This window comes from Mytilus galloprovincialis, chromosome 1 (assembly GCF_965363235.1).
Source record: "Mytilus galloprovincialis chromosome 1, xbMytGall1.hap1.1, whole genome shotgun sequence".
NCBI classification, from domain to species: domain Eukaryota; kingdom Metazoa; phylum Mollusca; class Bivalvia; order Mytilida; family Mytilidae; genus Mytilus; species Mytilus galloprovincialis.
In genome coordinates, this window is record NC_134838.1 from 86,255,877 (window position 1) to 86,400,055 (window position 144,179).

The 144,179-nt window shown below is 31.3% G+C and overlaps 4 protein-coding genes across 9 annotated transcripts; 3 read left to right on the forward strand and 1 right to left on the reverse strand.

The window, feature by feature from the left end:
• Positions 1–400: 400 nt before the first annotated feature.
• On the forward strand, positions 401–30,438 carry LOC143042863 (uncharacterized). The gene is made up of 19 exons (XM_076215350.1): positions 401–555; positions 4,816–4,953; positions 7,050–7,225; positions 7,811–8,169; positions 9,386–9,489; positions 10,931–11,067; positions 13,051–13,197; positions 13,737–13,942; positions 14,919–18,145; positions 18,833–19,058; positions 19,836–20,014; positions 22,062–22,248; positions 22,600–22,679; positions 23,471–23,635; positions 23,941–24,129; positions 24,794–24,967; positions 25,591–25,707; positions 27,448–27,540; positions 27,864–30,438. Exons 2-19 carry the CDS (start codon positions 4,819–4,821, stop codon positions 27,984–27,986), a joined length of 6,024 nt encoding a protein of 2,007 aa, XP_076071465.1. The 5' UTR covers positions 401–555; positions 4,816–4,818; the 3' UTR covers positions 27,987–30,438.
• A 9,466-nt stretch (positions 30,439–39,904) lies between these two features.
• LOC143042871 (phosphatase and actin regulator 1-like) lies at positions 39,905–97,022 on the reverse strand. 5 transcript variants are annotated; one of them, XM_076215363.1, is made up of 14 exons: positions 96,802–97,022; positions 91,179–91,214; positions 72,830–72,985; positions 67,790–67,981; positions 57,187–57,333; positions 56,058–56,237; positions 54,532–54,904; positions 46,272–46,435; positions 45,307–45,463; positions 43,442–43,497; positions 42,725–42,786; positions 41,958–42,095; positions 41,354–41,430; positions 39,905–40,245 (listed from the first exon to the last, which is right to left on the reverse strand). In XM_076215363.1, the coding sequence occupies exons 1-14, from the start codon at positions 96,911–96,913 to the stop codon at positions 40,230–40,232; spliced, it is 1,866 nt and encodes a 621-aa protein (XP_076071478.1). In that variant the 5' UTR covers positions 96,914–97,022; the 3' UTR covers positions 39,905–40,229. The 5 variants fall into 5 exon arrangements, with proteins under 5 accessions (XP_076071478.1, XP_076071509.1, XP_076071484.1 ...); XM_076215394.1 differs by lacking the exon at positions 56,058–56,237; XM_076215369.1 differs by lacking the exon at positions 91,179–91,214 and having other exon boundaries at positions 96,802–96,956.
• On the forward strand, positions 86,545–103,092 carry LOC143042896 (syntenin-1-like). Of its 2 annotated transcripts, XM_076215413.1 has the most exons (9): positions 86,545–86,648; positions 92,819–92,934; positions 98,833–98,906; positions 99,186–99,389; positions 99,705–99,875; positions 100,613–100,788; positions 101,469–101,640; positions 102,009–102,100; positions 102,857–103,092. In XM_076215413.1, exons 3-9 carry the CDS (start codon positions 98,853–98,855, stop codon positions 102,909–102,911), a joined length of 924 nt encoding a protein of 307 aa, XP_076071528.1. In that variant the 5' UTR covers positions 86,545–86,648; positions 92,819–92,934; positions 98,833–98,852; the 3' UTR covers positions 102,912–103,092. The 2 variants fall into 2 exon arrangements, with proteins under 2 accessions (XP_076071528.1, XP_076071523.1); XM_076215408.1 differs by lacking the exons at positions 86,545–86,648; positions 92,819–92,934 and adding an exon at positions 97,131–97,273.
• Positions 103,093–122,710: 19,618 nt separating this feature from the next.
• Positions 122,711–135,005, forward strand: LOC143042911 (kynurenine/alpha-aminoadipate aminotransferase, mitochondrial-like). Its single transcript, XM_076215422.1, has 11 exons — positions 122,711–122,857; positions 123,462–123,552; positions 124,886–124,954; positions 126,280–126,412; positions 127,701–127,775; positions 128,145–128,417; positions 129,209–129,291; positions 130,158–130,254; positions 132,014–132,140; positions 132,651–132,853; positions 134,671–135,005. Exons 1-11 carry the CDS (start codon positions 122,776–122,778, stop codon positions 134,722–134,724), a joined length of 1,287 nt encoding a protein of 428 aa, XP_076071537.1. The 5' UTR covers positions 122,711–122,775; the 3' UTR covers positions 134,725–135,005.
• Positions 135,006–144,179: the final 9,174 nt, after the last annotated feature.

A 144,179-nucleotide genomic window follows, 5' to 3' on the forward strand; every position in this document is an offset into this window, starting at 1 on the left:
AATCAAACACACGACACCTCCGCTCCGCACTGGTGAACATCAAGGTGCACTCGATCTGTACAGATATATATATATATATATATATCCGAGTTTGTCAAATATTCGTAAAATAAGTTGATGGTATATCCTCTGACACTTCGGTTAATAAAAAAGAACAGTATACGGAAACAGCGTAAAAATTTATGAAAAACCTTTACTGTGTTTCATAAATCAATATTTCGGAACAAACTATAGTTTTACTCCAATTAATGATATGCAAGAAATGCTTATTCATCCGCAACACCGATATTATGTTCCTTTGGGAAACAACAACTAAATTAATGAGGTGCAGCATGGAAAATCTTCCAACAAAGAATTTTATGAATAAACATGTTTAAATGTATATTACATAAAAATCAGCCGGGATGAAGTATAAATAATCGGGGATATATTTTCGAGTAGTCAGAAAAAAATACAGTGTTATGCGGTCTAAAATGGAAACTAAACGAACACTAGATTATCGAATTAATATTTCCGTTTTATTATTCAAGATAAATCCATAGGACATTTGTAAGGGTAAGAATTGTTTAGTTCGTTCAAAGCTATGCCAGAGAATATCAAATTATTACAATCCTGATCAACTGTCCTAAATTGTGACGGTTGTTTGAGCTGAATAGTTAGAAATCTCGGGAATACATTTTTGATTGTGTTGTTGTCACGTATTTTCAGGTAACTGTGACAAGATGAGAAATTATAAGTCAGCACAGTGATGGGATGGTATGGAGTATCTTATATTTAATTGCAAGTGTCGAATTAACGATGCATAGTGACAGTTTGATCAAAAGTTACTTGAACTATGTAAGCAAACGTTCCAGCGGCCGCCATATTGAACGAAGTATGCTGCGTTTCCTGTTTACAAATTTTGATGGGGAATAATGGTTTATTATTCTATTCTGTATTTGTCATAAGACAATTATACGTCCCCTATTACACTGATTGCATAATCAAAACAAGTGTGTCGCTTAATAACTAGGGAGATGATTGAGAAAGAAAGAACTATTCTGTGGTCATGTAATAGTATTTTGCCGGGACTACTTTTCATGTTGGTGATCACCGGTACCCACAACTTGGGCAGAGAAATATGAATAATAAAAATCTTGAAAGTTAAAATAACATTCTCAATATGACTATTCCTTAACACACATAAATTCTTGTATTGGAAACTTCTGAAGTCAAGTTGTTAAAAATCAAAACAGCTGATCTGTAAACCTTTTGCAGATTTCTTCAGGAGGGTGGTAATACACCTTATCGCTAATCCCGGCTGACCCAGCCGCTTTAACTTTTGACACAACAATCACTTTTCCATTGTGGCGTCAGATATTTTGTTTTATGACGTCAAAATTTTACGGGAACCTGTGTGATAGCCATCAATGGTGGACAAGTAGTGATAAGGTGTATTGAGATACCTTCATGATGAATAACAGTAAAAATTCTTGCCAAATGACGTTAATGGTAATTTGTGGTGCATGATGATAAACTATGCACTTTCTTTAAGACGATAAAAAAAGTGAATGATTTTGATGAATCATGTTACTTTTTTTCCAAAAATAACGGTAACGATAATTATTACATTGGTTACAATGAATTGTATTGATTTCCCAGTTAAATAAAAACCGATAATTTCACATGTGAAATAAACATGGTTATTTCACTCTCTGACGTCATACAAAAATAGGCGTCAAGACGTCGATAATGGCGGATCAAAAAAAATTGAGAATGCGTAGAAAAAAATATAGTTCCTTACATGTTTTACATTAATTTCTTTAAAAAAGCCATTTGCCAATGTAATAAAAAGAATAACTACTTAAAGAATTCAAATATCGAAAAATATTCAACTCGAAACCAAACAACACTGATAATTAACTAAGCGCTACGCACATTCGTGAATTAATGTGTTGTTCGGTCACTCGGTGAATATTTTTCTCTATTTGAATTCTTCCATTAGTTATTTTATAATTATTTGAGACCTCTGACAAATCACAACAAGGAAATTTTGACAAATCACAGTAATCTTTTAATCAATTTGATGCTAACGGTAGCTGAAAATGGACGTTTGACGTCTGATGGTAAAGGGCATTACTACCCTCCTTTAGGGATATATCAGTATATCTCATCATCTGTGTCCCTTGATGGACTATGATGAGCAAAGTTTTCCCAAAAAGTAAATTTAATTAATTGAACTACTTGAATAATAATTAGTAATCAATGCCTAGTGATCAAAGTAGTCTTAACTACTTTATCACTAATCATGCTAATCTAGTCAACACTGAAGCTGTTTAATAACAAGTGGAAAAAATACAATTATATAACAGTCTACAAATGAAAGTTTAAGTTATAAACTGACACAATTGTAGTAATATGGTCGGGTCAAAGAATAAAACATGCAGGGTTTCCTCCGGGTCAATTATTTTTTTCGCCACCTCTTTCGCCAAAATAATACATTTTTCGCCAATTTATTATTTTTTTTCGCCAAAATAATACATTTTTCGCAAATTTATTATTTTTTTTCGCCAAGTAACGTAATTAATTTTTTCGTTAAAAATTTTCCTTACCCCCCTAAATAAGATGAGTTTGCCCTATTAATGTCCATGATCAATCTCTCAAACTTTTTGCTTCGAACACGTGCATCGCAGAGTGGATAATAAATCCTTTATGTGACGTGACAGACGCCATTTAACCATATTATTTTGTCAAACAATACTATCAACACCTTTATTAATTAGTCATTTGTTGTTGATAGCTATAAAATGCAATCAGCTGATTATTGATTTTCTGTCAAAATCGTAACGAGTTCAAGGTGAATTCTGAGTATTGTCTAATCAAGTAAAGTTCGAGAAACCCCCAAAAAAGGAAATAAACAACATGGATGAAAATAAGGTCAAATAAAAATATATGTGTGGTTCCAGTTACATACTTTTAAAAAATAGGGTCGGTAGGTCGGCAAATTTTTTTTTTTTTTTTTTAATTTTTATTTTTGAATGTCAAAATCCGGAAAAAAATCATGTGTTTACCGAAATTGTTTCCGGTATTATACACGCTCCAACCGGAAGTCAACCATTTTTACATGTGTTTGGTTGTAAAATAAACAGTCATGATACGTTTTTAGTTAATTTTGTTGCATTCTGTTATGAATTGTTGCATTTTAGCCATAACAGATACTTGTGATGGAAATTCAGATGACAGAAATCTATGAATTTAATTTTTTTAATTCACAATCCTCAAAATTTGATAGTTTGAAAATTTATTTTTCTGAAATGAAAAAAAAAGTTCTAGGGTCGGGGGGGTTTTAACTAGGGTCGGTCGGGTTACTGGAACCACACATATATTTTTATTTGGCCTAAATTGTTTTCTATATATTTAGTTCGCCAAATTCTTTCGCCAATGACGAATTTTAAGCGCCACAACTATTATTTTTTTCGCAAATTGCGAAAACAGCAACCGCCAGCAAACACCCTGAAAACATGCAATATAGCGTTGAACAGTACAAAAAATAATGAACTTATTATAGTAGTATACAATTGCAGTGCACTTTACATAGATGTATATGATCATTAAAACTAAACTACAAAAAATGTTAACCAGGAGCGAATAATCTCTCGTAACTTAAGTCTCACCACTTCTCCATATGATTACGAAGGAGAAGAAACCCTTTTATTCTCGAGTATGACTTCTGCAACTCCATAATTATGTCTTTCCAACAAATGAAACAACACGTGTTTAATGGGCATTATATCACGTGTCTTTAATGTATTAAATGGGTACCTGATGAGTTATTGGACAGTATACACGATACACTGTATATGAGCTGACATAGAATAATATACAAAGATGCATAAATCATTGTAACCATTTGCTCTTCAATCCAGGTGTCATGGTAGCCTAGAACCTTGTATGAAACTTAAAATGGAAAAGTTGAAATGCTTCATATTAAGCATTGAACATATACTAGTAGTTCTGTAGACATGATATAGACTAGCCCAAACAATTCAATTATATGAATTGCTTACATGTTATTGTATATATAAATAGATCCTGTAATGTTTAGAAAATAAAAGCCCATATTCAACATGTCTTTTGAGCTTCTTACAAAATATTCAGTAGCCCATCTGGTTTTGAAAGTTTCCTCTAAGTACATACATTGTACATGTACATAGGCTGGGCTAACAAATATATTTTTTCTCAAGTTAAACTTGATACACAATGCAATCTATCTATTTACCTCATTAATTAAGTGGAAACATGTTTATAATTATTAAACAGTCAGAGCTCAGACATAAATAAGTCTGAATCTGCTTGTGACTCATAGAGGTCTAAATTCGTAAGTTTTAGGATTCGTCTCCCTTTAATGCAAGACAAAATACGACTTTAATAAGTCAAATATTGTTAAGCAAGAAATGATTGACCAGAATCAAAAAGTTGCAAATATCGACTCTACAAGTCGATAAGTTGCCAAAATTGGAAGACCCACGCATATTTATAAAAAGGTCATGCATCTAAATCAAATAATGACAACATTAGATAGCTCAAGTCCTTGTGAACTCTCAGACAGGTTTTTGCTGTCATAGGTGGTGTACTTTGGCCACCAAGTCAAATTAAGTTTTTTTCATCAACATAAATAGACTTAAACAAGTCTGTCATTTTGTGACTTAGATAAGTCTTAAAATTGAAAACACATTTTTATATTAAATACATGTTTTGACTTCTTTTAAGTCAAAAACAGAAATCAACTTGTTTATGTCTGAGCTCTGACTGTTAAATCTGATTTGTTTCTTTCAGATCATGGAGTCATCCAGTGGGGGAAGTAACATCCCCAAAATTATGGTGTTTAGACCTACCATGGAAGAATTTAAAGATTTTGCCAAATACATCACATATATAGAATCACAAGGTGCACACAAAGCTGGCATAGCAAAGGTAATATATAAACTTATATATATTTACTTGTTTACAATAATGACAATGTTTACCTTTATTTTTATTATTTTGTTCAAATATGATTATATAGCATACATATAGATAAAGGAAGATGTGGTGTGAGTGCCAATGAGACAACTCTCCATCCAAATAACAATTTAAAAAAAGTTAACCATTATAGGTCAATGTACAGCCTTCAACACGGAGCCTTTGCTCACACCGAACAACAAGCTATAAAGGGCCCCAAAATTACTAGTGTAAAACCAACGGGAAAACCAACAGTCTAATCTATATAAAATAAAAAACGAGAAACGAGAGACACGTATAAATTACATAAACAAACGACAACAACTGTACATCAGATTCCTGACTTGGGACAGGTGCAAACATTTGCAGCGGGATTAAACGTTTTAATGGACCCAAACCTGTATGTTTATAGTTGAAATGACCGTCAATATATATATTAAAAAAACCACAGCATTCATATACTTAGTTTAAACATATTTTATTGTTCAAATTGACATATATCTATACTATTAAACGAGAAGACCTCATTTTGTGTGTCACTTCTCTTCCTTCCACGATTTATTAATCACCATGCCTCTGTGTTCTATAGGTAACATGCATAGTCGCATTTGTCATACATTCTTATGATTATTCAGATTGAGTTATTTTTGGAGAAAAACGACAAAAAAGGAGTCCGGATATTGATTCCGTCATCAGACTGGCTCTTAGTCATAGATAAGACTTCCGGTTTAAAACAACCAATCGTATGATAGATAACAAAAATCGAAAAATAGATAAGCCAATCAGAGTGTTCTCCATATCATGGTGTTTAGATCGCAAGAACTATTATACTTCCTTAGAGAGGACAATTATTTTACGTGTTTTATCTACATGTAAACTACGATTATGCTACTTTAATATATAGATCCTCCCTGTATTCACTATTTAAGGGGTCATACCAGTTGCATATATATTAAAATAAGTAAAACATGTGGAAACAAGAATGTGTCCATTGTACACTGATGCCACCTCGGCACTATATTTACTAAGTTTCGAGTTGATTGGACTTCAACTTCATCAAAAACTACCTCAACCAAAAACTTTAACCTGAAGCGGGGCAGACGGACGGACATCACGAACGAACAAACGAATGCACGGATGTACAGACTAGAAAACATAATGCACATAAATGGGTCATAAAAATTTATTGTTGAAAGTGAAAGTAGTGATTTGGCAAAAATGAAAGTAGGATAGAGACTAGAGGGAGACAAGACCTTTTTCGGGACTTCGGGATCGGTTGTTTTTAAGCTCGGGATCTGGGGATTGATCAATACAGGATCCAGGAATATATTTTTCGATTTCGATATTTCGGGATATGAATTTCTTTAAATTCTGCATCTCGGGATTTCCTGTTTTTAAGACCCGGACTTCGGGATCAGGACCCCTCCGACCATCCCTCAAATTATCCTTAGTCGGACGCAGTAGTCATTTAACAAGATTCGTATCCTACCATTGGCATGTTAATAAGGCTCTCAAAAGAAAAAGCACTGATGGATCCGATTGTCCCAGAAGCATATTTTATTAGACTAATAATGGTCTATATATAAGTAGTTACATTTATTTCATGTTTGAAGCGGTGCAAATTTTTAATTTAATTTTGACTTTTACCAAAAGATGCATTGTAGCAAAGGAAAAGAATAATTGTGGTCTGAGGCCAGAAACACGAAAATTGTTGAATTTAACAGAAAGGAAACAAATATTGAACTTTGGAAAAAGGGAGAGGGCCTTTGATACCTTTTCTGAAATTCTCCAGGATACATAATTATCTTTTACAAACATCATCCTACAACAGTTCACAAGCTGTATATGCCCGCGATTTCGCGGGTGTGTTCTAGTATATGTTTAAACTAACTATATGAATATTATTGTTATACTTGAAGAAAAAAAATAAGGCTTCATGTGATGGTAATAATCAAAGAAAAAAGAAGACACCATATATGTATTATGTAATATATTGCAATATTTTAAAATGGCACCTTTGAAATGATATGTACATGATGTAAAATAATTTAGAATTTTAATTATTTAAGATTATTCCACCAGCAGAATGGAAGCCGAGAAGAAATGGTTATGACGACCTTGAAGTGACTATTCCTTCGCCCATTACTCAAGTGGTTACAGGATGTCAGGGCTTGTATCAGCAGTATAATATACAAAAGAAAGGTCTGACTGTGAAAGAATTTGAAAAATTAGCCAACAGTGAAAGGTATGTGAAGATAGCAGTGACAATCGTTTTAACTGTTAATTCACATTTGAAATATTGATACACTGAAATTTCTTAAGGGTTATTCCTGAATTAATTATATGGAGGATTTGTTCAAAGGCACCTAATAGTAATAATGAAGTTGAGTTGGAAACAACTTTTCACACAATAATTCATTATATATCTCAAATTGAATGGATTAAGGTTTTAGGAAAATGTGTCTTCCAAACTTGCATTACATTTAACAAGTTAACAAAACAGAAATTAAAATAATCAAACATCTAGAGGTCAATGTAAAAAAAGACATAGCTCTCTAAACTAGAAGTTGATATATAGTCTACAGTGTATGCAAAGTGATCAGTCCTCAAAACTTATTAATGTAGTATTGAACGCTTGTAACGCACTCTGTATTTCCTTATTATACAACACAGATACCGTCAGAACTAAATTGGTAATTCACTAGCTGACCAAACCATTAAACATCAAATCATTCTTCAAACTAACATTATTTTCCTGTTATATTTACATAACATGACCATACTGGAGTTATGTAGTTAATTAAGTTATTTTATATTTTTTATCCAATAGATACAAGACTCCTAGACATTTTGACTATGAAGAACTTGAAAGAAAGTATTGGAAGAACATAACATTTGTGAATCCAATCTACGGGGCTGACATATCAGGAAGTCTGTATGATCCTGATCAAGATATATGGAACATTAATCGTCTTGGAACCATTCTCGATTATGTTAATGGAGATTATGGTATCAAGATAGAAGGCGTTAACACAGCTTACTTATACTTTGGAATGTGGAAGACGACTTTTCCTTGGCATACCGAGGATATGGATTTATACAGCATTAATTATGTTCATTTTGGTGCACCAAAGAGTTGGTATGCCATACCCCCAGAACATGGAAGAAGACTAGAAAGATTAGCTGCAGGTAAAATATTTTTAATTAAGTAAATATGTCTGTGTTAAGAGAAATGAGAAAATCATTTTGAAATTGTCCTAATTGTTGTACATGTATTGATTTTTTTCTTTACTTCAAAGATAATTTGATTGGAATTTTAACATTATTTTATCTCAAGTTTTTACAGATGCATATTAAATTGAGATATAACTGATTTAATTATATTTATTTCTTATATATTTTTAACCGGATTTTTGTGACAAAAATGTCGGTTATTGATTTGGGGATGTACGGCGGGCGGCCGGTCGGTTGGTCGGGCGGGCGGCAATCAAATGTTGTCCGTGCATTAAATCATGAACCGTTCAACCAAAGCTTTTTAAATTTTAATATGTTGTTACTGACAACTAAATGAAGGTCAAGTTCAATAATGGCGATTTTGACTTTTACCGTTCAGGAGTTATGGTTCTTGAAACATTGAAAAATGGAGTTTCCAGTCGTGTCCGTGCATTTACTCATGAACTGTTCTACCAAAGCTTCCCAAATTTTAATATGTTGTTACTGATGACAAAATAGAGGTCAAGTTCAATAATGACGAATTTGACTTTTACCGTTCAGGAGTTATGGTTCTTGAAAGATTGAAAAATGGAGTTTCCAGTCATGTCCGTGCATTTACACATGAACTGTTCTACCAAAGCTTCCCAAATTTTAATATGTTGTTTCTGATGACAAATTGGAGGTCAAGTTCAATAATGACGATTTTGACTTTTACCGTTCAGGAGTTATGGTTCTTGAAAGATTGAAAAATGGAGTTCCAGTCGTGTCCGTGCATTTACTCATGAACTGTTCTACCAAAGCTTCCCAAATTTTAATATGTTGTTACTGATGACAAAATAGAGGTCAAGTTCAATAATGATGATTTTGATTTTACCGTTCAGGAGTTATGGTTCTTGAAAGATTGTAAAATGGAGTTTCCATTCACGTTGTTGCATTTACTCATGAACCATTCAATCTAAGCTTTTCAAATTTTAATATGTTGTTACTGATGACAAAATGGAGGTCAAATTTGATATTGACGATTTTCACTTTCACCATTCTTCAGTAATGGTTCTTGTGATATTGCCAGGACACAAATAAATATAAATAAATCCGGTTTGCTGTCGTTGTGACAGCCTCTTGTTTGTTTGTAAGATTGTGATGTCTTTTAAACATTAAGTCACATTACATAAGCAGATTCTTTCTTTTTCAGGATTTTTCCCTAGCAGTTACCAATCTTGTCCAGCTTTCTTGAGACATAAAATGACACTTATCTCACCAGCAATCCTGAAGCAATACTCTATACCCTTTAACAAGGTAAGAATTTCTACATTAGTAAATACTAAATATTCAATATAGGATAGCTATCCATCAGACTATAATATAGATCTGAAAAGGGGATTTATAGATACAGTAAAACAAAGTTGTCCTCACAATCTCAATAAAAGGAAAGGTGCCCTCACTATCTCAATAAAGATAGATTTTTGTTGATATAAGTTTAGTTATTATACGACAGCAAAAAAAACTTTTGCATCGTATAATGGTATCATGTCTGCGTCGTCGTTGTTGTCGTCTGCTTCGTGTCCGAAGACACATCTAGTTTCCGGACAATAACTTTCATTTTAGTAAATGGATCTCTATAAATTTTTACCAGAAGGTTCAATAGCACTAAAGGAAGGTTGGGATTGATTTTGGGGGTTATGATCCTAACAGTGTGGGAATTAGGGGCCAAAAAGGGGCCGAAATAAGCATTTTTGTAGTTTTCAAACAATAACTTGTGTTTAAGGGTATGAATCTCTTTGAATTTATACCACAAGTGTCCATACCATAAAGGGATGATTGGTATTGACTATAGGGGTTTTTGCTCAATTGAGAATTAGGGGCAAAAGGGCCAAAAAAGGGGTAAACCAGGTTTTTCTGGTCAATAGACAATTAAGACAATTTAAAAGCAGTGTAAGGGAGGTAATTCAAAAACATTTAACATACAATGTTGGTTATGTTCTGATTAACCTTCCTTACAGGACTTGTAAATTATGTATAAAGAAATGACAGGTTTTGGCAATTGCAAAAAAAGGGGGGGGGGTAGCAGTTCATTTTTTTTCCAAATTTCTCAAATTCCAAATTTTTGAAAAGTTTAAAGAAGAAAACTTTAATTTCACAATATTGCGCAATAGATTTGTAAGATCTTGACATTTGTTTTGTGTCAGCAACTCATATTATGTCAAAAATTTGATCACAATCCAAATACAGAGCTGTATCAAGCTTGAATGTTGTGTCCATACTTGCTGTTAGGGTCAACCTCTGCGGTCGTATAAAGCTGCACCCTGTGGAGCACCTGGTACTATACATTTATTTCCACATACATAAATTTGGTTAGTAAAAACTAACCAGTTTGCCCTTCATCAACATGGCCAAGGGAAATAACTGTTAACTCATTATGGACTGGCATCGAAAAACTTGGGTAATCATTATGAGCAATTTCCCTAAATGTAGAAGTTAGAATTGTAAGATTTATCAATAATATAATATTTTGACATTGAATAGAAATGACAAGTTTGATTGTTTTTGGACCCAGGGATTTTGACTGTTAGCTTGTCTAAATTTAAAAAAGTGTTAAAAATTAGTGAAACAGTGAAAAATTTAACTGGAATTTGGAGTCAAGGATATGAAGCATTCATGCTTTTAACAAATGTTTGGGGTTTGAAGTGAGAGGAACTTAAAATTTTAAGTATGTATAATTCATTGTTTTTATTTTCAGATCACACAAGAGGCTGGAGAATTTATGGTCACATTTCCTTTTGGTTACCATGCAGGATATAACCATGGATTTAATTGTGCTGAATCTACTAACTTTGCAACAGAAAGATGGATTGAGTATGGAAAAAGATGTCATCAGGTAAGGTTGCAACAATTCAACTTTCAGAAAGAAAATGGTTGATTCTAGTTTTACTTTCTGCTCAATAATTTTTGCTGATACAGTAGACTCCACCTAATCGGATATCGGTTAATCGAATATATCGGCTATTGTAATATTATTTCAAAACACCGAACCATTCCCTATACATTTCAGTCAAAATACATCGGATAATCGAATATCGGTTATTAGAATATATCGGCCAATTGGATAGGAATATTCATGGAAAATGTGTGAAAACCATGTACAATCGAATATTTTGAAATAATTTCATATTTTTTATGCCCCACCTACGATAGTAGAGGGGCATTATGTTTTCTGGTCTGTGCGTCCGTTCGTTCGTCCGTCTGTCCCGCTTCAGGTTGAAGTTATTGGTCGAGATAGTTTTTGATGAAGTTGAAGTCCAATCGACTTCAAACTTGGTACACATGTTCCCTATGATATGATCTTTCTAATTTTAATGCCAAATTAGAGATTTTACCCCAATTTCACGGTCCACTGAACATAGAAAATGATAGTGCGAGTGGGGCATTCGTGTACTGAGGACACATTCTTGTTTTTACAGGAAATGAAACCGGAAGTTACGCAATTACGAAGTTTAAGAAAGTTTCAGTACAGAAATGTTTCATTTTATTAATAAAAACGATCTTTCATAGTCAAATAAAACATATTTTTTCTTATTGACTTGTTTATTTTATGAATTTGATATTATATTCTGCCCAAGATGTGTTTGTTATGTGTTTATCCAAATGTGATCGTTATCATTTACTTCACAAACAATGACACGACAGAAATGATAAACTGTGCGTGATTTTCATCAATGTTTATTAAATATGAATGAAATGTACCTCTTTCTCAACAATTTATTAAAATATATATAGAAGTCCCGTGTAAAAACAAAGGAATCGTGTGTCAATAGCATGTCCCAGGTGAAAAAGAATTATGTAACTTGTACACACGTACGCCATTTTCCTAATTTACATAATATTCAGCCTTTTATTTTGAACCACGACAGATAGGATAGAAAAAGCAAAATTAATTTTACTCATCTTGATGCCCAATTTTATAATCATAAACATAGTTGTATTACTTGAAATTGGAAATGGGTTTCATAAATAAAAAACTGTAGGAAATTAGATCCGAGTACGATTACAGTTAGAAGTTTATAGTCGGCATGAATTCGTAGCTATTAATAGAATTTACCTGTGGCCTACTTCCGAGAATTCATAGCTATTTTTAGCTTTTACCTGTTTTAACACACAAATGAAACAAATTACGCAAAAACAACAAGTCACATTATTTAAATGGTACATATTTTATTCAGATAATCAACACATAATTAATAATTAATAACCAATAGACAGACAGATAAACAAAATACATTTTTATCAACTGATCGATCTGTTACTCAATCAACCGAATGATCCGAACTTGTACCTGAAAAAACAATGAGATTAGTTACAAATTTCCATTAATAAAGCAGCTATAATAGCTATTGGTATCTTAGGGTTGTGTCTGTCAATTTTGAAAAAAAACTTGGAGGAATATACGTTCATCGGCTAATTGAATATATCGGACAATCGGATATTTTTAGCTGACATTTTGGGTATCCGATTGGCTGGAGTCTACTGTACCACTAGTTGGAAAATACATAAAATAAAATATAGTAACTATTAATAATAGAATGTTTTTTTACCTTCTTAATTTAATTGCAAAATGAAACCAAAATTATGGAAAGGGGTAAATTATGTTTGTGTAAGTTATTGTTTATAGGAAAATTTGTGATAACTTTTGATTTTGACACTTTTCTGTTCTCTTTCTAAATCAGATATATAAGATTAATTTGTATCTAATTCTAAACAAAATTACAGGACATTCAAAATTCTTAATTGTTTATATTTGCATTTTTTTTTTTTTTAAAGTTTTGTAAATAAATATATTAACCATAAATCTTATACATTATTGTGCAAATGTAGGAAAGATGGAGTTAAAATAAGCATGGATACATTTGTTAAAAGATTCCAGCCTGAAAGATATCCTTTTTGGAAAGAGGGCAAGGATATAGGACATCACCCTGAAGATGATCAGAGCAAATTATATCACAAAAACAGGTATTTATTTTATTTTTTACACGCTTGTCAACAATAGACCTATACTTGTATTTCACTGCCATTCAGAAGGTTTTTGAAGAATTCTTGAAAACAATCTCGCTGTGACTTTAAGATGAAGAACAGAAATAAAAGTGCTGTTCTTTTGCCTTTTATGTTTTTTGCTGTGCCTATACTGATTTTGTGTCATGAATGGATACCCCATATTCTTTCTTTTTCTACTTTATAATTGTACTCTCACTCAAGGAGGGGGTGCTATATTGCATTTGTCTTTTCCACCCATCCAAAAATATTTCCCATCACACTTTTGAACTGAACAACTTTATATTTGGTTAGCAGACTTCAAGTGATTAGCTAAAGATTGTAAGCACTCTATGGATCTGCTGACAATAATTTCCTACTTGCTAATACTTTTAGATTTCAATACATTAAAGAATTTAAACATTTTCTACCTACATTTCTCCACCACTAATGTACAGACAATTTGATGACATGGTTAAAGAATGGTCAATGTTTATTTACATTGTTTTGTTCATTTGTAGAGATACCAGCAAATTGATTGGAGCTAACAGTTCAGGGACAGTTTCCAAGAGACATCCAATTTCTACTTCTACAGATGATTCACCAAAGAAAAGAGGTCGACCTAAAACTGAAGATTCATCAACAGATATTAAATCAGAAGTAACGGAACAGAAAGTGCAAAATATTATCAAAAAGATAAAAGAAGACATGGAAAAGAAAACGGATGGTACTTTTCATTTCTTATCCATGTGAATTCTAAACTCTTAATAACTAAACTGCATTTCTTTTAGATTTGGACAAAATGCTGCAAAAGTAACATAAATAAAAACATTTGTACATGTCCAAGTGAATTAGATCCCCTGCTGGGATAAACAAAGAAAATGGGCGTTTGCAGTTAGGATTTAAGAGCAAAATAGTCTAATGATGTTAAACCACTTTAATATTCATTTATATGTTGAATTAACCTAATCATGCTAATGTCAGGCATTTATTGTCATTTTGGCTTCAGACTGAATTAAGTGACTGTCATTTCATGTCAAAACAATAATTTAGTCTGGCCTGTTCTGAAAATTAACATACATTAAATTGCATACTGATTCCTTGAGGTCAGGATGTCTCTCTGGGTACTAAAGCTTCCTGAACTGATATAAGCTGGATATCATTATATAGCCAAGAGCATTGAATGTTGAGTTATACACACACAAAAATCAATGAATCAGCTATATGACATTACAATGTTCTTATCCTATATATGTAACCACAGTTTTTCTGTCTATCAGAGATATTAAGAGCAGTCATTTAGTTATTAAGTGATGAGCATGTCAAGATGAAAATTAGTCAGATACCATTTTAAATACCTGTCAGGTAATAAAACAAACATTTTGAAAGTATCCTGCAACATATATTATATGGCCGGGCCACAGTCCCTCTATATGGTATGGTCTAGAGTTCATCAGATTTGTTCACCTACTAAGTTTATGTATGAATTTAACATGGTAAGTGGTAAATAAACTATGACAATTTATTTTGTGGTTTGCCAGATAACAGACAAATTGCAAATTCTAGTTCACTGTTGTACTATCAGAATTGTTTAATTAATTTATGTTTATGATATATTTTTTCAACATACACATGTGAAATTGGTCTTTAACTTTGCCATTTCTTTTATATTTTTCTGAAATTCTGATGATTATTAATTTTAGAAACAGATAAGAGTGGAGATGAAGCAGACGGAGGTAATTCAGCTTCTGATACAGAAGATGAAGAAGTGGATATTTGTGGGAAGGAAGATGCCAAAAATTTACCGTCCAGAAAAAAAATAGATATGTACTTAGAAGATGTCAGAAAACCCAAAGAGGAAAAACAAAAACACAGTCCAAAGTCATTTCAAGCAGCTTTTGAATCCTTAGTAGCAGCAAAAGGTACTAGTTTTTACTTACCATCACAGAAAAAAGATGCAAATTTCAAAATCCCAAAGAAACGAAAATCAGATGAAAGTTTATCTTCTGATTCATTAGATGATCAGCCTCCCAGTACTCAAAAGTCTGCTAGCGCAACATTATCATCTCCAACAAAGAAAGTTCGACATGATTCAGGAGAAGTTAAGACAAAGCATAGACAGAGTTATCCTCCATCTTCTAATTCTAGCTACTCCTTTATGCCATTATCACAGCAGGAATCCACTCAAAGCAAAGAAGATGAATTCAATAGACTTAATTTCTTAATGCCAACAATTCGATGGATAAAACAACAGAAAATGCTTCAAAATTGTACCAGTAAACCAGGAACAAATCCTCTTCAAATGCCTTCTCCATTTATTCAGACAACAGGTGATCATTTATCATTCAGTGATCTTTCGAGAGGTCAGTCAAAGGACAATGAGATTATTGTATATCCCCAAGGAGTCATGGTTTCAAAACAGCAGACCACCAACATAGCTCCTAAATCACCAAGATCACAGCAGGCTTTATCACCAAGACTACAACAGGCTCTTTCACCAAGATTACAACAAGTTATATCACCAAGGTCACATCAAGCTGTATCACCAAGGTCACATCAAGCTTTATCACCAAGATCACAACAGGCATTACCACCAAAGTCTAAACAGGCATTATCACCAAGAACTCACACAATGCTATCTCCAAAGTCAAACCCTACTGTTTCGTCTAAGGTTTATGATCCGTATTCTAAGCTTGGTTTACATTCACTTGGAGCATCTATTAAATCAGAACATCAATATTGTAATAGTTACAATGATCAGAAATCACAAGTATTGGATTTGTCTGTTTCTACTGCCATGTCTGCAGCCAATGATGATATGAAAAACTCACCTTTGTTTAGATCATTACTAACAAGAGATAATCCTTCAATATCCACCAATATTACTGTAGCTACAGCCACAATAAAACAGGAACCATCCATAAAAACAGAAAAACACGAATTATCCACATCTACCGTTACTTCTACTACAGAGACTTATCAAAATACTTCTGCTAGTATGACAGCTGTTAACCAAGTTTCAAATAGTATCTCTGTCAGTCATTCACCATCAGGAAATTTAATGAATTTATCATCGGTAGTTTCTTCGTCAGATACTACACCATCTCCTGTAGTTGTTAAACCACCAATGAAACTAACAGGAAGTCAACAAGACTTATTTTCTAATATGAATCAGGTGTTTGAATTAGCTTCTAGTGTACTTAACCCTAAAAAGGAGGTAACTGAATCAGAATCAAAGGACAAATGTTTAAGTAGTAGTACCGTATCCTCTATATCAAATGTGTCATTAGTTCAATCTGCATCAGATCAAAAGAGAACTCCTGGACAAGTTAGAATAATTCAACAACCACCAAGAGCAGTTGGTCAATCACTTTTATCACCTGATATTAATTCTAGACAAGTTAATTTATTAAGCAGTCCACCAAGATTGGTACAGCAAACAAATTTAATGGGAAGACAGAATATTGCCAGAGGCACCACAGTCATTTCTCCAAGATCTCAGAATATCACTTCAACCCAGAGACCAGCATTTTCTAATGTTGGCCGTGTGATTCAAAATCCCATTCGCTTGGGATCTCCTGGGAATTTTTTACCAGGTCAGAATATTGTTCTGCAACAGAATACCTCTCAGCCGCAGACTTTTTTAGTGAGTATACCTGTGATGACTACCTCTGGTACTGGCGCTCCCTCTATGCCTACTACAATTATTTCCAGTACTAGGGCATCACAGGTTAATAGCATAGTAGGCAGTGTTAATAAGGGTGTAACTGAGACGAAACCAACTCCTCAGCCAATTCAAGTCATTAATAAAGCTACAAATTCACTGACAGTTAACCAACTCTTAAAGGCTTCAAGAGAAAAGGCAGCTTCTGTGAAAGTAGGTTCAGCACCTAATAATGGCAACACTAATACCATATTGGTATCTGCAGGAAATCCCATTGTCTTAGGAAGTAAAGTTGTGCAGGTACAACCAAATCTGTGTCTAAATTCTCAAACAACAAATGCGACAAAGACTGTGAATGTTGTAAATGTGATACCTACACCTTCTCAAAGGAATGTTATACCGACACCATCTCAAAGGAATGTAAATGTTATACCTACATCATCACAAAGGAATGTTTCATATATCCTTACACCTTCTGGTGGCTCTGTGCAAGGAAAACAAGTGATTAATGTTAGTACAACTCCAACTAGTGTTGTTCAAACACCTTCTACTTCCAAACCAGCATCAGCTCTTGTCAAAAATATTGTAAATCAGACAACTATTAAACCAGGATCTCTTTTATCCAAATCTGTGCCACAGTTTGGTGGTAGTCCACAATTTGGAACTACTCAGTTTTTATTACAAGGTGTAACACAGATTCATCCAGCACCAGCAAAACATTTTCAGGTAGATTCTAAAACGCCATTATTTCAATCCATAGTGTCAAAAACTCCATCTCAAGCCATAAGTTTAGCCAAATCAGTAAATAGTGCTTCAATTCAAAATAGTGTAAATAAAACTCCTATTTCTGTTATATCACCACACAGTGTACAAAGTTCTGTAACATCAAGTAAATCGCTTGATACAATGGACAGTGATCAAGCTTATGGGGCAATTGTTAGTCCTAATAAGGTGTTACAACTGGTACCTCAACCTATTGTTCCCATCTCACAAGCATCAAGTAAATCTAGTGCTGAAACTGTTAAACCAGTTGTCTCATCCAGTAATTCATCAATGGTTGTCAAGGAAGTGGAAAGTTGTAAGGAGGTGAAAAAGGAAAAACCTCCAAAAAAACAGTCATTATACAAAGGTGGCCCAAATGGAGAATTACTTCAAACAATGGTTCAGACTTCTAGTTATAGCTCATTTTCTGGCAGTGGAGCGAAATCAAAGGGAAGGAAATCAGAGCTAAGTGAAGTCTCAAGCTCTGATGACTCACCAAAAAAGGTAAATTATGTTAATAATGAGGTGCCCTTAATTAATACCTTTCAGGATAAGTTTCAGCTGTAAATGAAATTACAAAACACAAATTCAAAATAATTTTTCAGTGTAAAATAAAGCATTTGTTTTGGATTGAGATGATTTTTGGTTATGGTTATCAATTGTGTCAAATTCAAATTGAGCAATATGCTCATTATGAAGAACAGGATGTAACATATGGCTTATGTTTAAATGAAAAGTTTCTTTGAAGATAAAACACATGAAACATAGATTAATACTCTATATAAATAAATATTCCATAATACATATTTCTGCAATAATTTTAATCAGGTATTCTGTAGCCAAGAACCTCAAAACTTTTCAACACAGTAAAAGCAAGAGGGTCTTAATTAACGATCAATTTATGTAGAGAATAGCAACATTCTCTTCAGTGGCACACTGGACAAGAAAGAAACAACAATCTTCATTAGCAAAGTGTATCACTTTAACAAGGCATAGAGTAGACAATTTGAGTACAAAATACATGTAGGATAATTGATTGGATTATAAGGTTTAAATAAATTGTTTCAGGTTCATTTAAACTTACAGATTAAGAAGTCTACAAAGTATAGGATTTTCATTTTACTTGTAAATTTTTAATGCTGATAAAAATTGTGTATGTTGGTACGAGGTCCTTATATAAATACATTTTAGGCAACGAAAAGATCTCAGCAGTCTAAGCAAACGGCTGATGAACAGAAGAGAAATCTGAAAATGCTAACAGAAACATTAAAGAATCGATTAGATGAAAATCAGAATCCCACAAGTCAGTCTGAGGCTTCATACTCATCGTCTGAAGAGGTACCTAAAAGAAAGAAGAGAAAAAGTGGCGAAAAGACACCTAAAGTAGAAAAGAGGAAAAGAAATGATTCAGAAAAAGGTATTTTATAATTTCTCAGTAAAACATTTAGATTTGTAAGAGAATTTTTTTTAGGGAGATTGTACAACAAAACCAAACTGACACTCAATCGAAATTGCCTTCCACAATATGTACATCTACAATAGATTGATTTCACTTGATCATCCTGAGTTATGGGAATTAGTAATTCAGATATGTCTATTTCATAGATTGAACTACTGGTACATTGTATACCAGCAGATATAATAAAACTGAACTGAACATATCTTGGGTAATTATACAATACCTGGCATGTCTGGTATCTATTTCATTATTTTAAATTTGATAAGCAATCATTGTTGATAATTTTGGTTAATGAAATTCTGTTTAAGTAGATGTCTTTTTCTTAGAATATCTTCTGTACAAGTTACAAAAGTATTATTTTGGTTTGAAAATAGTTTACCAACACATCAGAAACAAGTAAAACTTGACATTTAAACATTAAATCATAAAAAAAAGTTCAGTTTGTTTTTTAAAGAAAAAATCTTTTAAAAATCGAGGGCAGATAAGTATATTGAACTTGATAGGACAATATGTTTTTAAAATTTTAAATAAATTTTTCAAGAAAATATGGCCTGTGAACCCTTATATTTTGGGAGTGATTATGAAAAGCAATTTCTCTCATTGAATTTTAACCAAATCTATGTAAAATATTTCCTCAATAAAGAACCCATTTAAAAAAAACGGTTTTAAATCAAAATATGATAGACCACATCTTTAACAAGTTTCATAATATCAGCCTTGATGAATATTTTTTAGATATTGGTGTAGAACCTGTGATTATACCCAAAAGCATTACAACAGAGCCATGGACAAAACCTATCAGAAATTTATGGCAACATCTACTACTGAACTTTGCTGCAGAACAGACATTTAATCAGACATTAGCAAAGGTGGAACCTTATTGTAGCATCTGTGCACTGTTCAAACCACTATCTGTAAGTAATTCGTATTAAAATATATCATACCTAAGAGTAGGGAAAACATTCAGTAAATATGAAAATATATGTGACAGATTTACTGAAACAGTACAGAAACATTTACAAAGATAACAAATATTTTAGAATTACAAAATTTTTAATAAAGATCAGAAAAAAATGTAAAATTATTATTATTATTATTATTATTATTAGTTATATGTTGGAGTACAGGCTCACTGGTTTTTTACTTAGGGCTATTCCAGAAAAAAATGTATGGTGGGGTTGGAAGGCAGTTTGTTACAGCACCCACAACCCAGACAATTGTAATTGAGAATCCTAGTGCATTAAACATGTGAAAAATTGCTCTGATACCCATCACCCATGTATTATTAATATAACGTGCCTTCCAACCCTCCCATACATTTTTTTCTGGAATAGCCCTTATATAAAATTAGAATTTTTAAACAAAACACTTTCTTTTAAATATATTTTATTTTTTAGGTAAACAGATAAGAAGGGAAACAAATTGACAAAACAAAGCAAAAAATATTTATTAAAAACAAAAATTTATGTTAGTTTTTTTTCCCACTGATTACCAAAAATTATCACCAAAATAATGTTTTTCACAACCTGACCAGTGTTCTCCCCAGGCCGTTTTAGCGTCGTGGTACCGCGACGCTATATTTTTTCACCGTGATGCTATAATAAATCCCGCGACGCTATAATTATTCCCGCGACGCTTTAATTATTTTGAAGATGCTATTTTACTTGTCCTCAATTTTGAACTTTCATCTATTATCGATTATGATCATAAAAATTATATCACCTTTAATTGTAATCCCTTTCAGTCGGACACTAAAGGCAATTAAGAGATTAAATAGCTAGGTGTTAATTGCCCTCAGGGTGATAACTGTTTGGATGCGAATATCCCAAGCTGACACTTGTGACTAAACCACGTGTCACCAATTTCGACATGGAATAATGCAATCACAAAACAATTCGAAATCTATGTTTTGTATTACGAAATTTCAAAGATTGAAACGATTTTTTTTATTTTTTTAAAGATCGTTTATTTGTGCAACTCTCCAAAAATTACTTTTTTTCTCTTCCGGTAATACGAGAGCGAGAATTTTGGTTTAGAGCTAAAATAAGTTTAATACTTCTTTAACAAGTTATCATAATTGGCTTAAGTTTATGTTTAATCCATTCAATGCATTAAAAGCGTCTTATTCATTCACAATCTCTTGTCAAACAATGTTTATTCTCGGACTCATTTTCGTAAATTTTTCTACGGCCGCCATTGCACATTTTTGTGTAAACTACGGATAGGAACCGGACCAGATATGACAAAAATCCGCATTTTCACGATAATGACAACAGATGGACAGTAGACAGAAAAAATATACCAAGAGAGAAAACTACGCATTAACAGACTATTTGTTAGATAACTTTGTTAAAAATACATATCATTTTGATGTAAAGATAAGAAACAACTGGGACTAATTCATTGAGTGCCATGAAACAATGAATTTCATAAACATGATAAAAAAGTTTTTAAATTGATTTTTTTTGCTACTTTTGCTACTTTATCTTTACGTAATATAATATAAAAAACAGTTAATTTTGTGTACTAGATATTGAGTTTTGTATATATAAAGGTTGCACTATAATGAACCATTCATTCATTTGACTTATTGTTGGGTAACTGAAACCACATATTTATTTTTGTTTGGCACAAAAGGAAAAAAATAATTCTGTAACTATAAATGAATAAAGAAAACATAAACTGAAACAACTGTTTTTGTGGTTATAGTTTAATTGTATTCTCAGTTATGAATTGAACAATATAAGCTTAAACATATAAAGGAAATAGAGCATCAACGCGACGCGACAAATGACATTAAAATAAATAGAGTTATTATTTTTTTACGCAAAATGTGATGCTATCCAAAATTTCTGGGGAGAACACTGCTGACACGGGTAACACCTGCCTGATATAAGCAATGTATATGCTCAGATATAGATAGAAAGCCTTGTAATAGTATATTTTTATTTGGACTTTCAGAGAATATCTTCTTCAAAGGATGGAAGCAAACCAGCAAAGAATCTGCGTACCTTACCAATGATTCCTGAAATGTGTTTTGCTTGTAGTAAGGACAATAAGAGACCATTTGCTGTAAATTCATCAGTAGACAAAGAAGGCCTCAGCCAAATTTTGACCTGTGAAAACTGTAAAGTAACAGTTCATGCCAGTAAGTTTGATAATTAGCCATCAGTCTGATGATATCTCCTGGGACCTAAAAAACAACAAATGGAAGAGTCTTTTGGATTATCATAGTAATCTAAATTGCAGTTTTATTACTGAAAAAGTTGTGCAGGATAAGTTACCGGTTAGAAAAACACAATTTTTATAAAACAAAAAGGGTGTTAAAATTTCTGGATCTTCGTTAACTGACAAAAAAATTCTTTCTTTAGTATTTTAATTTAAATTCCCTCATGATTTGCAATTTTAAGTTTCCAGACCCTATTTAACAAAACTAGGGCAAATAAAACTGATTATTGTTATGTGATACATGTGTACATCTTATTAATTTGTATTTCAGGTTGTTATGGTGTGTCAGATGTACCCAGGAATAAAAAGAACTGGACATGTACAAGATGTACTAGAAATCAGTTGTCAGCTGTAAGTCTTTAACAAGTCACACACATCAAAATAAATAAATCTCGCACACATCTTTCAAGGAAAAATGAAAAGAATGGATGGAAACCTTCCAATGTAAAACGTGTTTGTAATATATTAGTTGAAAATCGTAATCATTTTTTAATGACATATAATTTAAAAAACGCTAAATACAACAGAAACCTTTCATAAGCTAACTGATTTATTTTTTTGACCAGTGCAAATTAAATTTTAACCACAGCTATTCAAAAAGAGACCATTTTTATAATACTGACTTTTGACTCTGGAATTTATATTTTTTCAACCGGTTAATTGTTTTGTAAGACCTCCTGGTACTTGGTCAAGTAAAAACAACATAAAGTAGGATCAAGCTTTAAATTGGTACAATTTTTGGGGAAAATTAACTGTTATAAGTTTTCTATTCATGACAAAATCATCAGAAAACAGTAAATTTCCCCCCAAAATTGCACCAATTATACATTTGATTTATGTTTTTGTTTTCTCTTAATTGACTGAGTACTAGGATGTTCAACTGCAGAGTAGGTAAAATTGAGAATGGAATTAGAAAGGATCAAAGGCAGGTAAAATGTTAAAAAATTATATAATACAGTCAAAAGTCAGTAATATGAAAATAGTCTTATTTATTTTGATTTATAAAGAGCTGTTCATACAATACAGATTTGATATTTTGATGAGCCATTTTTTAGGTAGATTTGGATAACACATAGACAGTGTCTGGTGTTTGGATTTTACCTATCAATTTGTGTATTATTGTTTCCTTTAAATGTTTACAGGAATGCTGTTTATGTTGTCTACGAGGTGGTGCATTAAAACCTACTACAAATGGTAAATGGTGTCATGTTGTTTGTGCTTTAGCTCTGCCAGAAGTTAAATTTGTAAATATTCACAAGAGAGAACCTATAAATGTAGATACTATCACAGTGGAAAGGGCTAGGCTGGTAGGTTTTGTTTTAAAATTCTCTGGAAATTTTAACTATGAAGAGCATTTATAATTTTGCTTCATTTTATTTTGACTGCAGCTTTGTTTATTAATTTTTTGTTTAAAATGATTCAGAATTGAATGGATATAGAACCTTAGTATTTGCTTTCCAGTCTATAAATGTATTCTTGATGTCAGTATGATTACCTGTTTTTAACCTGCTGGTGTTAGACTCATTAACAAACAAGTTGCATGTTGTCAATATATATTGCTAATGCAAGACATTCAAGCAAATGCTTTAATAGATGATTACCTTTTTTTCAGAAATGTATGTTTTGCCAACCGTTACAAAACAGTGATAAATCTTATGGAGCATGTATCCAGTGCTCCAATGGTAGATGTACCTCTTCCTTCCATGTGACATGTGCTTATGCTGCCGGAGTAATGTTTGAAACAAGTGACTGGCCTTATCCTGTCTATATCACATGTAACAAACACAATACAAAGGAAAAGGTCAGTTGACGGCAATCCCTTAAAAAAGAATGTATTGGGTTAATAAAGAATTCAACTTCCATCTGTAAATGATGTTGTTCAGTCTTTGTGTCCTTTTCAATGCTGTTTGGACCAATGATAACTTTAAAAGCAATGACATTCCCTATATGTGACACCTCATCAAAAAAGATCCTTCCAGATGATTAAGAAAACTTTGTGTAAATGTACATTGCTGAAAGTGGTTTGACACCATACGTAATTCTGCATCAAAATTTTAACATTTGTATGTTAAGCAAACAACAATATCAATCAATCCAGCTTACTTATGTACTATACCGTCATTCCCGATGTAATCAATCCAGCTTACTTATGTACTTTACCTTACCGTCATTCCTGATGTAATCAATCCAGCTTACTTATGTACTATACTGTCATTCCCGATGTAATCAATTATTGTAGTAACTTCTAATATTACCTTGTATTTGTCCTAAAATTATCTAAGTGTTGATTTGAAATGATTAAGGTTTCAGTAGAAATCATATGCTGGTATAACCATTACTATGTATTAAAATGTTTTCTAAAAGTTCAAATTTGACTTTTAAAATCTTATTTGTTTGTCTTTGATTAAAATCTGATAATCAATGAATTTGATAACAAATGTAGTAAATAATATGTCTGATTCCAGGTGGCTAGAGACAGAGAGTTGACAGAATTAAAAGTAGGAGATAAAGCCTATGTAAAACACAAAAACACAAGATATTACCTTTGTAATATTGTAAAAGTAGAAGGCCAGACATATTATAGTGTGGACTTTGAGGATGGTTCATTTAGTGATGATTTGTATCCAGAAGATCTCGATGTAAGTTATATAATAGGAGGTTATTTTATTTAAGTATAATAGTATGATGAATATCTTTGATTTCTAGGATGAAAAGGGAGGGTTTAATTTTACACACAATGTTGTGTATTCATGAAAAAGTATGATTGAGGTCAAGATGGAATGCCATTTTGCATTAAATTCAGACAAACTTATTGAAACAAGACCAAGTTCATTTTCATTTAGGTTATAATTTAATTTTGGATGTAATACCCCTTCTGATTGGCTGTAAGCTTATAGTCTACCGGCTCCGAGACATAATTTTGTGAGGTCATTAACGTCTTTTTCATGATTTACTCCTTATAAATGAAATCTTGAATTAAATTTAATAAGGGAATAACTGAAATTTTTTTTCTCTCTGTAATAACCTTTAAAATGTGGCGCACATTTTTAGATAACCCTTGTGTCAGTTTACACCACTTTTCTTATGTTATTTCTTCATAGACAGAAAAAAATATTGTAGTTACTCCTTTAGTAAACATTAACAAAACCAAAGATAACAGTTAAATTCTGATGTCATCAGACATGAACCCATATAAAGTGAGGGATATATCAGAACTGGATATTGGTAATTTGAAAGTAAAATTTGGGATTTTTTATTTCAGAACTATGATGTGTCTGATGGTCCACCTCCTGTTGGTGCCAAAGTATGGGTCAAATGGACAGATGGTGATTTATATGGAGCAACATTCAGGGGAACCAAAGATCACTGCATGTATACAGTAAGTACAGTCAAACCTGATTAAACTGGACCCTGAATAAACCGGTTTCCTGTCCATTCCGACCGAAAATGAAAATCCCATATTTTTTCATTCAAATTCCTTGTTAAAATACCCTTTGTAAACCGGACCCTGTGTATTCCGAATTCCGGTCTAATTATGAAGTCCCAATACTCTTAATTACATTAATTATTACCTGTCAAAACCGGTTTGTCTAATTAATTTTAATGATCGATATGCAATCAAAACATATTTGTTTATACAATATGGCATTTCGTGATAATCAATTAGTCAGGTGTCAAACTGTGAACCTACAATCGTACAGTAGTGAGCTGTATTATTTATTAAACCATTAAAAACGTGTCAATTCAACGAAAAGACACACCGAATATATCTCTGATTGAACTTGCGTTTTAACTTGGATAAACAAATTAAAATCGCGGAGTAAGAAATTCACATCGTGATTTCGAAATCCTGGGTACCCTGTTGTGAACCCCTAAACAAATGACCTTGATAATGAAAAGCACCTGGATGACAACAATCAATGGATATTGTACACTGTACGACAACGTTTCGAAAGTGAGGAAATTACGTTTGATAATATTCTGGCTTTTTAATCGGCCATTCCAACATCTCAAATTATTGATCATTGGAGTAAATCGAAACTCTCGTCTTACAATCCAAACAACGCGTGCATTATGATGTAAATGCAAACAATGAAAAACAAAGTGAAAGTATTTTTATTTATCAGATATAATTTCAATCAGAGAGAACTTTTACATCCAAAATGTCGGACGTCACAAGTCATTAACTTCCGGTCAAAACGGAAACCTGAATCAACCGGCTCACTGTCCAAACCGGCCCTTTTTCATAGTCCCGTAGCCGGCCGGTTTATACAGGTTTTACTGTACACACTATTGTATGACTTCATTATATCATTGTTATAAAATTGATGATATCTTCTGCAATCACAGTCTTAGTCTTACCTGATGGGCTGAAATCAGCAACATCGTCAGACAATAAGGAGGAAATGGTTTATTAGAAAATACAAAAAGTGATCTTGTTCAAAATTATTGAGCTATTTTACTTTAAAATAATTGTAAAAATATAGATCATTAAATAAAAAGATTTGACAAAATTCTGAGTTATAAATAAAGTTCCATGTTTAATAGGTGTGTGTGTTGGTAGCCTATTTATAAAGTATATAGTTTTTAAAAATTACACAAGTAGAAAGTAGTGCACAGTGTATGAATTTTTTTTTTACCAACAATTTTTATATTGTTTCAGGGAGATAACTCAACTCACAAAATGGCCTGATTATGTTTCTATGCCAAATACGATGCTGATAAATTTAAGTTGTAAATGAAATGTAAAGGCAAAAAAGTATACTAATACTAAGATGGTTCACTTGGCAATAGTTTTAATTTATGTTTTCATAGAAAAATTTCAGAAATTAAGATTATGTATAGTATATGAATGATAGATAAATAATTGAAAAAAAAATGTGGGAGAAAGATCTAAGGGAATATTTTAACGTAATAAGTAGCTCTCCAAAACAAAATTTAGAAAATGAGAAAATAGGAGGGCCAAAAACAAAAATCCTTAAGGATGACTGCATAAGTTGTTGGTTGGTAGGTGACATGATGCAAATGCACCACAAAATGATTATAAATGAGTTAGATATTTTGGAGTCCATAGGAATAAAAAAAACAATGAATTTTAATGCTGTTATTTGTATTTAAGATTGAAATGGCTGATGGTACTGAAAAACCACATAAACGAGATGAACTTTGGCTGCAGACAGAAGAACTACCAAAACAAGTCAAATCAAGACTGGTAAGTTACAGTTTCTGGAAACATTAATTGAAGAAATTAGTTTAAAATTTAAAAAATAATAAGACATGAATTGATAAGAGATACAAAAGTAAATTATCAAGCAATACAGATAAAAAATGTCATGTCATGGATTTGTTTATCTTTTATTCTATACAAAATTTTTGAAAAATGGGATTTAAGATAGTTTAGAACCCCATTGGGATAGCTTGAAAATATAGCAAATTTTAATTAAAATCTGAAGACTTAATTAAAATAAATGAAAAAATTTACATCCAATTGGGTTTTTTTACTTGAATATTATCAAATGAACATTTTTTTTTCAGTCAACTGCAACAGAGAGAAGATTTAATTTATTCTATGATGATGAAATTGAACATGAAATTGCAGAGCATGGAAGGAGAGTCAAACCAAAGATCTCATATTCTAAGTTACTTGGTGACAAATGAAGACATTGTGCAATAACATGGCAGCTTAGATTGCATCAACTAGTTCTACTGATATCACATCACCCTTTATCCACTGAATAGCATTGGTCTTCCCCTGAAGGTTGTTAAGTTTTATTCAGCCAAATATAATGACATTGTTAGTGAACAGATTCACACAGTTAAAATTGACAGAGAAATTATTGTTTTGACAGTTGTATTAAGAATTCATAAGTTAGAGTTGTTGTTTGGATTATATTTGTTGCAAAATTGTTTTAGGTGTTAAAAGTTGGATCTTCATTTGTATTCCATTTTTGTCGAAACCAAGAAGGATTTATTTCATGCTGATAGTTAAAATCAGAGGTGAAAATATGTTTTTTCTCCCTTTTGGGTAATCAAAACTTTTTTTTCAGTCATTTCAATATTACACTTTGTAAGGAAAAAGAAAAGGTAACAATTTTGTGTTGTTTTTTGTTTTTGTCTTATTTACTTAATTATTTATTGACCAGGACAGTGTGAACTATAAGAAAGATGATTTTACAAAGCTGGCCACTGTGATGATTATTTATTTTTACTAGGAGAACAAGTTTTATTAACTTTTGTCTTGTGGAAAAAAAATCTCTGATCATCTTTGTATGATTAATTTCATGAATGTAAGGTATTCTAAAACAATATTATCTGAAAATTAAATTAACTTTCTTTTAAAAGTGAATACAGAAAAAAAATTTCTTACAGGGTTTACTATATTGTAACAGTCCTCCAAGATAAGTTTTCCTGCATTCTTTTAAAGCAGGTTCCCAGTTTGCCATAATTAGGGAGTGATAAAAAAAAAACACAAGATGATGTATAATAACTGGATCAAAGTCTGATTATGAAAACTATCAATAGTTAACACACATGCAAAATAGAAGACTTAAAAATGTTGACAAATTGGTTGTATTTTTTTATTTCACATGTAAACAACGTGTTTTCCTTAGTTTTACATGCCTATTGCTTTTTATGAAAGCTTAATTATGCTTTTTATTGAAGTTGATATCTGTAGTTTATTTCTGTACTCTACTTAATATTTATGTTTGTAACTGTCACTTATAACTGTCATTTATATGACAAGTGGATTGAGATATTGTGCAGAAAATTCCTGTAAATTTATTTCATAACCCTTGTAGATACACTCCTCAGGAACACTGTTATAAATATATATATAGAACAAGTATATAATATTTTCATAAAGGCAGCAAGAATTTTAACATGTAAAAATTCAAAAATGTATTTATTGGTTTATAGATAAATTTCATTATATAAATAACAAATTCATTGAAAATTGAAATATATAAAGCATTCTATTTGGCTCCACATCTACCGTAGGCTTGTTTTACAGTTTGTTAGTTTTTTCTTTTTTAACCCTGTTTGTGCTACTTTTGAATTACATCACTTGTTGAAGTAACCTTAAAGTGATTTTATAATTCATTTTTCTTAAGATTTTAACATGATTCCTATTTTAAGAATAGGTATCATATGATTTAATTTTAAATGTATATTTTCTTTTATTAATATGCATTAAATGACTATCAACAATCTAACATTTTCTTAACATTATTGTATACCTTTTTCTTGTACAGTTCATATTATGATTTGTAATATGAATTTCATATTTTGTATATTTGTACTCTTGTAATAGATCAGTAAGCGGTATCACCTGACAATATCATTGATTTTTTGCGGCATTTTTTCAACAGTTTATTTTCATTATTTCATCGCCTTGGTTCACTCTTATAAGTATAAAAAATATTTTCACCTAGATGAAAGTGCACAGTTTTTGGGGTTTATGGATATAATGATATTATTTTGAAATACTTACTAAAGATATGGTAAAACCATTCCAGAAAATTGATATGAAATAAATGGATGGTAATAAGTTTTAATTCCACAGGGACAGGTAGCTCAGACATGTTATTCATACCCTGTGAATACAGTAGTTCTGAGGGTTAAGGACAAGATCTTTTTGTCTTTTAACTTTGTATGCGACAAAGTGTACGATCCAACAGTCTTTTGAATTGTCTCTTTCTTGATATATTTTGAGTTTTCAAAATTAATCTTTGATGACCTAGATTTCCTAAATCTTATCTTACTTCAATATATAGTAAACAAAATTGCTTCCTCCAACAAAAAGGTGAACCATTTCAACAGTACCATTAGACAGAAACAGTAGTATGTTTAGTTTATTTCTCTTCTTGATCATGACAAGATGTTTATTTTTTGTTGCCCCTCCCCTTTTAATTTAAAGTATTTATTAATTTTATTAGGAGTAATGAATTATGACAATATTGAGGAGAATTAAGCAGTTGTAAATTTGCGATTGTATATTTATTACCTAGAAGAGGTGAATTGTTTATATATATACTTTTGTATATATTGGTACCATTGTGTTGTGTGTGTGATTATCATGCATTAAAATCAATAAACATGTGAAACTTAATCTTTCAGGTTTGTTCGGGTTTTCATTATATTCATTGCCTCAAATTTGGAAGATAAATAAGCAATAAAAAGATCATCACTTGTGATGTAAAACAAGTGTCTTCACCTTAAAAAACGAATACTGTGGTGTACTAGAACAATTGTATCAAATCACCTGGCTAAAACAGGTAGTTTAAGCTATTGCCATCACATGGTATGTGTTATCTTTTTATGTACATCAACTTTCTTCTTGGAAATTGCCAAATGAAACCAAACTTGACCACAATCATCCTTAGGGTAACTACTGTGAATTCATTATTATTCGTTGGATACCAATTTTCGTGGGTACCGGGAAACCATGAATTTAAATATTCAATGAATTGCAAATTTTCTAAAGGAATATATGCATACTTTGTCGAAACCACGAAATTAAATACCAATGAATATGCAAGTTTTCCTCAAACCACGAAAATTGGTACCCACGAAAATAAATGAATCCACAGTAGTTGTTGAGAGAAGTTGAGGCAGTGTTAAAAAACTTCCTTAAAATTTATATTTAAGAAGGTAGAAGACCTGAATCCTTCATACTTTGTATATAGATGCCTTTTGTTTTGAAATTTCTGTTGATCCTATTGTCCTTGACCTAATTTTCATTGTTCAGTGATCAAGCGTACTAACCATCAGCCACATTAACTTGAAACTCAGTACACATATAGAAATAAGATGAGCTATGGTTGCCAATGAGACAATTTGAGAACAGAACATTAATAAAATATGTAGACAGCAAGCAAAAACCCTGACTAAAAATATAAGTGCATACACTACAGGCACGGGGAACACATTCTACTGCATTCACACAGCACATGCTTATTATGATGGGAACTTTAAATTTATGCCATATTATGTTATTTTCCAAATGTGAAAGAGTGAAACCAGTACATTCTGGGTTAAAACAAATGGTACCGGTACTTTACCTCGAAGTTTGGATCTGATCAACTTGTAACTTACTAAATTAGGACATAAAACATAATATTAAAGAATCATTATTATATCAAAATAAACTGTTTACAACACTTTGATTAGTTTTTCTACACGGGAATAGATTACCTTAGCTGTAATTTATAAAACCTTAAATTTGTTCTTTTTTTACCAATTGACTTTTTCTATAAGTGCATCATTGATGAGTTATGAAGATAAAACAATCAGCTGGCTAGAAAATTATATTTCGGCTCAAAGTTGGTCTTCAGGTGCAGAAAGCGTAAATTTGATAATTTTTCATCTAACAAATTTACCTGGAAGACTGAGTTATGCTGATAGATGTATCTTACTTGAGCCTGTATGCAGAGTGGACCCAAGTGAACACATTAACCACAACAAAGCTTAGGTCAAAGTGAAATAATCTGGGTACAGCAGTCTAATAAAGATTATTTGCACTAAAAATTGGGAGTTTATTGATTTTTTACATTTTTAACTCACCTGGCCTAAAAGGCCAAGTGAGCTTTTCTCATTACTTGGCATCCGTCGTCCGTCGTCATCGTTGTGGTCGTGGTCGTCGTCCGTCGTCGTTAACTTTTATAAAAATCTTCTCTGAAACTACTGGGCCAAATTTAACCATACTTGGCCACAACCATCATTGGGGTATCTAGTTTAAAAAATGTGTGGCGTGACCAGGCCAACCAAGATGGCCCCCATGGCTAAAAATAGAACATAGGAGATAAAATGTAGATTTTGGCTTATAACTCTGAAACCGAAGCATTTAGAGGAAATCTAACACAAGTTAAGAGCTATCTGACCAGAAATTTTCAGACGAATCAGACTACCGGTTGTTGGGTTACTGCCCCTGAATTGGTAATTTTTAAAGAAATTTTGCCGTTTTTGGTTATCATCTTGAATATTATTGTAGATAGAGATTAACTGTAAACAGCAATAATGTTCAGTAAAGTAAGATCTACAAATAAATCAACATGACCAAAATGGTCAGTTGACCCCTTAAGGAGTTACAGCCCTCTACAGTCAATTTTTAACAATTTTCATATATTTTGTAAATTTTTAACAAAATATTTTCCTCTGTAACTAATGGTCCAAGTTCATTAAAGATGAAGATAATTGTAAGTAGCAAGAATGTTCAGTAAATTAAGATCTACAAACACATCACCATCACCAAAACACAATTTTGTCATTAATCCATCTGTCTTTTGTTGAATATGCACATAGACCAAGGTGAGTGACACAGGCTCTTAAGAGCCTCTAGTTTGGCTTCAACTGGAAGGAGTCATACCCTTAATGTGTTTCAATTATAAACATGATCAGTACTTATATTCCTGTGGGTTTACACAATTTTTGGAAGTTAAAGGCCTCTGAACTGTGTATGTCAGGATGCTGAAGGGAAACCCACCCCTTGCATTTAAGCTCAAAATGTACTTTAAACCTGAGAAACACGTCAATAAATAGTCTTAGAGTGAGGGAACATGAATCAACTTCAAAGTTAATGTCATACAGTTGACCTCTAAAAGTATGGAGAGAGCCTTTGGAGCCAAATAACAGCATTTTTGAAATAATATGGCTCCTGCATAGTAAGGGTTACCACTACTTTTACGAAAGGAGCATGTATCTATGAAAGGATTTTATTGTTGTGTGTTTCATTAAAGCCAGGCTATGATTAAAATTAGAATAGTTAAATTTATACAAGAATCAACAAATTCTTACTTTCTGAATGTGGTTAAAACATTAAAGGCTATAAACTGGCTATAAACTACTTTGATTTAATATCTTGTTAAGAACTCACAACAATTTACAGCAAATTCCAACGAGTACGAAGCTACAAGTATATTCTTTGGCTAGCTCAACCATGAAATGATAATTACCTTAAAATTGGGAGGAGCATAACACCAATTCATCATCCAATGAAAACACTCATATCAATAGCCTATTTATAATTTACAATATGTATGTTTCATACAAACAGGTTTTCCTTAACTTTGCAAATTAAATTTCATTTCCTATAGTCTTTGAATGAATTAAAAAATTCTTTGTATTACAATAAATGAGAAGCGGAGTTAAGGTTTATGTTTTGTTCAACGAGGATGTACCCTTGTGTTGATTCAATGCTAAACAAATGGAACTTTTATAGAAAATCCACAGCATTTCCCCTTGTACTCTCATAGTTAGCAATTTGGTGCTTGATAGATAAAGGATATTGCAAACAGTGCTAGCAATGATTTCTTTAAAACAAGTTTATAAATTTAGAAATTGGTTTAAACAACCAATTCAAGTACACATTCTAGGGTACCCTCAACTCTGGTGACTATTTTTTTTTTAATTTAAAGGTTGTTTAGAACTTTGTGTAAACAATAAACGATAGCACATCATAGAAAATCAAGTGAGTAATCTATGATTAAAATTTTATTACAAAAATATTTGTTGATTTTCTACAAAAATCTTGGTTTATTTGCCACAAAATCCTGTTTAACTTTTAAATGCAATGATACTATAAATAATAATGCTTGCTCGAAGTTTCCCCTTCGTATATGTACAAAATGGCCCATTTCTATTATTCATTAACTTTGCTGTTTTTATACTATTGCAGTTTGAAAAATTTGTCATTCAAAGCTACAGAAGTGGTCATAAACTATATATTCACGCCGAGATTGTACCATTGTAAAGTATATACACATAACTGGATTTATAAATGAACTGAGTAATTGATTGAAATAAAATTGGCAAATCAAACACACCTACAACATGCTTGTTAAGTTGTAAAACTAGTTTTACAATGTTTATATTCTGTCACTAGTTCTGATTGGTTCTCTGTTTAACTATTGACTCCACCCAAAGGCTTGTATACCTTACCTAATAATGATTTCATGGTTGAGATAGCAAGGAAGCTAACCAAAGAATCTACTGTAGTTTCATACTCGTTGGAATCTGCTGTAAAATAATATTTCATCAGATAAGGAAAGTTGGTAATGTATGTATGTATGTACATAGATCCCTCCATTTTACGGAGCACCCCTCAATAGCTGCAAGTGTACAGTGGAATCTGTGTACACTCCCTATCGGGATTAATGGTGATGTGTCACTAATATATTTACAATGTTCAATATTTACAAGGACAATCCCCACCCCAACACCAGGGAGTGTTAGGACACTGGGCAGAATCTGTTATGGTGGAGGAAGCCAAAGTACTCGGAGAGAACCCAGGGCTGCTCGGCAGGAACATACAAACCGAAGAGATATCCAGCAGAGTGATCCCAAGGTCAAAGTCGGGAACAACTTTGACCAACCGAGCCCCCCATACTATCCATTATTTATTTAAACTCCAGTGTAGGTACCAGAGATGTGTGTGAGAGGGTGAATTTTACCCTTTTGATGTACTGATATTTTTAGCACCCCGAGTGAAAATCTAACTCAGGACCTCCATCAGTCTTAACCACTAGACCACAAACTCACATAATACACTTCAGGAAAGTTTGAAGTTTAATTAAACTTAATAACTAGAATTGTGTACACTTATGACAAGAATATGGGAGTAACTTCTTTTATGTGTCCCATCAATGATAGTAGGCTTGGTGTTAAGTTTTCCTGTCTGTACATCAATCCATCCAGTATAAGGATAAAGTTTTATTTGAAGGTAGTTCCTCATGAAGTATCATTCAGTTTTGATTACATCAACTTGAAACTTCTCACACATTGTTCATTATGATGAGAACTTTTAAAACTACATGGGTGTGCCAAACTAGGATTTTGCCCCAGATTTCATGTTTCCACTGGATATGAAAATGTGACAGGATGAGCAGTGCTTGGTATCTTTAATATTTCTGTGGAAGCAAATTTATGTTTGTTTATTTCCCTGACAGCTCCTCTGTGTCCCCTTTTTGAAAGTCATGGATGTGCAAGTGTACTTCTTAAACTGAGGAAATGTACAATGAAAATTGACCATTAAAATGTCCTCCATAAATTAAATGTTCTCTGTAGATTCCAACATTTACTTGTTGTGGCATCAAAAAACAACATATTTTGTAAATAAGATAATTTATTTCAACAAAGTCTCTGTTGAAACAGTACAAATGATAAGACTTACAATGGACATATGAAGAATCAAAATTAAAAATCTGTTACATGTATAATTACTGCATTCTAAGATGAAATATGAAGCACTTTTAATTAATTACCCCTGGAAATAACAATTGTCATGTTTATATGAAAATGATAAAGAAAATTTTCTGAATAATAGGTAGCAATAAGGTAAAATAAAATCACTTAAGTTAGAAATGAAATGTTAATTTCCCGTGATTTTGTTGCTGTAGTTCTGTAGGATAAACCTTCTACTGATTTTTCTTCATCTTGAATATAAAGTTAAACCCCAACTTGTGAAAGAAATTTTCCTCTCGTCACCATTCTGTTATGTTTTGCTTAACAAAAGACAAAAATTCTTTCACTAATGAAAAAAATATAATCTTCAATTTGGACTTAAATCAAAATCTATCTTACAAATTTGATTTTAAGCTATTATCATGTGTACAAATAAAGTTATTAGAGAAACAGTATCGGTTCTACCATTATTATGGTCATGCATGGATGATTAGTAACCAGACACTAGATGAGACTGGCCCCATGAAACTAGAATTATCTGGCACATTTAAATATTTTTTGGCATACTTGGCATTGCATGAATGGTAAAATTTTGTTAGATATAATGTTATATTCTCTTAAAAGGGAAATTTTCAGTAATTTTTTTTCTAACATTTATCAATAACTAATGTTCAAGTTGTCTAGCCTTTTGTATTTCTTTTCATATTAAAATGCAGCAACTATTATTAAGTTTACATAAAAGCATCATTTTATGACAAAATTGCACAAAATTAATACAAACATTTATTAAATTGTACACAGCGAAAATAATCAATACTGCAAACTACTACAGATAAATCACATTTCACTTTGAAGTCACATGAGCATAATGTGACTTAAAGCAGGTGTACTTTCTTATTAAGTACTGTATAAAACTGTATTTAATATCTAATGAACTAATGCAAAAATTTGCTGATTTTATTTTCTACTCTTCTGTTTGTATGATAATGAAAACTCTATTTTTTCGAATGAAAAAATTTTGAACAGTAGACACAAACATGACTTTTTATATAGAATTATGACTTATCATTTAGCACTAAAGTAAAGGGAAAAGGTGTCATAAAGACTCCTTGGTTCTGAAATTTATGAAGAATAAATTAACTGATTTGAGAAAAAAAAATATAACTGAGATTTTTATGATGTCACTTAAATAGCAAATAAATTATAATGATCAGAAAATTCATTTGGGATAAAAAAAAAAATAATTCAAGTTATGGTTCCTATAATATCTCATCTTTTAAAGCAAAATATCAGTTGAATGATTTTGATGATGTTGATGTGTCAAAACACTGTTTCATAGTCCGTAGGAAGAAATAAGAACCATATATCGCTAATTTTTTTTTGTGTATTTCATACATATATTAAGATTGTATCTAGCTTTAATAATTTATAAGATATACATGAGCAGTTCAATTAGTACTGTTAAACTACAGTGTGTTCATTATTTTCTGTAAGGAATGAATTTATTCAAAGATTAAAATAGTTTCTTTAAAATTGTATGCAGGCTTCGGAAAAATATCCACAAAAATAAATGAATCCATATTTAAGTGTGAAAGATTTGTAGATTTGAATTCAAGTTGTCAGTAATACTTATGTTTTTACTTGAAATTAGGTTATGGCTACCCAGTTGATTCATGATACTGGCAATCACAAGATCCTATTATTTAGTATTTTTCATTTGAGATGACTTTTTAAGCAATGACCATGGATACTGCATTTTCATATTTTACAATTATCTTTTGAACATAATATAGAAGTGTGCAAATAATGTTCAGCTGTATTACATATAAATATAAACTCTGGTACCATACATTTATGTTAAAGAGTATGGTGACCCATTACTGGTAAACCATGAACAAAGAAGATGACATTTTTACAAACTAAACTAAATCAAATTTCACTAAACTATAACCTTTTCTTGTGTATATATATAAGGCAAATTTTAAATTAAACACAACATATTATGTGTACCGTGTGGGCAAGCAGAAAGTTTATTTGCACTAGTTTATATCCAGACAGATTCCTTGCAAGAGGTTTGATTGGATCTTGTGTTTACAGTTGTAATTAAATCATTTTCTTAAATGTTTTTTAATTTGTTGGCAAGGTATATAACTGTGTCAATACATGTATTTCAAAAGGTGTGTATTGCCTGATATTAGATAAAGAAAATAAGGAAAACAACGCCCATGTGTACTACTTCGATTGTGGTCAAACAATTGTCTTGTATAAACGCAGAACTCAGTGATAAACATGAGTGTAGTTGTCTTTAGTTTATCTATTTATTTTTATAAAGCTTGATAAGATCATTAATATAAAGCCATAACTATCATGTTTTCACTTTAGTAACAAGCATTTAAACAGCATGCAGTCAAAGAAAAAATTATGCCACACAAGAAATGTTACTTAATATTTAAATTCAATTCATTTCCTAAGCCAAACTCACAGAAGAGGTCAATATAACAATTTCACTTATATATCTTGTTGGAATTGACTAATGGTAGATTCTATTCTTACACCATATTATCAGATTTTTAAGTTTCCATCATGGTTTTTACTCGGGTGAAAGTTTTGACATTATGATTGTTTGAGATTGCATTAGGAGCTTTTAAATCAGGTATTCAGGTAGCCATTGCTAAAATCAAGTGAGTAGAAATAAAGGTATAACTCCTGTTCAAATAAAGATTCATAAAACTTGGAGACAAGTACATATTTCCTACTGAGAAAGTGTGTTCCAGAAATTTCATTATCAAAAGTTTTAAGTTTTGAGCCGACAACACTTAAACAGGTAAATGCAAGCAAGTCAAATATCAAGACTGCTTCAAAAATGTCAATTTAAATTAAACAATGTTTCAATTTTAAGAGTCAATTGAACCATGAACACATGCAACAAATCTGCTTGACCCCTAAAATCTAAATGTTGTAAAACTTTAGTTGACATTTATAATTAATTATCATCTGAATATAATCATTATTATTCCTATGTGGCACATCATTTAAAAATTTAACATATAATGGGTGCATTAAGTAAAAAATAGATAAATTAATTTGTTTAAGGATGACACGAGGACAAATATTTACAATGTATAGGTTCATCCAATGATATTTATACAATGTTAACAAGATCATGTATCAAAAAATGCAACAAAATTTTACATCTCATATATGTAAAATGTATAATATAATACACCTAACATGGGTACATTTATATATTGCATCTCAATCTTATATGTTTAAAATTGATCAAGCTATGCTAAATATGGGGATCTCTCTCATTATAGACCTTATCATCATACCAGTTGTTTCCACACAGAACTAGATCTTGAATAGCTTTATATCTGTTCACATTATAATACTTAGGTAAAATGTGTCTTTTTACATGAAAAATACGTTTTAATCTTTTTGTACTTAAAGTTAGAATAAACAAAAGTTTATCTCAAATATTTATTTTTTTATCACTTAATTTGCATCTGTGAGTGTGTGTCTTATTTTTCTTCTGTTAAGTATATTTCACAACTATATATTTTTTTTATTTCACATGTTCAGAGCTCAAATACTTCTCTAAAAAATGATAGTACTTGTATATGTTCCAGACCGTATGAGTATTTGGACCGTACGCGTACGGTCTGGACCGTATGCGTACTTTTTCGAAATACTCATACGGTCGGACCGTACGCGTACGGTCTGACTAATATCAAGGAGTTGATCAATTGTACTAGATACAAATACATGTAACAGATCAACATAACTTAACTCTCAAATAAATAGAAAAAAAATCAATTGTAATTGAAATAAAAACTTTACATTTTAACTATTTAAAAAATTCACGCTAATTAAATCTGTAAATCTCTAGTATTAAGCATGTAGATCAGTAATACATAATACACTAATTGAATTATGACAATTATTCTCACTGAAATTGAATGCAAATAATGTGGGAGGACAATTGCTTTAGAATATTTAGCAACTTTCAAAAAAATGCTAATCGAAAGGAACATGCATGAACTGAAAAAATGTAAATATGAAAAATATACTTTTGGTAGCGAGTGTCACCTTTGGCGAGAGTTTCAAAATAGGATTCAGATATACAATTAAACAAATATCTAATTAAATTGTTAGGTAGTTCATTTTATCCATCTTATGTAATAATAACAATTTGTAAAACTAAAAATAAAGATTGTGATAAATGTTTGTATAGATGTAACCCATATTATCCAATAACATGTATGGTCAGCTCATACTGGACCATACGCGTATACTCATACGGTCCGACCGTACGCGTATGGTCGGACCGTACGCGTACGGTCCAAATACTCATATGGTCTGGAACATATATATTAATTTTTATGAGGAAAAGACACTTCTTTAAATTGTATCAGAATTGAAAACATTTATTGATAAAACAACAAAATTCTAAGTACAATAATAACAATTTAATTTAAAATATAAATAATGCAATCTTATATTCCCCATTCAAGTTATAGCAAAGCTATAAATCCCTGATGTACCATATAACTGAAACAATTTGACAATAAAAAAACAAGAGTCCTGGCATGATACAGTCCCTGATGTTCCACATACATTGTCAACCAGTAGAACTGTATAACCAATCCTGGTTTGTCTGTTTTGGCCAGCTCCAGCACTTTTTGCTATATGATTTGGTTATCACTAAAATGTCTATATATGTCAAGGTCTATGAAATCTACAAAGAGATCATTCAAAAATGTTAATACAGTTATTCAATGATTATTGCTAAATTACAGTATATAAAAGATTAAAAAGAGAGCTTCACATTTTTCTGTATTTAAAGCGTAATAAATAAATTAAAATATTTCCAAACATGATTGTAAAAATTTCCATGAACTGCAATTGTATGATTTCTTCCGTGCCACATATTACACTTTTCAATAGCAAATATTTCAGACATGGTTACTTATTTTGTAAAACAAAAAATTCTGTACTTCATGTACTCCTTACAACAAAATTATATTTATTTACCTTTGTACATTATTTTGTTTGATAGTATTATGTCCAAGGAAATAGCTGTCTTCTGATTTTGTTTACATCTCTACCCCCATTTTACATTGGTTTTGTGTTTACGTTGCCTCATAGATCAAATTTGTTCGTTTAATGTACATGTATGTTTGCTTGTTTTTGATGATGTGTCTTTTGATTGAGTTAAGCCATTTCAATTGATATTTTATAGCGTTTTTCTGTGTTGTGATGTTACTCTTTTATTTCTAGTAAAATGGTGAAGGTAGGCACCTGTTAAAATGTTTGCAAACAGGCTGAATTTGTTTGCACCTGTCTTAATTCAGGAACCTGTTGTTCAGTGGTTGCCGTTTGTTGATGTGGTTTATAAGTGTTTCTTGTTTCGTTATTTTTTATAGATAAGACTGTTGGTTTTCCTGTTTGAATGGTTTTACACTAGTCAATTTTTGGCGCCCTCTATATATTGCTGTTCTGTGTGAGACAATTCTACAAGTTGAAGGCATACTTTGATCTTTAACGATTTACTTAAAAAAATTGTGACTTTGACAAAGAGTTGTCTCATTGGCACTCATACCACATACCTTTATCAATTAACCAAGAAATCTAAAAGACAATCTTGAAAAGTTTTCTTTGAACTCATTATATAATAAATAACTAAAGAGCTGCTGAACCATAGCCTCCTATGCTGGTAGTGTTCCCTTAAGTGGATACCAGATAGGTTGTCAGATAAAACAATTAGCGGTATTTCATTATTTACTGAAATAAATTGGTTTTAATATAACAATTGCATGTAGCCATAAAGTAGTTTGTAAACTTACCTAGTTAGATGTTTACTTTCTTCATGAACATCCATTTCTTTGCTTTTAAATTCATTTAATTCTTTTCTAATTGCAGCCTGTAAAGCAAAGAATAAGAATTCTTAGTTTTAACTCTTTACAAATGAGTACTACTAATGTATATCAAAACTTGGTGTTTCTCCCTTTGTATGTAAAACCAATTAGATGAAATATTTCTTGTGAAGAAGCCTCATAACAAGAAAGTAGGATACTGGAAGCTGTTTGCTCTTTAAAAATATGCTTATAATAACAATATTTAAGAATTTTTCCTTTGCTTTATGTGTTTTTTAGCTGTGAATGTTCTGATTTTGTGCCTTGGATGAATACTCCATATCCTTTCTATTATTCATCATATAATTCAATAATTTAATTTTGGATGTAACACGTCTTCTAATTGGCTGACGTTGTTTTGTTTATCAGCCCATAGACATAATTTAGTCATGTGACCGTGACGTCATCAACGTTTTTCATGGTTTTTCGGTTTAAAATGGAATTTAGATTTAAATTATAAGAAATAACTGTATTATTTTTTCTGTCTATTCAAAATAACATGAGTTCATGATCATAAAACTATAAATAGACTGACCTTATCTTTAGGTGTTAACCGTGTCCAAGGTTTGTCAGCCCTTCTGTCATACTCGTGACATTCTGTCCATTCTACGTAATCACTAAACTGTATAATTTTTCTTTCTTTTAGTTCTTCAATACTTGGTCTAAAACTTAACTAAAATATATAGAAAACAAACTAAATTCATTGCAAGTGGTTGTTGGTGCAGTGAGTGTCCACTGTATTTGTTTAGTAATTTTTAGATCATTTATAAGAACAATTTTCTCACATGCTTAGACCTACATACAGAATTTATAGTATTTAATTTTCAAACCAAATTTTTAAAGCCTGTAAAATAATTTGGTTAATAAAGGAATGCATGAAATTTTTCCAGCTCTGTGCATTTTTACAATGATTAATTTTTACAATGATTTAAATCTGTTTGGTCATGTACCAAGGGTTAGCAAAAGATTGAATGACAAAGAGTAGCTTCTATCTTAAATTAAAAAGTATTATTGTCTGAAATATTTAAAAGTCCAAATTTAGAAATAACTGTGGTTGATATGAAAGTACAAGGGATCATCACTCAGGTTATACTTATATTAATCTTAACATTTTTTTGTCTCTGGTATATCATCTCTTTGTGTATTTGTCTCTGGTATATCATCTCTTTGTGTATTTGTCTCTGGTATATCATCTCTTTGTGTATTTGTCTCTGGTATATCATCTCTTTGTGTATTTATAGCAATTTCAAATTGATTGATTAAAAAAGTAAAAAAACAAAAGCCAAAGATTTTAATAATTACCTTTCTTATCAGAAATTTTTTCTTCTCTTCTTTTTCCTTTCTAGCATCTTCACTACTTTGCACTATTAACAAATATTGAAAATAATTCCTCATGTTGTTTTTCAAAACATTTAAACAATCTTGTAATAAACTACAGTTTGCAGACGTAAGAACATTCATCATATTTTTCAACTGTTTGTTAGAGACATTCATATTGTCATGGCAATTCATTTTTGTATCTATATTGTGAATAACAAATCTTCACTGATCAAGTAGATCTTATGGTGTCAATGCAGGAAATGAAAACAAATTTTGTGTCACATGTCATTTTATTTATAGATGACCAACGTTCTGTCATGTTTAGACGTAACACCTACATGTCAATTACATTAATCTGATTACAGGTCACTGGGTCACCTGTTGATTACAAATTTAATCAAATAAAGAGAAATTAATTCTATGACATCCATTAATAAATCACATAATATGGTCTTTTTTAATTACCTTTATGTTTTACAGCAACAAATTAATGCTAATCTCATTAGCTCAATTTATTCTAAATAAACAAAATACTAACAACAGAAACATTCACTGGATATTTTTTTCTTAAGGCACTGTAATATTACATAGAATTCCTTACAAGCTACAGCTTACATTAAATTTAAGAATTAAAATACTACGCTTTTTTAGACATGTACACTTTTCTGTACTTCTGTAAAATAAATTGTGTCCACTTACTGTGTAAAATATTTCTTTGTTCTAATTCTTCTTGAGAAGGACGCAAACTCAATCGTCTGTAAAATATAACAAACATTATCATTTTACATGTGTAAAAGTATTTCATGCAATTGCAAAAATGTCAAAAAATTTAGCAATAGGTAAATTATTAGAATGTTGTCATATTTTGTATTGATTCGTCACAAATTTCTACGTATGCAGTTTTCATATGACCTATCTTCTCAAAATCAACCTTAATAATTTTAAGGTTGTAAAATACTTTTGTCAACAATACATTTTAAGATACTTTTGACTGCCGGCAACTACTCAAGATGAGACTTTTCATATTTTGGGTCAACAGCACTATAGAAAGTGTATAAAAGTAATTCAGAAAAATGTTCTTTAATTTTTTGAACTGTTTTGTTAATATATTAACAGTTATTGAGGAGATAACTGTATTGAATTTTAAGCTTGACCTTCATAAAACGTACATTTTATTGTCTCAAATCAAGTTAACCTAGGGACACTTAGCAGAGCTAGGTAAACGGATATTGCGTCAGTAAAAGCAAATAAATAGAACACCTTCAGGTTACAGATCTACAGATTCCTTCTGGTTTTTATTGTGGGGGAAGGGTATGAGGCGGTTGGATTCATAAAATCATTTTGGTTTAAGGTAGCACAATACAAAGATTTTTCATCCCCAATCAGACATCTTTAAACTGATGTAATTCCACTCATCCTTCTTTAAATTCTATAAATGAGGTACAAAAAGAAAGAAGAAGGATTAATCTTTCAAATTGTGATAATTTCATTATGACATAATTAATTGTTATGTAATTAGTTGCTATATTGTGATGTCCATACTTGAATGAATTTAACTTCTTTGTTTAATATTCATAGCAACGATGTCTCAGATTTTTTCCTATTGTATTTCATTCTCTCATAAATCTTCAATGAAGTTTGCAACATCAATTCATAAGAGATCACTAAATTCAATTGGGTTATAAAATTTGTTCTAATGATGTTTTTGGAAGTCTGAGACACGGTTTTGGAGGTCAAGCTGTGTTGTACAAGAATCTATAAAATATTTTGGGATGCTTTGAAGAACAAAGACGCTAAATTCATTCAAGAGTGAACATCACAATACAGCAACTAATTACATAACAATTAATTATGTAATAATTATGTCATAGTGAAATTATCACAACTTGAAAGATTAATCTTTCTTCTTTCTTTTGGTACCTCATTTATAAAATATAAAGAAGGATGAAATGAATTACATCAGTTTAAAGTTGTCTGATTGGGAGTGAAAAAATCTTTGTATTGTGCTACCTTAATAGAATGAAAACAATTAGTAAATGCTTGATTACATATCGTTTTCATGAAATTTTATATCCAGATAGCCATTTAATAAGGTGACATTTTATCACTAGACTTTCTTTTCTTGAAATGTCATTATAACATTGACCCTGGGTGTTAATCTGTTCTAAAAACTATCAGGTGTTTAAATCATAATAGATCAAAAGATTAATCAAAAGGACACCAAACTGTTATGAATTCTTTATAAGTTGGTTTTTTACAAAAAATGTTTTACAAAAAAGATTAATAGATAAATATATTAAAATAGACATTATTTGTTATCCAAGGTCAATAACAAGCACTCTCACTCTATCATATTTTTTAGGGTTTTTTTTAATATAAAAATTCTGTATCTATATAAATTAAGATATAAAATCAGAGTATATATTTTTTTAAATGTCATATAATTGATTTCTACCCTAACTCTTTTTAACTGTTTCAGACATCATCTTTTTGAATATTTGCTTTGTGTTATATAAATGAATTTGACTTATAATGGATGTGTTTGTTGTTCTGTTGATACAGACCTAGTTAAAGCTGTTCCTATGGCAGACCTCCTCTCTGTAAATTGATCTTCTGTTACAGAATGTATAATATTTTTCTCTACTAATTCGTGCCGTGTTGGTCGAGCGCTTAAAAATTTTGCTAAACTATCTTGGCGAGCTACTTTTGCTGCTAATGAACCTGCAAAAATTTTTAATAATTATGTTTAATTTCTCAAACATTAAAATTATACTTCAGCAATGTCATGCAATAACTAAATTTTAAAGATTATCTAAATTTGTAACAATAATTTTCCTAGTTTCTATGTATTGACTGATAGTTTTGAACAGATCAATTATTGGATCATTTGAAAGAAATGTTAACGAAAGGTCATCAAAACATTAATAATGCATGTATTTTTTTTCAAATTAAATGTCACCAATGCATAAATATATAGTCATAAGATTTGCAAAAAAAAAACTGTGAAAATATTTCAATTGACCAGTATTTGCAAGTATTTCCTGCCAACCTGGTCACTACTGGAATATTAGTCAATATTGGCAAATACTGGTCAATTGAAATATTTATATTACTATAGAAACCAGTCCTTGTCTTGTCTATAAATATGGATATAGATAGATACAGAGTCACAGGACAGAAAGTCACTTTTTACCACAATTTGTATAAGAACTAAAAGTAAAAATTATTGAGTAAATAAGTGTTAGAAAATGTAAGAGAAAATCTTTGAAATAATGCCTTATCATAAGATAAACTCATAGGGCTGTTTTTACTACCCAACCTTGTATAGGACCAAAATTTAAAAGAAAAGACAAAATATCACAAAAGCCTTATTTAAAAATTAATAATAACTATAACTGAGTCAATTATCAAAATGGTACCGTTCTTGAGTGTCTTGAATTTACAATTGAGAGTAACTCGTAAAACATTAGTGTATTTCTATTACAAGATTTTTATATTTGGTTGCTTTTCTAAATAATTAAAAACCTACTAAGTTCTTGTTCTTCATCTTCTTCCTCATCATCACGATAACGAATCTCTTCATCATCTGACGAGGAATCATCATTAGAATGGAAAGACGTGGTAGTTGGAGGAACTGTTGGCATGGAAACAGGAATAGGTACATTTTCTTTATTGCTGTCTGTAGAAAAATGCCTGAAATAAATAATAAAGGGTATTCATACTTTAAAAAAAAATATAATTGCCTTTATGAGAAAGAACTAGAGGCTCTAAAGAGCCTGTGTCGCTCACCTTGGTATATGTGAATATTAAACAAAAGAAGCAGATAGATTCATGACAAAATTGTGTTTTGGTGATGGTGATGTGTTTGTACATCTTACTTTACTGAACATTCTTGCTGCTTACAATTATCTCTATCTATAATGAACTTGGCCCAGTAGTTTCAGTGGAAAATATTAGTAAAAACTTACAAATTTTATGAAAAATGGTTAAAAGTTTACTATAAAGGACAATAACTCCTTAGGGGGTCAATTGACCATTTCGGTCATGTTGACTTACTTGTAAATCTTACTTTGCTGAACATTATTGCTGTTTACAGTTTATCTCTATCTATGATAATATTCAAGATAATAAACCAAAACAGTAAAATTTCCATAAAATTACCAATTCAGGGGCAGCAACCCAACAACGGGTTGTCCGATTCATCTGAAAATTTCAGGGCAGATAGATCTTGACCTGTTAACAATTTAACCCCCATGTCAGATTTGCTCTAAATGCTTTGGTTTTTGAGTTATAAGCCAAAAACCGCATTTTACCCCTATGTTCTATTGTTAGCCATGGCAGCCATCTTGGTTGGTTGACCGGGTCACCGGACACATTTTTTTAAACTAGATACCCCAATGATGATTGTGGCCAAGTTGGGTAAAATTTGGCCTGGTAGTTTCAGAGGAGAAGATTAAAAGTTAACGACGACGGACGCAGGATGACGACGACGACGGACGCTGGACGCCAAGTGATGGGAAAAGCTCACTTGGCCCTTTGGGACAGGTGAGCTAAAAAAAGAATTAATAACATCCACTGTTGCTTGCTACTTTAAAGAATTTTTCCTGCAGCTCAGATGTCGACAGTAAGGAAGCCAAGTCAATTTCCACAATCTTGTTTATTTCATGTTTGCTTGCGGACAAATATAATTTAACTTGGAGCCTCTCTAGAATGTACCAAACTTAAAGGATAAGTAAAGAATGCAGCCAACAGTATTTCTAAATAATCTGAAATGGTGGACTTTTTAGGTATATTTAAAGGATTACCAGTAAAAATATCACCAAATACTGCATTTTCTTTTATAAAGAAAAATTTGATACTACATGTATAATAAGAAAGACATTATGGAATTGTTTTAAAAGATTTTTATAACAAAATATCATCAATGCACACACTACTAAAGTTCTGATTCATTGGAACAAAATTATTTTTGTTTCTTCAAAAAGGATAGTCCTTCAAAAGATAAATAATCTACCTTGGCACTGAATAACAACCCTTTACAGTGACAATAAGACCACAAGTAACAACAAGAGTTCTACAAACAAATCTGTCTCACCTGCTGCAAGATTTAAATGTCAATATAACATTATTATAAAGGTCAAATTATCTTTTGATGTTGCAAAAATTTCAGATATACATGTTCCTTACTCTTTATTAGAATATCAACTTTTAACATGGTAACTACGACATCAATATAAGATAATTGTTAGTTGACCATTACTGATGGACATGTGTACAATTTCAGACAAAAACAACAATGTCACTTGTGTAGATTTCTTTCAGCTTCATAATACTGTAAATTCAGAAATTATTGCTTGCATTAATTATTGTGATTTTTAAAGAAGGGACATGAATGCCAGATTTATTATTGTGATTTCTAAAGAAGGGAAATGAATGCCAGATTTATTATTGTGATTTTTAAAGAAGGGACATGAATGCCAGATTTATTATTGTGATTTTTAAAGAAGGGACATGAATGCCAGATTTATTATTGTGATTTCTAAAGAAGGGAAATGAATGCCAGATTTATTATTGTGATTTTTAAAGAAGGGACATGAATGCCAGATTTATTATTGTGATTTTTAAAGAAGGGACATGAATGCCAGATTTATTATTGTGATTTTTAAAGAAGGGACATGAATGCCAGATTTATTATTGTGATTTTTAAAGAAGGGACATGAATGCCAGATTTATTATTGTGATTTTTAAAGAAGGGACATGAATGCCAGATTTATTATTGTGATTTTTAAAGAAGGGACATGAATGCCAGATTTATTATTGTGATTTCTAAAGAAGGGAAATGAATGCCAGATTTATTATTGTGATTTTTAAAGAAGGGACATGAATGCCAGATTTATTATTGTGATTTCTAAAGAAGGGACATGAATGCCAGATTTATTATTGTGATTTCTAAAGAAGGGACATGAATGCCAGATTTATTATTGTGATTTCTAAAGAAGGGACATGAATGCCAGATTTATTATTGTGATTTTTAAAGAAGGGACATGAATGCCAGATTTATTATTGTGATTTTTAAAGAAGGGACATGAATGCCAGATTTATTATTGTGATTTTTAAAGAAGGGACATGAATGCCAGATTTATTATTGTGATTTTTAAAGAAGGGACATGAATGCCAGATTTATTATTGTGATTTTTAAAGAAGGGACATGAATGCCAGATTTATAATTGTGATTTCTAAAGAAGGGAAATGAATGCCAGATTTATTATTGTGATTTTTAAAGAAGGGACATGAATGCCAGATTTATTATTGTGATTTTTAAAGAAGGGACATGAATGCCAGATTTATTATTGTGATTTTTAAAGAAGGGACATGAATGCCAGATTTATTATTGTGATTTTTAAAGAAGGGACATGAATGCCAGATTTATTATTGTGATTTTTAAAGAAGGGACATGAATGCCAGATTTATAATTGTGATTTCTAAAGAAGGGACATGAATGCCAGATTTATTATTGTGATTTTTAAAGAAGGGACATGAATGCCAGATTTATTATTGTGATTTTTAAAGAAGGGACATGAATGCCAGATTTATTATTGTGATTTTTAAAGAAGGGACATGAATGCCAGATTTATTATTGTGATTTTTAAAGAAGGGACATGAATGCCAGATTTATTATTGTGATTTTTAAAGAAGGGACATGAATGCCAGATTTATTATTGTGATTTTTAAAGAAGGGACATGAATGCCAGATTTATTATTGTGATTTCTAAAGAAGGGACATGAATGCCAGATTTATAATTGTGATTTCTAAAGAAGGGAAATGAATGCCAGATTTATTATTGTGATTTTTAAAGAAGGGACATGAATGCCAGATTTATTATTGTGATTTTTAAAGAAGGGACATGAATGCCAGATTTATTATTGTGATTTTTAAAGAAGGGACATGAATGCCAGATTTATTATTGTGATTTTTAAAGAAGGGACATGAATGCCAGATTTATTATTGTGATTTTTAAAGAAGGGACATGAATGCCAGATTTATTATTGTGATTTTTAAAGAAGGGACATGAATGCCAGATTTATTATTGTGATTTTTAAAGAAGGGACATGAATGCCAGATTTATTATTGTGATTTTTAAAGAAGGGACATGAATGCCAGATTTATTATTGTGATTTTTAAAGAAGGGACATGAATGCCAGATTTATTATTGTGATTTTTAAAGAAGGGACATGAATGCCAGATTTATTATTGTGATTTTTAAAGAAGGGACATGAATGCCAGATTTATTATTGTGATTTCTAAAGAAGGGACATGAATGCCAGATTTATTATTGTGATTTCTAAAGAAGGGACATGAATGCCAGATTTATTATTGTGATTTTTAAAGAAGGGACATGAATGCCAGATTTATTATTGTGATTTTTAAAGAAGGGACATGAATGCCAGATTTATTATTGTGATTTTTAAAGAAGGGACATGAATGCCAGATTTATTATTGTGATTTCTAAAGAAGGGACATGAATGCCAGATTTATTATTGTGATTTCTAAAGAAGGGACATGAATGCCAGATTTATTATTGTGATTTCTAAAGAAGGGACATGAATGCCAGATTTATTATTGTGATTTTTAAAGAAGGGACATGAATGCCAGATTTATTATTGTGATTTCTAAAGAAGGGACATGAATGCCAGATTTATTATTGTGATTTCTAAAGAAGGGACATGAATGCCAGATTTATTATTGTGATTTTTAAAGAAGGGACATGAATGCCAGATTTATTATTGTGATTTTTAAAGAAGGGACATGAATGCCAGATTTATTATTGTGATTTTTAAAGAAGGGACATGAATGCCAGATTTACTATTGTGATTTTTAAAGAAGGGACATGAATGCCAGATTTATTATTGTGATTTTTAAAGAAGGGACATGAATGCCAGATTTATTATTGTGATTTTTAAAGAAGGGACATGAATGCCAGATTTATTATTGTGATTTCTAAAGAAGGGACATGAATGCCAGATTTATTATTGTGATTTTTAAAGAAGGGACATGAATGCCAGATTTATTATTGTGATTTTTAAAGAAGGGACATGAATGCCAGATTTATTATTGTGATTTCTAAAGAAGGGACATGAATGCCAGATTTATTATTGTGATTTCTAAAGAAGGGACATGAATGCCAGATTTATAATTGTGATTTCTAAAGAAGGGACATGAATGCCAGATTTATTATTGTGATTTTTAAAGAAGGGACATGAATGCCAGATTTATTATTGTGATTTTTAAAGAAGGGACATGAATGCCAGATTTATTATTGTGATTTTTAAAGAAGGGACATGAATGCCAGATTTATTATTGTGATTTTTAAAGAAGGGACATGAATGCCAGATTTATAATTGTGATTTCTAAAGAAGGGAAATGAATGCCAGATTTATTATTGTGATTTCTAAAGAAGGGACATGAATGCCAGATTTATTATTGTGATTTTTAAAGAAGGGACATGAATGCCAGATTTATTATTGTGATTTTTAAAGAAGGGACATGAATGCCAGATTTATTATTGTGATTTCTAAAGAAGGGACATGAATGCCAGATTTATTATTGTGATTTTTAAAGAAGGGACATGAATGCCAGATTTATTATTGTGATTTTTAAAGAAGGGACATGAATGCCAGATTTATTATTGTGATTTCTAAAGAAGGGACATGAATGCCAGATTTATTATTGTGATTTCTAAAGAAGGGACATGAATGCCAGATTTATTATTGTGATTTTTAAAGAAGGGACATGAATGCCAGATTTATTATTGTGATTTCTAAAGAAGGGAAATGAATGCCAGTTTTATTATTGTGATTTCTAAAGAAGGGACATGAATGCCAGATTTATTATTGTGATTTTTAAAGAAGGGACATGAATGCCAGATTTATTATTGTGATTTTTAAAGAAGGGACATGAATGCCAGATTTATTATTGTGATTTTTAAAGAAGGGAAATGAATGCCAGATTTATTATTGTGATTTTTAAAGAAGGGACATGAATGCCAGATTTATTATTGTGATTTCTAAAGAAGGGACATGAATGCCAGATTTATTATTGTGATTTTTAAAGAAGGGACATGAATGCCAGATTTATTATTGTGATTTTTAAAGAAGGGACATGAATGCCAGACTTATTATTGTGATTTTTAAAGAAGGGACATGAATGCCAGATTTATTATTGTGGTTTCTTAAAGAAGGGACATGAATGCCAGATTTATTATTGTGATTTCTAAAGAAGGGAAATGAATGCCAGACTTATTATTGTGATTTTTAAAGAAGGGAAATGAATGCAAGATTTATTATTGTGATTTTTAAAGAAGGGACATGAATGCCAGATTTATTATTGTGATTTTTAAAGAAGGGACATGAATGCCAGATTTATTATTGTGATTTTTAAAGAAGGGAAATGAATGCCAGATTTATTATTGTGATTTCTAAAGAAGGGACATGAATGCCAGACTTATTATTGTGATTTTTAAAGAAGGGACATGAATGCCAGAGTTATTATTGTGATTTCTAAAGAAGGGAAATGAATGCCAGACTTATTATTGTGATTTTTAAAGAAGGGACATGAATGCCAGATTTATTATTGTGATTTTTAAAGAAGGGACATGAATGCCAGATTTATTATTGTGATTTTTAAAGAAGGGAAATGAATGCCAGATTTATTTTTGTGATTTCTAAAGAAGGGACATGAATGCCAGATTTATTATTGTGATTTTTAAAGAAGGGAAATGAATGCCAGATTTATTATTGTGATTTCTAAAGAAGGGACATGAATGCCAGACTTATTATTGTGATTTTTAAAGAAGGGACATGAATGCCAGAGTTATTATTGTGATTTCTAAAGAAGGGAAATGAATGCCAGACTTATTATTGTGATTTTTAAAGAAGGGAAATGAATGCCAGATTTATTATTGTGATTTTTAAAGAAGGGACATGAATGCCAGATTAACTAGATATCATTGAGATGGGAGCCATCTCTGTGGGCCCCGCTGTGAATAATGTGCATTAAAAAATTGTATCTTTACCATAGGACATGGGTTTGTCAACTGAAATCAAAGTTTTTGACCTTGACCTTTGACCTAGAAAGTTGTAAATAAATTATGACATACCCTTTGGTGTTGGTTTATAAACATGTCAAGTATAAACTTTGAAATGATAACGGTTCTCAAGATATAGAGCGGACACGATCTTTACCATAGGACACAGGGTTGTCAACTGAAACCAAAGTTTTTGACCTTGACCTTTGACCTAGGAAGTTGCACATAAATTATGACACACCCTTTGGTGTTGGTTTATATACATTTCAGGTATAAACTTTAAAATGATAATGGTTCTCAAGATATAGAGCGGACACAATCTTTACCATAGGACATGGGGTTGTCAACTGAAACCAAAGTTTTTGACCTTGAACTTTGCCCTAGGCAGTCGTTCATAAATTATGACACACCCTCTGGTGTTGGTTCATATACATGTCAAGTATAAACTTTGAAATCATAACGGTTCTCAAGATATAGAGCGGACACGATCTTCACCACAGGACACAGGGTTGTCAACTGACCTTGACCTTTGACCTAGGAAGTTGTACATACATCATGACACGCCCTCTGGTGGTGGTTAATAAACATGTAAAGTATAAAGTATGAAATCATAATGGTTCTCTAGATATGGAGCGGACACAAAGTTATTACAAAGTGTTACGGACGGACGGACAGACTGATCACTATAGGGCGACCCGCCTTTGGCGGGGCCCTAATTATTGTGATTTTTAAAGAAGGGACATGAATGCCAGATTTATTATTGTGATTTAAGGAAATTCTGCATAGATTTTAAGGATTCAATATCAGAATGTACCTCCTTATCATTGGAATTATTACCCATTTACATTATTAGCATTAATAACAAGAATGTGTCCAAAGTACACGGATGCCCAACTAGCACTATCATTTTCCATGTTCAGTGGACCTTGAAATTGGGATAAAAAAGCTAACTTGGCTTAAAATTAGAAAGATCATATCATAGAAAACATGTGTACTAGGTTTCAAGTATATTGGACTTCAACTTCATCAAAAACTACCTTGACCAAAAACTTTAACCTGCAACTCGCACTATCATTTTCTATGTTCAGTGGACCATGAAATTGGGGTTAAAAATCTAATTTGGCATTAAAATTAGAAAGATCATATCATAAGGAACATGTGTACTAAGTTTCAAGTTGATTGGACTTCAACTTCATAAAAAAACTACCTTGACCAAAAACTTTAACCTGAAGCGGGACAGATGGACAAACGGACGGAACAGACGCACAGACCAGCAAACATAATGCCCCTCTACTATCGTAGGTGGGGCATAAAAACCTTGCAATAATTTCTGAATTTACAGCAGTTATGTAAGTCCTTATTCTTTATAATGCATGCTCAACTTAAAGCTTTTTCGTGGGTACCAATGTTTGTGGATGGAGGAAAACTTTCGTTGATATTTAATTTACATTGTTTTGGCAAAGTTTGCAAATATTTCTTTAAAAAATTTGTAATTGAACATTTAAATTTGTGGTTCACTTGTACACACGAAATCTACAAAAATTGGTATCCAACGAAATTATTGAATCCACAGTACAAGTGATAACAAGAGTTTGTCATGTAACAGAATGATTTTAAAAAAACAGACATAGATGGTTCTTAATTCCTTTTTAACCTAAATAAAATCATAAATCAAAAACAAAGATTTATTTAGTACAAACTTACGCTAAACCACCTCTAAGTTTTGGCCGTGCCATAGCACTAGATAAGGGTGTAGATTTTGGTGAAGGCTTTGGTGAGGGCTGTTTTATCACATTTGATATCTGAGGTGCAGTTATAACATCTACATGAGAAAAGTTCACATGAGAATGATTATCATTTTTATCTCTAGCCACAGGCGTGACAGGCTTAATATCCCCTCCTCCTGCTCCACCTGCCCCTTTCAAAGCACTTTTTTTAGGTATTAATGACAAGTCCGGTTCACTAGCAGGGACAGGAGCGTATCCCTCAGGATATATTATTTCTGGCTCTTTTTCTTCCTCCTCTTCCTGCTTTCCATTCCTTTGTTCTTGATTATCTACTTGTTGTTGTTCATTATCTGAAAAATATACAATTTTCTTAAAGAAAGAAAATTTGGTGTTTATACATCAGCTTATAGGTCTTATCATGTATAGACATTATCTATCAACTTACCACAACATATAATATATCTGTTGCTTAGCCCCAACATGTATCATTTAAGATAAATTATATACCAGTACATTAATGGTTTTTGATTGGTATTGACTGTATCATAGATGGTCCTAGTTTGGTTTATCATGTATCATAGAAGTTTTTTGTTTGGTATCTGTTATCTTATAGATGGTTCTATTTTGGTATCTGTTGTATCATAGATGGTTTTTGTTTGGTATCTGTTATTTCATAGATGGTTTTTGTTTGGTATCTGTTATTTCATAGATGGTTCTATTTTGGTATCTGTCATACCATAGGTGGTTTTTGTTTGGTATCTGTTATTGTATAGATGGTTCTATTTTGGTATCTGTAATACCATAGGTAGTTTTTGTTTGGTATCTGTTATTTTATAGATGGTTGGTTCTATTTTGGTATCTGTAATACCATAGGTAGTTTTTGTTTGGTATCTTATTTTATAGATGGTTGGTTCTATTTTGGTATCTGTTATACCATAGGTAGTTTTTGTTTGGTATCTGTTATTTTATAGATGGTTGGTTCTATTTTGGTATCTGTAATACCATAGGTAGTTTTTGTTTGGTATCTTATTTTATAGATTGTTGGTTCTATTTTGGTATCTGTAATATCATAGGTAGTTTTTGTTTGGTATCTGTTATTTTATAGATAGTTGGTTCTATTTTGGTATATGTAATACCATAGGTAGTTTTTGTTTGGTATCTGTTATTTTATAGATTGTTGGTTCTAGTTTGGTATCTGTAATATCATAGGTGGTTTTTGTTTGGTATCTGTTATTTTTATAGATGGTTCTAGTTTTGTATCTGTTGTATCATAGGTGGTTCTAGATTGGTATCTGTAATACCATAGGTAGTTTTTGTTTGGTATCTGTTATTTTTTAGATGGTTCTAGTTTTGTATCTGATGTAACATAGATGACTCTTCTCTGTTATTTGTTTTGTTTTGATGTTGTGTACCTATATATTCAGTCTAATCTATGTGTATGGGTGTGAGTAAAATAAAGACAAAAGCTACCCCACATAAATACAATACAATTAAAATGCCTACTTTTTGTAACTTCTACAGCTGAAGGTTTATCTGATACAGATGTATCTTCTATAGTTGTAGAAGTTTCTTCCTTTGTTGGAATGGCTGTTTCCATGGTAACCTCCTTTGGAGCAGGTTCAGGTTTATCAGCATTGGGATGTTTAGGAAATACCATAGGTCTTGCCTGTGCAGTGGTTAGAGCTAAAACAAAAGTGGGATGTTTAGGAAATACCATAGGTCTTGCCTGTGCAGTGGTTAGAGCTAAAACAAAAGGAAATACCATAGGTCTTGCCTGTGCAGTGGTTAGAGCTAAAACAAAAGTGGGATGTTTAGGAAATACCATAGGTCTTGCCTGTGCAGTGGTTAGAGCTAAAACAAAAGTGGAATATAATCTTTTCTTTGATCTTATATTTGTATTAGAACTCACTTGCAAAAGTGGTCTGTGACTGAATTGAATTAGTATGTCTATCTTTAGCCAGGACTTTTATTATTCATATTGTCATCTGATGAAGTAATTCAGTTATTTAGGTGAACAGTTTTTCCTGCTGGCCATAGCTTTCTGTCTGAACCTGTCCTTGTTTTCTCATTATCAGAAAAAAGCTCACTGCTGGAGTGAAGCAGACATTGTTTATCTGTTTTAAGAACCTTGTTTTGTTTCTTGTTAACAACTTGTTATCCCCTAAGTTTTTTTTAAAAAGTGCAGAGATATTAAACTAGGTAAGTCTGTCTGTTATTCATAATTTTTTGTTCATGTTATTGCATCCTCGTTGTGTATCATAAAATGTGTAGTTTTAAATTAGGCCTTTGGTTTTCTTGTTCATATTATTTTACATTTTGTTATGCATCATGCTGCCAGATGTTACAGCTGACTACACAGTATGGGTTTGCTCATTGTTGAAGGCAGTTTGGTTACTATCAGCACTTGTAATTGCACTAACAGATGTGACTTCCCCCTATATGTCATACCTGGTGTGTCAGCACTTGAACTAACAGGTGTGAATTCATCTTGTTTAGTTCTGACATGTCATAACTGGTGTGTCAGAACTTGAACCAACAGGGGATTTCAGCTTAAGTTGTTATGTATTCCTAATGTGTCATCACCAGAATTAAAACATATGATTTAAACTTGTGTAGTAATGACATGTCATACCTGGTGTGTCAGCACTTGAACTAACAGGTGTGATTTCAGCTTGTGTAGTAATGGTTGTACACTGCGACAATTCTGTTGTTACCACTGAATTAACATTCTCCCCTTGGTTAAGTTTCTCTGTCCCCTCAGCTTTATCTGTATCTGTGCCTATAAAAAGAGGATTATATTAAATACAGAAATGAAAAGTTAACACTGTAGATCATTTTTCTAACAGACCTGTTACCTTGGAGTTACATATATGAGTGTTTGATATGTAACTCTGTTTGAAATATAAATCAAAGGTTCACAGGTAAAGACACATCTGGTAATTCATGCATTCGTAACACATAAGCAGTAGTTTTCTGAAAATCAATGTATTAAATTCTGGTAGATTAAAACAAATTACAATGTCAATGTCTTAAAAGCAAGGCACTGATATCTTATTAAATGGAGTCATAACCACTTAAACAATGCTTATAAAAAAGATGTGGCATGATTGCCAATGAGACAACTCTCCACAAGAGACCAAATGACACAGAAATAAACAGCTATAGGTCACTGTGCGGTCTTCAACAATGAGCAAAGCCCATACTGAATATATACTTCTTTCATTTTTTAGGGACTTCCGTCTTGAATTTTCCTCAGAGTTCAGTATTTTTGTGATTTTACTTTTTGTCCCTAACTATCAATCACCTCCCCCATATTTAAATGTAAATATAACAAATACAAATATACAATAAGACATTTTTATCATTGAAATGTTCCATCTTTTTAATAACATCTCCTTTCATTCAGAAATATATATATAAGATATAGTATTCACAGTTTCATTGATCATTAGTTTAGAATCTTATTTGTTTATCAGTAGACAAATTAGCAGGTTCTCATATTTCCAATTGATTTTTTATTATATAGAATGTCCTTGTAACAATTCAATCTTATATCTAATTTGCTGCTATTCTTACAAGACCATTTAGTTTATTATCTACTGAGTGTACAAATACTTATTGTTTTTAACATCAAAATGTCTTAATACCAGTTATCCAAAGTTGATAATTCACAATCTTCCATTACTTTTGTTCATGAATTTTCCATCCATGAAGTTAAGAGTAAAACTTTATCTGACACTTGAATTTCTACACACACTATCATGAAACCACTAAGTGGATACCACTACTGATGGCCCTAAAGGATTCAGTATCATCCTTCATATTTATTCATTTACGATGTTGGTGATTATTACATATAGCTTAATGCAGTTCATAAATGTTGTACTTTATACCACAAACTTTGGTTCCAATTTCTCAAATTATAAATGGCTTTTTTTTTTTATTCTAAAGACTTTGTTTTTAAATTATTGAACAATCTGGAGGTTAAGGCTCATTTCAATTTTTGTATGCCTTATTGTTTTTTTATTTTTCCTTTTCAATATGTTGTCCATGTGTATATACCTGATAAAGGTAAATCTAAATAAAAGGACTCCCTCTAAAATACCATTCTCACAGTAATACAAATGACAGTAAGCTTCAGTCCATCCAGGAAAACAGTAAGAGCAGGGTCAATTCAGTATTTGTATTTTTAAAATATCATCATGATCATGCATATAACAGAAATATGAATATATCTTTAATAAAAATAAAAAAGACAATTTCAAGCAAAATGTATTTATATTCTGTTTGTTAAAATAAAAAATAAAAATAATAAAACACTGAATTAAGATAGGATTCAGTCAAAACTTATTCAGCTTTAATACATTACAATATTTTCGTATTATAATCAACAAAATAACAACAAAAAAAACCCATATATTTTTCATATAAACAAAGAGAAAAAGAGAAATCATTTACCTTCAAGTACACCTGTGAAGAATTTGACAAAACAAAGTACTAAGACACTTGAATGGAAAGCTAACAATTAGCACTATATGTAAAACATAAATTTCCATGGAAACATTGCCATCATATTGTCAAAGATATTAGTAAACCACTTCCTTATAAGCTATACAATTTAATTATTGAATTCTGATGCTTGTAACAGACAGAACTAAAATAATTTATAAACACAAAAATCAATAAAAGATTAAATTGAAAAAAAAGACCCAAAAGACATGAACATTAATTTTGGAAATGAAAGAAACAAAACTGTTACAAAAATCTGATAAGCTGATTGTTTGGGATTCTACCTAGAAAACTTATATTGTTGACAAAAAATCAGGGCTCTTGCTGTGAGAGAATACTATGAACCTTTATGTACATAAAGGTCAAATTCTTTTTCATGACTTAGAATTCAGTATGGGTCAAGGTTTACAACAGTTTACTTTCACGTTCTCCCACTTGGAACATATTTCATCGTGATCTATTGGACTTAAAATTGGAGGTCAAACAGCTCCTTATTGCACCTACTCCTGTATCCATATAAAGTGCCATTCAAAATAGGTATGGTACGTACTTAAGGGCTCTTGTTAAAATTCAAAATAAACTGACAACCTCAAGAAAAAATTCTACAACACAAAAAAATGAAGCATCTATGTGGTTATTGTATAAAATGTAAGATCTGTTTACATCTGGCAAAAACGTGATAAGGTAACTACCAATGCTTCTACACTCATCCTCTTCAACAGTAACTATGGTAATTCATAAACAACAGTAAATATATACTTCTTTAAACAATAAGGAGAAAGTTCAACAATGATGTTCCCACTGGAAGGTTCAGATTGCAACTCATATTCTTATCACATTACATTAAGTCAAATTGTATCCAATTTTTAATTGATTTTAAAAATTCATTCCCTTTTTCTTACTGTAACCATTTTTGGTCTGCTAACCTAAATATTCTGCTAGTTTGTGGTAGGTTCTGGGAAAAAGGACAAATTAAAGAAAATAAATATCAGGATAATAAAATAAACAATTATCTAACACTACAAGGAAAGTATATAACCAATTATTGAAATACTCCCTGCTATGTCTTGTTACTGTAAATTCAGAAATTATTGCGTGCATTTATTATTGCGATTTTGTCATTTTACACTTGAATGCGATTTTAATTTTTACGATTTTGAGAAAAGTCATGCTTAAGTCAGTTCAAATATTACAAAATGCGAGTTTTAATTATTGCGTTTACAACTCAGTCGCATTATTCGCAATAATAAAAACCTCGCAATAATTTCTGAATTTACAGTATTCAGAAAGTTGCAATAATTTAGAAAATTGGTAATTATGACAATAACTATTGAAATCAAATTAGATTAGGTCCTATCAAAATTGGAAAAATATTTCTATTGTCCATAGAATTACATTTTATTATTTAGTAGTTAAAAATTGCCATTAATGTGTCTGAAAGCAAAAATAATTTCTTGTATGTCATAAAGCAGATAAAATATTGTTTCTTTTCCCTGTGAGGAATGACAAGTTTTATGAACAAAGAATCTCTTTATTTTCAATTCTCCATGCTTTGTTATTTTGAATTTCTATACAGAAGTAGATTTTTTAGATAAATTCTTGCAATACCTAATTTCTGTTTTTCTGATACACATTCAAACATCATCAAATTTCTCAAAACATGCTCCTTATCATGTACAATTAGCAAAATATTTACCTAATTGCCTAGCTTGATTAGTTCAAAAGTTCTCATTAAAAAGATATTTTTTTTAAAGAATGGATCTAACATTCTTCCAGTTTAACATTACAAAACTACCATAAAAATACTTTAATGTAGTATATTCAATAAGTTAAGAATATTTGATAGAGAAAGAAACTTACATGTAGCTCTAGACATTACCATCATATTTAAGAAGATGAAGCAGTTATGTAACGCTAGCTGACAATCCTTATCTTGATCAGCAGGTACAATGTTTACATCATGTTGGTAGTAGGTGTAAAATAGTGCTGTCTTACTCTGCCAACTTTTACTTCACAAAAGCAATGTAAACAAGTGTGAAAGGTAAGACAAATATTTCACTGATGAAAAATAGTAATAAGCTGTTACAAATGATCGAATTTTTGAAAGTTGGTCATTAGTATTCATTTTAGCAAGACACTTAAAACATTGTGGGATTGAGATAGATATAACATGGGAATTTGTTAATTAAATATTATTTTGTAATCATAAATCTCAGTTATATATTTATTACACAAAATGCAACTCATTCAGCTAACAAAGAAACATTTTCACAGGGTCTCTTAGTCAGGATTCATATACACCAGTGAAAACTGATGTTAATACACCAAAAAAATCAGGTCAAAAATGTTGGTGATCTTGTTCAAAGTAAACTTAAAGGTCCAAAACATCACAAACATTTCCATCATATTTAAGAACATAATGTATAATTGATTTAAATTGCTCCTCATTTAATATCTGAAAAACAACATAGTTTTGAATTTACAAACAATATAGTACAACAACTCTGGAAAGATAAAAGTGAATAGAACACAATTAAACTTGAACTGTCTCACTAGTGCTCGGAAACATTCCATAAAATTTCAATCAATTGAAAAAGGGGTTCTCCATATATTTTTATCATCCCAAACCCACAAAATTTTGAATTTACCAACAATCAACAATCACAAAGTGCTGGCTACTGGACAATTGGTAACAATAGTAACTGCGGTAGTCCTATAGTCAAATTCTGATAATCTTCAATTCCACATCTAACATGAGGGAAACCTTTAATTAAACTCACTACTTCAAATAAACACAATTTATATACTAACGCATCAAATTGTACTGCATGTATTAAATTAAACTAAAACAATAAAATCCCATTTTCATCAGTACTTTTTACTCAATGACTTATAATAAAGGAGTAGGGTCAATAAGGCCCTTATTTGGCCCAAAAATTACTGCAAATTTAAAAGTTATCATACATATTCTTAAATAACTGAAAACTTGACTAAGGTATAAGGTACTAAGAAAAACAAAACAAATTTGACACCGAACAAGTAACCATGGAAACAAATCATGACTTAATTTGCTTATTATGTTAAATTTTGTGATTTTCCTTGTTTTTTTCATCAAATTTTAAGTATATTTTAGATTGAAAAAGTATGTGCGCACCCAAGAAACAAATTTATATTTGGTGAGATTATGCCAATAGTTATAATAAAGCTTCTGTTAAATTATTTTGTTGTTTCTTGGCTGCGCTGGATGTTTCCACAACGGAAATAAAGATAGAAAACGGCATAAATTCTGTATTTTTTCATCGTTTTTGTGAAAACAGTACATATAATGACGTTATTGTGACATCATCAGATAAAAATCTTAATGTTTTTCATTTATATTTCTTGACCGGATGCATTTCTAAACATTATGTGCCCCTACTCATTTATCTTCTTTTCTTTGCCTAGAAGAAGGTAAAATATATAATTTAATTATCTGCCCCATAGGCAACATTAGTAGCACTCTAAAATCTACTCTTTTAAAGGTTTAACTATGAAGTCGACAAAAAAATCTAAGTATTATCCAATCAGGATTAGTGATACTCTCAATTTAAAATAAGAATAAAGGAGATGCAGGAAATAGATAACTTGGACAGCAACCTAGCAACACAAGATAAACCCAAAGAGGATAATATACAACAATCAGTTTAATCATAACAACATTTTTGTAAAGATGCTACTAAAAGATTTATTTAGACCATAAATTGTGTTTCAGCTTATGTAGCTGTGTTATCTCCCTTACACAAGCAGCAATGTAATTATTAATATCCTGATGATATACATAATGCATCTTGAAACTGAAAGCCTATTTTTACAAACATTAATTGGCAAAAGAAATGTATCTGGTCGACTAAAGAATGTACTTTTGTTTTAAAAATATACAGAGCAATTTCTTATAAGGAATCAGTGCACAGATAAAATAGTGGAACTATTTTCAAATTGAGTTTCAAATTGAAATTTTGTGGAATTAAAGGGTCACATGCATAACCTTTTTAGGACAAAATACGTACAATAAATTGTGAAGAAGAATTTACCCCCATTTTTTACTACTTCAATTTTATTCTGAAAGTGAAAATCAATATGAGAAAAAAAAGAGTGAAGTTTAAGCACCAACAAACATGCTTTACCCAGTCACATTCTGTATGTACCTGTCCTGAGTCACATTCTGTATGTACCTGTCCCGAGTCAGGAACCGGTAATTCAGTGGTTATCCTTGGTTGCTTTCTGTCCTATTAATTTTTTTGCATAAATCAGGCACTTGGTTTTCAGATATAAATTGTTTCCAATTTTGTCATGAGCTGAACTTTTATAGCTAACTATACAGTTTGGGTTTGCTCATTGTTTGAAGGGCAAACATATCACATGTCCATTTCCATAATGACGACCATGCTATACCATTATAAAAGTGATTTAAAGAACAATAAATTGCAATTGTACAAATATTCATTGATTGAAAAGCAACGAGTTATGCTGAGTCACTGCCATAGTTCTATTTTAGAAGACCATGTGTGAGTTCAGTAGAAACAGACACCCCTGTGTTGATAAATGAATGTTCAGATCATTGAGATGGTTTACAGGTAGTCAAAAGAAACAATACCAATCATCTGATTCTTTACATTCAAGTTAGACACTTGTATGATCCTGATAATTGAGGAAACTTAGAAAATACAAAAGTACTTGACTTTTCTGATTTATTAATAAAACACAATTTTGATGTAGGATTTTAACTTGAAAAATACAATAAAGTGTTTGGAATATGCAATATCTCAGCAGGGGTTCAAATTAATAGAGGTTAGATGTCCATTAACTTTATTAATCTGGACCTTTATCAATAGAATAGTCCTTATGCAATATAATGCAAACGTTATGGATATTCCACTCCTGGGAGTACATTTTCTCATTGTTTAAGCTTTTTGGCAGCCATTCATAATCGATTAAATTTTCCTCTGAGTTCAGTAATTTTGTGATTTTACTTTTTACCATTGTATCATTAAGCTTCTCAAAACTTATTCAAATTTACCTAAAAAAAAGTATGAACAACTGCTTTAAAGTAACAGGGAAACTGATCAAAACTTTAAGCTGAGAATGGTAAGGTGGCCATATTTCAAAGTACAAAACAAATCTAAAACAAGAAGCTGTCACAGCGACAGCAAACCGGATTTATTAACATTTATTTGTGTCCTGGCATTTTTCAATATCACAAGAACCATCACTCCTGAATGGTTAAAGTGAAAATCATCAATATCAAACTTAACCTCCATTTTGTTATCAGTTAAAGTAACAACATATTAAAATTTGAAAAGCTTTCGTTGAATGGTTCATGAGTAACAGCAAGGACATTACTGGAAACACCATTTATTCAAAATTTTAAGAACCATAACTTATGAACAGTAAAAGAGAAAATCGTCAATATCAAATTTGACCTCTATTTTGTCATCAGTAACAACATATTCATATTTGAAAAGCTTTGGTTGAATGGTGCATGAGTAAATGCAAAGACACGACTGAAAAGGCCATTTTTCATTCTTTCAAGAACCATAACAACTGAACGTAAAAGATTCAAAATTGAAGGGTTCATGAGTAAATGCACGGACACGACTTGAAATGCCATTTTTCAAGAACCACAACTCTTGAACAGTTAAAGTATTGAACATGACCTCCATTTTGTCATCAGTAACAACATATTTAAATTTTAATAGCTTTCGTAGAATGGTTCACGAGTAAATGCACGGACAACATTTGGCTGCTGCCCACCAGACCAACCACCCGCCCGCCGTACATCCGTAAATCAATAACCGATATTTTCATAGAAAATCCGGTTAACAAGCAACCAATTATTGTTATTGGATTTTTCATGTTCATGAAATGAATTTTAATAAATCTGGATGTGGGCTTCATCTGTAAAAAGAGTAACCTTGTTCCTGAACAGAATAGTTATTGTTGGTAAGGTTGATAGTATTGATAAGCTATCTTAAAAGTTTATATACATCTTGTAGACATCTAAATTAAGGTCAATTATTTTTAAATTTTTCGATAGCAACAGATCTTTTAATGTTATTAAATATCTATAATACTGTGGCAACTATCCTAAAATAAACAGATTTTTGTGTATTTATGATCTTTGAAGTTAATTGAAGAATGCTGATGGCTCTGAATTTGTTTGAACTAGTAAACTTCAGGTACACAAGTAAACATATTGCCTGATATGGTCTTTCAACAATGCATAGATTTATACACTAAAGAGCTGGTCCAATAACCAACAAAGTAATAAAAATGATGCTTCTCCAAGTCAATCCATTTAGATGTTGAAGTATACGTGGGATACACTTGATCGTGATATCAGGAAGCAATCTCTTGTAATCCTACGCATTTCTAGATTTTTACCATAACAATACTCATTACTAATAACCAAGAGAAATTAATGTAGAATTCCTTTACTTGTATAATAACACAAATCTCTTTTTAGACTGTATTCAATTAACGGGACAGAACAACAAGAATACTTTCAAATACCATTTTATATGGAGTTTTAAAAGACTGCAGAAAACAACCTATTCATTTATGTACCATACCCCTCCCCCCTTATTTCTATCTATTGAGAATTTATGGTTGGTGATGGTGCCACACATTTGTTATTTGTGATTGTGTTTACAACCTTTTAAGTTATATAAGGATATGTAGAGCTTATATTAATATTGGACCTGAACATTAAGATAACAGTTCTTTCTTCCAACCTCTTAATATAGCTGCGTTTTGTTTTCTGCAGTATCAATATTCTTTTATTGAGGGAACTGTCTTTTAAAAGATCCCCCCTTCTGTTTTTTTTCCAATAGATTACTTGTTTTTTACAAGGGAAAGTCAAATGTAAGGCCAAAGCATTTTGATGAGCCTGACCCAATTAAGCCTGTTGTTATTGGTATTTATTTATCTATTTACATTGGTATAACATCTATGTAACTAATGATCAGGAATGTTTAATTTTACATAACTTTCATTACGATAGCCCAGAAAGTAGTTCAGCCTTAATACTCAGCGTTAAACAGAGGAATATATTAAATTGATGAACTGGTAAGATGTTTGTTGGTCTCAATGAAATTCAAACTATTTAAAATCAAAGCAATGTATTGCTGACCCACAAAAGTGACACTTATCCATTGAAAAAGTTCATCTAGTTTTTTCTATAGCCCTATGTGCCATGAGCTGCTGAGTTACTGTCTCTTAGATACCCTCTTTAAAGATGCAAATGATTTGTTGATTGAAACCTACTCTATAATCAAGAAACAAATATGCTTCCTTTGATGTCAGCTAAACTCCTAAACCAGAAAACATTGAATTATTTTAATCAAGTTAATTTCTAATCTTAAATGAGTCATTTTTATGTTAATGTACTGAGAATATTACAAAGTGAACCACCTTACAGCTATTAGCTCTAATAACATACCCTACACATGTGTGTAATTAGTTTATAAACATACCTTTGCACAGACAACACATAAAACAGCCTGACCCCATTGTACTGTAAAAGTCACACCTAAGATGCTATTGTAATGTACATCTTAATATATTCCTTATCTGTTACCCATGAAAACATTACACATGTTCATTACAGGAGAGAAATCCATGTCAATTTCTGTTGTCCAAATAATATGCTTGGGTAATTTTGGGTTGTTATCTGTACACTTCCATTAATCAAACACTGATGTGTCTATAGTTATGTTTTCTGTGGCCAGGTATTAAAACCTCTACCTGTTACCTGGTACAGATATTGTAAATCCTCAAAAATCAAAACAAGGAAATAAATTTAAACAATAAAGATTTATAACAAATACATTTATGTATTTATCATTTTCTTATTCAAACTATTTCAAAAATTTAGGTTGAAATTTCATGGTGAGGAAATTGTAAAACCAAAAGCAACTCAGGTGTAAACATGTACAATATAAATGTTTTTGTTCAATTAAATATTTTATGACACAGAAAGTCTCTTGACAAAGTTTATCATCATACGACATTACTTGGTATAGAATGATGTTTATTATAACCAGAATTTCTGATCAAATCATTATATGTGTAAGTGTCATCTGTAATCATAGCTTACTTCATAGCTAGTGATCTTGATAAAAGAAAATTAAGGTCACTGCAACTTTAAAGTGACACTGCCAAATAATATCTCAACTTTCTTTCAAGTCTTTAATACAAAGTATGAGTTCTCTGACTGATATGCCTCATGCAGAGTAAAATTGTATACATGTATGCAGTATTCTCCCTAGATCATGTAGATACAATTAATTATATATCATTTAATCAGGGTTACCCCAAACCTTAATTAATTTCTATGTGGATCAGGATGATAATTGTAGAATTACAGTACCCTTATATCAAATGGCTAATAGAAAACATTGAGATTTAAGCAAGTTTAATTCTCACTAAAAAGCCTCCCCTAGCTATGCAGGCTATGAGATCATAGAAGCATAAATAATCTAGAAACAGTTACTGGGACCTCTCCCAGAAGACACCAACAGAAGTACAGAATAGATAAAGAATCTTAGTGTGTTAGGAGTTCAGGCCCTCTCAAGTAGAAGAGATTGATTACGAGGAGGGACTGAATTATTCTGGTTACAAACAACTAGACCAACAGTTAAAAGTCACCAGTCACTTTCTAAAATTTCTAAAATATGTCAGAAACTTACTATTTTGGTCCACATGGTTTTGTTCTACTACAACTGTAGAGGTTTTGTTTTGGTCATTATTGATTTCTGCTGACGTCTGCTCAATTGAGGGGCCATCTTGTGTTGATGGTTTTATGTCCAATGGTTCTTTCAATACACCCTTCCTGATTAATTCTTCTCTGGTTGATCGAACTGAAATCTTTCTTTCAAGTTCTAAAAAGAGAAAAACAAAAACCTATAAAATAAAAGTTTTAGTTGGAATAAAAAACTTAAGGTACAGCATTTTAAATGAACCATATCATCTTCTTGTGAGACTGAACATATACTCGTTGCCTAAAATAATTTGGATCTAACAAGCAGACACAAGCAGTGTACACACTTTTAAAGAAAAACTGAAGGGCAAGGTCATTAAACAACATTGAGTCCTGAGCAACAACTGTAAGGTTCACTTGGTTCCAAGAGAACCACATAAAATCTAAGTGCAGACACAATTGTAAGGCTGAAGAAAATAAAGAAAGACAAGCATTAAACAGACATTTCTTCAGTAAAAAGAAGGCAACTATGTCATTGCCAAACATAGAATCATCATATCTATCCACTCTTCAAAATCATAAAGGAAGAACTTACAAAAAGGCATATAAAAAGAGTGATATTCTTTGTGAAAGCTAGCTTTTATTTTATTTGTTATACACCATCAAGTGAGTTAAAGGTTGTTCAGAAGTACAGGTACTAAATAGTAAAATAATTACTGTTATAAAATAAAAGTTTTTCATCCTGCTTCAATGGTCTTAATCAATATTTGTATTTACAGTAAAACAACCCACAACTCTATCATGCTATATTACAGTATGTTTACAACATGTAACATTTTGTAAATACTTGCCACCTCTTATAAAGCTTTTAAAATGGAAGTATCTCAATCTATTTAAGTAGGCTTCCTGTAGTTATAGAAAAACTGGCAACAGATGGTTTGACAAAATACCAGAAAAAGTAACAATGATATAGAAATATAAATGGAAGCACAGATATACTTGTCAGTAGTTGTTGTATTTCACGTCTATTATCTCTAATTTTTTGGAAAATTGGGTGGTAATGGCTGATCTTTTTTTCAACTTTGGTAGACCAAGATGATTTAGAGCTTGACATATTATATAAACACCTGTCTATTGTTGATTACTATATGTTGCCTAATTTTGATTTTTTAAGTCATTGGGTTGCTTTCTCATCATGCTCATGTACAATTAGTCGATTAGCCCACATCTTTATTTATAATCTCGGCATATTTATAATAGGGTCAAAAATCAGACCATTAGATGATCTGACACTTGAAGTATTTGTAACTAAAACTCATAAAATTGTCAGTGTAAGTAAATGTCGATTAAAGAAAACTATCTTAATAATAGTTGTAACTGTTTGAATAATACTATACAGGAACTTTGACAAACTTTGGTAGACCTTTTGAATTTTACACTTCTGCTTTCAAGATTTCTATCAAAGACTTACAACTAACATGTTTCTATCCTTTTGAATTTTACACTTCTGCTTTCAAGATTTCTATCAAAGACTTTACAACTAACATGTTTTTATTAACTTTTAAGGAGGCTTGCAGGTATAAGATTTTCAGAAAAAAATTAAACATTTATTTTTCATTACAAATTTTATTAATTACCTTTAGTAGTTGTTACTTTATCATATGGTACAACCAGATGCTCCGCAGGGCGCAGCTTTATACAACCGCAGAGGTTGAACCCTGAACGGTTAGGGCAAGTATGGACACAACATTCAAGCTGGATTCAGCTCTAAATTTGGATTGTGATTAAATAGTTGACACAGCATAGTTTACTGACACAGAATAAATGTGGTCTAATGAACTTAAAATATTTTTTTTGCCTTTGAGCAATTCACTATGCTGTTGAATATTAATCCTCTCAAAAAAATGTTTGAAGAAATTTTCTTTTTATTTATGAAATCTGAAATGAGAAAAATTTAACCCCCCCCCCCTTTTTTTTCACATCCCCCGTTCCCTTTTTCCAAAACTGATCTCAATTGAAATTTCAAAGAAACCCAATTATTCAATTTTTGATGAAATCAAACAAAGTTCAATTTTGGACCCTTTGGGCCCCTTATTCCTAAACTGTTGGGACCAAAACTCCCAAAATCAAACCCAACCTTCCTTTTATGGTCATAAACCTTGTGTTTAAATTTCATAGATTTCTATTTACTTATACTAAAGTTATGGTGCGAAAACCAAGAATAATGCTTATTTGGGCCCCTTTTTGGCCCCTAATTCCTAAACTGTTGGGACCTCAACTCATAAAATCAATCCCAACCTTCCTTTTGTGGTCATAAACCTTGTGTTTAAATTTCATTGATTTCTATTTATTTATACTAAAGTTATTGTGCGAAAACCAAGAATAATGCTTATTTGGGCCCTTTTTTGGCCCCTAATTCCTAAAATGTTGGAACCAAAACTCCCAAAAATCAATCCCAACCTTCCTTTTGTGGTCATAAACCTTGTGTTAAAATTTCATAGATTTCTATTCATTTTTACTAAAGTTAGAGTGCGAAAACTAAAAGTATTTTGACGATGACGACGACAAAGACAAAGACAACGACAACGACGCCAACGTGATACCAATATGCGACCAAAAAATTTTCAATTTTTGCGGTCGTATAAAAATCATTCCAAAAAATCAATTGGTGCTGGCCCCATGTGACTTTTAAAATGTAGATATCATTGAAAAAGCTCCAAATTATCTCCCTATGTTTTTTTTTTATTGTTGTTTTCGAATAAGCTGTACATAAACTAAATAATTGTAAAATTTAAGCGATTTCTGTAATTTAGTTCTTTTTTTATTTCGATATTACCGCTATTTCTCCTATTAGTTCAACAAGAAAAAAGGACATTAACAAAAATGTATGCTTCTTTCGAAGGCAGATTGTGAGCGTAAATGAACGGTGATCCCATTATTTTATTTCATTTTTCTATTAAGTATAAGATAGAGTTCATTTATAGAAAAATATAGCGAAATCTTACATTAAATAAAAAATTTGATTTAGACCCGCGAGCCCCCTTGAGCACACATTAATTTAACAGTGCTAAACTTAAGTTAATTGGAAACTTTAAGATATCTCTAAGCAATAACAGATATGACCTAATATAGAAATGTCTGCCTCTACACCACACAAGACCTCACACTGACTAAAAGCACATAGTGTCAATGAGATATAATAATGGATCATGTGTCAAGTATAATGATAATTTACAAGTTCACCACTTCGTACACTGACACTATTAAGTAATGACTTATTTTGAAGGCCCTTTAAAGTATTCCTGGAAAAATATATGATTAGCCAGCACAATTCATATCAGAACAATTTATGATACAGTTAGAAGAAATGAAATAAAAGTTGGTGATGAATTTATATTATTTCCTTTAGACACACTTACCACTAATCTGGTGACACAGTGATTTAGTATACAGAATATGATACAGAGAAGAAATACACATTCAGCTAAAGACAATGACATCTAAATGGACATTATAGATCAATTACAGCATGCAGTGATGTCCTAGGGCCAACTAATTCCATCCAGCATAAAAATATTGACGTGACTAAGGTTATAACTCACTGCTGAATCACTCAACATGAAACAAAAGTCTTAAAATCAATTCCAGAAAGCTTCAGATAACATTATGTAAGGGGAGAATTTATTGTATTTCATTCTAATATTGACGGACAGAAAAAAACAATTTCAAAATTACTCTTGTTAATGTTACTACATTTTGTACAACTATTATAAAATTGGTAATATGATATAATATCAATTAATTTCCTGTTTTGTTCAAACATTCAGGTCAAATGAAATGCTGGCAGTAGACAAGCATATTTGAAATTAAATAAAATACATGTAAATGACATTTCTTATACATAAAAATCTGTTCAGTTTCATTTATAAATTAATTTTCATTTTGAATCATAAACATGTCTGCCCTTTTCCTCCTCTCCTTCACAACAGTGTCTAATGCACAAGTTTATTCTAATTATCCAAGTTTTAGTTTACCAGCCGGAGGCTCCAAATACTTGTATGGCTCACCTGACATTTTTGCATATGCAATTGATACAATTAATAGTTTAACATTATCAGCACCAATATTGATTATGTATATTAATGCATTGTATTAAGCAATTATATAAAAACTTGTTTAAGTCCTAAGGAGATTTGTGGTTCACAGTCAATGTTAATTTTCATTTCAATCCAAAGATAAGTGTTAGAGTAAGTTAAAACTAAATGTTAATGAAGGACATAGAAGGCATTTAAGGTATAAATAGGGTAGGTATAAAACAATGTATACAAATTCCCTACTAAGTGCTATTGCAAAAAATAAAATATATATATACATGTTCATTATATGTGAGCAAGGAGCCAAATTTCAATAAATTATAGTTATTTTTTGCACTTCTTTATAGAAAAAGTATAGGTTTATCCCAGTTTGAACTGCAGTTCTTTAAGAAACCTACTTCAAGTGCATCTTGAAGATTTCAAATTATACATACATGTATCAACCAAGACTCTAAAGAGCCTCTACTAAAATTATACCTGTTTTAGATTGTGTTTCCAACTGTGTGAACATGTACAAGAACCAGTAAACTTACATTGTCTAGATGTGTTATGATGGGGTCTTATTTTGGGAAAGTATTAATTGAGAATTTTTACTAAAAGCAGCTAAAATCGTGTAATGAAGCAATCACCCTATCAGTTATATCGTTTTTTTGTACTCTAAATTGAATTTATGAATTATTCATAAACAATGGTATAATTATCATGATAAAAGAATCATAATCTAAATTCATCGTTTGTAAATGAAATGTTGATGTCCAAACACTCAAAATTGTCCGAGGCAGAACAAGTTTTGAACTATAGATACATGCCTTTAGTGAGAGCATTGCTGTCTGTACCAACATCATTTGTGAGGATGCAGAGATGTATTAACTAATAATGGCAATTGCACTTGTGAATTGATCAAACTGTTATACATCTGTAAATATATATCTTACCAACAGCAGTTTTTTCTATCTTTTCACTCTTCTTCTTTCGCTTCCATTTCCATGGTTTAAATATTTTACCAAAGCTAGAAAATTTACTTCTTTTTTCTGGTTGTGGTGTATTTGGACCTAAGGAGGCTGTTTTAACTTCACCATTTTTTTGTTTTTCTGTAAAATATACATATTAAAGCACATTAATTAACATAAAGGTAAACATTGGATTTTGATTGCACCTTTGATTACAAATGTAATCACCAACAAACTGACTTGGATAAAAAGGAAACACAAAAAACAACAAAGGAACCAATATATACATAATATGCTAAGTCTAAGAATGAAAAATCTTGTTTGAAAATTATTGGTTACAATATGGATTAACATTTCATATTTAGTTTCGATACATTTTTTTGTGTTTAGCACCAGTTTCTTGGTGGACTGGAAGCCAGGGTGCCCTGAAGAGAACTACCTACCTGACGGCAATCACACTCAATTCAGGATGGAGTCAAAGGCAACCACCACGTGCAGGGTTCATTGCAGGGTTCATACTGACTTCCTCAGTATTGACAGGTAAGTTATAGTGGTTAAGTAGTTGAACTAATTTGACTACTCAGCCACCAAAGGGCTTTGAGAATTTGAACAACTTTTGTTAGTTGTTAGTATTTTAATTTCTGTTATAAGGACTTTTCAAGGAACTTGACACAGACATTAGTTGTCATTGGTTTCTTGTTAGCTTGCAGATTTCTGAATATGTCTTAATATTAAATGATGACAAATTGAATGGAGAAAAACGTGATGTACTTGGGGCTACTTGCACTAACGTAATGTACTAAATCTGACTTCTGTCTGAGATAATGTGTACTGTTTAATTACAGTAAATAATTCTAATTCATCTAATCGTTTTCGTAACCAAACCAAACAGTAGAGACTGTATACATATAACTGAAGTATCAGTGTAAGTTTTCATAAATAGCCATAGATTTTACAGAACTTGATTAAGACTCCCAAAAAAGTGCAAACCCATATTAACTCCTCAACTAAATCAGCGAAAACAATAAGGATAAAAATGATCTTTCCACAACAAAGTTACAAAAATTGCTTTCTAATTAGAGAAATAAACATCTGTTATTGACTACTATTGTGAACATTTTCCACTGAAACAGATATATAAATCCAAATCCCACCTAGAGGTAAGGTGTACTGTGATATACAGCTGATCAGATATACAGCTGATCAATACAAATCTACCACCCAAATTATATAGCTTGTTTATCAGATCAACATCACATCAGGCACAAATCATTTTATCATTAATGAGAAACTGAGGTAATTTTTTCTGAATTACACAATGCACTAAAACCCCATTAGTAAACTTAAACAGTAATAAACCTTAAAATTCATATCAGAAAAATAACAATAATCTCACAGGTCAATATTGTGTACTAACTTTTAACATTAAACAAACATAAGATAAGTATATGTAATAAACAACTTGTAATAAATCTCCTTGTACCCACAAACTTTCCAAGTTATTACTGTGTATACCCTGAACACTAAGCCTTTTATAAGACCAATCACTCAAATGTTTTACCAAAATTGCAGCTTAATTTGAATCTCTACAAACTTGAATTTTTCACAAAAACAAAAGCGGGTCAAAGTTGTTCAACATCATTAACATCAGAAATTACCACCTTTAAATGTTTTCATGACTTATTTATTTAATGTTCCTTGAGTATGGTTATAAATTCATCTTGACAATCAGAAAATGAGATACTGTGGATTCATTATTATTCGTTGGATACCAATTTTTGTGGCTTTCGTGGGTACAGGTGAACCACAAATTCAAATGTTCAGTGAATACACTTACTCAATAGGCTTTGTTTACAGAGATTGGTAAAACCGTGAAATCAAATATCCACGAATATGCAAAAGTTAATGAATCTACAGTATTGAAGACATTAGACAATCATATCTTTTACAAAAAGACAATTTCCTAAAGTTATAGGGAATTTTTCTTATCATGTAAGTATTTTGTACACGAAGAAAAAGTTAAAGAAAAATAAACAATGTAAAATAGATGGTTTAGATGAACATATAACAACCACCATTTTTTCTTTAAAGTTGTGTAGCACCAAAATCTCATCAAATTTTCATGTAAAATCAAAAGGTTGACAAATGCAAAGTAACAACAAAAAGTTGATAATAACTGACCTTGAAAAACGTTCATTTGAGTTTTAATAAGACCATTTAAATCATTTCCTTGATTTATGGCCTATGTCCTGGTGACTGAATCTATCATTAACTAATCCAATATATAATTAGATTTTAAATTAACATCTTAGTATAAACATCAAAATTTAAGTTGTCATGACCAGCTCTTAAAGATTTCTGAGCAAGACTTTACACTTAAACGATGTCAAAATGCCAATCAGGAAATAAAAAAAAAAAACAGCAAAGCATATATTTCACATTTAAAATAAAAAAAAATAATACACAAACAATATTCACTGACAATAGAACAATAATTACACAGACATATATAAAGTTGTTAACCTTTATGAATCAGAGAAGAAAATTACAGGCCAAACCCTAAATAATATATATTCATAGAACATATGTCAATGCCTAGATTGAATATTAAATGTTAATTTATTTTCCAGTCAATTAACCCTTATACATGTAGTGATTTAATTGTCATTTATCTATAAATCTGACTAATCATATGTCCCATCAGGGTTAGGCTATTTTACCTGTAAACTTTACATAAAACAACAATGAATTATTCATGTCCAATTGAGACCTTACACTTATTCAGGACCCCTGAAATGTTATAGTGTAAACTTTTAAAATTTTAATCTATTATCACCAAGATGCAAGTCTTACCCTAAGCATCGTTTCAGCAAGGATAAGTTTTAGCAGATTAAGGATATATGCAATATGCCTACACTGTATTTGACATGTAATGTTCATATTTTAATACAGAATGTGAAATTGAAAGAATTACATCTACTCAGTACAGTCTATGGGTTTTCCATTTTTTTAATAATCTTAAGAGAGCCAAATTCTTGATCTCCAAAAGTGAACCCAGAAATTTTTATAAGTGTGGGCCCACTGACTGCCTAAGAGGGGGCCCCACTCCAGTCACGCTTTAATGATTCCCTATATAATCAACCAATTCCCCTTCTTAATCCGCCCCTGTTTTTCTTACGTCTGAATGCTTCCCCTAAATTAATAGACTCTTGTCAAAATCATCTTAATTCAGAGTAATTTTAAATTGAATAGAACAAACTTATTGACTACTGTAACAAATGAGTTATTTGTGTTTGGTGACCTTTAATTAAAGATCAATCTACTCCCCACTCCCCAGTTCCCAAGCTTTCGTATATCTGTTATAAATGACAGAAGTATACCTAATGAACACCTTACCTGACACATGTATGATTGATACTACTAAGTCACTGTCCTATTACATGACAGACTAATTACAGGGTATAAATAAAGTATGAATGAAATTAAAACACTATAATTGAAAAGGGATAAGTCTTTGAAATTTAATTTTCTGCTGACCTGGTTTATTTCAAGAATAAGAAGACGTGGTATGATTGTCAATAAGACAACTATCCACCAGAGCCAAAGGACAAGGATCATGTCAACTACAGAACACAGTATAGCCTACAACAATGAGCAAAACCAACACTGCATAAAAAGCTATACAAAGGCACTGACATGACAAAACTTGAAACAGAACAGAACATATTTTATTTCCAATTAAGGGCCCACAAGGGGCATACAGAGCATACATGAATAAGGAAAAAGAATATTGATTTGCATTGATACATAGATACAAACAATTTTTTACATACAGTTACAATACAATTACTAACTCATATTCACTTTAATAAATTTACCAACAGCATTAAGGACCTGATTGTCTTCACAGTTTAATAAATAAATAAATTTATGCTGATTATCAAGTATAGAAAAATTTGGAATTCTTTGGCAAACAAAGTCAAAGAGAGCATCTCTATCTGATTTAAAATTTTCACAGTTAGTTAAAAAATGGATTCCATCTTCAACACAGCCAGAGGAGCATTTTTTGCAAATTCTTTCATTTCGTGGAATATTTGAAAAACGACCCAACTTCAATTTGAAGCTTATGAGCAGAAATACGTAATTTGCATATAGATCTTCTAAAATCAAAGTTCTTAATTAAAGAAAGATAATTTTCATAACCAAAATTCTGCTTAAATTTCACATAATTAAACAGTTTTCCATCAGAAGCTTTATTTTGGCTAGCATACCAATTGCTAATATATTTAGTGTGAATTAATTTGCTAGATATGTTCCAAATTTTATATTTTCCGAAATGTTTTACTTCTTGTTTAATTTCAAAAACTTCTAATATTTTTTTAACAAATGAGAACCAAGAAGTTATGTTAGATTTGTGAAGCTCTTGGCTGCATTTAAAAGCATCTTTCAATAGACTGAATTCAGTTGTAAGATTTTCAAATCTATACCAGTATTTTACAATTGACTTTACAATATCATAATGTAAGGGGAAACGCCCCAGTTCTGATAATACAGCAAAATTGACACTCCTTTTGTGTACACCAAGTATAAATTTAGAAAATTTAAGATGGAGATTCTCACACTTAAGATTTTTAAAAATATTTTCAAGATTAAATAAGGAAGACTGTAATTTATTACAAGAGACATTATAACCTCCCATACCTCTGATTTATGTTACAGAATGGGTTTAAGGGTATGATCAAAAATATGAACACAAGATTTTATTCCAGGAGACAAATTGATAAAATCCTTTCTAAGTTTATAGTAGGCCTTAAGAGCCTTATTATAAAGTTCAGTTTTAGCTAGATGAAAACTTCCAGATGCAGTAAAGTGAACACCTAAATATTTGTAATAAGTGACACAGTCAATAAAGTTATTCTGCAGTCGAAAATTCGCCTGAATTTTCCTTCCAGCCTTATTAAAAATTATGACTTTAGTCTTTCTAATATTAACTTTCAGGCACCAGTCACCACAATATTTTTCTAGCTGATCAAGTCTACTTTGAAGCCCTGTGGCTGATGTTGACATAATCACAATATCATCCGCATACATCAAACAATTTAATTTCTCTGAGTGCAGGGAAACTGCATCCAGACAGGAGTCAAGATAAGATAGGAAGTCATTTATAAAAATTTTAAATAATGAAGGACTCAAGTTGTCTCCTTGTCTTACACCTAATTTAATGCTAAAAGGGTCAGTGAGAGAAGCTCCAACTCTTACACATGCTTTACTATTATTATACATATCTGATATAATATTATAAAATAAAGTACCAACTTTCATATAATAAGCTTCAGTTTAAGACCTATATGAATTACACTGTGGAATGCTTTGCGAAAGTCTACAAAACAAGTATATAGTCTACCCTCTTTACTGTGACAGTATTTGTCTATCAGTGTTTTCAAAATAAATATATGATCTGAAGTTCTGGCATTTTTTGTAAAGCCAATCTGAGAATTATGAATTAAGTTGTTTTGGTACAAAAATTTGTCAAGTCTTGTATTCAAAATATTGTTAAAAAGTTTACCAATGGTACTAGTAATTGTTATACCTTTATAGTTAGAAGGATCACAAGGATCATCTAATTTAAAAATTGGCGAAATAAAACCATCAGCCCAAATCTTTGGGTACACACTATTCTTGAGGCACAAATTAAATAATTTATATAAGCAACCTATCAAATATGACTGACTATATTTTAACATTTCATTTGAAATCAAATCAGGTCCACAGGCCTTGCCTGATTTTAAGCTCGCAATAGCATCAGAAATTTCTTTTTTACTAATATCATTATCAAAATCATTAAAAACTAAAAAATTTTCTTTGTCATTCAGGATCATTCAGGAAAATGATTCATAAGAAAATTTATGCCAACAATGAGCAGATAATTCAAGGATCGCTAGAAAGTAGAAACTTAAAGAAAATGATCCTATCATACTTTGATATTTGACCTTTCAATTTGAAATTGTTCATGTAATTACCAATAATAAAACAAGTACTCTATGACATTAACTGATGCACAAATTATTCCATTGGACCATATTGTGAGACTAATAGATTTTAACCTTTAAATTTAAAACTGATGAGAATAGTTTAAGTCTTGAATGAGTTACATTGTAACTAGATATTTGTGACCTTACCACTGTAAGAATCTTATAATGTTACTGTTTCAAGCTGTGAGATCCTGCCAAGTATTTAGTGACAGAGTGTATGATAACCTAACAGGTAATGTTCACACTGTATCCTGTCACCTACATGTGTAGACACCAACACAACATGTCATAGCTACCAGTCACAGGATGAACATGTTCTATCATTAGACAATGTTAACATGTTCTCTAGCCAAACAAACAACCGAATAATGTTAAACAAAATCAAACTGGCACGCACAACATTACATTCCAGAACAAATTTAAATATATGACAACTTGTGGCTGCCGATATACAAACTAGAGTTTATAATGGCTCACTACTTATACTACTGATCTAGATAGGAATTGAACAGTTTCCTTTTGGTTAAACACGTCTAAGAAAGCAGCAAAATGTTATGTCTTTACACTGTTTCTGAGATTGAGGACAATGTATGACTTTGACCATGAAGAGGTTGTCTTAGTCAAAAGATTTTAGCATATGATAATATACTTCATTCAATTTGTAGTGGAAATAAATAAGCAGAGACCAGTAAATTGAAACAGAAATGCAAGGGACAACTGAATGGTACTGTATGAAATGGTTTGATGACCAGTCACCTTAGACATTAGGACATGGATAATAAAATTGAGAATGGAAATGGGGAATGTGCCAAAGAGACAACAACCCGACCATTGAAAAAACAACAGCAGAAGGTCACCAACAGGTCTTCAATAAGTTTGGCCATTTTTCCATTGAAAGCAATATTTATTATATGCACTCTACAGTAAGAACTACTACCCATACACTTTTTCCATCCTTCAATATTTGTGAAAAATATCAGAGTCAGAGGCATAATTTCTTGTGAAGTACATGTATCATCAAAATCCAGTTAAGCTTCAATCACATTCCTAAGTTTAGAGTAGTGAAATGTCACAGGCAAAAGCTATATATATTTGACAATAATCTCTACAGGGAAGTAGTCATACTCCTACATACTTCAGAAAATATTTGGAAAAAGGTTACAAAATTACTTTTATGTCAAATGAAGAACTCTGTGCTTAAAAGTTTATTGTATAAAAATATCAATAAACACTATCTTGTTGGTCCCATGTTGTTTGTTTTACCTTTAACCATACAAAATCAAACGTATTATTATGATTATCATTTTTACCTTAACAACCTTGAACCTTTGATTGAACCTGTGATTGTTATAATATCTTCATAAACATGAGGTAATGTTTTAATTTTAAAGATATATGATCTTAAAAAGAACAAAATTAATCATTTAACAAAAAAACATTTCAGTCAAAGCATACCGAATTAGACAAGGGGTAGAAATTGTGAAAATATCCATAACAGTAAATTCCTTTCAGATGATGATAAATGCAAACACATGGCTTTAAAAAAACAATATATTTAAACATGTGATAAAAAAAAAAAAAAAAAAAAAAAGAAACCTGAGTCTTGAGAAAAATCAGATCTTCAAGCTTTGTACAAAGTTAAAATGATATTAGGTTCTTATGATGAAATTTTCTGATTGAATAATAAGAGAAAGCAGACACATCAATTTGACTATATCAGCCATTAGTTTTCTTGTTTGAATGGTTTCACATTTTCTCATGTCTGGACATATTATACCTGACTATATGGTGCTTTTTTCATTGTTGAGGGCAGTATGATGACCTATAGTTGGTTACATCCACATCATCTAGACTCTTGGTGGAAAGTTGTATTATTGGCAATCATATCATCTCCTTATTTTAATATGTATCGAAAAGAATACATGTAAAGTTAAATCAAAGTTAAGTGATCTTGTTTTGTTTTACTATTACTGGTGATCAAAACATCTTAACCATCCCCAAAAACTTTCCCATGAAAGAGTATATTAACTGATTTGATTTCGACAAAGAATATTATAAAAAGTACTTAAATTTCCCTTTTGTATTCTTCCCTATTTATTTTAGCAATGTATTCAATTATACATATAAAGTATCGTTTTCTTTGGAGTCCTTCCAACTAACTTCACTGAGAGTGTTACATTACATGAACAATAGTCTACAATATATATATAACCTTTTAAGCAGAAAATTGGCTAAATTTAAACAGCATGAGATTTCTGTATGATGAAAATTGATGCTGCAAGATATGCTTTTATATTGATCTGCAATGGCATGAATGTAAATTTATACTACATCTATTAAAAAGACTTAGAATTTTACTATCAAACTTGAAAAGTGAAAATAAAGATTTTTCATATCCATTTATATCACAGAACCAAAAACATGGGCTTTAAGGTCAGATTGGTTGGCTGATTGATTGTTTCTTGCTTAATATCATGCATAAATTAGCACAGTATGTATGTACTACAATGGCGGAACGACTAGAACAAAGGGATTGCTAATAGAAATTAAGGATATGTTGGGATAGGGGCAGAATTTTTCTAGCAATAGGCCACCTCACACACCTTTAGAGGGTTGTTATAATGGTTCTTTAGTGTACAACAGAGCATGGTGGCACCTATACATAGCACCTATTCCATTGATGTGGCTGTATATTGATACTTTAGCAAGGTTTTACTACAGAATGAAAATCTAAATCTGCAAATGGTAATATAAATCTTATGGACATGATTGATGCTAAAAGAAGTTATGTATACCACCAAGAGAGGTTTGACAGGAATAAAGGAAGCTAGGAATAAGGGGCAGTAAGCAGGGTAGGGGAGGGAACCCAGAGAAGAGGAGAAATAAAAAGTAAGGATATGCTAAAATTGTGTTTGAAGTAGAGGGGTGGAATGGGGAGTATAGGGGAATCAATAACCCCTTACTCATCTTTCCCCTCATAAAAGGAAAACAGTGGACAAATGTTTCATCTTTACATAATTGATCATGGTCAGAGTATAGTACATTGTAAATTCCCTGAGGCTAAATTTTGATGTTGGAACATATCTAGTATAGTTTAACCAGATGCTCCACAGGGCGCAGCTTTATACGACTGCAGAGGTTGAACCCTGAACGGTTGGGGCAAGTATGGACACAACATTCAAGCTGGATTCAGCTCTAACTTTGGATTGTGATTAAAATTGTTGACACAGCATAGGTTTCTGACACAGAATGAATGTGGTCTAATGAACTTAAAATATTTTTTTTGCCTTTGAGCAATTCACTATGCTGTTGAATATTAATCCTCTCAAAAAAATGTTTGAAGAAATTTTCTTTTATTTATGTAATCTGAAATGAGGAAAATTTAACCGCCCCCTTTTTTTCACATCCCCCTTTCCCTTTTTCCAAGACTGATCTCAATTCAAATTTCTAATGGAGTTTGCAACATTAACTACTCATTTAAATACATCATAAAATATTAAAATGTAAAATAAAGTGCTTGTTATCACTGAATGGTAAAGATTGTTTTAATTTATCAGTTGGTAGTAAAAGTGAATATACATTGCATATTGTATAAAACAATGATTTAAGTTGATTCAACTACTATTCTGGACAAAGAAAGATAACTCCAATTGAAAATTTCTTGCTATTGCACAATATTGTGCAATTAGATATTTCTTGCTATTGCGCAATACTGTACAATTGAAAATATTTGCTATTGCACAATACTGTGCAATTGAAGATTTCTTGCTATTGCGCAATACTGTGCAATTGAAAATTTCTTGCTATTGCACAATACTGTGCAATTGAAGATTTCTTGCTATTGCTGAATACTGTGCAATTGAAAAATTCTTGCTATTGCACAATACTTAATATAATAATTTTGAATCCTGATTTGAACCAACTAGAAAACTGGGCCCATAATCAAAAATCTAAGTACATGTTTAGATTCAGCATATCAAAAAAGCCCAAGAATTCAATTTTTGTTAAAATCAAACTTAGTTTAATTTTGGACCCTTTGGACTTTAATGTAGACCAATTTGAAAACAGGACCAAAAATTCAGAATCTACATACACAGTTAGATTCAGCATATCAAAAAAGCCCAAGAATTCAATTTTTGATGAAATCAAACAAAGTTTAATTTTGGACCCTGATTCGGACCAACTTGAAAACTGGGCCAATAATAAAAAAATCTAAGTACATTTTTGGATTCAGCATATCACAGAACCCAAAGGATTCATTTTTTGTTAAAATCAAACTAAGTTTAATTTTGGACCCTTTGGACCTTACTGTAGACCAATTTGAAAATGGGATCAAAAATTAAGAATCTACATACACAGTTAGATTTGGCATATCAAAGAACCCTAATTATTCAATTTTTGATGAAATCAAACAGAGTTCAATTTTGGACCCTTTGGGCCCCTTATTCCTAAACTGTTGGGACCAAAACTCCCAAAATCAAACCCAACCTTCCTTTTATGGTCATAAACCTTGTGTTTAAATTTCATTGATTTCTATTTACTTATACTAAAGTTATTATGCGAAAACCAAGAATAATGCTTATTTTGGGCCCTTTTTGGCCCCTAATTCCTAAACTGTTGGGACCTCAACTCCCAAAATCAATCCCAACCTTCCTTTTGTGGTCATAAACCTTGTGTTTAAATTTCATTGATTTCTATTTACTTATACTAAAGTTATTGTGTGAAAACCAAGAATAATGCTTATTTGGGCCCTTTTTTTGGCCCCTAATTCCTTAACTGTTGGAACCTCAACTCCCAAAATCAATCCCAACCTTCCTTTTGTGGTCATAAACCTTGTGTTTAAATTTCATTGATTTCTATTTACTTATACTAAAGTTATTGTGTGAAAACCAAGAGTAATGCTTATTTGGGCCCTTTTTTTTGGCCCCTTATTCCTAAACTGTTGGAACCAAAACTCCCAAAATCCATCCCAACCTTCCTTTTGTGGTCATAAACCTTGTGTCAAAATTTCATAGATTTCTATTTACTTAAACTAAAGTTATAGTGCGAAAACCAAGAAAATGCTTATTTGGGCCCTTTTTGGCCCCTTATTCCTAAAATGTTGACCAAAACTCCCAAAATCAATCCCAACCTTCCTTTTGTGGTCATAAACCTTGTGTTAAAATTTCATAAATTTCTATTCACTTTTACAAAAGTTAGAGTGCGAAAACTAAAAGTATTCGGACGACGACGACGATGCAGACGACGACGCCAACGTGATACCAATATACGACCAAAAAAATTTCAATTTTTGCGGTCGTATAAAAATGATTAGGCAATAATACATAAAAAGATAACAAGTACAAAATGTAAAAATAGACCAGTTCAAACTAACAACCTACTCCTCATACAAAAAAAGACAAACAAACATGGTCCAGATAGCTTGATTTAAAACAAGCATAGGTTATTATTTACAAATATTGGTTCACTAACTAAGACTTATCAAATTAGTATTGCATACAAGTATGCTGTACATGTATATATATTATAATAAGATGAATATTGGCATGATTGGGGGAATTGTGTTTTCAATAGTGAACATTTCATAGAAATCAGTTGAGAATTGAAATATTTTTTTACATACTTGATTTGCATAGGACTTTTTTCAGTAAAAAAAAATTGTAAGGTTTAAAGTGTTAATGCATTGTGAAAATGAATATTTCATCAATGAATTTGAAGTCAGATATTCTCATGAATCTCCTTTTCATATTGGATACAATTTTTTTAAAGTCTGATGCAGACATTTTGGAGTCAAAGCGTTTCAACTGAGGTACTACACAGGCGTCAAAAGGCGTCATTATGGAGTAAAGGGGGTGGCGTCAAAAGGCGTCATTATGGAGGAAAGGGTTAAGGAAAAATTTGAATAGCTGTATTTGTATTAAATTATAATTTTCATTTGCACCTTGCACCTTGCAGAATGGCTTATTTTAATGTACAGTACATGTATACACATCATAATTAACATGTTCTTTGAATCAAAGAACAATAATTCATTTTGTCACATTTCATGACATGAATAAATGACAATTATAAAGGTTCTTATCTTCTCTCAAATGTCTCTGACATAAACAACAATACATTTTTTTAAATACTGTGCCAGATTCTCCCACTAATAAATTTAACAATAAAATAAACATTATGACAATGTGTTGCTTTGAGAATAAATCTTTTTTTATGTCCATGATTTGACTACAATCCTTAAAAAGCTTGTCTGCTGTCAAACTGTAACCTAATAAACAACTATAAATTATGTATTAAGACGCACTCTTATATTTAGACCACTATTAGACTTGTTTGTGTGACCAGATTGGAAAAATACTTTACCCTCCCCAAACAACCACACACACAAAATAAAAATTTTGTATAATCAGTAGATTGAATTAATCCATTTTCAGTACAATCCAGAAATTTTTTTTGTACAAACATTTCCAGTGTGAAGGATTGGCCATTGTTATTACCACTTTTCTTCATTTAAAAAAAATATTTGCTCAGTAAATTGTAATAAAAAAACATTACCAAGGACAAGGATTTGTATACTATACACGGACACAAATCCTTGTCTAGGATCATCTGGATGATCAAGGATCGTTTTCTATAAAACCAGGTTTAATCCACCAGATAAGAAATTGCTAAGTAAGGAATATGACCATTGTTATCCATTCTTTTGATGTGTTTTAGCTTTTTTGATTTAGCTATTTGATAGGGGACCTGCCATTATCCTCGGAGTTCTGTAGTTTTATTTTACTTTTTCTTTATACTATAAAACATATGGTCCTTACTCTTTCAAATCCAAAAAATCAAGAATATCAAGGAACTAAGAATGTATTCTTCCTCTTTCCTTTTTTTATCATTTGAAGAGATTATATGATAGACAGGTTTAAATTTTCTTTACATAAAATCTTTGCTAATTCCTTTCCTTAGTATTCATTATTTCCAGCACCTCTAAAACCAATCTGTCCTTGCCCTTAGCTTGTATAAACAATGTGTAAGTAAACAAATCTAAATGTTGTAATTTAAACCAATAATAATCAATGTATATTAAATTTACAAGGACAATGCACTGGACAAATGGTTATTTTTAGATCAAGTACCATGTACAAACAATTTAATAGTATCAATAAAGTGAAACCACAATTATTAAGTCCATCCATACATGGTCATTACATTTATGGTATTTCAACAGTGGCATGCCACAATAGATAACAATTGGATGTTCTGTTTAGAATAAAAGTGTACAAATAATATTTGCAAATTTACTACCACAAATTGATATTAGCAATTATAAATACTAAATGAACAATGTAAAAATAAAACAATAATACCTTTGTCGTCAGCTTTTATCTCTTTCTCTTTCTTTTTAGATTTCTTTTTTCTTCGAAACCTCATATTTTTTTGTCACAAAACTAATCCATTTTCTTTACATATAACAAACGTGAAAAAAATCTCAGCTGTTTAAAGAAGTATCCTTTTTGAATGAATGAAAAATAAATTCCTTATCCTCAACAGTTTAAACCTCCTTGGTACATTAAACTTCAAGTTAATACTCTACTATCTTTGTAGAAATTTCACACACGAATGAATTGTGATTTTCCTGTGACAGGTCTATGAATCTGACACCCCTTAGGCTCTGTGTAATATACGATTTGTGTAAGTAAGACTTAGAACACACCTACTGGTATATAGATATGAATATCATTAATACACCTGTGATAATCTAGGTCAACAACAAGAATGTGAGTACTACATCCTTTCTATATCTAAGATCGCATTTCAAGTAATTTCACAGTTAATTTCACAATGTTGATACAAGTTATTTTCTGGTGTTAGTACTTTAACCATACAACTAGTTTAGTGACTTCACATGTTCAAATTCACTATAATTATCCAAATATTTATAAAATTCCAAATATTTGATGGGATGCTGTCTAAAGCTGTGTTTTCCTAGAATTGTTGTTTGTTAGTGAGAATGACCAGAAACCAGAGCATTCCAATATAAATTGATTTTACCAATACAAAGGATTTCAGAAAGGTAAACCCTAATCAATATTATATTATTTGTAAACAGAGCTGGAAATTTTAATGATTTTATACTATCAAATTTGTGTTATTAGCTGATAGCTTGGTCAAAGAGGGAATTAAAATATTTATTGTTATTTTTTTTTCTTTCACTTACTTTTTTTCAATTTCTCATTAACCTAAACTTGCCTGTGTAAAAATACAAGTACCACACATTATTATCTATTTATTAGTATGAATGATATATAGAAGTCGGCTAAATCAGTAAATGCAACTTTGACTCATGAAGAATTTTGGTTTAATTCCTCCAATTTAAGAAATTGGCTTCTATTATTTTTAAAAAATAAAATACAAACATGTTACCATTCATAACTAAAAAAGCTGGTGTTGAACAAGGTAGGACTGATCTGATTTAGATAACAATTTTCTTTGTAAAAGAGTACTTCCAAATATATAACGGGTAAACAATATGGAATTGATGACTAAATTTAACTGAAGCTGCACTTATCCACAGCGACCACTATACTCTTATATGTAATATCGTCATGATTGTTAGGTGAGATTATAATGATTGACTTTTACTTTAAGGTGGAGAGGGGGTTTCTAAGAGTTTAATCACTAATACATGTACCTAATGAATGTACATAATGTACATAAAGTATGCTTTTTCGGTCTTGACTCTGTACCCATATGAAATAATTTGACAACGTTACAAAAACTAACTAGATCAGGTAGAAATGAATGGCTCTTCAATGTTATCAAAATTGATATACCATCCAAAAATGGAACCATAAAATGTTAATGATAAGATAAAATTTGATAAAAAAATATTAAAACAAACAAGGGATTATCTGTGTACTAAGAAACATTTATACTACTGGTAAGTACTGGTTATAAAATATGGTTCACAAAATTTGCACAACTGTCTTCAAGTTAGAAAAATGTAATGTAAATGGACTGCTGTCCTACTAGTAGTGTACTAAAATGTTCAACAAGCCTAAACTTATGACACATTTGGTCATGCTGGAGTCTTTATTGCTTGCTTTACAGTTTGGGTTGCCTCAATGTTGAAGGTGGATTATTTCATTACTAACACATTTGCTGTTATTAGTAATCATATATATGAACAGACAGAAAACTTCCATACAGAGTCCTTAGTAAAATATTCAAAGCAGATTCCAAAATATAGATTTCAGCTTGCCCTGTGGTTTCAGAGGAATGATTTTTTTTCATAAAATTGTAAATAAAGTAGGCAGATGGACAATGACAGACAGATGGTAAAAGCACATTGACAATTTATTAATTGGTCAAGATGAGTAAAGAGCTGACATATGACATTATCTCAATTCCATCGTGAAGTACAAAAACATGGGAGTATATCAAATACTTTTATTTTTGTTTTCATTATCCACATGTCATGCACGTAGAGATTTTTAAGTTAAGCTTTAAGCATATTCTATATTCACCTCATCATGCTCATAATAACATTCTTAATAATCATTTTTACCTAAAAACTTATAAAACAACATCATTGCCACAATAAAAATCCCTATTGTTTTCCCAAGAGGGTTTAAGCATGGTGATCCCCACATACATTAATTAAGATCCTATTCCATTAAAATATGAAATTCCCTATTACCCTTTATAGCTAGGTCTCATCTTTCATAATTCATGGCTACCACAGTAAATCCAATCCCCAAACATCCCTTTCTAGGCCCCATCTTTCAAAATTCATTACTACAATCCTTTCAGTGTACCCCCCCACTTTAAAAAAATATCTAAAAAGAACACAGTATTACTGAATGTAAAATGCTTGTAGTCTCTATAAATAAAATTTTCATGATTTTTTTTACATATACTTATACACTTGAAAATGTGTCAAAATTACATTAGTCTAATGGCTATCATGTCAAAACTAATATATAGAACAACATTTTGACATTGACTTTCAAATTAGAAGGATTATAATACCAAACCTTATCTACTGGGACAGGTCAAATATTGAACATGCATGGGCCCTCAAACTATAAACCATTTTCAAATAAGATTTTTTACACACCATTATTCTTGCTATTTATTTAGTGAAGTTTTTATTGTTATATATGTATAGTTGAAACCCCTACATCATAAACTACATGTAAATTAGCCTAATCTCTCTGTAAATCATTGTCATAAATCCACCAATGAAACAAGTTGATTTTCAAATAATTAAAGATTTACATATTTTTCATGCACAACCTATTCATGTTTTTTAAGTCTATTTTTCAAGTTATTGAACCCAGCCTAAAAAAACTAAATATAAGTAGCTTGTACCAGTGAATTACATACTATAAATATGCAATTATTTCATATTACCATCTTTTAGATAATTATTTCAAACTAAATTCACCTATGTAATTTTGTCATAATAAAATGAAAAGCACCAGATAATTTTTCAATGAAAAGGTTAATCAGAAATTTACACTTGAAATATTTTTCAAATTCATAGTAAATACATTACTACTAAAATAAAGGTAAAGAAAATATATATAAAACATTTTCATCAAAGTATTTATTTGTAAATCTAAAAGATAATGAAATGTTGTGTATATTCATTGTAAGGAATTGCCTGTAGCTTGTCACTCTAATGGAAATAAACATGAACATTTACTCTTTTTTTATATTATTTTGATCAGACGTTTCCATTTTATCTATTTCAAGCTTAAATTTCACTAATGCAAGATCAAATTTAGAAAATCTGGCTACGACAAGTAGTAGAGCATTGAAATGTCTGATATTATCAAATGGTGACAACATGTGTATGTCTGAAGGCAATATTTCTATGTAGTCCTTTAACAGCAAAGTGTAACAGATGGCTTTGATGACAAGATGTAATATTAATCATTTATCAGCTGATCACACAAAGCCATTAATGATTTATCAGAACTATTGCCTGATCATAAGTCAGGTACAGAATATTCAGATTTACCTCCCTTATATCAAGTTATTTTTAAGTCCAATAGAATTATCTCCCTTGCCTAATGTGACTGCACAGTTTTGTTTACCCATTTTATTGCTTTAGTTTAAAGATAAGTTTAACTCTAAAATATATAAGTACAATCAATACAAAATAAACATCAATTTTACATATTATAATATTTTGTAAAAGCCTTGCAGACATGCAAAGATTTATAATGATATAGGGAAAGAATTTGGATTCACCTTATTATTCCTCATTCTATCAAACCATAGGAGAAAGCTCTAACTGATAACCACTAACGCACAAATTCTCTAACAAAAAAACAAAGTTTCAAAATAACTTTTTATCCAAGAAATAAAGTTTTTGTATACATAACTATCATTTAAAATATTATATATACGGCATGCAGAAGGAAATCAGCAATGAATGCACATTTAAACAGATAACTGGGAATCTAATTGATTATGATTTGCAATCGAGTTAAATTTGCAGTGACAAAATTGCCATTCATCATCTTACAAAAAAAAAGTCCATAATAAAATAATTAGATTTTGGCCAGGATCTTGAATACTTTTATACATGTATAGCCAAATTTGCTTCCTTTACATAATAAGCTTATAGCCTTCTTTTCTTGTATCATGCATACTTTTAAGGCTTAAACACTGACATAACAGGGTTATCTTTATTTGTTTTGAATTCAACTTTCAGGTATATTTCATGTTTGTTTTTGTTGCAATAGTAGATAAGCCTGGTAAGATTAAAGCACATACTCTATCAATGATGTAATATATTCTTAAGATATATTGGAGGCTAAAGTATGCATCCAGAAAGAATGAAACACTGTTAAATCTTTATCTTTGGCAAATATCTTTTTTAAAACTACTTTTGAACTTTTTCGTAATTGTTATTCGAGATTACTCTCCCTTTTCAAGAAAATTGTCTCTGTCATTTACTTTTCTATTTTTCGTGCCCATGAACATGACAGCTTCATAAATGTCAAGATAAATGAAAAATACTTTACAGATATTAAAAAAATATCAAATGCAATAAATTACAAAACTTCAAGGATACTTCAATGATAATCCATGAACATAATTAGAAAAAAAAATACTTTAGAGAACAAGAAAGGTACAATATATATCTTTTCAGCCATCTGTCAAGCTTGTTGAAGAGGTTGAGAAAATTACTGAAACAATTTAAGCATTGAAAGAATGTAAATTATATGGATATACGCCTGTTTGTCTGTAGAAATGTTGATACAACATTAAAAAATAAAATACAAAAATACCTCCATCACTGTCTGAATCGCCAGGATCATCTGTACCTGTCAAATACACAAGTTCAAAATGAAAATGTGTAAATTATGCTCTGTCAATCAAATATCAAATAAAATTGTAACGAGTGATCTGTTAAGGAAGTATGGTAAGTCTTACCTTGCATACTAATTATAATTGAACAGAGTAGTTTAGTATGAAATTAAACAGGATGTCACGTGTAGTTTCAGTAGTAGAGGAAACTGTCACTAACTGTAAGAGGATTTTATCAAAAAATCATCAGGAATCAGTTACAAGTACATGAATGTTACAGACAAATAAATGTAAAATTTGCCCATATAGAAAAACACAAGAGGCTTAGTTTCAAGGACAGTGTGGGATCCAGATTTTTTTATAAGACGGGGCCCTTTTCAGTCATGCTTATGTGATTCCCTATATAATCAACCAACTTTTCTCACAAAAATAATCCGCCTTTAAAGGAGCATGTACTGTTTATCTAGTATAGTTAAACTCCTTCAGTTTCGCTGTGCATGATTCAGTTTTAAATCAATTTATACTGTAAATTCAGAAATAATTGTATGCATTTTATTTTAACATTGCAATTATTGAAGAATGAACAAAATTATGAGATTAATCATTGATATTTAGGGAAAAGCTGCATATATTAATAGATATGTATGTATCAAATATCTGAATGTGAGTTCTTATTTTTGCGATACTCACCTAGTCCAATTATCTGCATAAATAAAAATCTTGAAATAATTTCTGAATTTACAGTTTCACCCTCAGTCATCATTCTAACAATACACATAGTTTTGCAATATTTTCTCTTGTTCTCAATTCCACTTTTTAAATTATAAAAAAAGTGGATTAAGTCAGTCAGTCATGTGTTTAAATAAAACAATGTTTCATCACTTACTTTTGGGAGTTTATAATTTAGCTCCAAATCTTGAAGCACTTTTAACTCCTATGTAATGTGTTTGCAAATTAGTGCTACATGTAAATAGTATGCTTAATAGCAGTACGTAAACAAAGACATAATTCCTGCAAAGTTTTGTGTGAGATTAATACAGTACCAGTCATAGCCTAATTGAAAGATATTATTACTGTAAAATTGAGAAAGGAAATGGGAAATGTGTCAAAGCTACAACAACCCGACCATAGAGCAGACAACAGCCAAGGGCCACCAATGGGTCTTTAATGTAGCAGGAAAAACTGCACCCGGAGGCGTCCTTCAGCTGGCCCCTTAAAAAATATGTATACTAGTTCAGTGATAAAGGACGTCATATGTGAATGCCATATACAGCAAAAGATAAGGTGTTTGTGTTGAGGCCCTGCAAATCAACCTTCTTTTAGGTTTTATAAAATATTCACCAGAAAAAGGTTTACGTTAGCTCTTATTAAACTAGCTTTTAGCCAGGGTAAAAATCAGCGTTTTAACTTTTAATGGAACTACACAAAATAGCTCGCAAGGTATCAGTCCAAAGGAGGAATTGTTACCCTAACTAGAACGAGGAAGTATACTAATAGGCGGGCATGTCTTTTGATCTAATATCTTAATGTTGAGTGCTTGCAGAAAACAAATTTTTAATAATTTTTTTATACATCTTTGAAACACTATATATAATTCATTTTAAATTCTTGTTAATTGCAGATGGTTAGCAAAAGAAATAGTTGATTAGCTTTTCTGTGACAAAGAATATATTTCAATCTGTACAAGTATGTGACTGTCAAGTTTGTAACTAATCTGGTTAGACAGAATTTATCAAGGTATTTGTCTACATTTTTCTCAGTTTTAAAATCAAGTAAGGCTGTAGAGTCTGACTAGTGTCAAAGTTTTGTTTGCCAATGACACACAAGTTAACCTATTTAGGGACTGAATCACAAGGATGAATGTATAAAATATTAACTCAGATTTATTTATATGAGGAGACCTAGGCGTTATGATCAATAACTCAAGATTTCCAAGACATAAATGTGCTATATATATGATATCAATGATTATTTTAAACCAACTAGCAAAACCGCTTAAACAGTGATATCTGCCTATTACATTTGTAACAACAGTTACAAAGTTAAAAATGCAAATATGTGTATTAAAATCCCAGATGCTCCGCAGGGCGCAGCTTTATACCACTGCAGAGTTCGAACCCTAAACATTGGGGCAAGTATGGACACAACATTCAAGCTTGATACAGCTCTGAATTTGGATTGTGATTAAATAGATGACACAACACAGGTTTCAGACACATAATGAATGTGGTCTAAGAACTTTTTAAAAACTTAAAAACTTTGAATTTTAAATTGGACATTACCTATTACATGTACTATGGTCCAATATCCAAAATCTAAATACATGGTTAGATTCAGCATATCAAAGAACCCCAAGAATTCAATTTTTGATGAAATCAAATAAAGTTCAATTTTGGACCCTTTAGACCTCAATGTGGACCAATCTGATAACCGGGCCCAAACATCAAAAATCTAAATACATGGTTAGATTAAGCATATATCAAAGAACCCCATATACACAATTTTTGTTGAAATCAAACAAAGTTTAATTTTAGACCCCAATTTGGACCAACTTGAAAACTGGGCCTATAATAAAATATCTAAATACATGTTTAGATTCAGCATATCAAAGAACTCCAAGGATTCAATTTTTGTTGATATCAAACAAAGTTTAATTTTGGACCACGATTTGGACCAACTTGAAAACTGGGCCAATAATAAAAATTCTAAGTACATGTTAAGATTCAGCATATCAAAGAACCCCAAGAATTCATTTTTTGCTGAAATCAAACAAAGTTTAATTCTGGACCCCAATTTGGACCAACTTGAAAACTGGGCCAATAATCAAAAATCTCAGTATATGATTAGATTCAGCATATATATATATACATGTATATATTATATATATATATCAAAGAACCCCAAGAATTCAATTTTTGATAAAATCAAACTTAGTTTAATTTTGGACCCTTTGGACCTTAATGCAGACCAATTTGAAAACGGGACCAAAAATTAGAATCTACATGCACATACACAGCTAGATTCGGCATATCAAAGAACCCAAATTTTTCAATTTTTGACCAAAACAAACAATGTTTAATTTTGGACCCTTTGGGCCCCTTATTCCTAAACTGTTGGGACCAAAACTCCAAAAATCAATCCCAACCTTCCTTTTATGGTCATACACCTTGTGTTTAAATTTCATAGATTTCTATTTACTTGTACTAAAGAAATAGTGCGAAAACCAAAAAAAAAGGTTATTTGGGACCTTTTTGGCCCCCAATTCCCAAACTGTTGGGACCAAAATTTCCAAAATCAATCCCAACCTTCCTTTTATGGTCATAAACCTTGTGTTTAAATTTCATAGATATCTATTCACTTATACTAAAGTTATAGTGCGAAAACCAAAAGTCTTTGGAGGCTGACGCGGACGACGCCAACGCCAACGTGATACCAAAATACGACCAAAAGGTTTTCTATTTTTGTGGTCGTATAAAAAGCAGGGCGAGGTAAAAATTTAATATGTCATGTTAGTGGTAGATTGACTTTTAAAATATTAGTCAGATTTAACTTATTAAGCTTGATATGTGTTAATATGCCTTCTGAATAGACAGTTCTGTAACATGTAAAGGACACATTTCAACAAAGATCTATGAGAAGAAAACAAAAATAAACACCTAATTATTTAATTCTATTCATTCTAGGCTTCTAGACTATGTCTACATGTACATGTTTTACAAAAAATAAAATCCCCATGTAAATTGTTCTCAACACTCTGAAATCCTCTGTCATCTTCCAAGTTCTAGTATAGATGCATTAGCATCTTGACTTCATTGATGGTCTCAAGTACAATACAGTTATCATAAAACTCATTTATGCTTCTCTGAAGGTTCTCTTGCTTCGAATACAATCAGAGAATCTTTCTTTGGTCTTCGATTATGAAATTTGTATTGCCTTGAAATGCTTGAATGTCTTTGTAACATTCCTTTGTAAGTTAATTATTTTGAATTTGAAAGTTAGGGAAATAAATTAACAAGTTTCTACTCCAATGCAGAGTAACATTACAAAAGTTCAGAATTCATGCATTTATAAATTTTATGTCAATTGATACTTGGACGTTTTACTTACAAAGAACTACTACACAAGTTTATAAATCAATCCAAATTATAATTTATATACCAGTCTCACTTCTATGTAATTGTATTTTATGCAAACTATTGCAAGATATCATTTGCTCAAATTTGATGCTGTATTTTGAAAAAAACAACATTCACGACGACAGGCAACATGCCTTCTGAAGAAATAATGGCTGTGAAAATTAACATGTAAATGTCATTCATGGTAGTCATGGTAGTACAAGTGTCATCACCATCCCGCAACAAGCAGACATTTTCTACAGAAAATTAAAATAGAACCCAGAAAGATAGGGGAGACAAAACGGGCCTATTTCATTTTTTAAAGACATACGTACACTGTCTAGCTGAAATATCAACAGAAAATCTTTAGCATCCACAAAGTACATGTACATGCATAGTGAAAACTATCTCAGAATTCCAGCCAAGACAAACACAAAGTACATGTACATGCATAGTGAAAACTATCTCAGAATTCTCAGACAAAACACTTTTATTATTCAGTTTCCTACCAAGACAATTAAATTTGGAACATCCTACAAGTCCTAACGACCATTATTACTTACATTGTAGATTCAAATTTCAATTTGATGAATGACCTGGAGACCCAGGTTATTCTGGGTAAAACATGTCATGGGTTATGGTTATTGTGACACGACCACAGTCATTTTTTTTTTCATGTATGTCACAGTTCAAAATGATTGACCTACGGTCAACTGTGGTAATTTAACTAATTCTTTAAAAAAAACTTTAGATCGGTAAAAGCAAGTTGTTCACAGATATACACCTTATTGCTAATCCCGGCTGACCCGGCCGCTTGAACTTTTGACTCATACAACAATCACTTTTCCATTGTGGCGTCAGATATTTTGTTTTATGACGTCAAAATTTTACGGGAACCTGTGTGATATCCAGTAATGGCGGACAAATAGCAATAAGGTGTATTGTAAGGGGTCCCCATTTGTGACGCAAGTAATTAAGGGTTGACACACTATCAAGTAAAGTCTCTGATTAGACTTAATAAACAGTAGAACATGTAGAATACAATCAATGCAATTTGAAAGGCATTTAACAAAAACTTTCAAAATGTCTTAAAAATTGCCAGTAAAGACTAATTTCCGATAACAAAATTCGGGCAACATATTTCTTTGTATGTTACCAATAGCCATTGTCATTAGACAATTGATACATGCAGTGTTTCGGTGTTGTCTGTTGAAACTGACAAAGTGACAGGTACCTAAAATTCATATTATTTGATTGAAAGAGGAATAGAAAACAGGACATCCTTAATCATAATTCTGTCAAGAAGTAACTGTTTGACATACAAATTTTCAAGACATGATTTAATAAGTTCAACCGATTCAATTATTGTGAAAATTGACAAAGGAAGTGACTAAATTTTGAACTGGAATTTTAAAGTTTATATCGACCGGGGTGGGGACATTTTCTCTTTGTTTAATGGCTGATTTGATAGAAATTTGTTTATTATTACCCTTGACAGACAGTGTGTCTTTTTGTTCGTCCAGGTTTGGTTGAGGATCACTGTTACTGCGCTGTCGTGTGTATTTTTGTCCAGTTACACTTTCATCTGTTTTGGTGGCCATGATCGGTGATGGCCATTTTAGGGATTACTTCCGGTTTGATTGGGGGGTCAACATTTTGTCAAAAAAATATCTCCTTTTAAAGATAGGTTTTGGCAACTGAAACAAAAAACTATCAATCTGTTCACATAATTTATTATTTTATATTTGATAAACAATGGTCACCGGAAGCATCGTGATGTTTACTGTTACTAAAATTAGAAGTGAAAGTCAAGGGCACATGACTAATGACGTCATCTAATCAGGAGACATTGTGAAAGGGGTAATAGTCATAATATTCACAAAAGACACATAAATACATATCTACCTTTCATTCAAGAAGAAATATTGTCAAGAGGAAAATCGAATTATTGTCGATAACAGGTACTAGATAATATTTTAATTGATTTTGTTTATTAAAGTATGATCAAGCATTAATTCTGATTCAGAAAAATAAATAATACGACAACAATAATAAATGTCAAATTGACTATTATGCTGATTAAGGAAACATAGGTTAAAAAAATGCAACTTGGTGTTTGAAATACTAAATAACATGCTGTCTAACAGAAAGAATTTGATCTACAGTTTCAGTACTAGAATATAAAGGTGTGTGTTTTTTTAAGATCAATAATGAATAAACAACTTCCTGAAAGTCATATCCTATTTCCTCACCTTTATTACAGTTTGGAAATCTGTAATTCAAATGTTTGGTTTGATTTTGAAAATTCGATTTAACCATATAACAGTTTGCTTGTTGAAAAAATAGTATTTTGAAATATCATGAATATGAAAATCTCACATTCACCAAATGTACAGTTTTTAATGAAAAGATAGTTATCTATATATGCAGTTGTTAATAGTTTTTGGGGTATATAATGGATGACAAACTAATGAATTTAAAATAATTAGAACGTATCCAAAACAGAGGCATACGATTCATCAAGAAAAATTACAGGAGTCGAGAAACAGGGTCCATAAACATGAGACGACAACTTGAAATGTAGATACTAGAGGAAAGAAGACACAGCCTTCGTCTTATTCTGATTAACAAGGTTGTTGAGGGTCTGGTGCCGGCTCTGCCAGCCGACAATTTTGTCATACCAGCACAACCTAAATGAACGATAAAAGCAAATATGTATTCAAATTGTGAAACTGACAATATCATCGATGATAAGTCATCAATAACACCAGAGGACAAAAAGTACCAAACAGCAACAAACCACAGTATAAACATTCATTTTTTGTGGAAACAACTATTCACTGGAACCAACTACCAGATAAAGTTGTGCATGCAGGTTCTGTAGAGGCATTTAAGACCGCTCTACAAGAACACTGCCTATAACAACGGCGCTCTTCTCCACCGTGTATAAAAGCCTAAACAGGATACTACACGTACCACTACAGATACAGATACAGATAATATAGTCTTCACTGCAAAAAACAATGAAATCTAGAATACTTATCAATTTACATTTGTAAATACATTAATAATACATGCATCTGATGTGGTATTTGCAAATTCAAATGGGGATAAATTTACTACATGTAGCAGCAATATTCATATTTAAATTTACATACAACATTCTGTTGATGGAAAAAAGTAAAAAACAAAAACGTTTTTCCAAATATTTTTTCAAAAGTGAAAGTATTATGAAAGATATGAAGATAAATAGAACCTTAAGCTTGCTGACAGACCCATCTGTAGATGTACTATACCCCTCATCTAACATTCTAAAAGTCTATTGGATGACAATACATTTGAAATCCACAGCTCAAAGATTAATTTTTTGATTAATTGCTGCTTTATGTTGTACATGTTCCATATGTTCTGAAAGGTATAATATGCTGATGTAGCAAAATGTCATATTTATAAAATTTATACATGTACATTGTATGTTTTAATAAATTAAATCATTTGAATTATACATTTTTCTTTTCAGATCTACTTAAGTAAAACAAGATGTCTCGTTTATACCCAACATTAGAAGATATGAAGGTTGACCAGATGCAGCAGGTAGGGTTTAAATGTCATTGATTTGGAAAAGTCCTGGCAAGGCCCTGTTTTAGTTGTTAATTACATGTATTTTGTTAGTTATTTTGTGATTATTTAAACTTGTTAGTTATATTTTTTTACAGCTTCAGAGATATTAAATTTATGATGCACATTCTTTATCTGATAATATTTTTAGTGTACGTCATCTAAAAGTGCTGTGTTCCATTTTATGTGTAAAATGTACTTTGTTTATAAATTCTAAATTGGCAAGAACAAGTAAATGTATCTCTTATATTTTAGGCTCAGCATCAGTATGAGTCATCAGCTGCAAGTCAACCAATCACATACCCCCAACAAGGGGCACCTGCTACCTACCCACAACAAGGAACAGCAGCTCCCTACCCACAGCAGAGTGGTTCATCTCTGTATCCATCACTGGGAGAGTACATGGGATTAAATCTCACACCAGAGTTTCTTGAACAAAACATGCCAGTAGTAGCACATGTAAGTTTTAAATCCTGCAAACTGAAAAGTTTTTTTTTCATAATCTGCATTTTTTTAATTTAAATATTGTTAAATTAACATTTATTAAGGCTTAGAGCATACCGAAGTATCTTTCAATTTTCTCTCTCACTTTCAAGAATAGATTATCAATTTTTTTCACTAATAAATCATTGAAGACCGAAACATCTATAATCAATTCGAAATTCACTCAAAGAATAAGAATATAGGAAAAATATCTGGAGTCAATGTTTAAGTTCTAATTTGATTGGAAACACTAATAGTCTATTGTATATAAGTATTTATTAAATGTTTCAGAATATGCAGATAGCTACTACACCAAGTCCTAGTCAGTCTATGATTGCACCAATAACTGGACAAGGAAACAAAGGTTTAGTAAGAGCTGAAATCAAAGGAGGTGTTAGGGAACTAGTAGCATGTAAGGATGGTGATGGCAAAATAGGTCTTAGATTACGTCATATCAACAGTGTAAGTCATTTATCTACAAAATAGGTCTAAGATTACGTCATATCAACAGTGTAAGTCATTTATCTACAAAATAGGTCTAAGATTACGTCATATCAACAGTGTAAGTCATTTATCTACAAATTCATTCAAAATGATTTTTAAAAAATCACGAAAGGAATTTGAAAATGTATAAAATGAACATTTATTCAAAAACAAATTCCAGCTACATCCTGTACATACTACATGTAATTGCATGAAGACTAAAAGTTATCAATTCATTAATTACATCAGTATAGAAATATTTAGAATTTGATAAAAATAGATTTATGTCTAAATTTTACATTTATTTTTATGAATGTTAAGAATGTGACAAGATAGAGAGTTATAAAAAGGATGAGTTAATTCATCATTTTCATGTCAAAATGTGCTTGCATTGAAATTTTCAGTAATTATTTTTGTGCATAATATTTTTGCAATCACTTGAAGTAATCTCAAATTATTTCTAAACATCAGGGATTCTCAATAGATTATTACAAATATTTTGAAAAAGCATATAATTGGATGTATGTGAAAAAAACTACCAATGTGCTATGAATTCTGTGATTAGAGAAATGGTGTTATAATGGTTAAAAAGTAGTAGTGTTATCCCCTTTGGTCATATTATAGGATACAAGATAATGTCAACAATATTTTTGTCTATAGTTGCATCCACTCTCATGAAACTCTTTCTCTTCTTATGTGAATCATATTGTTTTCAGGGTTTGTTTGTTGCTCTTGTACAAAATAATTTGCCAGCAGCTCTAGCAGGGTTACGGTTTGGGGACCAGATTTTACAGATCAATGGACAGAATGTAGCTGGGTGGAATACAGATAAAGCACATGAGTTCCTGAAAAAAGCAAATCCTGACAGAATTACATTTGCTATAAGAGACAGGTAATTTACTGGATAGTTTATCAGTACTTTAAAATATCTTACATGTATACGATAGATCCTGCTTCTTTTAGACAGATGATGATGTTCAATTTTTTTTCTTAAGGAACTCTGTAATTATTAAAAGAAAAAAAATCAATACATAGGGATTTTAAACTGAATAATATTTGATGGAGGGTTGCCATAAAAAATTCTAAAACTGTTCAACTACTTGATTAGAAATTGTTTATATTATTCTTTTAACCTTTTCCTTTGCTTTGCTAATTGCAAAATAGAACTTGTCTGAATATTTAAAGTACAACAAAAGGAGATTTGTTTGGATTTAGAGACACACCAAAGCAGTCTTTTTAAAATAAGTAATAGTAAATAGGAAGGAATTTTATAAAACAACTATAATAAAGTCTGAACATGCCCTCACCACAATCCTTATCACTATCTACAAATTCATAACAACAAATATAAAAAAGAAAAAGAACAAATTTAGATGCAAAGATGTTATTGTAAGACACGTTGAATTTTAACTATAGAAATGGCTTTAAGTTTTTTGACAAAAAATGGCAAAAATTATATAAGGAATTAAACACTTTTTATTTTGCAAAGAATTAATTATTTTGATAATCCAAATATTATTACTTGCATATACACTTAAATCAAAATTTCTCATTATATATATATATTTTCAGACCGTTTGAAAGAACAATAACAATGCAAAAAGACAGTGCAGGGTACATTGGTTTTGTATTTAAAGATGGAAAAATTAAATCCATTGTGAAAGATTCATCAGCAGCAAGGAATGGCGTGTTAACAGACCATCATCTGATTGAAGTTGGAGGCCAGAATGTTGTTGGTTTAAAGGTAGGTGTAAATCATACCACAGCTTCCTCTATTATATCTTAATTCTTATTATTTCAAAGGATTGATTTTTTTGAAATAATAAAAAAGAATGAAGAAGTATTTTTGAATGTAATTGATAATATTATGAATCAGAATAAAGAACATTGAAAAACTACCGGTAATTAAAAGGTGCATATGCTTTATTTGAAGATACTGGTATTTGAAAATGCATATATTTTCTAATGTACATGTGCATTTTAGGAACTTTCTGTTTTGAATTTTCCTAGGAGTTAAGTATTTTTGTGATTTTACTTTTAAATATAGGTTCTTATAAACACTTAATTGATATTTCATGTTATATTTATTCTTTATCTGTATTTATTTTGTAGGATGACAAAATCTCAGAAATCATTGATGCTGGTGGTAGATCTATCACAATTACACTAATGCCATCATTCTTATATGAGCATATAGTGAAATGGTAAGTTTTTAAATACATCTGAAGTCTATATATACATCTTTAGATATGGAAATCTGTAATTTTTTTTAATTTTTTTTAATTTTTTTTTTTACGTCTTTTACTTTACACTGTGAATAGTTATGAAGATAATTCCCTTCATTTTGAGATTGCTAGGAAATGACCTTTAATAGTTTTATATATAAAAGAGAGGATTATTCATTTATGGATTGCCATCATAACAAAATAAAAAAGGATTAGCATTCAAACTTATAAGTCAAAGAAATAGAGCACACCATGACTAAAAGAAAAATACCAAACAGGCGTAAGATCATTCCTAAAAACTCGACATAGAAAACATAAGATTCAATCAGAACTACAACAAAACTGGAACGTTAAGATGTTCTAGTCCTACCTGTGATGTCTGTTATGATGTTTATTTGAAGAAGAGATACAAATGGTGGTGGTTCTCTCTGGGCACTCAGCTTTCCTCCACCAATAAAATCTGGCTGCCACAGTTTAGCCAAAAGTGATGAGAGTTGTATTAAATATAAAAAATCAATCAAGTTAAATCTGGTGATAATCCTGGATATCATAATTTAGAAAAAAAGGGCAAAATAAATTAATTTTTAATTTGAAAAAATTCTGGTATATGCAGAAATAATTCAACATTAAAAATCTCCCACTCAGTCTCCCTTTGTATAACTATATTGATTTACTATTATATGTATTAAGATGCCATTATGTTAAATCATACAGAATTATATATTTATTTTGTAGCATGGGTAACAGCATTGTAAAGAAATTGATGGACCATAGCATTCCAGATGTGTAAAAACAAATAAAACATAGACCATAGACCAAAAGGTATAGAGAATGTCCTGTTATAAATATGTCTTTATATTAAAAACAGTCTATTATGAGATAGTTGTGGACCCAAAGGCTATTAAAATTCTGTGATAGAGATAAAAATTAAACCACTAGAAATCCACAGAAAACTCTGTTTAAACTATTCTGTTGATAAAAGGGAAATTTATATGTTTGTGGTTACTTTTATACTAGTCTGATTTGTTTTTCTTCCTAAGGTAAAAGCTAAACAGGGAATCTGTGAAATATGAATGTTTCTTAAATACACAATTTCCCCACAAACACATGTTTGGAGTTAAACATTTTTATTTTGTAAAGACCTGTATTTTAGTATATTTATACTTCAAAAACTGAATTTATAAAAAAATATATAAAATCATTATTGTGATAAATATAACGCTAGTTTATTGATATGATTGTAATTAGTGTTGTTGTCTTTTTTTTTATGGCTATGGGAGCACACATTGTTTGCAGCAAAGTAGCTTGAATATTTTTAACATATTTTTACTTACATCTGCATAAAAACCATAATTATAAATAATGTAGGAATTACCATGTAATTTATTATCAAGCTGTAATTCATGTGTTATATGATATAATTATTTTGATGTAGTCATTTGCACAGTTAGGCGTTATATAGTTTTGTAGATATATGTGTGATTATTGTTCATTCTGCATTGTTCTAAAACAAAAATTTCATAATAATAGTTTTGTGTAAAATATTGTGAAAAAAATCTTCATGGTAACCACTTCAGTCATATTTAGTAAATATTTGTTATTCTCATTTGATAAGCATATTGGATAAATCTCCTTTGTCAGTTTATTTTGGAAAATTGAAACATTTTCATTTGTCTCTAAAATATTATCTAGCATAAAAAAAAATATTTATTAGTTTTCTAGGTATATGAAGCACTCTTTTGAAGTCAAATGTATTTGTTAAAACCTTTGCAGAAAACTTGTGTTCTCTTTATTTTAGACTGTCAATGTATTTTGCAAAATGATGGTATACTATTTTGTTAATTCTTTGTTATTTGATATTAAAAGAATCAATTCATTATATGTTTGCTTATTATGATATGTACATTTGTCTTAATATACATTTACTATGTGTCTCTTTGACACATTCCCCATTTTCATTCTCAGTTTTACTATTTGTCTCTTTGACACATTCCCCATTTTCATTCTCAGATTTACTATGTGTCTCTTTGACACATTCCCCATTTTCATTCTCAATTTTAATATTCTCTTTATTGTTAACTATGCTGAACTTTACTGCCCCATTTTTAGGTGCATAATATTCAGCACTAAATGTTGCAAGCATATTTAAGGATAACTTGCTTTGTTTGACAGAGTAATAATGATTGAAATGATAAGTTCTAACTCAAATGGCAATTATTCGAGAGAAAGACCTATGACACTACTGAGACACTTCCATTCCAATGATGTCCAGCTTCTTGGTCCATGTGAGTTTGCAACCATTAAACCAATTGTCAAAAATTTGCTGGCACAAAGCACATTAAACATGTAAAAATAAGAAAGTTTGATAAATATCGATACAGCTACTGAACAACAAATTTATATATTTAAAGACAGAAAAGTCACCAATCATGAAAAAGAAATTAAATAACATTTTGTTTCAAAATATTAATCAACAAGAACAGAAAAAGGTGTGAATGCATTCAACAAAAATAAACCAATCCAATTGAAGAAATCCCAATGATAAAAAAACCACAAAAGCACAAACCACTATGTGACAATGAAAAACACTTATTGTTTGATTCTCATAGGATTTTGTCTAATGCTTAGTCCGTTTCTGTGTGTGTTACATTTTAATGTTGTGTTGTTGTTCTCCTCTTATATTTAATGCGTTTTACTCAGTTTATGATTGTTACCCCGATTTTGGTTTTTGTCCATGGATTTATGAGTTTTGAACAGCGGTATACTACTGTTGCCTTTATTTTTTATTGCTCAACATGCACAGTTATAAACATGGTAGGAAACAAAGAAATAAGAATAGGTCAACATGTACATGTAAAATAATCATAGGAATCACAGGTCAACATATACAGATATAATACATTGTAGGGATCACAGAAATAACAACAGGTCAACATATACAGATATAATACATTGTAGGGATCACAGAAATAACAACAGGTCAACATATACAGATATAATACATTGTAGGGATCACAGAAATAACAACAGGTCAACATATACAGATATAATACATTGTAGGGATCACAGAAATAACAACAGGTCAACATATACAGATATAATACATTGTAGAAATCACAGAAATAACAATAGGTCAACATGTACATATATAATACATCGTAGAAATCACAGAAACAACAACAGGTCAACATGTACATATATAATACATCGTAGGAATCACAGAAATAACAACAGGTCAACATGTACATATATAATACATCGTAGAAATCACAGAAACAACAACAGGTCAACATGTACATATATAATACATCGTAGGAATCACAGAAATAACAATAGGTCAACATGTACAGATATAATACATCGTAGGAATCACAGAAACAACAATAGGTCAACATGTACATATATAATACATCGTAGGAATCACAGAAATAACAACAGGTCAACATGTACATATATAATACATCGTAGAAATCACAGAAACAACAACAGGTCAACATGTACATATATAATACATCGTAGGAATCACAGAAATAACAACAGGTCAACATGTACATATATAATACATCGTAAAAATCACAGAAACAACAACAGGTCAACATGTACATATATAATACATCGTAGAAATCACAGAAATAACAATAGGTCAACATGTACATATATAATACATCGTAGAAATCACAGAAACAACAACAGGTCAACATGTACATATATAATACATCGTAGGAATCACAGAAATAACAATAGGTCAACATGTACAGATATAATACATCGTAGGAATCACAGAAACAACAATAGGTCAACATGTACATATATAATACATCGTAGGAATCACAGAAATAACAACAGGTCAACATGTACATATATAATACATCGTAGAAATCACAGAAACAACAACAGGTCAACATGTACATATATAATACATCGTAGGAATCACAGAAATAACAACAGGTCAACATATACAGATATAATACATGGTAGGGATCACAGAAATAACAACAGGTCAACATATACAGATATAATACATTGTAGGGATCACAGAAATAACAACAGGTCAACATATACAGATATAATACATTGTAGAAATCACAGAAATAACAATAGGTCAACATGTACATATATAATACATCGTAGAAATCACAGAAACAACAACAGGTCAACATGTACATATATAATACATCGTGGAAATCACAGAAACAACAACAGGTCAACATGTACATATATAATACATCGTAGGAATCACAGAAATAACAACAGGTCAACATGTACATATATAATACATCGTAGAAATCACAGAAACAACAACAGGTCAACATGTACATATATAATACATCGTAGGAATCACAGAAATAACAACAGGTCAACATGTACATATATAATACATCGTAGAAATCACAGAAACAACAACAGGTCAACATGTACAGATATAATACATCGTAGGAATCACAGAAACAACAATAGGTCAACATGTACAGATATAATACATCGTAGGAATCACAGAAATAACAACAGGTCAACATATACAGATATAATACATTGTAGGGATCACAGAAATAACAACAGGTCAACATATACAGATATAATACATTGTAGAAATCACAGAAATAACAATAGGTCAACATGTACATATATAATACATCGTAGAAATCACAGAAACAACAACAGGTCAACATGTACATATATAATACATCGTAGGAATCACAGAAATAACAACAGGTCAACATGTACATATATAATACATCGTAGAAATCACAGAAACAACAACAGGTCAACATGTACATATATAATACATCGTAGGAATCACAGAAATAACAATAGGTCAACATGTACATATATAATACATCGTAGAAATCACAGAAACAACAATAGGTCAACATGTACATATATAATACATCGTAGGAATCACAGAAATAACAACAGGTCAACATGTACAGATATAATACATCGTAGGAATCACAGAAACAACAATAGGTCAACATGTACGGATATAATACATCGTAGGAATCACAGAAACAACAACAGGTCAACATATACAGATATAATACATCGTAGGGATCACAGAAATAACAACAGGTCAACATATACAGATATAATACATTGTAGAAATCACAGAAATAACAATAGGTCAACATGTACATATATAATACATCGTAGAAATCACAGAAACAACAACAGGTCAACATGTACATATATAATACATCGTAGGAATCACAGAAATAACAACAGGTCAACATGTACATATATAATACATCGTAGAAATCACAGAAACAACAACAGGTCAACATGTACATATATAATACATCGTAGGAATCACAGAAATAACAATAGGTCAACATGTACATATATAATACATCGTAGAAATCACAGAAACAACAATAGGTCAACATGTACGGATATAATACATCGTAGGAATCACAGAAATAACTATGTCAACATGTACGGATATAATACATCGTAGAAATCACAGAAATAACAATAGGTCAACATGTACGGATATAATACATCGTAGGAATCACAGAAATAACTATGTCAACATGTACGGATATAATACATCGTAGAAATCACAGAAATAACAATAGGTCAACATGTACAGATATAATACATCGTAGAAATCACAGAAATAACAATAGGTCAACATGTACGGAGGTATTCTGATATCATACATCGTAGGTATCACAGAAATACCCACAGGTCAACATGTACAGATAAAATAAATCGTAGGTATCACAAATACCCATAGATAGGTAAGAATGTACATATATAATACAACGTATGAATCACAGGAATACCCATAGGGCAATATGTACATATATAATACACCGTAGGTATTGCAGAAATACCCACACATGTATAGATATAATACATCGAAGGTATCACAGGAATACCCACAAGTCAACATTACATTGTGCTTCTTCGTTACATATCTGTTTTTTAATTATTAAACTTATATCACAATGTTTACTGCTGTACCCTCATTTTTGACATTTTTTAATATTATGTTTGTTTGTTTTGTTCACACATCGTTGTCAATATAATGGAATTTCATACGACTGTCATACAAGTGGGAGGTTTAGCCAGCTATAAAACCATTGTTAAACCATCATTTTCTACATAAGAAAATGCATGTACCAAGTCAGAGATATGACAGTTGTAATTCATTCGTTTGATGGGTTTGAGCTTTTGATTTTTCATTTGATTAGGGAATTTCCGTTTTGAATTTTTCTCAGAGTTCAATATTGTTTTTATTTTACTTTCTTTCAAATTCATTATTTTCCAATTGAAATGTAATCAAATGATTTAGTACACATACATCTTTACTAATTTTAAAAGTATACAATCGTGGTGTAACAGTTCAATGGTGTTAATTAAATAGATTAACCGTTCACGAACCACTCCAATAATTCTATAGTTTTATGGTTATTGTCATATAAGAATATCGTATCAAAGGAAGTAATGGTTGAAGCAAGTATTTGAATAACAATTGTTTGATATTTTGGTTAACTTATATTGTGGTCAGTTTCTGAACTCTAGATGGTATTATTTGACAGATGCTTGGATTGATTGCAATAGCTTTTTATACGACCGCGAAAATTGAAAAATTTTTGTTATACGACCGCAAAAATTGAAAATTTTTTGGTCGTATATTGGTATGATGTTTGCGTCGTCGTCTGCGTCGTCGTCGTCGTCGTCGTCGTCTGAATACTTTTAGTTTTCGCACTCTAACTTTAGTAAAAGTGAATAGAAATCTATGAAATTTTAACACAAGGTTTATGACCACAAAAGGAAGGTTGGGATTGATTTTGGGAGTTTTGGTCCCAACATTTTAGGAATTAGGGGCCAAAAAGGGCCCAAATAAGCATTTTCTTGGTTTTCGCACTATAACTTTAGTTTAAGTAAATAGAAATCTATAAAATTTTAACACAAGGTTTATGACCACAAAAGGAAGGTTGGGATTGATTTTGGGAGTTGAGGTCCTAACAGTTTAGGAATTAGGGGCCAAAAAGGGACCCAAATAAGCATTATTCTTGGTTTTCGCACCATAACTTTAGTATAAGTAAATAGAAATCAATGAAATGTAAACACAAGGTTTATGCCCATATAAGGAAGGTGTGGTTTGATTTTGGGAGTTTTGGTCCAACAGTTTAGGAATAAGGGTCCAAAATTGAACTTTGTTTGATTTCATCAAAAATTAAATAATTGGGGTTCTTTGATATGCCGAATCTAACTGTGTATTTAGATTCTTACGTTTTGGTCCCGTTTTCAAATTGGTCTACATTAAGGTCCAAAGGGTCCAAAATTAAACTTAGTTTGATTTTAACAAAAATTTAATCCTTGGGGTTCTTTGATATGCTGAATCTAAAAATGTACTTAGATTTTTGATTATTGGTCCAGTTTTCAAGTTGGTCCAAATCGGGGTCCAAAATTAAACTTTGTTTGATTTCATCAAAAATTGAATAATTGGGGTTCTTTGATATGCTAAATCTAACTGTGTATGTAGATTCTTAATTTTTGGTCCCGTTTTCAAATTGGTCTACATTAAAGTTAAACTAAGTTTGATTTTAACAAAAAATGAATTCTTGGGCTTTTTTGATATGCTGAATCTAAACATGTACTTAGCTTTTTGATTATGGACCCAGTTTTCAAGTTGGTTCAAATCAGGATCCAAAATTATTATATTATGTATTGTGCAATAGCAAGAAATTTTCAATTGCACAGTATTCAGCAATAGCAAGAAATCTTCAATTGCACAGTATTGTGCAATCGCAAGAAATTTTCAATTGCACAGTATTGCGCAATAGCAAGAAATCTTCAATTGCACAGTATTGGGCAATAGCAAATATTTTCAATTGCACAGTATTGTGCAATAGCAAGAAATGTCTAATTGCACAATATTGTGCAATAGCAAGAAATTTTCAATTGGAGTTATCTTTCTTTGTTCAGAATAGTAGTTGAATCAACTTAAATCATTGTTTTATACAATATACAATGTATATTCGCTTTTACTACCAACCAATCTTAACCATTCAGTGATAACAAGCACTTTATTTTACATTTTAATATTTTATGATGTATTTAAGAGTAGTTATTGTTGCAAACTCCATTAGAAATTTGAACTGATATCAGTTTTGGAAAAAGGGAAAGGGGGATGTGAAAAAAAAAATTGGGGGGGGGTTAAACTTTTCTCATTTCAGATTTCATAAATAAAAAGAAAATTTCTTCAAAATTTTTTTTGAGAGGATTAATATTCAACAGCATAGTGAATTGCTCAAAGGCAAAAAAAAAATTTTAAGTTCATTAGACCACATTCATTCTGTGTCAGAAACCTATGCTGTGTCAACTATTTAATTTTAGATTTAAATAAGTTTGAAGAAGAAATCTTTAATTGATTTGTAAAATCTGACATTTGTTTTGTGTAAAAAACCCATATAATGTCAAAAATTTGATCACAATCCAAATTCAGAGCTGTATCACGCTTGAATGTTTTGTCCATACTTGCCCCAACTGTTCAGGGTTCGACCTCTGCGGTCGTATAAAGCTGCGCCCTGCGGAATACCTGGTTATATGATTTCTATTGTTGTTTTTTTTTTTATTTTAAATTTGATAACCGTATCTAGTTGTTTTTCTTCCTATAGTTTTTATACGACCGCAAAAATTGAAAATTTTATGGTCGTATATTGGTATGATGTTGGCGTCGTCGTCGTCGTCGTCGTCGTCGGTCGAATACTTTTAGTTTTCGCACTCTAACTTTAGTAAAAGTGAATAGAAATCTATGAAATTTTAACACAAGGTTTATGACCACAAAAGGAAGGTTGGGATTGATTTTGGGAGTTTTGGTTCAAACATTTTAGGAATTAGGGGCCAAAAAAGGTCCCAAATAAGCATTTTCTTGGTTTTCGCACAATAACTTTAGTATAAGTAAAAAGAAATCAATGAAATTTAAACACAAGGTTTATGACCACAAAAGGAAGGTTTGGATTGATTTTGGGATTTGAGGTCCCAACAGTTTAGGAATTAGGGGTCCAAAAGGGGCCCAAATAAGCATTATTCTTGGTTTTCGCACGATAACTTTAGTATAAGTAAATAGAAATCTATGAAATTTAAACACAAGGTTTATCGCCATAAAAAGAAGGTTGGGTTTGATTTTGGGAGTTTTGGTCCCAACAGTTTAGGAATAAGGGGCTCAAAGGGTCCAAAATTGAACTTTGTTTGATTTCATCAATAATTGAATAATTGGGGTTCTTTGATATGCCGAATCTAACTGTGTATGTAGATTCTTAATTTTTGGTCCCGTTTTCAAATTGGTCTACATTAAGGTCCAAAGGGTCCAAAATTAAACTTAGTTTGATTTTAACAAAAATTGAATCCTTAGGGTTCTTTGATATGCTTAATCTTAAAATTACTTAGATTTTTGATTATTGGTCCAGTTTTCAAGTTGGTACAAATCGGGGTCCAAAATTAAACTTTGTTTGATTTCATCAAAAATTGAATAATTGGGGTTCTTTGATATGTTAAATCTAACTGTGTATGTAGATTCTTAATTTTTTGTCCCGTTTTCAAATTGGTCTACATTAAAGTCCAAAGGGTTCAAAATTTTTGATTTTAACAAAAAAATGAATTCTTGGGCTTTTTTGATATGCTGAATCTAAACATGTACTTAGATTTTTGATTATTGGCCCAGTTTTCAAGTTGGTCCAAATCAGGGTCCAAAATTAAACTGTTTGATTTCATCAAAAATTGAATAATTGGGGTTCTTTGATATGCCAAATTAAACTGTGTATGTAGATTCTTGATTTTTGGTCCTGTTTTCAAATTGGTCTACATAGTCCAAAGGGTCCAAAATTAAACTAAGTTTGATTTTAACAAAAATTGAATTCTTGGGCCTTTTTTATATGCTGAATCTAAACATGTACTTAGATTTTTGATTATGGGCCCAGTTTTCAAGTTGATTCAATTCAAGATCCAAAATTATTATATTAAGTATTGTGCAATAGCAAGAATTTTTCAATTGCACAGTATTCAGCAATAGCAAGAAATCTTCAATTGCACAGTATTGCGCAATAGCAAGAAATCTTCAATTGCACAGTGTTGTGTAATAGTAAATATTTTCAATTGCACAGTATTGCGCAATAGCAAGAAATATCTAATTGCACAATATTGTGCAATAGCAAGAAATTTTCAATTGGAGTTATCTTTCTTTGTCCAGAATAGTAGTTGAATCAACTTAAATCATTGTTTTATACAATATACAATGTATATTCACTTTTACTATCAACTGATAAATTAAAACAATCTTTACCATTCAGTGATAATAAGCACTTTATTGTACATTTTAATATTTTATGATGTATTTAAATGAGTAGTTATTGTTGCAAACTCTATTAGAAATTTGAATTGAGATCAGTTTTGGAAAAAGCGAAAGGGCGATGTGAAATAAAATGGGGGGGGGGGGGGGATAAACTTGTCTCATTTCAGATTTCATAAAAAAAAAGAAAATGTCTTCAAACATTTTTTTGAGAGGATTAATATTCAACTGCATAGTGAATTGCTCAAAGGCAAAAACAATATTTTAAGTTCATTCGACCACATTCATTCTGTGTAAGAAACCTATGCTGTGTCAACTATTTAATCACAATTCAAATTTAGAGCTGAATCCAGCTTGAATGTTGTGTCCATACTTGCCCCAGCCGTTCAGGGTTCAACCTCTGCGGTCGTATAAAGCTGTGCCCTGCGGAGCATCTGGTTCTTATATTTATAGACTTGACAGATGACAGTTTCTTACGTATTTTGGTTAACGAGGAAATTTTGTACAGACATGTAGATAAAGGCAATAGTTAATTTACAATATAATGTAACAGTTGTGTCCAACAAAAAAGAGTATTTTTATGTTGTAGATTCAAGACAGATATATGTAAAATATTTCACACAGTACGTTTTTAAGTATTTCTTTAAATTCCTGTTGTTTCCGACAAATTTTCCTATTTTGACTCTATGAGAGAATAAAAATTAAACGAGATTGTCAATAGCTCTACAAGAGGTTGGAAAAATGATAGATATTGAACAGTGCTGGTTTCAAAGTTACACCAGATTTTTGAAAATGATGGATGTCATCTCGCTTGTGTAAAGTTGAGTTCCCAATCGATCATAGGAGAGCAAAATTTAAGGACAAGAAACCCTTAAATTTTGACCCTTTTGGGTAAAGAGTGCATGAAATGAAGTCAAAACCATATGGTACTGACTTGATATTTAAATCTTCAAAAGTTGATAACCTCTTTTGACATAATATAGTGTATAATCATAACATTTGATACATACTATCCATAACCATTTCTAGAAATTTATCAATGAAGTTTCTTCTCCGATTTTCAAGTTACGAAATAATGATAAATAACCTTTTCAAGGTACAGGAAACTAATATCTGTTTTAAAATGTCAATAATGTCATTATTAAAGTAATCTTTGAAATTAGAGTTATTTTCCATTGTCCACAATTTTAGTTGAATTAGCTACAACCAATGGTTTATACAATGCAATGTTTAATTTTACTTTCTACTGATAAACCAAAGCAATTTTTGTAACCCAGGTTATTTTCTCTTAATCGATTTATGACTTTCCAACAGCGGTATAACACTATTGCCTTTATTTATCCTTCAGTGCTTCAAGCACTTTGATTTTAGTCTTTTGTGAGGCCGTAGGACGAAGTTGTATGTTGATCTACACTAGAAACAAAATATACCATTGAATATTGAAAATTTTCTGATGTTAAGATCATCTTCATATGTCCTTTTATTTGCTCTAGGATAATGTTATGCGTTTGTATTAGCATTAACACATTTCATGTCCATGGATATTGTGAAGTCCTATCCGTCAGTCACGGCCTATTGATTTAGGAACTTCTGCTTAGTTAAATATTAAAATTTGTGACTAAATCAGTTTGTGGGGAATCACCAGTGGAAGATTAAAACTCTGCTAATGAATCTGCATTTTGATTTCAATTTGCATTTAACTATTAAAAATACTTACATGCAAGGCGTGTCTCTGTATCTCTGTATCAACAGATTATCTGTTATTCGTGTGTTGCTACTGTATTAGATGTCTGGTATTTATCGACTACAGTTATGCCCACCTTTGTCTTTTTTTCACGGTCATGTAGTAGAGTTAGAAACTTAATGTGGTCAGATTGTTCATAACATTTGAATTCTTTTTTAAGGTAATATGCATTCACTGATCTGCTACAGTGTGATGCCTCCTCATCGAATTTATCATAATAAGACCAGCGTAACTACTGGCTTAGGAATTCTTTATCCGATTGGAGCACACAACCATCCCCATTTTCATTGCTTGATGAGGTTCGTGTTGCGCTCAAGTTGTAGAGTTTTCACTTTGTTTCAGTGTTTTTTGGTTGGTTTTTTTTTGTCATGTCTTCTTTGATATTTGTTTCCCCTATTGTACTTTCTCTGCTTTGTGCATCATATTTGACTACAGAAGGATTTTGAAATTCAGAGATGATTTTTGAAAAAAGTGCCAAATCCAGAGTGTTGCAAACAAAGAAAAGAGTGCACGTGATCATACAGGTACTAAGAATACAGTCAATAAAAAAAAAAATCTGAGAATATGACCATTACTCTTTTATAAATCTATTTCTATAAATGTTCGTGAGGCTCGCTCATTTGGAACGGCAAACCAAACTAGTTACATCTAAATTAAATGTTTAACATATAAATTAATATTAATTAAGAAATTTTTCACCAAAAGAGGAATCAGAAATCGTTCATCAAAAAAAAAGAAGAAAAAGTACAGAAATAAAACAACCATTTGGGCTCCATATTTTCCAGCTCATATTAGGGTCAATACCCAATATTCAGCAATTTTGTGTATTATGGTTTATCATGGATATGCTTACCTTTAAAATTTAGAGTTTATATACACAGTTGATTTATGAATATTCGAAACATGTAGGTTAGCTTCCCAATGCATTTATGCATTGGGAAGTAGTTCTATAATGTAAGAAATACTGTTCAGAATATCGTTCCTTAAGCTCAAGATATTTAGGTACCAAATGCAGCATGAGCCATGTCTAAGTTGGATGAATAAAATTGACTGCCGTTTGTCTGTTTATTATTTCACCTGTCAAATACATTTAACTTATTGCCTGTGCTTATTGTTAGGGATTATTTTCTTATTAACATGAAATGTCAACACATACATTATTGTCCTTTTGTTCATGGTGGATACTTATCTCATAGTCCATCGTGACAAGATTCCTTATTTACATATCACTGTCGATTTGTTGTAGTGGTGTAACTATGGTATTACGTCTACACACTCCATCTTTAAAAACAAGATTTTTTATTGTACTTTCAAATAAAACGTTTATTTTATGTATTCTTTTCCAAGTTTTACAACTAAAAGGCATACTATTTATACATACTTTTTCGTCCATAACTTGGGCAAAAGAATCAATTATATATTTATATACAATATAAGGATTTTACATATTAAAGTTAACCTTTCTTTTAATACTGTTTCAGCTGTTGTTTATGACTCAATTTTACGTTTCTTTATCAATGTTTATGTGGAAATGTCATTTGACTGACCAATACTTATGTTCCAATGCTATTTGACTTTTAGCTCAGATGGGTTGCACTCAGTAGTAAAAATTATACACTTGGTCTGTTAATTTTCCTATAAGTTATACGCGATTGTTTCATTTTTGATGTTCCATACGATTGAAAGATCTAATTTGGTATGATCCCGTTTATTCACTTCCGAAATCACAATTGTTAACCGATGATCAAGGAATTCTCGTTGCAATGGTTAGGTCAAGTCTTATTTTTATGCAAAACAAATAACAAGAATTGTAAGTGTAAAATCGTCAATTTGAAAGACATGAACTAGCATAACACATTTTACTTCTAACCGACAATCTTATAACTGAGAAAATCCAGACTTAAAGCCTTTCTATATCCGTTTTCTGGTTTTTTTTCAACAGCCCTTCCCTTTTTTATATCGAAATCATGAATTTGTCTTAGTGCAATTTTAGAGGTTGGGTTACAAAAATGTTACTTAAGAGTATAACTGCTTTAATTCTCAATGACCTTAAACATTACCAATGCAAAGCAATTTTCATAAAAGTATATTATGAACAAATCATTTAATACTAACAAAGTCTACGCTCGACTATCTTTTTCCCAAATAATTCCACCTTTCCATTTTAAAAATTTGCTTAACTTTAATGGTTTTCCAAAAACTCGTTTTTTGGGAATGTATGACCGCGATTTGAAAAATGCCACAATATTACCTGCATCAAGAATGAAATGATTCCAGTGCATAAACACGTACTGAACATCTAATGTGGAAAACAAATCACTAGCTTCAGTTAACAGATTGTTATTATGGTTTCGGAATGATATATCATATTTTAAAACTATCTTATTAAAAGGAACAAAGTGAGCTAGATCTTTCCACGTAATGGACGGTATAACTTTTTGTGAAGCAATGTTTTCAATTGTTATTTCTTCTTCATTAGCAGACTGCACAGTTGCAGATGTCATGTCCTTATCTTCGTATGACAATTTTACAAATTCTTTTTTACTGGATATTGCGTTCGCAAGCAATGTTATGCGTTTCTGAAATTTGTTCATTACTACGGACTTGTAAAATGCTGGAAACAGTTTATTAAAAGGTTCGACAGATACAACATTGTGTCCAAGCATTGCTGCTGTAAGACTATATAATCCTAAATGTGATCCAATATCTAGGAGATTAAGGTCCTGTTTTTGTGCTAATAATAGTTTGAATTCGCGTAGTAACTGTTTATCCCATACACCAGTTTCAATAAGTGATCGTGAGAAATTAACATCGTCCTTCGGATCAAATAAGCAAATGTATGTTGTTTTGTGAAGATTTTTAAGTGGAATGCACGAAGAATTACTCCAAACTGGTAATGACCAATCATATACACGAATGTTGTCTAATCTTTCGATAGTTGAATTGTAATATTTCGGTTGATGATGTTCTTTCAGTTGTTTACGAATAGATGACGATGTGTTGTTTGTACGCTTCCTTTGATTCGGTGGGCTTACATTTGTTTTGCTATCAGAAAGTAGCACTACAGCCTTATCTATTACGTCATCTTTCCCCGACTCTATGACGGGAAGTTTTGATATTTTTGATTTAGTCCAGTTTTTTAAATTCTTCTGTAATTTTCCTAAATCAACACTGGTTAACAAATAACATATCAATATAAGTAGTACAAGAATTAATCCACATAACAATGCTGCCCTATTCACCATAGTACTTGGTGTTCTTATATAACGCCTCTTCAAACACAGAGTTTTTACCAACATATTTAATCATTCCTTTTCAGTTGATGTACACAGATGTGGGTTGATGTAAAAATATACTAAGAGGATCAATGATATTACCGCTGCAGTTGCTAAAACAAGCCACATTTTAATGTCGACTTCGCAAAAATATAATCTTATTTTGACACGTAAAGTTATATAAATGTAAACATTTTCTTTTCATGTTTTATACAATTTTGATATCTCAAAGAAATATCATGCAAAAGTTAGTTTTATATATAACGTTAGCATAAGAGAAGAAAACTTTTATATTGATTATATCTTACAAACTACACAAGAATAAGGCTAAAATAAACTGCAGCTGTTGCATTGTTATTGTTCAATTCAATAAGGTATATAAATTGTATGTATCAGAATTACATGCAAGAAATGTACTGGCATTGTCGGATAATATAGAATTTATTTGTACGAGCGTTTAAAAAAAAAAACGATTCTTTTTGAGCTTTTATTCGGTTATAAGCGTATATCAACACTTGTTTTTATATTTTAAGCAATGTAAATAAACTCATCATAGATACCAGGACTAAATTTAGTATATACGCCAGACGCGCGTTTCGTCTACAAAAGACTCGTCAGTGACGCTCGAATAAAAAAAAAAAAAAAAGGCCAAATAAAGTACGAAGTTGAAGAGCATTGAGGACCAAAAATCCTAAAAGTTTTGCCAAATACAGCTAAGGTAATCTATGCCTGATGTAGAAAAGCCTTAGTATTTCAAAAAATTCAAAAATTTGTAAACAGTAAATTTATAAATATAACCATATCAATGAAAATTCATGTCAGCACAAAAAGTGCTAACTGCTGGGCTTGTGATACCCTCGGGGAAATAAATCTCCACCAGCAGTGGCATCGACCCAGTGGTTATAAATAAACTCATCATAGATACCAGGACTAAATTTAGTATATACGCCAGACGCGCGTTTCGTCTACAAAAGACTCATCAGAATCCAAAAAAAAAAAAAAAAAAAAGGCAAAATAAAGTACGAAGTTGAAGAGCATTGAGGACCAAAATTCCTAAAAGTTTTGCCAAATACAGCTAAGGTAATCTATGCCTGCGGTAGAAAAACCTTAGTATTTCAAAAAATTCAAAAATTTGTAAACAGTAAATTTATAAATATAACCATATTAATGACAATTCATGTCAGCACAAAAAGTTCTGACTACTGGGCTTGTGATACCCTCGGGGAAATAAATCTCCACCAGCAGTGGCATCTACCAAGTGGTTGTAAATAAACTCATCATAGATACCAGGACTAAATTAAGTGTATTTCCTTTTTTTCTGCAATCTATGTGCATTATTCTGGTGGATAATTGTCTCATCTCCTTATTTTGTATGCTAGGTTCTAGAATAAACAAAAAATAAAACAGGAACCGATAACGTTAATACGTATCCAAAAGTTGGTTAAAATATATTTATGATGTCATGTCCTGTCACTCTATAACTAACAATTCAATGAGTGCTTACATATCCAATTAAAATTAAGATAAAAAGTAAAATAACAAAAACACTGAACCCCGAAGAAAATTCAAAATGAATCCACAATCAAATGACAAAATCAAAAGCTCAATAAAGGCAACAGTAGTTTACCGCTGTTCGAAATTCATAAATTGAACTGGTTTTATTGCATGCCAAACCTCCCGCTTTAAAGGCAATGTAAAATACAAAATTAAAATGACAACATTACATGACAGGATTACAAGACAGTATTACAATACAAATAAATGGGAGAAAATTTAGGACAGAGAAACACACTAATAATAGCTAACAAAGGGTATCAAGTTTAAAATTTAATACGCCAGACGTGCGTTTCGTCAACACAAGACTGACCAGTGACGCTCAGATGAAAAAAGTTCGAAGACCAAAACAAGTACAAGAGTTGAAGAGCACTGAAGACCAAAAGTTCCAAAAAGTTGTGACTAATACGGCTAAAGTTTTCTGCCTGGGATAAAAAAAAAAACATCCTTATTATTTGGAATAATTCATACTTTTGCAATTCGTGATGGAGTCCGTAAAATTTACGGAGTGTCATTTTTAATCTGTCCTCCTCATAACTTTGTTGGAGCAGTTTCTACGTTAGGAGCACACTCCTGTATATGAAGTCCGTATAGTGTGAACATGCTCGGGAATAACGTATTAATTGAGGTACGAGGTGGCAGAGGGTATGTTACTACTTAGAAATGGGAAATTGATAATTAGGCACTTGAAATCGTCCCGTTTATCATAGATTTTCAAACACATCAAACAAGAGGATAACAACTGTCATATTCATGACTTGGTACAGACATTTTCTTAATTTAGACAATGGTAGATAAAACTTGGTTTTTATAGCAAACTAAACCTCTCATTTGTATTTCAGTTGTTTAAAATTCCATTACATTTACAATGATGTGTGAACGAAACAAATAGACATAATAGGTAAAAATGTCAAAAATAGGGATATAGCAGTCAACATTGTGTTATAATAACATGAATAAAGACAAACAAATATGTCAACAACAAAAAACAACAACAACAAAAAAACCAAAAGAAAAATAAAGCCTAAAAGGTATATAGACAAAGCACATTAACAATACTACATAAACATGAAGGTTCTATTTCATTTTATACGTGACGCTCGCACATGGTTACATTATACGGACTTCATTAACAGGTGTGTGTTCCTGACCCAAACAGAAAATAAGAAGAAAAGCAAATGATATCGACACTTCATTAGTTTTGGCGACTATTAACCTATAAGCCTGACACCTTTGATAACTATTTACACCACTGAGTCAATGCCAAGTGTATTTAACTATAAGCCTGGTATCTTTGATAAATATTTACACCACTGAGTCCATGCCATTGCTGGTGGACGTTTCGTCCCCGAAAGTATCACAAGCCAAGTAGTTAGCACTTCGGTGTTGACATGCATATTATATGGTCAATTTCATAAAAATTAACTGTTTACAAACGTATGAATTATTCGAAATACTAAGGATTTTCTTTTTCCAGCTGTATGTGGCACATTTTTTTGGAATGTTGGGTCCTCAATACTTTTCAACTTTATACCTGTTCGGCTTTTGGACTTTTTTGATCTGTGCGTCACTCAAACTTGTCTGTTTGTCTTTTTATTTTTAGCCATGGAGTTGTCAGTTTATTTTCTATCTATGAGTTTGACACCCCCTCTGGTATCTTTCGTCCCTATTTCATGAGTCTTATGTAGACGAAATGTGCGTCTGGAGTATTAAATTATAAGCCTGGTACCATTGATAATATTTACGATCACCATCACGAATAGGTTGACCGGATAAGATGTTTCTGGGTCTACAAACTCGCTTAATGTTTGAAAATTTAATGACACCTTTAGAGACACAAAAGACAGCATTGCGACAGGGTTACTTGAACATTGAAAATAAAGATAGAAAAAGTTTCAGAAATATAATTCATATTTCTATAAATATTTAGAAATCTAAAACGTTTTTGAACGTGTTTTCAATAATGAATCATAGCAGATAGCACGGTACAATATCAAAACAAAACAATAGAAAACATCATAGCTTAAACAACAACAATAACAACCATTTTTTTTGTCAATCAAGACGCCCCGAGGAGCAGTTCAATTACAGTTTAAATTAACGTGTACAAATAATTGTGGTGATTTTTTCATTGAACTATGTGAAATTACAATACATGACAATAAAACTAAAACTATATAGAAAGGAGACAACCAACACAGTATATATTCCCAAAGAAAATAGGTGAGTAAATACAATCAGTACCGTTGTATTACTAGAAGACGAGATGGGGCTACTCATGTGTTAAAACTTAAATTTTTCTCTTCTAGTCTTTATCAAACCATCTATTAACTTTATCATTATGTTTTTAACAAATGGATCTTCATTTGACATCAACCATACAAATTTTGATTGGTCATTTAGAGTTTTAAAATTATTAAATTTGGAGGATAAATCTAAAATGAAACTGGACCTTTCAGTTTTAAATGATGGACATTGAATTCAAATTAAATAATCTGATCAATTTTGTAAATAAAGGCAACAGTAGTATACCGCTGCTCGAAATTCATAACTCGATAGTGAAAAAACAAATCCGAGTTACAAACTAAAACTGAGGGAAACGCATCAAATATAAGAGAACTACGACGCAACAGAAACACAACATTTAAATGTAACACACACAGAAACGAACTATAATATAACAATGGCCATTTTCCTGACTTGGTACAGGGCATTTTAAAATAAAAATGGTGGGTTGAACTTGGTTTTGTGGCATGCCAAACCTCCCGTTTTAATGGCGATGTTAATTATAACATTAAACTGACAACATTACATGACAGTATATATAAAAAAGATGTGGTTTGATTGCCAATGAGACAACTGTCCACAAGAGACCAAAATGACACAGACATTAACAACTATAGGTCACCGTACGGCCTTCAACAATGAGCAAAGCCCATGCCGCATAGTCAGCTATAAAAGGCCCCGATATGACAATGTAAAACAATTCAAACGAGAATTTATTACGAAAAGAACTGAGCAAATACGATGATGACTGATGTACCCATATTTTGACTATTTTATTTATTGTGTCTGTTTAGTTTACGCATCAATGTAAATATAACGGAATTTGATGAGACTGTCATCAAAGTGAGAGGGTTAGCGCTATAAAACCAGGTTTAATCCACCATTTTTTACATTTGAAAATGCCTGTACCAAGTCAGGAATATGACAGTTCTTGTCCATTCGTTTTTAATGGGTTTTGTAATTTGTATTTGTCATGTGATTGTGGACTTTCCGAATTGATTTTCCTCTAAGTTCAGTATTTTTGTGATCTTACTTTTTGGACCATGTGTAAAACAATATATGAAAGGAAATTTAAAATAGGAAAACATCTAAACATAGACGGCATAGACGGATGGTAAATCAATGCCAGACAGAAAATAATCGACTATGAACAAGAAATAATATGGCAGTGAACGCTATATATATACTAGTAAGTACAAGAAAGACGACTTATTTTTCGGTATCCACAAAAAAATCCACCACCAGGATGCAACATAAACCTTGCATGATAAACTATTGCCATCATTATACCTCTATGTCGTTTTTATCACTTGCTTTACCAAATAGGTTATATATGGTAATTGCTATTTTTTTGTGACCATGTTTAAACATTGATGTTCTAATTCCCGACTTTGCTTATTAGAATTCAGTATCATGATCGGTATCTAGTGAACATAACTATACAAATTAATAACTTTAATTTAGTTTAGGGTTATACGTACAAGCTGAGTGTACAATGGATTACGAACGTTACTTAAATGAAACTGGTATTGGTAGGAAACCATCACCAATCCGATCACAACATGCAAAACTAGTATGTGAGTACAAAACAGCAGTTAATTTAATTTTTAATTTAAACATATTTATTTATAGTGGATTGGGAAATAAGTTTTGCAACTTATATTGACCCCTTTCCACTTTGCAGGTGCAAGTACTGCCTTGTAGCAACATTGGCTTGCTCTTTTTCGAAATCTACAAGGGTGTATTTTACGTGCAAGAGATATGGCTCTCTCTTAACACGAGTCAGCCATTTATCGTCCCCTTCCGACGGATAATCATCGTTTCCTCGAGACCATACTTGTAAACGGTGTCAAGGGATAGCCGAAAATTCAGTCCCTGAAATTTGCATCCCAGACCAGGAATCGAACTAGGAACCTTTGTGTTAGTAGTCCGATGCACTAACCATTACATCCATGGCTCTTTCTCAGCATTTATTTGTGCTAGAGTTTCAAAAAATTTAAACGCTGACATCTAAACATTGACTTTGCACGGAAGAAAAGAAAATGTTGAAAGTTAGTGAGTAATATAACAATGTAACTATCAAAAACATTGAAAAGAGCTAAAAAAAAAAAATATTAAACGATTTCGAGATACTATTTAACTTTTTTTTACATTTGAATAAGACGCAAACAATCTTTTTAGGTTTTGGACCTGAGGATGATGTCATATATTTAACTGGAGGGATGCCGAACCACAGTACCTTTCCTGTTGTCAAAGCCACTTTCCAGTTAAGGTGAATTAATATCATTACTGAGTTATTTGATACTTTTTTTGTTAGTTAACGTTACGTTATCATTTTATTTATAAACTTTTATCTTGGATTAAAAACAAATATTAGCATAATGTCAGAGTTTGTTTCAAATAATAGTCCGATTAAAAATTTGTAAATTACAAAGAAATTAAGGTTTCACCTCCTGCAGTCAAAGTTAACCCTTTGCTTAAATTTTTAAGCGCTTATTTTGTCACAGAGCTGTTCAATTATCAGGGCCGTAACTAGGACTCGGAAACAAACGAGGTAGGGGCTAAGGGGTCAGCGACTGACCCAATAATGTAATGTGTAGATCAGTCGCCTCCATCTGAAAATTCTAATATTAGGGTTCGTAAATATCGGACATATCTTGTGACATCCATTGTTGTATCATATTTACTTTATGAAAAACTGTATTAGATTATCATAGCCGACTGACAGATACTTGCTTCGAATTTTTTACCATCAAACATGTATCCATTTACAATAGGGTTCTTGTTTGGTATAAGAAAAAAAACCCGACAACTTTGTGTGGTCAATAGGGCCGACCGTGCAAGGGCTGTATAGCCAGTGAAGATCGTTAAAAACTTCCATTTGTTGTTGTGTGGTCAACACGTCATTGAAAATAACACATATTTTCTATAAACATTTATAAAGCACAAATAGTGGATCCTACTCACTGTCTGTGAAGGCTATTTCGACCTTTCTTGTGCCACTCAGATCTCATTGTTTGATTACTTTATTTATTTACTTTGCTAATTTTATACATACTTTTCAATTGTAAATAAATAAAGTAAATAAATAAAGTAAATTCACATTGCGATAAGACGTGTCACGGTACTTGTCTATCCCAAATTCATGTATTTGGTTTTGATGTTATATATATATGTTATATTTGTTATTCTCGTGGGATTTTGTCTATATGTGTTACATTTTAGTGTTATGTCGTTGTTCTCCTCTTATATTTAATGCGTTTCCCTCGGTTTTAGTTTGTTATCCCGATTTTGTTTTTTGTCCATGGATTTATGAGTTTTGAACAGCGGTATACTACTGTTGCCTTTGTTTAACACACTTGAACTAATAATGATACACATTTAATACTATCGAGCCACCTGTACCATGTTTAATTCTGTGACCGTCATTTTTTGCAAGACTAAGTCATTTTTTCTAAAATTGCAATTTGGTTAATGGTTTTGCAAAATCTGTATATTATTATCCTATTAAAACATATAATTATTGACATTAAAAGTTTTATCATATGCATAACTTCAGAATAACAAAAATTGTAATGAATATGGGGTTCTATTTTCAATTACAGAGATGGCTCATCTATTGAACTTGACCACAAAGCCACGAAGGACGCTTTACAGTATGATGCAACTGCTGGGTACGATTTTGATAAATATTGTTTTAATATTACTTAAATTTCATCACTTGTAACTCTTGTTTTTTATTAGCTTTCTGGTGAATAGCATCATTCTTTCTAGGAAATAATGATGGGAAATACTTTTCCTAGAATACTGTTTCGAAATGGAAAGTTCACAATTGAAAAGTTAAATTGATGTCTTTAATCGTTAAGTTTTTTCAACCGACCCTTATTGTCAGTTATTTCTAGATGTAAGTCAATAAAATTAACGGTATCAATTTTCATGCACCAGATGCGCATTTCGACAATACATGTCTCTTCAGTGATGCTCGTGGCCAAAATATTTGAAATCGAAAGCTTATATAAAAGATGAAGAGCTATAATCCAAAAGGTCCAAAAAGTATAGCCAAATCCGTGAAAGGAATCAGAGCTTTGCATGAGGGAGATACATTCCTTAATCTATAATAATTTCTATCATTTTGTAACAGCAAATTTTAATAACACAAAAAAATCCGTATTTTCATGCCAGTACCGGCTAAGTACTGGCTACTGGGCTGGTGATACCCTCGGGGACTAATAGTCCACCAGCAGAGGCATCGACCCAGTGATAGTAATAAAATTAACGGTATCAATTTTCTTGCACCAGATGCGCATTTCGACAATACATGTCTCTTCAGTGATGCTCGTGGCCAAAATATTTGAATATATGAGATAGACAAGTGTATCTGTTGTATCTTTGTTCTCAAGCTCGATGGGACAGATGTGATCAATATAGTAACCAATTTGTGAATTATTAAGCGTGAAAAAGTTATCATTTATGAGGAAAGTTAAGTTAAAGGAAACCTCTATTTTCTGTTCTTTCTTTCTAAGAAGTTCAGGTAGGAAGTCGACATCATATGTATAAAAGAAGTATGTAAGAAGATGAGTCCAGTTATTTCTCATGGGAATGCCAAATGTTTGTTGAAAAACAAATTATTATTATCAAGAAATTAGATGATGATTTGAGGGGGTTGACGTGTACAATCCATTTTTCTTACTATGTTTATTAATTTTAGATACCTAATGGGCATTTTTTTTTATTTATTGACAAACAAATAGCATCAATTTACAGAGTTCAGATGAGATGCAAATTCAGCTGACGCAAACAAATGAACTATCTATGTTTTGCTTTCAAGATTAAAAGACTTTCATTTAAACGGACTATACAATTTTGACAGTATTTCGAGTGGTTTCTATACCTCTTTGTCTTTCGAATATATGGTTTTTGAGCGTTCCCAACGAAGGTAAATCCAGAATAGCACTTAGGACGCTTTATAAAGTTTTATTTACAAAATGTTTTTTTTCAGGTTCAAAGAGTTACTTAATTGGATATACGAGCTGCAACGACAAGTACATAATCCTCCAACCTACAATAACAATAAACATCCTGGAGAAATGAAGTGCATTATGACAAATGGAGCACAGCACGGACTATCCTTGGTGCGGATTAGTTGTTAACAAATATTACGACCTCTTGGTCCGTATGACGAGATTTAATTTACAACATCCTTCGATTTTAACACAAACAGTTGTTATAAAAATATTGTCTGTTTCTAAATGCTTATCTGTCTAAAAAAAAATATTTATTTGATGCGACTTCAAAGATGTTACGCCAATATTCCCTTTATATGTGAAATTCAAAAAATTGAAGGAAAGTTTAGAAATTTGATTTAAAAGAATGTAAATAGTTAACAACATGCAGACATCTTATACGTTCATGTATTTCACATCCCATTTTTATGGTAATATTCTTTACAAAGCACAAAAATGTCAGTCTTCACCTCAAAAGCTTACAAAACCTTTAAACAGACTTATTAAGAAGGGATATAGTTACGATATTGTTGTCAGGTCATTAAAGATTGCATATTTTGGCTTTAATATTGATTTACTTATAGGGTCTTTGCATCGGAACTAAACACATTTATTTAAAAAAAAAAAACAGTTGTTGGCATGACGCAGGTTATGTTCTTCTCATTTATTTTATGATAGTATGATACTAAACCCCTAACGGGAGGGATTGTGCCTGATATTCATATGATGAAGACATAATCTTCAATCAGTTTAATTGAGGTCTGGAGGTGGTATGTCAGTTAACTGCTAGTAGTCTGTTGTTATTTATGTATTATTATCATTTCATTTATTTTCTTTTGTTACATCTTTTGACATCGGACTCGGACTTCTCTAGAACTGAATTTTAATGTGCGTGTTGTTATGCGTTTACTTTTCTACATTGGCTAGAGGTAAAGGGGGGGGGGGGGTTTGAGTTCTCATAAACATGTTTAACCCCGCCGCAATTTTGCGCCTGTCCCAATTCAGGAGCCTCTGGCCTTTGTTAGTCTTGTATGAATTTTAATTCTAGTTTCTTGTGTATAATTCGGAGTTTAGTGTGACGTCCATTATCGCTGTACTAGTATAATTATTTGTAAGAGGCCAGTTGAAGGACACTTACGAGTGCGGGAATTCTCGCTACATTGAAGACACTTGGTGGCCTTCGGTTGTTGTTTGCTCTATGGTCGGGTTGTTGTCGCTTTGACACATTTCCCATTTCCTTTCTCAATTTTAACTAACTGGATATCTCAACAATTTAAGAGTCTAGTAGTTGATGTTCGTCATGTTTTTTTTATTTAAATCTTACTAGTTTTCTAACTCCAGCAACAACAACAATAAAAAACAAAAAAAAAAACAAAAAAAAAACTGGACAAAATCTTATAATAAAGTTGTTTTTCAGGTTATGGGAAATCTTGTATGCAAAGATGACATCTGCTTAATGGAATCGCCAGCTTATGCAGGAGCAATATCAGTAGTGAGTTATTCCGAAAATATTCAGATGAATCCTTTAGGCAAAACATTTCTCGTGTTCAGTTTCCAATCATTAAAATGCTCTTTCAGAAAAAGTTGACATTTTTACTTTCATGTCAAAAGAAGTAAGATAATGTAACCACGGATTGGCCTGTTTAAATTCCTTTGACATGCATGACAAGTTTATAAATGATAACTATTTAAACAGAATTGGTGCACACATCTAGAGCACACTTATATGCGGTAAAAATGTTCTAAATGTTTTCACAGAAAACTCTATGTGTTTAACTTTCTAAATTGTAGCTATAGCGTATGATGAAATGATAATTTTATAACATTCACATTGATCATCTTTTTTCCTGTAACATTTAAGCTAAATCCTCTGAAGCCTAAGATGATACCCATAAATACAGACAAACATGGTATTATACCTTCAGAGCTGAGAAAAGTGTTATCAAGATGGAATCCTTCCACAATACAACAGCCTGGTAAAGATGGACCGAAACTATTATACTGTGTACCTACATGTGGAAACCCAACAGGTGCAAGTTTAACGCTGGAAAGAAAGAAAGAAATTTATGAACTTGCTAGGGAATACAAGTTCTTGATTATAGAAGACGACCCCTACTTTTATCTAAGATCCAAAGTAAGTTAGTTTTGATTGCAACTGTTCAGAACATTTAGAGGAGTTTACTACCTAATTACAAGTGAAAAATATCCAGAATGCCATACACTTGAATATAGTCCCCTCCTGTGTGCTCATATCAAGCTGTTAAGGCACACACTAAAAATAAGAACAAAACCGACACTGTGAACTGTGTCCAGCATCCAGTACTATTTGTTTTGTGGGTTTATAAAAAAAGAATGTAAAAAACACTCGACTTTATCGACAAATGAAATTACTAAACTATATTTGTCATATTCCTGACTTAATATAGATATAGAGACGAAAAATATAAATTTAGTAGGGTAGCGTCTTTTTATCATTTTTTTTATCTTAAGAATTATCAATTTTTACACTGTAGTAATATCTTTGAATTTGGTCTTTATCAGTACTTACCTTGATTTGTCTCTAAGAAAGTTCGAATATAACTAAATTTATATTGTTATACATTTACAACAGATATGGTACTATACAAAATTCTACATTTGATAACAAAAATAATCAGATATAGCATGACATATCAAGGGTTCTGAATTGATGCGTGTACATAAAATTAGACGGAATATTTTACCTCCCGAGATTAATTCCTTTAAATCTTAATGAGTGGACTTTCAAAATGTTCACTAAAGAACGTACCGTATTGGAAAATAATACATGAAAAGTAATAACATTCTGAGATTTCTGGAATAGTCAAACAATTGTTAAAATATTGGCAAATATTGTATCAATGCAACCATATGAAAGATAAATAATGTATTTCTTTTAAATATCAGCCATATGTGCCTAGTTTTCTGTCAATGGATACTGATGGGCTTGTATTAAGGATGGACTCTGTATCAAAAGTGGTATCAGCAGGGTAAGTAACAAAATGGTATAGTTTACATAGTATATTTTCAGTTGTTCTATGGATGTAACTGTTAACTTTACCAAGTATTATTAAAATATGGAAATTTCGATGAGTAGTTAAACCACATTCCGGGACCTGTAATTAAAGCTAACAGTAGCATACAGCTGTTCAATAGTCATAAATCGATTTAACTGAAACAAATCCGGGTTACATAAACACTGAACTGCTACAAAAACTAACGCCAACATACATACAAACGATCTATTGATAACAACTGCCATATCTCTGACTTTGTAAAACGAAAATCACAAAAAGAGAAATATTTTAAATATACAATGTAAAACATTAACTAGTTTTGTTTGGAAAAGATCGGAAAAAAACAAATTTCGACTAAATGCTGCTTAACAATTAGGATAGTCAACGAAAAAAAACCATGACTATACACCCATCTATTATAAAAACCGAAGGAGGATAATGGATTGATGGGCAACAAATAAAATGCATATTCAGGACGATAACATGAAGTACGAAATGAATATGAACCCTTATTTGTGCTAGATCGACCAAGGCAGTAAAAAAAATTAAAGATGCAATGCGCACTGTATATGATAAGTGCAGATGGCGAGGTGAAATCATGCAAGCACTGCCATTTACAAGATTTACTCGTTAAATGGCCGAACGGTTAACAATGGTGATAGCAAGAAGTTAATTAAATTCGTTTCGAAAAACTATTTTCAGTTTCACGGTTCTTATGCAAGATATTATTATTATGCAGTTACCGAATATTCTTATTGTAAACCAGGTCTTGTGACATTATTATAATCTATTTCAAATGCCATATCTAGTAATATAAGACGAAAATATACTTTTTTTAGGATTCGTATTGGTGTGTTGACAGGACCTGCTCCATTGATTGACACGTTTAGATCTAATATAGAAACGTCTGTTCAGCATACAAGTGGATTATCACAGGTAAAATTGTTCGTGTATTTCAAACATATATTATTCCATATTTAATGCATTTCTGGTCCACGAATAAAACCCACACGAACACCTTATTCCATATTCAATGCTGAAGTGTTTCTTTAGCAAAAAATAAAATACCCTAAAAACTACCCGTGTCAGATATTCTGTTTCAAATGTTACATATAAACGATGGATTAAACGTGGTTTTATAGCGAGCTACACCTCTCACTTGTGTGAACAAAACCAGCAGACAAAATAGGTTAAAATGTAAAAAACATGGGTACAGCATTGTGTTATAAGCTTAATCAATACAAAAAAACGAGCACATATGTCAACAAAGACAAACAAAAGACATATAGATAAAGCACATTAACAAAAACAAGAATACAAAAATTTCCCATTGGACAACAACATAAATAACTGACCCACGTCTTGTTTTTGAAGAAGAAACCAAAACAAAATTAGGCTAGAAAATATATTTTTGTCACTGTATGTGACTTGAGTATTCCTCTTGTTTTTACTTTTGTTTCTTCACGTAAAATGTGCTTAGGGAGTTTATAAATTATACAAAGTTTGACGATTTGGAAATACAACGCATAATAAAGTCATTCAGTTACAGACACGTTTAACAATTACCATTTTGATAATTTTCTCTAAAACTACCTTTCCAATTTATACTAAAACTGGCAAGAGTAACATATTGAAAGACATCAATATCAACTGATGTATGCGTTTCTAATTTCATGGGAAAAACCGCTAAAGGCAAATTGTTTTTTTTTAATTGGCGAAAATAAAAGTTGGTATAGCCTTTATAAACACAATTTTCCCATTATTTGTTGATCAGATGCCAAATATTGTAGAATTGGTGGCACCGTAATAGCATTACTGCCACAAGGAAACGTGTTTTGAATGGCAAACGTTCATTAATCTATAGTATCCAAAGATACCAGTTGATTCAAAATAACATTCAAGTTCATTCATAATGCAATTATTCGTCTATATTTTTAGCTTACCTGGGCCGAAGGGCCAAGTGAGCTTTTCTCATCACTTGGCGTCCATCGTCGTTAACTTTTACAAAAATCTTCTCTTCTGAAACGACTGAGCCAAACTTAGCCATAATCATCATTGGGGTATCTTGTTTAAAAAATGTGCCCAGTGACCTGTCCAACCAAGCAAGATGGCCGCTATGGCTAAAAATAGAACATAGGGGTAAAATGTAGATCTTGATTTGTATCTCTGAAACCAAAGCATTTAGAGCAAATCTGATATGGGGTAACATTGTTTATTAGGTCAAGATATATCTGCCCTGAAATTTTCAAATGAATCGAACAACTTGTTGTTAGGTTGCTGCCCCTAAATTGGTAATTTTAAGGAAATTTTTCCGTTTTTGGATCTTGAATATTATTATAGATAAACTGTAAACAGCAATAATGTACAGCAAAGTAAGACCTAAAAATAAGTCAACATGACCAAAATGGTCAATTGACCCCTTAAGGAGTTATTGCCCTTTATAGTCAAGTATACATTTTGTAAATTTTTATAAAATATTTTCCACTGTTTCTACTGGACCAAATTCATTATAGATCGAGATAATTGTAAGCAGCAAGAATGTTCAGTAAAGTGAGATCTACAAAAGCATCACCATCATCAAAACACAATTATGTCATGAATCCATCTGTATCCTTTGTTTAAAATGCACATAGACCAACGTACCAACGTGAGCGAAACAGGCTCTTTAGAGCCTCTAGTTTTATTTTACTTTTAGCAATTTCTGTTAGCATTATTGAAGAAATGGGGATATGAGGGTTTCTTTGCAAATGCAGACAAAATGGCATCCTTTTATGGAAAAAGAAAATATGAATGTTTAGAAGCTGCCAGAAATCACTTACAAGGTAGGGGTTCAAATGATTTTTAACAGTTATAAGAAATACACATGGTTTAGATTCTTTGGAGACATATCATCCTATGATCACAGCTGATATACTTAAAGATTTAATATACGCAACCAAATTATGTGATTTTTTTGTTACCACATTATGATTAAACTTCAGTCGTCGGATATCACGGTGGACATATTCACGCTCATTTTTCCAATGCACTGAAATTCAACTCAGACAATCATTGCTAAAATAAATTTTTTCCAGTCTAAACTAATTGAAGAGTAGAATTTTGTAAAAGATTTCAATATGTCGTTCGATTAGTTATGTTTTACATCCATTCCGTGATTAGAAATTTTAATATAGCTAGTTTTTTTATATACATTGTATATGAATTGATATTATAAGCCAAGAAATAAGTTCACTGGAATCAAAATCAAATTCAGATTGTCTGAAGTTGATAGTTCCTTACATATATATTCCTGTAGAAGCTGTCCATGCATTAATAAAAAATACGTTCTGTAGATGTTGCAGAATGGGACGAACCAGCGGGTGGAATGTTTCTGTGGATAAAACTGAAAGTAAAAGATGCAAATCCAGTGGTAGAAAAGTTAATTCAGGAGAAAAATGTTTTTGTTGCACCAGGGTGGTATTTCACTCTTGATTCAAAGCCATGCCCATATATAAGAGTTGCCTTTTCAAATACAACATACGAGAACATGAACAAGGTATTTCTAATATATATGTAACACTCAGAAAGGTGTCCTTCTCCCCAAACGTGTCCGATTCCCACAACCGTGTCCACATAGACGTCACTGAACTGCAAAACATGTCTAGTTGTAAAACAGCGCCAAAGCATGTCTTTTTTTTAAGCACCCAAACGTGTCCAATCCCCCAAATGTGTCCATATGTTTTCTTTTTTACTGGAATTATCATTCGTGTCAATATTATAAATACGTGGGTTATTTGGTTATTACTGTTTCATGAATGAATACTCATTTTACTAATTCATTGAAAAATACAAAAATAATTTTAGGCCTTTTTTTCTAAACCGACAGTATAACCTGAGTAAAACTGGGGGCTTTTGTTCTGCTATGTTGCATGTAAATGCTCAGTTAAATTGTAGATATTAAATCAGATAAATCCCGAATAACCGTAAAAATGTAAGCCCAATCATAAAGTCCCGGTATAAAAAAAAGAAGCTAACTTCAGTATAAAAAAGAAGATGTGGCATGATTGCCAATGAGACAACTCTGCACAAAGGACCAAATGACACATACATTGACAGCTACTTGTATAGAGGACCGTACAGCCTTCAACAATGAGCAAAGCTCACCCGCATAATTAGCTTAAAAAGGCCCCGAAATGACAAATGCATTTATTGCTAACATGATATCGTTCAAATAATGCATGAAATATTTGGCACTGGACGTTATGTCTCTTGTTTGTGTGTCTTTAGTAATGTTCGGAACCTATAATTTATTAAAAAAAACTGATAACCAGTTTATGATTTTAGGAGCTTTTAAAATATCAGAACTGTTGAAAGAAGGGAAGCCAATTTTGCTGGAAACAAAAATGCAATATTTGGATGAATATAAAAGGCATCAACGGAGTTTTTAGTACAAAATAATTTACATAGTAAACAATTAATTTAACAGTACAAGAATTATATGTATGCTTGCTCAAAATGCGCATGAAATGCTTGCAGCTGGACAATAATACATTTCAGTCAAAAGTCAATTTATATGTTACAGATTAAATTTGCAATATTTTTTATGCTAATCGTACACAACTGGCATTGAATAAACTACAACAATGACCACTTCCTCAACTGTATCCCCAATCATATAATTGCCGTAAACGTTATTGATTTGGGACGGCCAGGCATGTATTAGCGCTAAAAGACGTGAGACGTTCTGGTGTGTAAAAGTGGACACGTTTGGGGTTATTAAATCGGACACGTTTGGCGAATATTAAATATAACTGACACGTTTGGGGAAAACAGACACGTTTTGGGGAATCGGACACGTTTGGGAGTGTTACATATATATATATATATATATATATATATATATATATATATATATATATATATATATATATATATATATATATAAGTTTTAGGGCAGGTATTTCTTAAGGAACACACATCTTTAGTAGTTTTAGGCGGAAAAAGTGAAAAACCATAAGAGATTAAAACAAAAATACGGAAAAAAAATTATTGTATGCTTTTTAATCACAAAAAAAAAAGGTTTACTGAAAAGCCTAATTAAGACATTGTCAAAAATTGATAAGGAGAAGGCAAGACCAAAAAGGGGGGAATTCAACATTTTAAACGAATAAAACATCACATCATGTTTTCTGTTATTTCCTGTGCACTGTTGTTGATTTTGGTATTGTTATTTATTGTGTCTCGAAAATGAAACTTACATTCCATATCTGTCATCCGTTCGAACTAAGATAAATGTCTCTTCATGTTTATATCTTAACATAGTTTTAGCTGTGATACTTCTGACATTCTGTATGAATTATTTTTCTTTTCCAGGCATTTGAAAGTTTAGCCCAGGTGATACAAAAGTATAAATCAGAAAATGAATGACATATAAAACGAATATGATAAAATCAGAGTAATATCACGTTTTAGTTATATCATATATAATCTATAAAATTCTGTTTTAATAAATTATGTAAGAGTATCGGAAAAGTGCTTGTTCCCTCTTCCCAGATACCAAGATTGAAATTTTAAGCCAGACGCACGATGAAATCCTCGGGAGTAAAGCTCTACCAGCAGAGAAAGCGACAATTATCCTTCTTGCTTTAATTCTGATTGTTTTGTCACACATTTTTCTCATTAAAGCATTATGCATTCATTAACTCAAACTGCATCGATTATGATATGATATTTCTCCGCAATTAAATGGTTATATCTTAAACACAAGGCTTTCAGAAATGTGACGTAATTTTTATGCCTTTTCACCACTTCGTATGTGACGTCATTTTTATGACTTTTGGCGTTGAGGCCTGGACTAAGTCGGGTGTGTCTATTTTCTGTATTTTTTGGTCTTTGTATTATGTATTCGGGTTTTGTTTTCTGTAATTAGTTAAGACTTCAGTTTTATCATGTATATCTTTTATATTAATTTGATAAAAAATACTGTTTGCAATAGCATAAATTGTTCTAAATGATAAGGATGTTCTTATCACAAGCAGAAAACCCTAGCCGTATTTGGCACAACCTTTTTCAACTTTTGATCCTAAGTGCTGTACAATTTTGTATCTTTTTTTTACTTTCGAACTTTTATATCTGGGCGTCACTGGTAAGTCTTGTGTGGACGAGGCGCGTTTTTGGCGTATTGAATTTTAAACCTGGTGCCTTTTGTTATCTATTATTCATGTGTTTCTTTGCCTAATACGTTCCACTATTTATTTGTATTGTAGTCCTGTAATATTATGTTGTCATTTTAATGTTATGTTTAACATTGCCATTAAAGTGCGAGGTTTGGCATGCCACAAAACCAGGTTCAACCCACCATTTTTTTCTTTAAAAATGTCCTGTACCAAGTCAGGAAAATAACCATTGTTATATCATAGTTCGTTTCTGTGTGTGTAACATTTTTACGTTGTGTCCTTTGTTTTCTTTTATATTTTAGTGTGAATTCACATTACTATGAGACGTGTCACGGTACTTTTCTATTCCAAATTCATGTATTTGGTTTTGATGTTATATTTATTATTCTCATCGGATTTTGTCTAATGCTTAGTCCGTTTCTGTGTGTGTTACATTTTAATGTTGTGTCGTTGTTCTCCTCTTATATTTAATGCGTTTCCCTCAGTTTTGGTTTGTTACCCCGATTTAGTTTTTTGTCCATAGATTTACGAGTTTTGAACAGCAGTATACTACTGTTGCCTTTATTTACCGAGCGTTTTATGTATTTAAACATTAATCTGTCGACAGTGGAGAAGATGTGTTCTTTTGATGGGCGTCATAATGTATAATTGGATTTTTTTTTGTAACGTCACTATTTGTAATTAAGGGGAAAGCAAGAAACGGTAACGTTATTTTCGAATTAATTCCGTCAAAAATTTGAATCAGATAAATCAAATGTTGACAATGACTAGGAAACAGTCTTCAATTGTCATTTTTACGGTTATCGAAAGTACTTTCATCTGCTGAAAAGGATCATTTTGGTCTTTTATTTTTAAACATGATATCGACTGTTGACAATTCAAAGTACAAAATGTTTCCCCTTAATAGATGAAGGAAAAATGCCAAAAAAGAAAAAAAATGTTTTGTTTTGAAAAGTCAAACTTATTTATCTTTTGAATTCTTGTAAGACCTTGTTCCTAATTGGAGAAGTGGGCTACAAAAATAGAAAAAAATGTCCTGCCTTTGAATTCTCTTTTTGTCCTTATGCTTGAAAGGCCACTTATGTTTGTTTTCAAAAAACCTAGACGTTTCGCAACCGGAGACTAGTTCAACGAAATTGATGCCACACCAAACTTCGAAACATATTATGAATTAAAATTAGAAAAAAAAACACACACACAAGACTAAAAACGACTAGAGGGACAGGCGCATGAATGCGATGGGTTTTGTGAGATCGCAACCATCCCTCTATATCTCTATTCAATGTGGAAAAAACAAACACACAGTCATACGCAAAGTCAAACTCAGTTGAAAAGAAGTCCGAGTTCGATGTTAGAAAAGATAACAGAAGAAACTAAAGAAAAATACAATTATCAACATAAATTAACAAATGATCACTAACAGTTACTCGCTTCAGATCTCAATTAAACTAATCGATAGACATGTCTTCATCATTTGAAAATAAAACATAATTCCTCCCGTTAGGGGTTTAGTATCATGCCATCAAACAGCATACGAGAGGAACTTAGCATGTCAACAACTTGTTTTGGAACACATTAGTTTATTTCCAAATGCAAAGACCCTATCAGTAAATCAATACAGATCCCCCCAAAATGCCAACTTCATTAATAAGTTTGTTCAAAGGATTGATTGCTTTTTGAGGTGAATGTCGACATTTTTGGGCTTTGTATTGAATATTAATAACCATAAGTATTAAAGGATAGGATTTTAATTACATTGGCTTATAAGATATCTGCATGTTGATTTATATTTACGAATGATGTCCTTGTACCGATGATAACAGTAGGAAAAGTTTTGACATGTTTGTGACATCGAAAACCCAGGTGAAATACTTTTTTAGTACAGAAGTTTCTTTTATTAAAATAAAATACTTTGTTACATACACGAGCGGATAGAACAAATATATGATTTATGTAATGAATACTGTTTTCTCAGTAAATTTATTCTTATGCATGTCTATGGTAAAGACTAACTGAAACTATCATAGGTATCCATATTTTCTTTTCCACAATGTTATTAAATGATTTCATCACATGGTCCAATTTGTATTCGTTTAATACTTACCAAGTTTCGTCCTCGTCCATTTCTAAAAATCTTAATTGCGGTAAGTAAAGCAATTTAAACATTGTTTTGACTTAGACAAATAAATAGACATATACCTTAATTGATAGTGTTACTTTAATAATTTTCAATAGACATTCAGTACAAAATTCACTTTTGAACATTAAGTTTCATGTACACTAAATCCGCATAAGATCTACATAGAGTATTGAATGTTCATAATTGAATTTAGTTTGAGCTACTGCCTGAAATATAATTGTTTCTGACATATTGTTTGAAGATGTGTAAAAAACTTAAAGGACATCTCTAGGTTGTTTTTGCACTTGACTATTCTGTCCCTCTGTTATCAACCACTAAATCTCTCACTGTATGAGTGAATCTTTTATTCTCATAAACTAAATACAAAGTTACAGAGAATAGTAAATATATATACATAAATAGACTAAACACATGCCTGTGTGAAATACTACATGGGTCCTACGTTTCATGGTAGATTTTGTTTATGTTCAGAGAGTTTTACATGCCTCGAAGTGTTATAACTTATCGACAGATCTCACATGTGGAACAGTATCTGCATCCCCGTTCGGAGTACATGAGTTCGTCTTCTGCACCTGGTGGTTGGTAGAGTTAGGGTTCTTAGTTTAAGTTTTATTTGTAGAGTTTTGTACCCTTATTTGGCTCTTCTTCTAATTTCTGTTTTTAGCAATGACAGAATTTCATTACTGTACATTTAAGCTCTTTAAATAAAAGTATTTCCTAAAATGTATTGATATTACTGCTGAGAAGTGAAATATAAAGATTGAAACTGGTAAAATAATTTGTTAAAAATTCGTATGTGTGAAAGAAATTTGTGAAAGAAAAGGTAATCGCAAATAAATAAATAAAGCTTTATTTCTTTTTTACTCAAAATATATGAAAACATTTTCTTGTGCAATGCACAATTTTTTAAATTATTTTTCAAAGACCAGGAGTTATACAAAAGCAGGTCAGTCTAATAATAAATTATAATTAAAAACATTATGAAACGGAAAACTAAGCTGCTGCTTAAATTACTATTCACATTAAAAATACCTGTATGTGAGCGATACATTTTCTTAACCCAGGCATAGATTACCTCAGCCGTATTTGGTACAACTTTTTGGAATCTTGGATCCTCAATGCTCTTCAACTTTGTAATTGTTTGGCATTTTAAATATTTTGATATGAGCGTCACTGATGAGTCTTATGTAGACGAAACGCGCGTCCTGGTACCTTTGATAACTATTTATACCACTGGGTCGATGCCACTGCTGGTGGACGTTTCGTCCCATGGGTATTACCAGCCTAGTAGTCAACACTTCGTTGTTGACATGAATATCAATAATGTGGTCATTTTTATAATTTTTTCTGTTTACAAAACTTGAATTTTTCCAAAAAATAAGGATTTTCTTAACCCAGGCATAGATTACCTTAGCCGTATTTGGTACAACTTTTTGGAATTTTGGATCCTCAATGCTTTTCAACTTTGTAATTGTTTGGCTTTTTAAATATTTTGATATGAACGTCACTGAGTCTTATGTAGATGAAACGCGCGTCTGGCGTACTAAATTATAATCCTGGTAACTTTGATAACTATTTATACCACTGGGTCGATGCCACTGCTCGTGGACGTTTCGTCCCCGAGGGTATTACCATCCCAGTAGTCAACACTTCGGTGTTGACATGAATATTAATGATGTGGTCATTTTTATAAATTTTCTGTTTACAAAACTTTGAATTTTTCGAAAAACTAAGGATTTTCTTAACCCAGGCATAGAATTGATACAACTTTTTGGAATTTTGGATCCTCAATGCTTTTCAACTTTGTAATTGTTTGGCATTTTAAATATTTTGATATGAACGTCACTGAGTCTTATGTAGACGAAACGCGCGTCTGGCGTACTAAATTATAATCCTGGTACCTTTGATAACTAATTATCATACTATCAATAAACATATGTTTCAAGGTATCTTTAACAATTTTCATATAATCCTTAACATTTTAAAAAAAATATCTCCTGATTGGTGTAGTGATCGATCCCTTTATCTAACGAGTACATGACAGAAATTACTAAATAACTATACCGCTCCTTTTCCCACAAAATGTACGCAGTATGACGGGTTATGTATGTATGTGCTTGCGGACTTACAATTGCTACTAAGACTTTGAAAATGTCATTTGTGTCTGAGCAAAATACAAATGAGACTGGGTTTTGTATTCACTATACAATTTCATTTTATTCAACTTCATGTTATTTAGTTTTTTTTGATCGTATGATGTTTTACGTGATTTGGTATTTGTGCATCCTGTTATCGTGTTTTTTTTACTATGGGCATTTCTTCTTTATCAATTATTTCTATGAACTACAATTCCTTTGTTAGTGACTTTATTTGTATGTTTGTTTGAATATTTAAATCAGTTGGGATGTATGTTTACGAAGTTGTTGCTGCGGATTCTAATTATTGTTACATTTACCTAATTAACTAACATGTCTCCTTTTTTATCATACAATTTTGTCAATATAATGTAACTATAACAAACTGTCAAAATGTTGGAGCTTTATCTTGCTATATAACCAGGCTACAATGTCTGCATTCTGACATTTATTTTTCACACGTTCAATTGGTTGATAACGTTTGATTTTGTAGTCAGTCTTTATGAATTTCTCCTTTTTTAAGTTAGGGTTTGCAGGGATGAATGGGGGAATTATAGGAATTAATCTTCAAAAATGTGTTTCCCTTTTGATAATTGTATCATTTTATTTATTGTTTTAAAATGACAATTTCTATCAAAGGATATGTGATTTATGTTCCAAACTCCATTTGATAACGAAGTGTTCTATCCTGCTTAAGAATTAAATATTATCAAATGTGCCAAAGGGAAATTCAAACTCTTGAGCAAAAAATAAACTGACAACGTCATGCCTAAAAAGACAATCGAACTGAAACCACAACGTAAACAACTAACAAATGATCATCTTTTTCGGGTTATTCCTTCGCAAACTATTCCACATATTTCCTTGTTGGCTACTGTCTTTTGAGTCTCATCTCTGTTTGTATTTCTGTTTAGCAATGTTCAAAAACAAAACTTTTAACGCAAATATATATTGTCTACGTGAAGTTTAACATTTCTCTGTAATCCTTGGTTTGATAATTTTAAGGTACTTTTTATACTAGCTACTAGTATGTTATTGTAAACACAGTAGCCGCATTTGTTTGCTTTGTTTACTTCAACTTAATTATATTATTCACAAATTGCAATCAAAAGGTTTTTTTTTATTTTTTCGACACACTCTCAGATTTTGTTCTCGTGTTCCGTCAGGTTCAACAACAGATCATCAAACCTTTGGTAGTTTATCAAAAATTCGCTTGGCCCCTTCATCCCATCTAACAGTATTATAAACAAATTTTGAACGGGTACATTTTTCATTCACAGTTTTAGAATTATATAATAAAAAACGATTGAAATGCATGTAACAATAGCTAAAAGTGTAGGTAGCTTGAATGTAAAGAAATGGTTAAGTTGAGTGTAAGTTTAGATTTATAGTACTTAGGGCAAGGTTCTCCTTATTTTCGCTTTTTTTATGTTAAACATTGCCACTGCTTTGAATTTAACTTGCAGTTCAGTATCAATGTTATTTTACTTTATAACTACATTCACTATCTTTGTTTACTACAGGCTTTAATAAACAATCGATATTTTTCATAAAACAATGGTTAAAACGCATATTTGTTACTTTAAACATATCATACCTTGTATGAGCAACCACCCATTGTTTTCAGGTATAGAAACTGTATAATATTGACAAACCGAAAAATTTGTGTTTAACTAAGTAATTAATTGGTGCCCGCACTAAATGTCCGACCGGCAACAACCTTATACACAGATCAAAACAAAAGGTTGAATGTGCTTAAGGTCATGTATGCCATGCACCATATAACCTTTGAGAAAAATTTGGTCAAGGCAAATGACAGTTTTCATTTAGTGAAACAACAAAACGAAATTTGTTCATATTTTAAGGGATCAAAATTCTGAAACAATATATGATACAGTACCAATATCTAACCTCTATCTTTGTATAAATGTCCCAAGAATTGCTTGCATCTTTTAAGAGTGAATGTGAAGCAGTTTACTTCCTTATAACAATGAGCTAGGTACATAAATGTCAAATTAGTTACAGTGAATTAATGTTTGTAGATCGTTGTTAATCATATTATTATGGTAAGCGATGTGTTTTTGCTGCAGTTAAGGTAGCACAATACAAAGATTTTTCATCCCCAATCAGGCACCTTTAAACTGATGTAATTCCACTCATCATTCTTTAAATTTTATAAATGAGGTACCAAAAGAAAGAAAAAGGATTAATCTTTCAAATTGTGATAATTTCATTATGACATAATTATTACATAATTAATTGTTATGTAATAAGTTGCCATATTGTGATGTCCATACTTGAATGAATTTAGCTTCTTTGTTATTCATAGCATCCCAAAATATTTTATAGATTCTTGTACAACACAGTTTGACCTCCAAAACTGTGTTTCAGATTTTTCCTATTGCATTTCATTCTCTCATAAATCTTCAATGAAGTTTGCAACATCAATTCATAAGAAACCACCAAATTCAATTGGGTATAAAATTTGTTCTATTGATGTTTTTGGAAATCTGAGACACAGTTTTGGAGGTCAAGCTGTGTTGTACAAGAATCTATAAAATATTTTGGGATGCTATGAAGAACAAAGACGCTAAATTCATTAAAGTGTGGACATAACAATATAGCAACTTATTACATAACAATTAATTATGTAATAATTATGTCATAATGAAATTATAACAATTTGAAAGATTAATCCTTCTTCTTTCTTTTGGTACCTCATTTATAAAATTTAAAGAAAGATGAGTGGAATTACATCAGTTTAAAGGTGCCTGATTGGGGATGAAAAATCTTTGTATTGTGCTACCTTAAGATGTTAATATTATTTTTACAAAATATGCCCAATGAAGGTATACGTGTAAAAGTAAAATAAAAAAAAAAAAAATACCGAACTCAAAGAAAATTCAAAACGGTCAGTCCTTTATGAAATGACTAAATCAAATCTGAAACACATCAAACAAATGAAAAACACTTGTCAAATTCCCGACTTGGTACAAACATTTCCTTTTGTAGAAAAAGAAGTTTAAAGTTGATTGAATTAGAGAGAAAGCCGTTTTTGATCTTTGTCGGTCTGGTTTGGTATTCAACTGATCTTTCTTAAAGTTGGTTAATACCTAATTGGCCGATTAAGCTAATTCCTAGTTACAAGTGTTGGCGTATTTTTAATTATAAGCCTTAAACCTTAACTATTAGCATGTTGTAGTGTTCTATTGTATTGTTTATTTGTGTAATTGTCTGTCTTGTATGTTCTTCCATTTATTTGTACTATAGTCCTGTCATGTAATGTTGTCATTTTAGTGTTATATTTAACATTTCAATAAAAGCGGGAGGTTTGACTAGAAAAAAAAACAGATTCAACCCACCATTTTCTCTAAAAATGTCCTGTACCAAGTCAGGAACATGGCAAATAAACTCATCATAGATATCAGGACTAAATTTTGTATATACGCCAGACGCGCGTTTCGTCTACAAAAGACTCAACAGTGACGCTGGAATTCAAAAAAGTTTAAAAGGCCAAATAAAGTACGAAGTTGAAGAGCATTGAGGACCAAAATTCCTAAAAGTTTTGCCAAATTCAGCTAAGGTAATCTATGCCTGAGATAGAAAAGCCTTAGTATTTCAAAAATTAAAAATTTTGTAAACAGTTAATTTATGAATATAACCATATCAATGATAATTCATGTCAGCACACAAAGTGCTGACTACTGGGCTGGTGATACCCTCTGGGAAATAAATCTCCACCAGCAATTGTTATCTTATAGTTCGTTTCTGTGCGTGTTGCATTATCGTTTGGTTATTGTTGCACTTTAGTTGTTCTGTGGTTTAGTTGTTTTCCTCTTATATTTGATGTGTTTCCCTCAGTATCAGTTTGTAACCCGCATTTGGTTTTTTTAAATCGATTTATGAATTTCGAACAGCGGTATACTATGGATGCCTTTATGTATTGCTATCTCTACCTCGAACTTTAATGACATGACAGTCACGTAGAATTCCACTACATCTACAACAATGAATGAGCAAAACAAACAGACACAAAAGGTAAGAATGTCCAAAATTGGAACACAGCAGTTAACATTGTGTGATGATTTTAATCGCTATAAAAAAAAAATATGTCAAGATTCAATTTCACTGTGAGTCACATGCTTATATGTTACATAGTGTCAGAGAAATAAATTTGAGATGAATTGAAATTTGCATTAGCTAGTCTTTCAATCAAATTCATTGTATTTATACAAAAATAAAAATTATTTAGACAAATTAGAAAAAGATGTGTGCGAATAATGATTTAATATAAAGAAAATATAACAAATCCGATCATGCTTATGAAGTTAAAAATATTTTTAGTTCATACGATACATCAAAATACTAATCATATATTAGACACACGTTTATCAACGAATTTTGAATAGTTAGAGATGAATAAAGAGTAGG

Bases quoted from the DNA above. Each gene is read 5' to 3' on its own strand.
- LOC143042863 (XM_076215350.1), top strand. From the start codon at position 4,819: ATGGAGTCATCCAGTGGGGGAAGTAACATCCCCAAAATTATGGTGTTT. The intron at 11,068-13,050 runs GGTAAGGTTGCA...TTATACATTATT, and splicing joins TATGGAAAAAGATGTCATCA to GTGCAAATGTAGGAAAGATG. The intron at 24,968-25,590 runs GTAAGTTATATA...TTTTTATTTCAG, and splicing joins TGTATCCAGAAGATCTCGAT to AACTATGATGTGTCTGATGG.
- LOC143042871 (XM_076215363.1), bottom strand. From the start codon at position 96,913: ATGGCCACCAAAACAGATGAAAGTGTAACTGGACAAAAATACACACGA. The intron at 45,464-46,271 runs GTAGGTTTTTAA...AAATTTTTGCAG, and splicing joins AGATGAAGAACAAGAACTTA to GTTCATTAGCAGCAAAAGTA. The intron at 42,787-43,441 runs GTAAGTGGACAC...ATTTGTTAATAG, and splicing joins ACAAAGAAATATTTTACACA to TGCAAAGTAGTGAAGATGCT.
- LOC143042896 (XM_076215413.1), top strand. From the start codon at position 98,853: ATGTCTCGTTTATACCCAACATTAGAAGATATGAAGGTTGACCAGATG. The intron at 100,789-101,468 runs GTAATTTACTGG...ATATATTTTCAG, and splicing joins ACATTTGCTATAAGAGACAG to ACCGTTTGAAAGAACAATAA. The intron at 102,101-102,856 runs GTAAGTTTTTAA...TTTATTTTGTAG, and splicing joins TATGAGCATATAGTGAAATG to CATGGGTAACAGCATTGTAA.
- LOC143042911 (XM_076215422.1), top strand. From the start codon at position 122,776: ATGGATTACGAACGTTACTTAAATGAAACTGGTATTGGTAGGAAACCA. The intron at 122,858-123,461 runs GTGAGTACAAAA...CAATCTTTTTAG, and splicing joins ACAACATGCAAAACTAGTAT to GTTTTGGACCTGAGGATGAT. The intron at 124,955-126,279 runs GTACGATTTTGA...GTTTTTTTTCAG, and splicing joins CAGTATGATGCAACTGCTGG to GTTCAAAGAGTTACTTAATT.